General features: G+C 41.2%; 3 protein-coding genes across 4 annotated transcripts in view; 1 reads left to right on the top strand and 2 right to left on the bottom strand.

Moving 5' to 3' along the window:
• Positions 1-22466: 22466 nt before the first annotated feature.
• LOC143027344 (uncharacterized) lies at positions 22467-23261 on the bottom strand. Its single transcript, XM_076188620.1, has one exon. It carries the CDS (start codon positions 23259-23261, stop codon positions 22467-22469), a length of 795 nt encoding a protein of 264 aa, XP_076044735.1.
• Positions 23262-24463: 1202 nt separating this feature from the next.
• On the top strand, positions 24464-75863 carry LOC143027689 (tetratricopeptide repeat protein 17). Of its 2 annotated transcripts, none has more exons than XM_076189133.1 (20): positions 24464-24803; positions 30550-30687; positions 31620-31741; positions 32879-32990; positions 35414-35637; positions 36517-36684; positions 39039-39158; positions 41197-41363; positions 42987-43224; positions 46126-46266; positions 49069-49327; positions 53508-53732; positions 54135-54320; positions 56669-56741; positions 58441-58595; positions 62240-62475; positions 70625-70862; positions 71262-71419; positions 72978-73083; positions 73978-75863. In XM_076189133.1, exons 1-20 carry the CDS (start codon positions 24684-24686, stop codon positions 74107-74109), a joined length of 3318 nt encoding a protein of 1105 aa, XP_076045248.1. In that variant the 5' UTR covers positions 24464-24683; the 3' UTR covers positions 74110-75863. The 2 variants fall into 2 exon arrangements, with proteins under 2 accessions (XP_076045248.1, XP_076045247.1); XM_076189132.1 differs by having other exon boundaries at positions 62225-62475.
• A 43401-nt stretch (positions 75864-119264) lies between these two features.
• b (glutamate decarboxylase-like protein black) overlaps positions 119265-137110 on the bottom strand; it is a 32911-nt gene continuing 15065 nt past the window's right edge. Inside the window, exons 6-11 of the mRNA XM_076189131.1 lie at positions 136422-136641; positions 136076-136223; positions 134515-134644; positions 133284-133382; positions 121534-121728; positions 119265-121145 (exon numbers count right to left, since the gene is read on the bottom strand). Of these exons, the coding sequence (XP_076045246.1) occupies positions 120972-121145; positions 121534-121728; positions 133284-133382; positions 134515-134644; positions 136076-136223; positions 136422-136641 (966 nt within the window). The 3' untranslated portion in view covers positions 119265-120971. The remainder of the gene's footprint in view (positions 121146-121533; positions 121729-133283; positions 133383-134514; positions 134645-136075; positions 136224-136421; positions 136642-137110) is intronic.

The following is a 137110-nucleotide window of genomic DNA, read 5'->3' as shown; positions in this document are numbered from 1 at the left end:
AGGCAAATTCATGTCCTTAGCCTAGGAAAAAAGAGGTCTAAAATCGAAGAGAAGACTATGCCAACTTGACTCTGTAATAAACAATTATCCGTCACGGGACAAACTTGTTTCAGGCGAATTCAATGCGGCTACTTGCACCAAAAGAGACGACTAGGAAGTTTGTATTGGCCCCCATGGCTCTGGAACCAGGAATATTAACAGTTTTCTTCTGAACTTTTCAAAATTCAGAAGCCTGGGAATTGTTGGTTCCTGAATCAAGAGACAAATATTTGTTAGCATTCTTTGGAAGATCATACAGAACTGCAAGGTTTATCGGAGTGCTGAGTTCCTTGGTACTAATAAAATGTTGGCATACATACATACATACATATACCAAAGGCTTTTTCCCCCTACACGGGGGGTAGCCAAAAAGAAAAAGGCATAGAAACCACTCCCACCCATTCCATTTCTTATATATTCCACTCCCCTCCACTCTCCTCCCTCTCTCCTATCTTGGCACCTTCTGGATAACGGGTCATTCCTACATCCTTGCATCCCGGTCTGGGGTATTGGCTGCATGTTATTGTGGCAAAGTAGCTTGCAGTTGATACTTTAGGGTCTATATGGGGCGCCCCTACGGACCAGAGCCACACATCATTTTTGTCTGTGAGGAAAACTGTGTTCATAGAGAAATTATGACACTTTTATACTACGACTATCCCTCCGTTATGCTGTTCCCCAGCCCCTTGTTACTGTCCTGTACCATTTCTCTGAATATTCATTTCCTTTTTTCGCCGACCCTGTGGTGGGGGAAGAGAATGCTACCACCAAGTCTTTCCACTTGAGTCGTAGAAGGCGAAAAAAAAATGGGACGGGGGATGGGATTAGGAGTCCTACTACATGTAGCCCAAAAAGGGGACATTCCTTTAAAAAAAAAAAAAAAAAAAAAAAAAAAAAAAAAAAAAATTGACAGCGACATTTATTCTGCGCATCAAGTCCAGGGGAATGGCGAGATGAATCACCTAGATTTTAGCTAGAAAAGCTCAGGGATAAAGTACACGTCCAGAGATATATTGTAGCAATCTCTGATCGGCTCGAAGTGCTAGGCACCCTTGAGGACTCTAAAGAAATATGGGGCATTTTCAAACGTGAAACTCTGAAAGTTACCGATAAGTACATTGCCGATCGTCCATTTTCCAAGATCAAGAAATGGTGTGGCGTTGCGTGAGACACTGGAAAGTATAGAGATGGGCCATGCTGGTATATTGGTTAGGGACATGGACCGATACAGGACTCACAACGCACTAAAGCTGTTACGAGGAAAGGAGAGGTACATCAGGAGATTTGCTAAGGATGTCAAGGGGCATCTTATTGCAAATTATCTCGGGCCTGCTTGCCGAGCCCTGAAGAAATACTGCTCTAAAACTCTGACCCAGGAGATCACAGTCCGAACAGCTGATGAGCAGCTAGTGTTAGACGTGGAGGGTTGTAGTCATTTTGTCAGGCAATTAAAGCAGTTGCTCATGAATGACCCTTTGATCAACCAGCTTTCCTTTACTGGGTGTTCTGGTAACAGTTGCCAATCCACCGGTAGATGAAACTCCACCATCTTTAATGTATGTCAAAGAGGCTGTAAGTTAGTTAAATTGTGGAAATGCAGACGTATCTAGAACGTCAACACGGAGTTGCTGAAAGATGAAAGTGAGACCGTGAACTGTGGGTTGCATACGATGTTATCTGCTGTTTAGCAGTCTGGTACCATTTCCTTTAAATGGAACGAGACTCTGATAGTCCCTATTTGGAAAAGTGAAACGGACCAGCAGGAATGCAATAAATACTGCGGCATTACACTATTCATTGTACCAGTTTAGGTGTTTGCCCATTTGTTGCTGGCATGGGTTTGTTTACGCCTGTTAATATTCCATAGGCCAGAGCAGTTTAGGTTCATGCCCGGAAGTCAACAACTGATCGGATCCTAGCGCTTCGTGTTCTTGTGGAATGCCAACGTGAGGTTTAACTGAGACTTCTTGCAGCGTGTATAAATCTCAAGAAGGCATTTTACTTTGTACATCGTGGGGTGCTCTGGGATCTTTTGTAGGTCCGTGGGGTTCCTGCAAGTATTGCAGACTTTATGCCTGGCTTGCACTCTAGGAGAGAAAGTATAAAGTATAGCAGAGGCGTGTCCGGTTCCTTTCCTGTTAATTCAGGAGTGATGTAAGGGTTTATCCTCGCCCCAACACTCTCCAACATCTACATGGTCTGGGTTTTAGATCAAGTTGTCGATAATTATCATTGTGGATTTTCCGCTAGCAATATCAAGGTCACTGATTCTAGTTTTGTCGATACTCCTGCACTCCTTGCGGAGTCATTGGAGGTCCTGGTTACAGCCCTTGAGTCACTGTACAGTAAGACGGGACGAATCGGAGTACCTTGGACCTAGACCAAAGCCCTAGCGTTTGAGGGTTTACTGGACGACAAAGTTCAGTTTGTCCAATTATGTAGTGAGGACATTGGGATCTTGGTAGTGTAGTGACAGTGTCAGTAAGTCCTTCGAAGGATTAATATTACCCGTGGTATTATGAACACGCTCTATCAGAGTATATGGTGTTGTCAGCATTTGTGCAGAAGTAAAATCTGAATATTCAAGCCACTTGTGCTTCCTGCCTTGCAGTATGGTTGTGAGACATGGGCATTGAATTTCAGGCTGACATGAAGAGGCGCCTCGGATATCTTAGTATCATGTGCCCTCGGAGAATCACGTGGTATCACTAGAATGCCTATTAATCAATCCAGAGATTGTTCAGTGAAACTCAGTCTAAGCCAGTTATCAGCATAATTCTCTAACTATGTCTTTACCGATATGTAGCACGTTTTCTTAATGACCATCTTACTCACAAGGTTGTCTCCACATGAGACAATCCTCGATGGGTGAAGGGAAAGCCCACAAAACTCCCGACTGGGCCAAGTCAACCGAACGTATCAAGAGCTGTTTGGAAGGGGAAGAGTGGCAGTATATAAACTTGCTCGGGAAAACCGTGGGGATTGGTAATGTTATATGAGTGAAGTGACTCGCCCTCCGGCCAATATTCTCAACTAATGATAATAAAAATGTAGTTAGCCCACAATACATGGAAATGCTGGTTATCTGTTCACTATTCTTGGCGCTGGTATTTTGTCAGCAATAGCCAGCACATCTATCTTTGAGGGTAATATAGCATCAAAAGGATGAAGTCATGAAGGTGGTCATGGAGATATTTAAAGGGGCTAAGAACAGAAAGGCATGATTCTGGTCCTTAGGGATATCACTAACATCCCTAAAATATTGACTGATCATGTCTCCTTTGTTGCCTTTCTCTCTCTCTCTCTCTCTCTCTCTCTCTCTCTCTCTCTCTCTCTCTCTCTCTCTCTCTCTCTCTCTCTCTCCCTCTCTCTCTCTCTCTCTCTCTCTCTCTCTCTTTCTCTCTCTCTCTCTCTCTCTCTCTCTCTCTCTCTCTCTCTCTCTCTCTCTCTCTCTCTCTCTCTCTCTCTCTCTCTCTCTCTCTCTCTCTCTCTCTCTCTCTCTCTCTCTCTCTCTCTCTCCTGTATGAGCTTACCCTCTGTTGGCTGACTCATGTGTTCACCACTCAATATGTTACCTATATTTTCATTTGCAATATCTAGGTGCAAGCATATGTTTTCTTAATGCTATGGCAATTTTTCTATTAATCTACCATATTTTCTTTTCTTTTACATTTAGATATCATCCATAAACATGTTCTACAAGACAATAAAAAAGAAATATGACAACAGCTATTCGTGTGGGACTCCATTTGTCATATTTCTCCATTCTAAGTACTTCTCCCAAACTTTTTTTTTTTTCGTCTTCCTTTTAAAAACTCAAAGTGATAATTTCTCGTGTAGTATTTATAAACTTTCTTCTTGGAGCCTATGAATTTGTAGCCTCCCTTCTTGTCTGAGATGCAAAATATTTTATTACGAATCCAATTTATTTGTTATATATATGTGTCTATATATATATATATATATATATATATGTGTGTATTCACTTGGTCTTTGGATCACGTGTTGGATTCGTGATCGATAGCTATTTCCCTCCTGGAAGAGAGCTCAGAGCTCGTAGGTCCGATCTATGGGTAATGCTATGACCTTGCACACACACACCCCCAACTCCCCGCCCACGAGAGTTGGAGTAACACCCCTCAGCGCTGCGATACTGATATTATTTCAGCCCCGGGCGTGTGTGTGTGTGTGTGTGTGTGTGTGTGTATGTATATATATATATATATATATATATATATATATATATATATATATATATATATATATATATATATATATATATATATATATCAAATGACAGATGAGAGATTTTGGGTGGCGGAAGTAAAACGAAGATGCTCTTGGAATAGGTTATACTCTTACGTTACGACCATTTTGGTCTTCTTCAGAGAGTCTACAGAAGGTTTTACATATCACATTTTATATTATTCCTGAGGGGCCTCTCGGCCAGGTCACAGCGTCCGGGAGGTGAACATTTGTCTGGTGTCCCAGCGAGTCTAGTATAAGGACACTTGCCACCTTTGATAAGTAGATAAATCCCTCTCTTCCATTAGTGTTTTCTTTGACGTTTATGTAAGTAGCTCCAATCGTTTTTCTTGTTTTCTTTTTATGACCCTTTCTGAGGACTTTGGTCTCTTTCCAATGGGGAAGGTGGCCAAATTTGTCTGCATGCCGAACTAATATGTACATATATATATATATATATATATATATATATATATATATATATATATATATATTCAGTTACAATGACAAATGTGACAGAATATATATATATATATATATATATTTATATTTTTATATATATATATATATATATATATATATATATATATATATATACATATACATATATATGCAAGCAATCACATCACCGTGATACAAAAATGCAAAATAACCATAATCAACTTAATCTCTTGTCTTTTTACTTCTTTGCTCAGTATCCCCTTCACCCCATCCATTCATCTCATCCTTGGTCGTCCCCTCAAGTTCACTTCCCTCACCTTCGCCTTCCACTCTTCTTTCACCAATCTTTCATCACTCATTCTTTCCATATGTCCAAACCATCTCAATAATCTTTCATCAGCACTATCTACCATCTCCCTTTCCACTCCCACTCTTCCCCTCACCTATTCGTTTCTCAGTCTATCCAACCTAGTAAAGCCTACCATACTTCTCAGATATTTAATCTCAAACACAGTTAAACTTTTCCCCTCTTCCTCTCTTAAAATTCAAGTCTCTGCTCCATACAATACCGTCGGCACAATCACCCCTTCATACAATCTTCTCTTTGCATCCATTCCCAATTGCCTATTTCTCATAACAGTTTTTAATCCTCCAAAGCATTCATTTGCATCTCTCAATCTACAATTCACCTCCACATCCACTCTTTCCTTATCTGCTATATGTGACACTAAATACCTAAAGCTATCCACTTCCTCCAGCCTCTCTCCTTTTAGATTTACTTTCAACTCACTGCTATCCTCTACCCTTGTACATCTCATTACCTTGCTTTTACCCACATTTACCTTCAACTCTCTCCTATCGCATACTTTCCCAAACTCTGTCACTAACTCCCTTAAGCCTTCCTCTGATCCTGCCAAAGTGCAGTGTCGTCAGCAAATAACTAGCTCACTTCCCACTTCTCTCCACTCTCTTTAAACATCTTCAGTCCCCTGTCCATTACCCTCGCCTTTACCTCCCACACCACCCCCATTCATGTACACATTGAACAGCTATGGTGACATGACACATTCCTGACGCAGCCACTCCTTTACCTCAAACCACTCACTCTCTCCATTTCTTATCCTAACACAGGCTCTACTACTCTCGTTAAAACTCTTGACTGTCCTTAACAATTTTCCCCCAATCCCATATATCTGCAAAACCTCTCACAGTGTCTTCCTATCTACCCTGTCAAAGCCTTTTTCCAAATATCTGAAGAAAGGAGGTACAGTTATGGTGGACTGGCTGGTGAGGTTATTTAATGTTTGTTTAAGAGAGGGTAGAGTGCCGGAGGACTGGAGGAGTGCCTGTATAGTTCCGCTTTACAAGGGAAAGGGGTACAAGTGTGAGTGTAATAGTTTCAGAGGGATCAGCTTGTTGAGTGTAGTTGGGAAGGCTTATGGGAGGGTCTTGATTAAGATGATTAAGAGAGGAATAGAGGGAGTAATTGGTGAGGAACAGTATGGGTTTAGGACAGGTAGGGGATGTGTAGATCAGATTTTTGTGGCAAGACAGATATGTGAGAAAGCTATAGGAAAAGGTAAGGATATTTTTTGGGCTTTTATGGATCTGGAAAAGGCTTACGACAGGGTAGACAGGAAGGCACTGTGGGAGGTTATACAGATATATGGGATAGGAGGAAAGCTATTAAGAGCAGTCAAGAGTTTTTACGAGAGTAGTAGAGCTTGTGTTAGGATTGGAAGTGGAGAGAGTGAATGGTTTGAGGTAAAGGTGGGACTTCGTCAGGGATGTGTTATGTCACCCTGGTGGTACGAAATGTGAATGCAAGGGTGGTGGGTCAGGGGTTGAAGATGATTAAAGAAAATGGAGAAAAGTGGGAGGTGAGCCAGCTGTTGTTTGCTGACGACACTACGCTTGTAGCAGGATCAGAGGAGGGATTGAGGAAGTTAGTGACAGAGTTTGAGAAGGTGTGTGAAAGAAGGAAGTTGAAGATAAATGTGGGCAAAAGTAAGGTGATGAGATGTACAAGGGCAGATAGTGACAGCAGGCTGGAAGTGAGCATTAAGGGTAAAAGACTGGAGGAAGTGGATAGTTTTAGATACTTGGGAGGAAATGTGGCAGGAAAGGGAGGAATGGGGGTGGAGGTAGAATGTAGATTGAGAGAAGCGAGTAAATGCCTTGGTGGATTGGAAAGTGTAATGAGAAATAGACATCTGGGAATAGATGCTAAGAGGAGGTTATATGAAGGAGTGATTGTACCAACAGCATTGTATGGGACAGAAACATAGAACATGAGAGAGGAAGAGAGGAGTTTGAATGTGTTTGAGATGAAATGTCTGAGAAGTATGATAGGGGTTACTAGGCTGGATAGAGTGAGAAATGAGGAGGTGAGGAGGAGAACAGCGGTGGAAAGGGAACTGGGAGATAGGGTTGATGAAAGAGTATTAGGATGGTTTGGACACATGGAAAGAATGAGTGAAGAAAGATTAGTAAAAGAAGTGTGGAGGGCAGAGGTGGAAGGAGTAAATATGAGGGGGCGTCCTAGGATAAGATGGACGGATGGGGTGAAAGGGGCATTACAAAAGAGAGGAATGTCTGCTGAGGAAGGACGGGAGAGGACAGAAGATAGGGGTGAATGGAGACGGGTTGTGTATAGATGATGCTGTGATGCATGAGGGGGAGTGGGTGGAGGAGGGGTTGAGGAAGTATGTATGAGAAAAAAAGTTGACGCAGCCCGAAGGGATTTCTCCCCGTCTTCTCCTTTTATGCATGGGGGGTACGGAGAGGGGGGGGGGTCGCCGAATTTATGAAGCGGCCTTGCTGTGGATGTACTGTGTCTTGCGACACTGCTTCTGACCCAGGGCAGTGGACAGGATGCAGGGATGACCCGTCATCCGGGAGGTGCCATGATAAGAGGGAGGGAGGAGGGTGGAGGGGAGTGGAATATATAGGAAATGGAATGGGTGGGAGTGGTTTCTATGCCTTTTTCTTTTTGACTACCCCCCGTGTAGGGGGAAAAAGCATTTGGTATATGTATGTATGTATAAAGGCCACAAAAATATCTTTACATTTTCCTAAGTCTTTCCCACATATTATGAGATGGTAATATTATGTGCTTTGTATCGATGGCCCCACACGTGTCCATATGTATGTGTTCGTGTGAGAGCTTACGTCCATCTTATATAAAAGGAGAAAAAATGGAGTAATTTGAGGAAGCTACATGGTGAAAACAGTAACTACAATAGCCTACAGGTGTTCCCCTTTTTCTGTTCTACATTCACAAGTGTTTACATGTTATCAGAGAATCTTTCCGACCCAGCGCGTCACATGACAATATTGTACGCCTGTACTGGATTGTCGTTCTGTGTACCTCGTGGACACTGGGAGAATAATTATTAGTTTATTTGATAAAATCTTGGTCATTCTACAGTACAACTTATTTGTTATCGTTCCTGAAGACATTTTAGAAGTAGATCCAATTGGGGGAGAAATGTGCCATGTACTGCCTAAGCAACACGCGCGCGCACACACACACACACACACACACACACACACACACACACACACACACACACACACACACACAGAGAGAGAGAGAGAGAGAGAGAGAGAGAGAGAGAGAGAGAGAGAGAGAGAGACACACACACACACACACAGACACACACACACACACACACACACACACACACACACACACACACACACACACACACACACACACACACACACACACACACACACACACACACACACACACACACACACACAATATACTAAATCCGAGACAATTCGGTTTTAGACAGGGAAGATCATGTACCACAAATTTGATCTGTTTTTACTCAAGACTACTGGATATAATACAGGAAGGGGACGGATGGGCTGATTGTGCCTTCCTAGATCTACAAAAAGCTTTTGACAAAATCACTCACAAAAAACTATTGTTAAAAACTGGAAATCATAGGAGGAATACAAGGTAAACTACTGACATGGATGGATGACTTTTTGCATGGAAGAAAGAGGATGGTAGTGCTCAGAGAGAAAAGTTCTACTTGGGAATAGGTGATTAATGAAGTTCCACAAGGATCAGTATTGGCTCAAATAATGCTTGCTATCTATGTGAATGACATGGATGAGGATGTGGAATGTTACATGAGGTTCTTTGCAGATGACGCAAAACTGTTAAAGAAAGTGAATACTGAAATGGACTGTGGCTCACTACAGAGAGATCTGAACAGGGTTTAGGAATAGAGTCAGAGATGGGAAGTGGACTTCAACGTTAAGAAATATAGCATAACGGAATTTGGAAAAAGTAAAATATATATATATATATATATATATATATATATATATATATATATATATATATATATATATATATATATATATCAGGACAATATAAGATTGGTACAAAGGAAGTAAAGAAAGAGAAGTCTGAAAAAAAAAAGGCCTGGGAGTAATCATCGCAAAGGATATGTTCCCTGACAAACAGATAAACAAAATTTTCGGTGAAATCTATAACTTGCTAAGATCAATAAAAATGTCTTTTACTTACTTGAACAAAGAAATGGTAAATAAATTCTAATCACACTGATAAGGCCTAAATTGGAGTATGCAGCGACACTATAGTCCCCCAATACTAAAAAGAATATAAGGAAAATTTGAGAGAATCCGGAGAGCAACAACGAAAATTACCCCCAACACTAGCAAAACTATCATATGAAAACAGATTGTCAAAACTAGAATAACCGACTCTAGAACAAAGAAAAGAAAGAGGTGACTTGTTGATAATCTACAGAATTATGAAAGGTATAGAACTCCTTGATAGAGAAGATTTACTAATTGGGATAAGAGAAACATAAGAGTACATGGATGGAAGCTCAAAAAAGACAGTTATAGAAGAGACCTGAAAAAGAACAGCTTCCCCCTCAGAGTGGTGGATGTATGGAACACACTTGATGAAACAAAAGTGTGTGAAAAAAACACGAATCTAAGGGCAAATTAGACATGGCGAGATACAGAGACGGGACACCACGAGCATAGCTCCCCTTCCCGTAAGATACAACTAGGTAAATACAACTAGGTAACTTTACACACACACACACACACAAATATATATATATATATATATATATATATATACATATATATATATATATATATATATATATATATATATATATGTACATATGCATAAGAAATCACATGAACTCGTGATTCTAAATATGCAGAACAACCAACAAGGAGAATAATAAAATTATAACCGAGCGCTTTCATCTATTTAGACCCTAAAAATGTCATAATAGACGAAAGCACTCGGTCATCATTTTATTATTTTCCTTGGTTGATTTTCTGCATATATATATATATATATATATATATATATATATATATATATATTATATATACATATAAGACTGAAGGTGGAGGAAGCAGACGAGGAGTAATGGGAGGAGCTCGTATGACCGACCTACGAGTAATGCTGTGACCCTACACGCACACACACACCCAACTCCCCGCCCACGAGAATTGGAGTAACGACACGAAGCGCAGCGATACTGAAATAATTTCAGCCCTAGGCAGGATTCGAACCCGGACCGCCGTAATGACAGTCGTGGACTCTAACAACCGCGCCAACAAGTGTGTGTGTGTGTGTGTGTGTGTGTGTGTGTGTGTGTGTGTGTGTGTGTGTGTGTGTGTGTGTGTGTGTGTGTGTGTGTGTGTGTGTGTGTGTGTGTGTGTGTGTGTGTGTGTGTGTGTGTGCTAATAAGAACACGGGTACGTGTGTTCACTTATGCAAAGTAGACCACTTGGAAAAAGAAACTAACGAAGCAGAGCGCTTTCGTATATTACATCTTCAGTGTAAACAGTACATAGTTGAATAGAAATACATAGTTTATATATAGAAGAAAAAGGAACAAGGACAGTTTGCATAACAATAGAGGACATTTACCTCCTGGAAGGCGGTAGGTCAGGTCGCAAGGGTCAATGCGTCCCACTAATGAGGGAGGAGTGACCTTAGGTCACACTCGCAGGGTTACATTCTACCTGTTATTCTTTTGTTTATTCCTTGACAAATGAAATTGTCAAGTTTATATAAGCCCTTGTGTAAGTTAGTATTTTGATCACTGGTGGTATGGATCAAACTACACTCTATTAAGTTTCTTTCTGTGTTTTAAGTGTAGTAGATTGCATGAACATTACCCCAATCAACAGGATGATTATTCAATTCAACATGCTTGAAGATTCCACTAGAATTTTTGCCATCCCTAACATTTTTCTTATGTTATTCAAATCTAGTGTTTAAGGGTTTGGCAGTTTGACCTATGTAAAATTGATTACACGTTTTGCAAGGAATTTTATAAATGCATCTTTTTTAACTTTAATACTATTGTTGATGAGCATATGTTTTACTGTACTTTTATTCTTAAAAACTACCATTACGTTAAATCTTTTTAATAATTCTGTGGCACTTAACAAATTTTCTTGAAATGGCAAATTTAAAACATTATGATAACCAAAAGATGATTTTGGTTGAGGAGTTAAAAATTACTTCCTTGCAAAATTGTAAGCAATATTAAGGAATTGTTTAGAGTATTTTAATTTTAGCCCAATGTTAAAAACATTTCTGATTTCATCATCAATAAATTCAGGGCTACAGATACGGAAAGTTCTAAGAAACATTGAAGAGAAAACTGAACGTATAATACTATTTGGATGAGAATAATAATAATGAATATATGAGCTTACATTGGTTGGTTTACGATATTCTTTAAATTCATGAGCATGTATGTATATATATGTATACATGTATATATATATATATATATATATATATATATATATATATTGATTAAGGTAAAAAAGAGGTCACGGGTCTAGTTCCGAGTTTCTGAGTTTATTGCTGACCTGTTTCGCTCTATGCTTCTTCAGAGGAATATAACTTGAGACTTGCTGCTTGCTAGATAAGACCACCCGCTCGCGCGGGATCGTTTTTTTTTTTTTTGTATCTTACGGAAAGTGAGTAAAGTTCACTTCCCGCGTGTAGAGAGCACGTTCCTGATTAGCCCCAGGCTGGGCATGAGCGTTCCTGTTTAGCCCCAGGTTGGGCTTGAGCGATGAGCGAGCGATGTCCAAAGCGTAGTCAGGAGAGTGGATCCAATGGTGGTGCGACGGGGGGGGGGTCAGGCGGGCGGGCGTTGTTTTTTCTTTCTCCTTCCAAGCACAACCCTGAAAGCAGAGAATTACGTGACTTGGGAATTGTGTGTAAATGTCAGAAGTGTAGACCCGCTCGCCAGCGTCAGCGAAGAGGCCAGGGCGTGGGTGCGGACCGGTCGGCAAAAGAGGCTCACCAATCCCTCTCCCGCGACCAGCCGGCGAAGAATTAAGAGCTCTGAATCAGAGTAAAATTGTGGGCCTCTGCTAAGCCAGCGAGCAAGTGTGCGTGTATCTCTTTTCTTCCAAGCACAACTCTGAAAGCAGAGAATTATATGACTTGGGAAATGTGTGTATTTGTCTTTAGTGTAAACCCGCCTGCCGACGTCAACAAAATAATATAATGATAACATATTCTGACAAAATGAAATAGGATAAAATAAAAATAAAATAAAATGAAAACAAAGTGATAATTTGAAGTGATGTGACGTCCTATGACATCACATTGCTTTCATTTTATTTCATTTTTATTTTATCCTATTTAATTTTGTCTGGATATGTTATCATTATATTAGTTCATATTATAAGTTATCTTGTGACATTTTTCGGGTGTTTTTACATTCTTACACCACTCATTCTTTTCACTTACTCTGTTACACCCTCGGACAACATTCCACACACACCGGAGCTGTATCTGACATCTATGGTTTAATAGCTACATTACAAAAAGTGTAAATTATTGTACACTGTATTAAAAAATTTAAATTATTGTACACTGTATTAACAACAAACGGGGCCAACCTCCAAGGAGGGAACATGGTCCTATCTTTATTTTTTACCGCCAGCTTCACCCCAGAGTCACATTCCTCCGGTCAGGAATAAACTCAGAAACTCGGAACTAGAACCGTGACTTCTTTTTCCACCTTTATCAACTTATCACAATGTCCCAGCATATATATATATATACATATATATATATATATATATATATATATATATATATATACAGAGCTTTTCCCCTTTATAAGGGAGGTAGCCAAGTCAAAGGCACGTACTCACTCCCATCCACCACCCTTTCCCCCTCTCATCTTACCTCCCTGATTAAGAAACAATGTAGCAAGACACAGCATATCCACAGCAAGTCCACTTCACTTAATCGGCGAACCCCTCCCCCTCTCCATCCCCTTATGCAGAAAAAGAGAAGACGGGTAGAAATCCCTTTGGGTTGCGTCAAAATATCACTCAGATATCCCTACCCCCCATCCCCCTCCCCTCCCTTCCTTGCATAACAATATCATCTATATACAGTCACTCTCCACTAATCCCTATCTCCTACCTTCTCCATTTTTTACTCAACAGACATTCCCCTCTTCCTCAACACCCGCATTCACCCCATCCATCCTTCTCATCCTCGGACGTCCCCTCAAGTTCATTTCATCCACCTCTGCCTTCCACTCTTCTTTTACTAATCTTTCATCACTCATTCTTTCTATGTGTCCAAACCATCCCAATAATCTTTCATCAGCTCTATCCACCATCTCCTTTTCCTCTCTCTCTCTTCTCCTCACCTACTCGTTTCTCAGTCTATCCAGCCTAGTAAACCCTACCATACTTCTCAGACATCCCACCTCGAATATATTTAAACTTTTCCTCTCTGCCTCTCTTAATTTCCAAATATCTACCTCCATGCAGTGCCGTCGGCACAATCACCCCTTCATACAATCTCATTTTTGCATCCGTTCCCAGTTGCCTATATCTCATAACACTTTTTAATTCTCCAAAGCATTTACTTGCTTCTCTCAGCTTGCAATTTACTTACATCGCCATTTCCTTGTTACATGCGACCCCAAATACCTAAAACTATCCACTTCCTCCAGCTCTCTCCTTTTAGACTTCCAACTCACTGCCATCCTCTACCCTTGTACATCTCATCACTTTGCTTTTACCCACATTTACCTTCAACTTTCTCCTATCGCATACCTTCCCAAACTCCGTCACTAACTTCCTTAATCCCCCCTCTGACCCTGCCACAAGCGAAGTGTCGTCAATAAACAACAACTGGCTCACCTCCCACTTTTATTCCGTTTTTTTTTAACTATATCCAGTACCCTGCCCATCACCCTCACCTTTGTCTCCCGCACCACCCCATCCATGTATACATTGAACAGCCATGGCGATAACATATCCCAGACGCAATCCCATCTTTACATCAAGCCACTCACTCTCTCCGTTTTCCATTCTATCACAGGCTCTACTACTCTCATAAAAACTCTTGACTGTCCTTAACAGCTTTCACTCGGTGCCTCCTTGTCTACTCTGTCATAAGCATTCTCCAAAATCCAAAAAAGCCTTAAAATATCCGTGACCTTTGTCAAAACTTTTTCACATATCTGTCTTACCACAAAAATCTGAGCCACGCAACCCCTACCTTTCCTAAACCCACACTGTTCCTCACCAATTGTTCTCTCTCTTCCTATCCTAATCCTCTCAATCAAAACCTTCCCATAAACCTTCTCAACTACACTCAACAAACTGATCCTTCTGAAACTACTACACTCACATTTGTCCCCTTTCCCCATGTGAAGTGGAATTATACAGGCACTTCTCCAATCCTCCAGCACTCTACCCTCCCTTAGACACACATTAAATATCATCACTGCACCTCCCTTCTTCAGACACTCCGCATGAAACCCATCTAACCCAGGTATTTTACCTTTTCTCATAATTTTTAGAGCCACTTGCACCTTATTTTCTTATTTCTCCTTCAATTTCCTCTCCTATCATCGTCCTTTTAGCGCCTCCTACTGCTACCATTTATCCCTCTCTATCCTCCTCCACATTCAACAGCTCTCTAAAATAATCTGCCCATCTTCCCCTTACCGCCTCCTCGTCTGTTAAGATCTGTCCACCTGCACCTGTTATTTTTTGCTTTCTACTTGACTCACCTCCTCATTCTCTCATGATTTCCTTCCTTTTTTTCTTTCAAAAATTTCTGTCATACTCCTTCCCCATTTTACATCTGCTTTTTCATTTTTGCCTCCTCTATTTTTCGCTTCGCTTCTCTTCTTTGTTCTTTATGTTTCTCATGTTTTTCTCTCATCCTACTTTGCAACCAGTCCCTGAATGTTCGCTTCTTCTCTTCCAGTTTTATATGCAATATATATATATAACAGATACATGGACATTTATTTACTGATAACTTATTACTTAAGAAGGAACGTTAGATAGTAGCTAAGAAATGTGGCTTTCTCCCACTGACTTCTGTAGCGGTTGTAATATAATGCAATATAATGTAATGTAATGTAACGTAATATAATGTAATGTAACGTAATACGCAATTTATAACTGCGTATTTACCTATGCACATCCTCAAGCGCAACAAGCCAACATACGTCAATACGTCGGTGCCATATCATATGATATATAAGTATGCATACTTATGCATATATTCTATCCGTATCCAGCCCTACCTTCTATAACATCTTAGCATGTAGATGCTCGATATGTATCCATGTTCATAATTTAAGTCTGTATATACTATATAAGTATGTCCTAAGTAGATTTATGAGACGTGGAAATCTGTATGTCCGGAGAGAGACGCCGCAGGTTTACAGCCTAGGGTCAGTGAGACAGCTGCTTACGCTTAGTGCTGTTGGTTGGTTGTAAGAGCGTTAAACATAATAATACCAAATACCACTTGACTTCGACTCTTATTTACTCTTATATCCACGTGTGATCTCATGTTGGTACACACCATACCTCTCTTTCCTAATATCTATCTATTAACAATCAAGATAGCAACGTTTGGTGGCTGCAAACGCTCATAAATAAAAAAGATAATATGATCTCACATATATGGTCTTTAGTACGTGAATATTAAGATGAGGATGAATACACGAGATAGACTAATTCTGACTGCTAACATCTTACTAAAGTTTCATAGTTAAACATAGTACATACAACATTTCCCAGTGCAATAGCACCAAATCATAATTCTACTGAAAATTATTAAGAATCATAAGGGCGCTGCCATTGCTGATTGCGAATGTAAGCACACCCACGATTGACCTCCCACAATTTCAAAGCAATTATAGAAGATCCAGCGAGCTACTGCCTTCCAGCCTTGGCTGAGTACAACAGTAAACACCAGACGTCAGTCTTGTGGTATAAGTAGTTTTAAGGGATTAAGGAATTATTCAACATTTGCCATAAGATAATGCTATCTTTGGCCCAAACCCCCCTATTCAGTGTTCCGCCCGTGTGCGCATGCGCAGTTCGAGGAGTATGACGTGTCTTAACGTCATACCCACGTCACTGCAGCTCCACGAGCACCAAATGCCTACATTCTACCATATTGCTGAGGCAACATGACTTATTCTAGACCGGCCACCCTCACCGATATTGATGCCGACCTCACTCCCAGTGAAGACGAGGATATCACTGAGCAACACTGGCCTTCATTGCCGATGCACGAGCAACATGTTGGTACCAAAGGATTACAAAGGCGGAGCATGCCGACAGGAGACCTTTTGGTCCATATCTAGGTCGGATGCGAAAAGAAAAAAATAATATATTGATAAATACAAACTATGTTGCACACCCTAGAAGGCATATCTACGACTAATCTCCTAGATTTCCTCTGCCTCCTCGACACAGGCTGGCCAACTCACTCCACGGGCCACTACCATTTCAAAAGGTTGGCCATGGGACTCGTCTCTGCTCCCTCTGTATTCACCAGTCTCTTCGGAGGCGTGGGTTTGGATTCCACCGCTGCCACCAGTTATGTTGGACTTGATAATAGGCCCAACATGAGGGTTCGACAAATAGTTTGGTAGCGTGGTGAGGTTTGAGCGGTCTTTTTGGAGGAAGTAAAAACACGTGGAGCCCTCAGCTCTCAGCCTCTGGTCTTCTTCTCTTTATTCTGTAAAAAACAGGTGCTTATATACAGGGTTTCGGCTAGGTTGCCGACGAGAACATGTAGAAGCATAGGTGCTGTTTTTCCAGCAAGAACGGATTTTATAATCTTAAAATCTAGCTACAGGTGAGGAAAAGGTGAAGGTACAGGTGGTGAAACAATTCTACAAAGAGACAGAGTTTTCCGGAGGGAAAACATGCGTAAATATTTATATATATTCTTCGTGGCAATTCTTCCTGGCTGGTCATGTATTTGGCACTCGGCAGAGTGCCCGTTGGAGATTTGAACGAGGCCTACGGACTTGACCGCAAAGGGTGACCGCGGAACAACCTTTCCGTGGGAACGCGGCGTTAGTGCCAACTCACTCCGGTCTGCACCTCCATGCATCTCCGTGGTGCCGGTCAGCATGTGTCGAGGAGGCAGAGGAAATCTAGGAGATTAGTCGTAGATATGCCTTCTAGGGTGTGCAACAACTATAATAACGTAAATAACAAATAGAATACATAAATAAACAAACAGGTAAATAGTAAATAATGATAAATTGACATATAACTAATAATAAATGAAAATCAGACAAATGATAACAAAACAAAAACAAATAATATAAAATAAATTATAATCATTACAGCATCTTGCTTAGGTGTTTATCTAAATGATTTTTAAAGCTTCGAACTGAACTGCACTGCACTACCTGTGCAGGAAGTTTATTCCATTCATTAACTACACGGTTGGCGAAGTTGTTTCTACTTACTTCCAAATTAAATCTATTTCCGGACAGTTTGAGACCATTGTTTCTTGTCTGATTCTCATTCAATGTGAAAATTTTGTCACTTTTGATGTTGTCAATTTCCTTTAGAATTTTAAAGACCTATATCAAGTCACCTCTGAGTCTACGCTTTTTTAGGGAAAACAGATTCATATGTTTTAGTCGATTTTCGTATGATTTATTTTTTATATTTGGAATCAGTTTCGTGGCTCGCCGTTGTACTTTTTCCAGTCTGTCAATGTCTTTAATGAGATTCGGTGACCATACGGAAACAGTATATTCCAAATGTGGACGAACTAACGATTTACATAGCTTGTTTATGAGTGATGGGCTTTTGAAATCAAAAGATCGCGCAATCAGTTCTAGAATCTTATTTGCTTTCTCAGAGGCTGAAATACACTGCTTGGATGATTTGAGATCGTTAACTGATAATTACGCCGAGATCTTTTTCACTATTCACTTTTGTTAACGAATTTCCAAATAGCTTGTAATCGTACTTACTGTTATTTTTACCTATGTGCATTACCTTGCATTTACTTGTGTTAAATTTCATTAGCCACTTTTCAGACCATTGCTGTAATTTATCTAAATCTTCTTGAATATCTAATTGGTTTAAGTGATCATTTGCCATTCCACACAGTTTTGTATCATCAGCAAATTTGGAAACTGTAGATTTTAGTCCATGGTCTATATCATCTATATACATTATGAATAGAAGTGGCCCAAGAACAGAACCCTGAGGAACTCCACTTGAAAACATTTTTCCATCTAGAAGTTTTTTCCATTTAAACAGCTCTTTATTTTCGATCATTTAACCAATTACTAGTCCAACTTAATAGGCTACCATTTATTCCGTGCGAAGCTAATTTAGTAAGTAGTCTTTCGTGTGGGACGGTATCAAAAGATTTTGCAAAGTTTAGATTTATTAAATCTATGTTGTTTCTTTTGTCGTAATTCGAGATAACTGTGTTGTACCATGGCAGCCACCACGCCCTGCCACCCAGCCCACCACCACTCCACTACTGCCACCACTACCACCGCAGCCGCTTCCACCGCCGCCACCCCCACCCACATCCATACCACCCCCCACTCACACCACCGCCACCAAACGATCTGCGGACCAAACTTTAAACATGAGCGAATCCTATTCTCCAGCTTTTAAGTCATTCAGGCATGACGAGAACTCCCAACCCACGGCTTCCGATTACTCCCTCTCTCACCTTCTCCCCCACAGTTCACTTCCCCTAGTTGCCAATATCTCCTCTGCTTTCACCCCCAGAATTGTTTATGTAAAACTCATCTTCCGTGAGAACCCGACTGTGGATACGAAACTTCGCTGGCTTGCTGAAATTACCAAGTCATTCAGGCTCGATCCAGAGTTAGCTAAAGTGAAATTGTCTACTGTCACCTCTCGGTATGTGTATATTTCACGTAGACTTACCGAGATCATTGAGAGTGCCACGAAGGGTCATTTCTTATCTTTGAAGCTCGATGTTCAGGACTTGATCGATAAACCACGTAAATTTTTTCACGTATCTCGTCACCCGCTACCCTGTCGACGTTGACCCGTCCCAAGCAAAAGATTTTCCGGACGTATACAGAGTGCGCCGCTTTTACCAACACGGGACACCCATCTAGAGCCACCCCCAACCACAGCCTACAGAACATCACTTCAGCTTCCTTCCTTGCCTACCTCCGTGCGAGTTCCGAAGGATGAAAGATGAACAGCCTTGGTGTTTCAAATGCTACGGTATCGGACATGTATCTCGGTATTTTACTGCATCCATTGACAAGTGTGGGTGGTGTGTAGGTACTCACCCCTCCCGCACTTGCCCACATCGCACCCCCTCTCAGCCCACCAACACTAATGAAGCATCTACAGCCGACCAGCCTCCCACTCCCAATTCATCCATGTGAAAATTACCTTGTTGTTACGAACCCGGATTTAATGTATGGCACGGATATACGAAGCGCGCTCATGTGGTCACTCCCAAAATGCATACGCGCCATCACCACCCCGTCATTCGCACCCAAGAGCCGTCCCACCACTGATACCCTCAAACCTGTCTGAGTCGCCGCAAGTAATTGCCCTCCGCAAGGCCGTTGCTAACTTAACCGCACGTTGCACAACAATTACAATGCGCTTTGACGCAATAGAAAATCACATTGATAGTCTCGCCGCACAACAAGCCTCCAATGAGCGCACCCTAGCCATGCTTGCCGAATCCCACCAAGTCATCATCACGACTGTTGCCACCTTCTCCGAGAAACTGGAGGCCCTCACCAGCTGGTTCGAAAAGTTCAGTAACCAAATACCTATCAAACCACAACGACACACGCCTCAGAGCAGAAGCACTTCCACGTCATCGTCTCCGCCAGCCACCTGTAAACCCAAAGGCAGACTTTGCTAACGAGATGAAATTTTACATTATCATTTGGAATACTTGTGGCATCAACAGTTATCTGAAAATTACTTCCCTCAAGACTTATGTAGGTCGCCACCAACCACAAGTTATATTTATCCAAGAAGCTTTTGTTGGCCGCCACGATCCTGGGACAGAGACACCTCCGCTCTCAGGCTACGTCTCGTATGCCCATCCTTTTAGGAATGGCCTTCTAAGTTATATTCACTCTTCCATCCCCCATCAACTCCTGCGCTGACCTATCCAGAATGACATGACTTTTCAACTCTTTGAGACATCCATAAACAATGGGAAGCTAAAACTTTGCAATGTTTACTCTGCTCCAGGAAAAATCAATCTTTCTGCCTTCCCTCCACCTACGTCTCACAATGTGATCTACATGGGGGACTTCAACGCCCGTCACCCTGCTCTAGGAGATGTCTCACCCTCCTCGAACCGCAGTGGTCTACCTCTCTTCGAATACATTCACCGCCACCGCCTCACTCACTGGCCCACTGGGGGTGCCACACACTCTAGAGGAGGTATGCTCGACCACAACATCACATCTGGTCTAGCAGTGACACACGTTCAGTGCTTTCCCATACAGACTCTCTTCTCTGACCACGTCACACTTGGGCTCCTGTGCTCCCTACCAAGTGGGTCTTCTCCTCTTCACACCCGCCTCCGCATTTTTATTCCTCTGAAGTACTGGTGGGAAGAAGGGTTGGAATGGAGAGAAGGAGGAAGGTGAGCTGATTTGAGACTGTAGAACCTCGGTCAATGATAAAGAGCTTCGCTGACCTATTGATAACTTTGTAGGGTCCATCATACGGTCGTTGGAGAGGGATTCGCCTGGAGTCCCGCCTGGCGAAGACATGATCCGCTGAATCAAGGGCCAGGGGAATATGCACTGGGTTTGTGTGTGTCGTCCGTGGTGGCAGGGGACGGATGTTGGCAAAGGTCTCCCTGAGCAGTTGAAGGAGGGCGTGTCGGTTGGGGTCGCCGACAGCAGAGGTGGCTATCTCTCCGTGAAGGCGAAGTTTCTCTGCATACACTAACTGGGATAGAGATACGTCGCTGTTGACCTTGGGAGTGTTGCGGATGGAAAAGAGCACAAGAGGAAGGGCATCGGCCCAACCGTATGATGGTTGCTGTGCTTTTAGTGGTTCTTTCAGGTGGCGGTGGAACCTTTCCATGAGTCCATTGGCTTGTGGGTGGTACGCAGTGGTCCGATTGTGATTGGTGCCAAGGAACTTGAGGAGTCTGGACCAGAGGCCAGATTCAAACTGGGTGCCCCTGTCGGTGATGATGGCGTGAGGGGCGCCGAATCTGGATACCCAACCTGAGAGGAAGGCACGGGCGGTTGTCTCAGCAGAGATAGTTAGAGGAATCGCTTCTGGCCACCTGGTGTACTGGTCGATGCAAGTGAGCAGGTAACGCATTCCACGAGAGGAAGGTAGGGGGCCCACAATGTCCACAAGGACTGATTGGAAGCGTTTTACAGGTGCGGGGGTGCGATAGAACGGGCCATGGACGTGGCGCGCCACCTTTGATGGCTGGCAGGTAAGGCAGGTACGGGTCTAAGGCTGGGTGTTTGGGTCACTCCGGGGTCACCAATTTGTTGTGTTCTGGTATGGACAACCAAGGAATAAATCAAACTCCTGACTACACAATAATCTTTATCTCTTAATCACCGAATCAGGCGAGAATATGGCGAGCCTGTCTGGAGCTGGAGATCCTCGATCGATGCAAGGAGGAAGAAGGTCTTGGAGCTTGAGGCGAGTTGATGCTGCGGTGATTGGTGAGGCTGTTCTGCTCTCGGTTGGCGAGAGATCGTCCATATAAACCCCGTAGCGGGATCACGAACGGGTCCCGTTGGAACGTCTAGCCATTGGCCGCTTTCCCTTTGGCTATGGTCCGCGTGAGCGAGCAGTGAGTGAGCTGTGAGCCTTGCCGAGTGAATACGCCTCCGCTCGCGTTGGGACGTCATCAGTCTGGGTTGGACCAACCAGGGAAGCAGACATCTCCTGTGTGGCCGGCGTCGGCGGTTGAGACGTCACCACATGAACACCACATAATGAAAAACAGTACTATTTACAAGAAGTAAACAGCATTGTTTTTATTATGTGGTGTTCATACTGTGTCATGTCTTTACACGGTGTTTTCATTCTCCATTTGTTTTGAAACAAATAAATATTAAATGACACTATATGGTTTAATTACAGTTTTATATACAAATTTATGGTCTCTAACGTAAAATCTTACGGCAAGACACCACAGTAGCTTGACAGGCATGATTATATTATATTATACTACATTACATTACATTATATTATATGATATTATATTATATTGCATTTTATTATATATATATATATATATATATATGTATATATATATATATATATATATATATATATATATATATATATATATATATTATACTATATTATATTACATAGACTGACCATTTGCCTTGTTTTATTTGTCGTAGATTTAGGTGACCTCACCACGGCCAGTCTGGGGACCCACCGCTTCCACACCTCTGCTCGCACTTCAGGTATTGAAGCTGATCAATGATGGAGTTTGATGCAGCTCCCCGTGAAGTCGGGCCGTGTGGTATGGGAGGCTCATCGGGTAATGATGTCAAAAACTTGTCTAGCCTCCTCTTGAAAGCCTCGGTGCTGACTCCTTTTAGGTCTCTTATGTCTCTGGGTAGACAATTGAAGAGACGTGGTCCAGCACCGAAAAAGCTCTCTGCCTGGATCGTTTTTATGCGTTGAGAGCAACTGCTTACAGCTTTCCTCGCACAGGTCCTACCAAATCTGGGGTGGTGTTGTGCCCTGAAGTCTCCTGGCGATGGGTTTGGTACAGTGCCCTCAAGTATCTTCCAGGCATATATAATGATGTAACGCTCTCTGCGTCTTTGGAGAGAGTATAATTGGAGGTTTTTCAGCCTCTCCCAGTAGTTGTTTGAGTCTCTGTCAATCCTCCTGACAAACACTCTTTGAACCTGTTCCAGCTCTTGGATCTCATTGATCCTATGTGGTGACCACAGCTGGCAGGCATACTCCATCTTTGACACCACGAGGGTCTTCCATAGAGGTAACAGGTGCTCTGGTGCACGGGTTTTGAAGGTTCGTAGAAGCCACCCACTCATTCTTCTACCAAACTTTGCAGTTAGGGCTATGTGTTCTTTGAAATTACAATCACTGCTCATCCAGACTCCCAGGTCTTTGAGTGCCTCTTTTTCTTCTATTATTTCATCTCCCACTTTGTATATAAAATTTTTGCGATCCATGTTTAGACCATATTTCAATACTTCAAATTTATTGTGGTTAAATCTCATATTATTGACATCTAACCACTCACAAATTATTTTAGGTCTTTTTGAAAAAATTCTGCATCCTCTATAGTATATATTGCTCGGGATATTCTAGTGTCATCCGCGAAGGATGTCACCTTTGAGTCAGCTATATCATTGTCGATGTCACTGATCATGATTAGGAATAAGAGTGGTCCGAGCACTGAACCTTGTGGCACTCCACTGATCACTGTCGAGTCTTTGTAGTGTGTGCCTTCCACTACCACTTTCTGTTTTCTATGATGAAGAAAGTCTCTGAGCCAAATACCGAGCTTACCATTAATGCGACACTTTTTTGCTTTGTGCAGCAAGATCCCGTGATCCACCTTGTCAAATACTTTCGCAAAGTCCAGGTACACTACGTCTATGTTCTCCCCACATGCTACTTTCTCAGGTATATTTGCATAATGGTCCAGAAGTTGAGAGCCATGATCTACCATTGCGAAAGCCATGCTGGCCCGGGTTGAACTGGCCAGTCCTTTCCAAAAATTTTACTATGGACCTCCGAACCACCCTCTCAAACACCTTGATGATGTGGGAGGTGACGCAAACAGGCCTGTAGTTGGATACCATACCCCTTAAGCCTCCTTTGAAAATGGGGATTAGGCTTCTTTAAGTGTTGATGGTATAGCACCTTCATCTAGTGATTTTCTCCATATTATACTGATCAGAGTAGCTATCACCTTTTTACATTTCTTTAAAAACACTGCAGGTAGGTTGTCTGGGCCTGCTGCTGAGTTTGGTTTGAGTTCGTAGTATTTATTTAATTTCTCAGCAGTATTGTGGTGTGCTTACAGCTTTCGTTTATGTTTTTGTTTTCTTTAGCAATGACAAATATATTCTCATTGTTTCTTCTAATTATATTAGAATGTATGTATCACGACCATCATCGAATGGTTCCACAGACAAGCACACGCGTGCTTGTTTTTTACATAGAACATGTGTATTCTGCAAACTTGTGGACTGTTCACAGAGAAGGATTTCAGTATAGTTTTATAGTAAAAAAAATACAATTCTATTGCCATAGGTTGCTATTTTCTTTATAATGACACACTACTGAAATTTCACGGTGTAATTTTCTCGATAATCAAAATATAGACAAGCAAGCAAAATCATGCCAATCACAGAGGGTATCGGACACTTGTTTACGATGACGTCAGGTGTACAAAGATATAAATTATTAAGATGTAAAATTATAACGTATGGTGAATATAAATCAGTGTGTTTCATAGAGTAAATTTTATATTATTTTTGTCAGAGGTGCTTGTGACTAGGAGGAATTTAAGTGAATGATCAAAACAGAGAATGTTTTGTATCACTTAAAGTTTACGGGAACGCTTGAACTGTTAGCTGGTTATCATGGAAAAAAGAAACTTTAGTTTCCGCTGCTTATTCCTTTTCATATATACACTCCTTGTATTGAAAGCTTATTGCACTACACACTGGCTTCTCACAGAAGATGGAAAAATTCAAGCTCAGGTAAGCATTCAATGATATTATAACTGCAAAGTATACGGGGCATAGAGTTGGCGTTCCGTAATTTATTATTGTAGTTAAATCTACGGTAGCGGTAATTAAATGACAATGTTTCTCAGGACAGGTCCCTTAGGTGGGGGCATGCCATTCTACATGCCAAATGTTTGTTCCCGTTTTATGGTTTTATAAAATCGAATGTCATAAATTTGTTTACAGATTAGTAATCGATACCTAAGACTTCTATACTTGTCTTATTGGTTAGCTTACTAGTTCAGAGACCACTGAGGGAGCTGGGTCAATATTGGATGAATTATTAATAATGATTCTTGCCACAAATCATCATTATCAGTGTGTGCTCACTACCTCAAAGTGACTGTGTCACTGTCATTAATCCTTTGAGTTTGAAGAACTTCTCTCATCTCTGGGAAGAAATGTTAATAAACTTGATAATCATAATATTCGTGATATTGTTGGGGTTTAGTTGCTGCCTTATTTCAAGGATATAAGCCTTTGGGCAATTTATAGTTTCACACAATCAACAATTTTCTGATGTGGCGGCTTATGTGTTTCTGGTGAGATATGTTGTATATTGATTGATGGTGTCTATCATTTCTGTTGCAAATGCATAGTTTTCAAGTAATGAAATTTTCAACTTATGCCTACATCTCCCCAATGATCTTGGGGGACCTGTGGGAAATCGGGGTTTTTGGGTGGGGGATTATTAAATCGAGTAACGCGCATTGCAAAACAGGTCGGAAATCAAGAAAATCACATAAAAACATATGAAAATATATAAATTACACCATTGACGGCAGCAGCGAATGTTGCTGTTATTTTTGAGCAGCATTGCCACATTTATTGCTTTATCCGCTACATTTAGTAAAGGCTATCAGAATGGCTACGTTGTGTGCTGGATGTTCCTACAACTGGAAGTTTATCAAGGAGTTCTATCTGGACGGTTAGGTCAGGTGGGCTTCGATAAATGTAGTGGATAGAGCGAGAAATTTTGCGAATTGTTGGTAACGCTGCTCAACAATAACAAAGTAACGCTCGCATCAGCCACCGCCACTGCTGCCGTCAAAGGTGTAATTTATATATTTTCAAATATTTTTTATGTGTTCTTGTTGATTTTAGACCTGTTTTGTAACGCGTATTACTCAATTTAATGCTCCCCACCCAAAAACCCCGATTTCCCACGGGTCCCCCAAGATCGTTGGGGATGAGAGGTAGGCATAAAATGTGGAAACGATATATTTGCGATAGAAATGAATGGTAAAATCAATCAGTTCACTACTTAAATCACTACAAAAGCGGAAGGCGCAGCAGAAATTCGTTGGTTGGGTGAAACTGTAAAATGAACAGCCCTTTTCTTGCAGGCTGTTGATTTCTTATTGGTGTTGTTGTTGTTGTTCCCTAGACTGTCTGTCCGAACAGTCCCATCGTAGCTCCTCTTGGGGATCGGTGCCACCTGCGTAGAGCTGGTGGCCAGCGCTGGTTGCCACCGTTTGGCCCCCAACTCTTGAGGTTGGGGGGTGGTCCCACGACGTAGATGCTGCGGCTCCAGGACCTCTCATTGGTGTTGATGTGGTTACTGTTTCACTATTTTGCTTCAGATTATAATAATCTTCCATAATTTCCACTTCCAAGTCACAATGGGTATTTTTTTTTAGGAGTGCGCACCTATGTGATATAGCAATAGAAAATTAAATATTTTTTTATGAATTATAATACATCAACATAATATACATTTTTCATGGCCGAAATCAATAACAAGAAAAACCTTGCGAAAAACAAATACACTGCTGAACAAAGCTGTGACAATGGGTCTGAGATGCCATGTTGTCGTCTATCCAGTCCTATCAATGTCAGTTTAACAATGGTGTTGATATTTTGTAGCGAGTGTTCTCATAGTCCAAGTAGCATCACCACTTTACATATTTTTATAACTGCTATGGAGCTGAGCTTCATGCTTTTCTTAAAGCCAAACTCTTTTATACCCTGCAGTCTGATCAGATTCCAATACTGGCTGGCAGCATTTTTGACAATGATGACCCTAATGACCTCTAGAATAACAGGTACCATATTATTAAATGCAGATTATGTTAGATGAATTTATCATACTTTAATTTCCTTTACCTTTGCATATATAAAAAAAAAAATGGTGTCTCAAGTAGTCATTGTGGCTCCTTTTGTTAGTGTATTGCTTTTAGCAGCTTTTTCTGTCATTGATTTCTGCCAAGAAAATCATATATTATGTTAGTGTATTATAGTTTAAAGAATTAATATTTAGTTTTCTATTGCTATATTGTGTAGGTGTGCACTTCTAAAAATTTACCTCAATGTTTCTCATATACAGTAAGAGAGCGTTTATACCGTACCGTAGCACCACCATGCTGTGCGGCCACCACAACAATCAGTCTCTTCCCGCATTTCCCTTTAAACACAAGTTAAATCCTTACAGTGTGTTTTTTGTGGATATTATCACGACACGCAGTGATGCACCCATAATGACCACAAAACATTCTGCAGACACTGCTGGAGTTGAAAAGGCAAAGCGAAAGAGGAGTAGTCTGACATTGGAGGTAAAATTAGATATTTTGAAGAGGAAAGAGCAGGGAGAAGGTATGTCTGCCATAAGTTGAAACTTGAGCTTGGCCCTATCGACAGTCTGGACGGTGTTGAAGAATCATGAGGCTATAAAAAAAAACCTGGGGAGAATGCAATGCATCTGCAGAGCAAATTGCTAACAAAGCACCATGAGCCAATAATGGATAAGATGGAAAGGTTGCTCAAAATGTGGATCGATGACCAGAATTGTCAAAATATGGCTCTGTCTTTGAAGCCAGTCAGACCTGCTGTCCCTGTCACACCTGCCGACCCTGCTACAGCTGGCCCTTCCACATCCGCTGCCGACGGTTCCACAGCTGGTCCTTCCTCCATATCTTCTTTCTTCAAACCAGTCAAACGTGCCGACCCTGCTACAGCTGGCCCTTCCACATCTGCTTCTGACAGTGCAGACAACAAAGTGTTTGAGGGTTTTCAGCCTCCTGCCTCACCCTCATCTTTGTCTGCCCACTCAGCAAAAGATGAGTAAGGGCTGAGATCCCTACTGTCCCTTAGGCTCGGAAGGGACATCATATGATAGAATATGTGACGAGTGAAAGGTAAATAAAAACATTTTCTGTTTATTTCTTTTGTGCAGTACTTTACATTTTCTTATGTGACTATTTTCATGTATTTTCATGTCTGTAGGGGTGACTTTCGATGTGCTGGAACACATATTCTATTATTACTTGTTATAACGGGTTCAGTATATGGTAATTTCAATTTGCGGTAAGGTTTTCAGGAACGCATATGTACTGTACAATGAGGACTTGCTGTACTAGGTGCTTGTGGTTCAAACTGTGACCAATAGAACTTAGTGTGAATCAGAAAATGATATCCAATCCCCCAAATTGTTTGAAGACTAAGCACCTGCCCTAATATTGGTCCAAATATTGTGATATAGAAACCATTTAAAACATAATTTCAATCTTTGGTAACAATTTATTGGCATAAGGACATGCGAAGTGGTGGTCTTTCATACTGAAACTTAGCACTGTGAAAAAAATTGCTCTATACTGGGAAAAATAGTTTATATTTAACAGCACTTTGACCCTAAAATAATATAATTGTAATGGAAAACAAAAGTAAGGCAAAACTGAAGAACACATCCCCATAGGTAAACAGTATTCAAATTTTATTTAAAAATCAATAATGCTGTCATTAGTTTATGATGATGTTATTAAGTATAATTTGTTTAAAGAAAATAGATTATTAAAAGCAAAATGAAGAAAGTGTGATAGTGAATTCCATCCTAAACTCAATAAATACCAAATTTTCATGGGATGATTCTCAGACATTCTGTCCCCAGTCATGTCATTAAAATGTGGTTCAAACATTCGGTGTGTATGCATTGTTTTTCTCACACTAACAATTATTAGGATTTAAAAGAATTCATTCAGCCTTTCAAATTCTTGGGTTTCCATGATCTTGTTATATGAGAAGGCATATTGTACATATATGTATTTTTATTGAAAGCCAGTGGGGACATTGATTTTGTTATAATAAGAGCAGTCAAGAGTTTTTATGAGAGTAGTAGAGCCTGTGATAGAATTTGAAATAGAGCGAGTGGTTTGAGATAAAGGTGGGACTTTGCCAGGGATGTGTCATGTCACCATGGCTGTTCAATGTGTACATGGATGAGGTGGTGCAGGAGGTAAATGCAAGGGTAATGGGCAGAGGATTGGAGATGGTTAAAGAAAATGGAGAAAAATGGGAGATAAGCCAGTTGTTATTTGCTGACAACATTGCACATGTAGCAGGATCAGAGGAGGGATTAAGGAAGTTCGTGATGGAATTTGGGAATGTGTGCAAGAGGAGGAAGTTTAAGGTAAATGTGGGTAGAAGTAGGGTGATGAGATGTACAAGGTGAGAGGATGGCAGCAAATTGGAAATGAGTATTAAAGGAGAGAGATTGGAGGACGTGAATAGCTTTAGGTACTTGGGGGTGCATGTGGCAGGAAAGAGAGGAGTGGAGGTAGAATGTATATTGAGAGAAGCAAGTAAATGTCTTGTGGGATTAAAAAGTAATGAGAAATAGACATTTGGGAATGGATGGAAAGAGGAGATTGTATGAAGGAGTGACTCTGCCGACAGCACTGTATGGGGCAGAAACATGGAACATAAGAGAGGAAGAGTTTAAGTATATTTGAGATGAAATGTCTGAAAAGTATGGTAGGGGTTACTAAGCTGGATAGAATGAGAAATAAGTAGGTGAGGAGGAGAACGGGGGTGGAAAAAGAGTTGGGTGATAGGGTTGATGAAAGAGTATTGGGATGGTTTGGACACATGGAAAAAATAAGTGAAGAAAAATTAGTAAAAAATGTGGAAAGCAGTTATAGAGTGGTTATGTGTGAATGGTATTTTGACACAGCCCAAAGAGATTTCTCTCTGTCTTCTCTTTTTCTGCATGAGGGGATGGAGAAGGGGGGTTGCTGATTAAATGAAGCAGCATTGCTGTGGATATGCTGTGTCTTGCTACATTGCTTCTGACCCATGGCAGTGGGCAAGATGCAGGGATGACCCATTATCCAGGAGGAGCCAAGAAAAAAGAGAGGGAGTGGGGATGAATGGGTGGGAGTGGATTTTATGCCTTTGTTTATGGGTACCTCCCTTGTAAGGGGGAAAAGGCTGTTGGTATATGTATGTATATTATAGATTACATTGCTTCTGACCCAGAGGAATGGGAAGAATTTAGGGATGACCCACCATTCTCGAGGAGCTGAGATGAGAGGGAGGAAAGGGTGGTTAAGGGGAGTGGAATGGGTGGGAGTAGGTACGTGCCTTTGACTTGGCTACCTCCTTATAAGGGGGAAAAAGTTCTTGGTATTTATATATATATATATATATATATATATAGATAGATAGATAGATAGATCAATATTTATAGACTAGTGGAGGAATAATGAGAAAGGACAAGATATTGGTTGCTTGGAACTGTCATTCACATAAATTATTTGTTATGTACACCTAGGAATTATCATTCAATCAGTCTGTTGCTCCTGGTCTCTTGTAGAAGACCTGTGGCCTCCAAAGATGAAAATGCCTTGTTTAGATGTTTTGTATATTTTATGCTGTTGATGGGATTGGATTACAAATCCATTATCACATAAAATACTTGAAGCTTAATTGATTGTCTTTGTTCCAGATGGACTCGATCTTCCAGTTACGACGACCTTATGACTTCCTTGCCCTTGCCCAGCAGGAGCAAAGGGCATTGCAGGTTGAATCCTTGAAGAGAGACTTGGTCATGCAGAAAGCACAAATTGATCGTAATGAAGACAAGGTAAGATGTAGTGATTTATGAAAAAATAGTCGTGTTTAGAGTACTGATGACAAAGTAAAAGCTTAACCTTCTGTCTTTATGTCTCTTTCAGTCTCTATATCTTTCTCTCTGTGGAAGAAGTCTGTAAGAGCTTAACCTTATGTCTTTATGTCTCTTTCAATCTATATCTTTCTGTGGAGGAAGTCTGTTGAGGATGGGTAAAGTTTTCACAGTATTAGAGCTTGTGTGAGGGTAGGAAATGGAGAAAGTGAGTAGTTTGAGATAAGATGGAGTTGTGCATAGTAAGGATACTAGGCAGGGATTTGGAACTAGTAGGTGAGAGGGGAGGGAAGCAGAAGGTGAGCTAGTTGTTTGTGGGTGATGGTGTGCTTGTAGCTGAGTCAGGGTAGACTGAAGTAGGTAGTGGCAAAGTTTGGGAGGGTATATGAGAGGAAGAAACTGAAAGTAAATGTAGGCAAAAGTAATGTGATAAGATGTGGAAAGGGTGAGGATGTCAGTGCGTAAAGGTGAGATTAAAGAGCAAAAGGCTGGAGAAATGGAGAGCTTTAAGTAAATGGTATTATATATTGCTGGAAATGGAATGGGACTTTAGGTGAAAAATATGGAAATATGGTAAATTGATCAATTGCACTCTTCCTTCCATTAGCTGGTAACAGAAATAGTCCCATACTCGGATAACACCGACAAAAGTCTTGTATTTCCCCCTGGAGGGATGTGTGGTAAGGCCATAGGATTATTCCTCCCATCACTGAGACTGAGTCTAGTCAGAAACTGGAGGCATCAATTGATTGTCTGCATGTAACTTACTGGGTTGTTCTGAGTGAGTGAATGTTGCAACATTGTATGTATATCAGAAAATATCACTTTTGCTGGCTTTGTCATTGTTTGAACTGCTGGAAAAGATGTGCCTCAACTTGTTTCAATACTTACAGGATACCCAGCTGGAGGAAAGGATCTATAGAACAGATTCTGACTGTGTTTTAGCAGGACGACCTCTCACTGAGTTTGATCTATACCCGAGCACAGTAGTCAGTCTCGAAAGTGCTGGGATCAGGTAAGAATTTTTTTCAATGGACATCAAGTAAGTATGTCTCAATGACTAGAGAGGCTAGGAACTTGTGTTTAGGTTAGGTTAAGTTAGTGAGATGAGATGTAGAGGAACTAGATATCTTGTGATAATAATACATTAGAGCTATCTTATCTTGGATGTCTTGATCCCATAATCTAAATTGATATCTCCCACAACATTCTATCTATATATGTAGGGCCTCTTCTCCCTTATATGGGAGGTAGCCAGTCAAGGCATGAAGACATCCAGCAACCATTTGTTTTCCCATATATCTTGGCTCCTTATGGATGAAGAGCCATCCATCCCTGTCCACTGCCTTTCCATCCTTTCCTTTCCATCCATGTCCATTAGGAAATGTAAATCTAAATGATAACAATTCTCCTTTTCCTCTTTAACCTTATAACTGCACAATAGTTTCATCAGTGATGTGCAATTCTTTGGGGGGTAAAAAGAAATTCTTAAAAGTAAGTTTTAAAGTTATCCTCCCTTGTAAGGGGGAAAAAGCCTTTAGTATATGTATGTACTTTTTTTTTTAAGTTATCTTGTGTCTCACACTATGAGAAGTAGAGGGTTGTGGGTCACAAGGTGGAAGAGGAGGAACACAAGGATGTGTGGATGGGTAGGTCTTTTGTGTGAACTCATTCACCCTTAGTTATCAAACTTCCTTTTTGAAATATTTGGGAGCAAAATATAAACTGCCAAGTAAAAAAAAAAAAATCACATCATTGTATGTTGCAGTGTGTGGGTCCAGCCTGCCTCTAATTCCCACCCACTCTCTATGTGTATCTCATCACCTTACTTTTACCCACATTTACTTTCAGCTTTCTCCTTTCACATACCCTCTCAAACTTATCCACTAACTGTCATGAGACCCTCCTCTGACCCAGGCACAAGCACTGTCACATGGGGTATTTTTGACTGGAGATGTAAAGTTAACCACAACTTTTTGGCATCTAAGTGTTTTCTTTTAAGAATTATTGATGGGGTCAACTTTACACCAGTCGAAATTACCCTGTGTGACAGTAGTGTTGTTCACAAACAAGAACTGGCTTATCTCCCACTTCCCTCTACCTTCATTTTATATGTAACATGTATATATAGTATTATTTCTTTATTTTTCAGAGTGGAAGACATGCTGGGTGAACCACCTGATACAGGTGGTCCTTATAAAGAGCCAGATTGTATCAGTGCCATGGATTTACCATTTTCCATGTTCGCTTTTGAACAGCTTGGGGTAAGTTGATCAAGACACTTGGTATTTTGAAATTATATGAAGTACTTAAGTGTTCTTTTTAGAAACATGCGTGGCCTTTTTGAGTAAAAGGATGTCCCTTATTAATTTCCCATTTATAATTCTTATGTGATTTATTGGTGGCTATTTTTATTGTGTTAAGTTGCATTTTAAGAAACCCAAACCTTAGAGTTCTGGTTGGAAAACTCCTCCCAGACCCTCTTATGCCTTTGCTTTTTTTTTTTAGGAATGTCCCCTTTGGGGCTACAGAGAGTAGGAATCCCAGTCCCTTTTTTGTTGCCTTTTATGACACAAGTGGGAACAATTGGTGGCTGTCTTTTTTCTCCCCTACCACAGCGAGTGTCTTAACCCCTTCCATATGGTGCCGCATATGTAGGCGGCATGAGGAGCAAGTGGATACGCGAGGCTGCCATATCGGCGTCTTGATTATATTTATTGTAGTTGCCCCTGTGTAATGACATACTCTCTAAACTGTCTTCATCACATTTTCTATGGTTATCAAAATTCATGGGTGAAAGAGAGAACTATCAATATAAGCGGTGACTATATTTTATGATGCGAGTATTATTACGACACATCATATGTCTGTCAGCTAATGCTGCACACGAGATTTCGGCCCGTACTGAAGAGGTTAAAAAGGGAGTTACAGTGATGGTGGACTGGCTGGTGAATTTGTTTAATGTTTGTCTAAAAGAGGGTAGAGGACTGGAGGAGTGCCTGTATAGTTCTCCTTTACAAGGGAAAAGGGGACAAGTGTGAGTGTAGTTTCAGAGGGATCAGTTTGTTGAGTGTAGTTGGGAAGGCTTATGGGAGGCTTTTGATTAAGAGGATTAGGAGAGGAAGATAGGGAGTAATTGGTGAGGAACAATTGAGTGTAGGATAGGGGTTGCATGGATCAGATTTTTATGGTAAAGCAGATGTGTGAGAAAGCTTTAGAAAAAGATAAGGGTGTTTTTTTGGTCTTTATGGATTTGGAAAAGGCTTATGACAAGGTAGACAGGAAGGCACTGGGAGGTATTGCATATATATGGGATAGGAGGAAAGCTGTTAAGAGTAGTCAAGAGTTTATATGAGGGATAGGACTGGGCATCCTACTCTCTGTAGCCCCAAAGGGAACATTGCAAAAAAAAAAAAAAATAGGCACAAGTGGGTCTGGGAGGAGTTTTCCCATCAGAACCCTAAAGTTTGAGTCTTTTAATGTGTGTGGATGTGGTGCAAATGAGAGTGAAAGGGAAGAGGTAGGCAGTATGTGAGAAGAAAGATGGATATGTTAGCATTGAGTGAAACTAAGTTGAAAGGGAGGGGTGAGTTTGAATTTGGGAGTGTAGTTGGGAGGATGTCAGGAGTGAAGAGAGAATGAGGGAGAGGAGTGGCTATACTAGAAAGTGAAAAGATAGGTAAACATGTGGAGTGGAAGGAGGTTTCTTCAAGGTTAATGTGGATGAAGATGAAACTGGGAAGGGAGATGTGGGTTTTTGTAAGTGCACATGGGCCTGGTAGTGAGAAGAGTGTAGAGGAAAAGGAGGATTTTGGATAGATTTAAATGGGTATATAGAAGGTTAGGGAGAAATGTCAATGTAGTGGTATTGGGAGACCTTAATGCTAGGGTAGGAAATGAACCAATAGACAGAGTGGTTGGAAAGTGTGGAGTTCCAGGAAAAAATCATAGTGGAGAGTTGATGGTGATGTGCCTAGAGTTTTGATGATAGCAAATACAGTGTTTAGGAAGAAAGTCAAGCATAAGTACACATGGGAGAGGTTGGTGGATGGAAGGGTAGTAGACAGGGCTTTAATGGATTACATAGTGGTAACCAGAAGAGTAGGAAGAATTTTGGATGTACATGTTCATTGTACACAATCATACATGCCAACAACACAATATACACAAAGGATTTGTGGGAAAATCCCAGTCTAGCTGTGGCATTCCTCAAGGAGGTGGGAGGATGTACATGTTCATTGTACACAATCATACATGCCAACAACACAATATACACAAAGGATTTGTGGGAAAATCCCAGTCTAGCTGTGGCATTCCTCAAGGAGATGGGACTGCTCGGCCAGACATTCTACAGAATGATGACAACATCAACAACAACCACAGAGAAGACATTCGGTACTTCACCCTACAATGTCCCACATTAACAGTCCCTAGACAGGAACACAGCATTTCTTCTCTGTGTGATTTATGGGCAGACCTAGTTATCTATTACCTGAAAGTCATGGGTTTTCTGCAAGAGATCAATGAATGAATGGTTATCAGATGGGTGTGGAGTGAGTGCATGCTTTGACCTACCACCTTGCTCTTATAAGGTGGGAAAAGCCTTTTGGTATGTATTTATATATTTTATTTGTGAGATGCTCTTTTTTATGATTCTGCTACAAATAGATGACTACCTTATACACAGGGTGTCAGGTTTCGGGACAATCTGACGGCCACGCCAGAGGAAGACATTGCCAGCTTTATGGGGGAAAGTGATGTACAAGTGTGGAGCCACAGAGTTGCTGTTGGTTTAGAGATGAACACAACATCTTGGGTCCTGTACTCCTTAGCAACACACTATTGGAGAGTTAGGGCTAACCCTTTCATGGCAGTGGAGTGTGTAAGGAGAGCTCTTCATTTTGCACCAAGGTACGAGACTAGATTAATGATTTGCTATCACTGTGATTTTTTTTTTTTTTTTTTTTTTTTTCTCAACATCAGCAGGGGTTTCCTTTACCTGAAACCACTGATGGGCATCTGCATGAGATGGTCCAATGACGTAGACATCAGAGAGAATTGTCTCTTTGATATACATCTTCAAAATTCATTAACTTGATTATGGAGTTGAAGCTCAAAGAGTCTGCCACTCAGTTTCAGGACCAGGCCCAAGGTCTCTTTGTCAACTTTGTATTTCCTCCACCTTTTCATACAAGAAGAGCTGACAATTGGTGACAGTTTCTCTCCTGTTAGAAGCAGGTGACATAGAAACAGTCCTGAATTAGTACAATTCAGACAGTGCAAAGTTTCCTCCTAGAGAGATCTATGGTAGGGTCCAAGGATTGAGAGTTATCAATGGCTGTGAGGTTGTTACTGTCAAAAAGAGTGACCTCTTGACCAGAAAAAATGAGAGATTTCACTTGTAGGGTGCACGTAACTGCCTGCTTCTCATTGTTATGCTAGTTGTTGGTGGCCCTCACCCCTTGTAATAGACACACCTGATTGATAAGTTTTAAAGTTGATGAATTTAGAAGTCATAAGGTCCATCAAATTATTGTTGTGTATGTATATACTTTTTCAAGGTACAGCATTTCAAATTTGCTTTTATTTGTATCAGTCATCACATTTTGTTGTCATAACATGCAGTCAATTATGACAAGAAAAATTAAGTATGACAATTTGTCAGTGCTGCTATTCATTTGTGAATCTTCCATATTGTAGGTGGGAAACTCGTATGGAAACTTTAGCAGTTGGAAGATATTGTCTCACCTAGTGCTGATGAAGTTCTCACAAGTAAATCTTTCCTTCCAGAAACTTGAGGTACATCCCGTTAGTGCACTTAGGTAATGTATTACATCGAGCTCGTCGATCTGATGAGGCAGCCCTTGTTCTCCATGCTGCCATTGACCATAATCGACACTCACCAGTAGCACACATAACCCTTGGAAATGTTTATGCAACTTTGTCCTTCTATAATGTGTAAGTATTGTTTTGTTATGAAATGTATATCAAGCAAGGAAGGAGAGAGGTGGGGAATGGGAAATGGTTGTGTGTGAATGATGTTTAGATGCAACGCATAGGGTTTACTCCCTGTCTTCTCTATTTTCTGCATGAGGGGTCAGAGAGAGGTGGGCTTGTTGATTAAGTGAAATGCCCTTGCTTTGAATGTACTGTGTCTTGCTGCATTGCAGGAGACAGATGACCAATCATCCACAAGGAGCTAAGATGAGGGGGAAACAAGGATGGTGGATGAGAGTGGAATGGATGGGAGTGGGTACATGCCTTTTGACTTGGTTATATAGGAAATGGAATGGATGGAAGTGGTTTCTATGCCTTTTTCTTTTTGGCTACCCCCCATGTAGGGGGAAAAAGCCTTTGGTATATGTATGTACCTGTGTTGTAAGGGGGAAGAATCTCTTGGTATATAGACAGATAGAGATAGATATGACAGTGAATAGAGGAATAGATGTTGATTATAGAATAAAGGAAGCAACTGAATGTAAGAGAATAAATAGTGTAATGAGAAATAGGTATCTAGGAATGAACACAAACAAAAGGTTATATAAGGAAGTGATTGTGATCATGGTACTACATGGAAGAGACTTCGAATTTGAAGGAGGCAGAAAAAAGAACCTAAGTGTGTTTCAAGGTGCATGGATAGAGTGAAAAATTTGAAGGAGAACCCAAGAACAGATACTAATGGAAGTGAAGGCAGTAAGGGGAAGATGGATAGAGTATTTCTAGGAATTGTTGAATGTAAAGAAGGATAGGTAGGCTTGGATTGTGACATTGAGAGATGCTAAGAGAATGACTGAAGAGGAGAATGATAAGATTGTAGGAAAAGAGGAAATACAAAGAACATTGGAAGAGGTAGAAACTGGAAAGAAATCTGGGTTGGAAAAATGTCATGTAGAGTATCTAACGAAGGGAGTAAATATAATGAATTGGGTGGTGAGATTATATAATGTGTGATGAAAGAAAGGAAGTGTAAAGGTAGATTAGAAGAATGTTTGCATAGTTTCCCTATACAAAGAAAAGGGGACATGTAATGGGGTGGGAAATAAAAGTCTCGCTACTCATAAGAAAATATATTAAATCACAAATTCACCAAAGCACTGCAATCGAGAAATGCGTGCGTACAGTTCAGAGGCAAAGTTACAACTGGATGCCAAGTCTTGAATTCATGGGAAACATACCTAGTTTGCTTGGTTCTCCTTACAGATTGTACAAAGATTGTATTAAATTAATACAATTTAGTCAAATTAATGTCCAACAAAATCAATGATAATTATGTAATGGGAAAACACAAACATAAATGAACAATTTGCAAGTATAATACACAACAATAACAGTACAATGCTACAACACAGTACGTATACAGACACTCCTCAACTTGCGTTTTAGTTACGTTCCGAACGGCCGAACGTAAGTTGAAAATGAACGTAAGTTGTTACTGTACTATACGTCCGTAAATTCTATTACCGTATCTTATAAAACACCCCTAAATCATTAATTATACACATAACATTGTAAAATAATAACATTAATTTCAAATAAATTAAATTCAAGCAACATAAATTGAGATGGTGGAGGAGGAGGAGGATGAGGCAAGGCATGTTCAGTTTGTCATTTATGCAATGTAAACAATGGACGCAGCATCATGCGCAAGTATCGTTTGAACTACGGAGAGCGCTAAACTAAAAAATTCACTCAAAAAAATTTTTTTTACCATTTTTTTTTCCGTCAATTCAAACGGAAAATCGAAAAAATGCAAAACGAATGAACGTAAGTAGAGGAGTGTCTGTATATGATTTACACAATGGTACAATATCATCACAGACAAGTAAGAATATAGTGCTTTAAAAGGTATTATTCTGTTTAAGTGTAATAAGGCATATGGAAAGGTGTTGTAATAACAATTGATTGTTGCCTCAATTTTCACTGACTGGAAACTCACAGCTCAACAGTAGCTGACAACAGTCTTCAGGCTCTTCCACAGATTTCTGTGGGAAGGAACTGTGGACTGTTGTCCGTGTTGCATTAGTGTGGGAGTGTTTCTACATCACTCTAAAAGTAGTATGAAGATAAGGAGCAGTCATTGGTTATCAGTTCTCCCTTTGTGAAAGGCTGGAAGAAATCAGTTAAAGTTGATAGAGCTCTTGGGCCCAGGATGGAGACTAAATATCAGCCCCTCAGGGTTGCACCTCCAAATGGAGGTGAGAGTGTTGACAGGTTTTGAAAATAGACTGGCAGATGATTCTCTACACTGTTTATCTTGCAGGACCACCACAAGTAGAGAGTAGTCTAAATGATGATTTCTTTGTACCTCACAGATCAGTGCTGTGTTTTGAGAATGCATTATTCATGTCTCCGGGGGATCAGGCTCTTCGGAAACGAAAGCACGCTGTCCTTTGTCATTCAAAACTAGAAGCTGCCTTGGAAGCTCAGCATCAGTAAGTATGGATGTAATGTTAAATGGCTTCATATCTCACCCCACTTTATTGATGTGCTGAATTTTGAATGTGGGGGCTGCCCTATTAGCTAGTGGAATGTATTTAATTGTGTATTTTGTGGAGTGGAGTGGAATTGGTGGGAGTGAAATGGCTACCTCCCTTATAAGGTACAAATTTTGTGTGGATATTTTGATGCAGCTTGAAGGGATTTCTCCCCCATCTTTATTTTCCACGTAAGGGGGGTAGCCTATTAAGTGAAGTGGCCTTGCTGTGGATGTGCTGTGTCTTGCTGCATTGCTTCTGACCTGGGCACTGGACAGGAGATGGGATGACCCTTCATCTATGAGGAGCCGAGATGTGGGGGGAGGCATGGGTGGTTGTTGTTGTTGTTCCCTAGACTGTCTGTCCGAGCAGTCCCGTCTCCCCAAGGAATGCCACAGCCGAAACTGGGTTTTCCCACAAATCCTTTATAGAGTGTATGTTGTGTTGTTTGCGTGCATGATTGTGTATAATGCAGTCTTCCATTATGTGTTGTATGGTATGGGGTGAAGTGTTACATCCTGGGCAGCTGTTCACAATGCGGTCATCCAGCCTCTTCTGGCATGGGTGGTTGGTGGTAGTGGGTGCATGCCTTTGACTTGGCAGTTATGTTACCTGTAAACATTTAGTCCTTATGTTTGTGAGGTGTTGTTTGAGTGACATGGATGTATCATAAGTTATGTTAAGAATCTAAGGATATGTGTGTGTGGTATGAGAGTGTTGTTGATATAGAGGTGTTGTATGTTAATGTTCCACTGTCCAATTGATGAGAAGTTTGGTTGTAGATTTGGTTTGGACTATTTTGAGTCAATTTGAAGTGAACTAGGTATTGAGTGTATCGAGGTATGGCTGTAGTATTTCTGTAGATTTGTCTGCATTACTGTGCATACCTGTAATTGTTGTCATCTGCATAAGAAGAAATTTATTTCTGAGGTGTCGGGTGTAGGTATATCATGCACATAAAGACTAAAGTGTGAGGAATAGAACTGAGCCCTGTGGTACTCCATTTATAAGGTTTCTGGTGTGAGATGATCGGTTATTATATGACACATAGCCATTTCTACCTGCCAGATAATTGGCCAGCCATCTTTTGGTATTATTCTGCATATCTGTCATTTTGTTTGTGAGATTGTAACAGGGAATGGCATTGAAAGCTTTACTGGTATCTAGTGTTATAGGAAGTGTTCTGTGTGGAGGTTAACTGAATTGATACCATCAAAAACTCTGTGTGAGGTTTTTCAGAAGAGTGTTTATGGAGTGTAGTGGCCTAAAATGGTGTTGTGCTTCAGCAAGGGATATGTGTTGAAATGAGTAGTAGTATGAGGTATTTTATGACTTTGGAGAGGGCGCAGAGAAGTTTGATTCGGCGGTGTGATGCTGAAACTGTTGGGCCAGGGTTTGGTTTGGGGATGGTGATGATTTTCCCATGCTTCCAGATGTTGGGTATAGTGTTATAGGTCCTGGTGGAGCAGCATCTTCATTGTGGGACCACCCACCATCCCAAATAGTTGTGAGCCAACTAACCACAAAATACCCCTTGCTACTGGCTCTCATGCAGGTGGCACCAATCCCAAGGTCAAGAGTTGATAGACATGCAAGTGTAGGCACTCTAAATCTTGCTCTCAGTCTTATGCAGGAAAATGATTGTATTAATATTGTTGATGAGATAAGAAATCGAGATCAGCCGAGAATAAATATGGCTAAAATGAATGAATTACTGAAGATAGAAATAGAAAAGGTGATGGAAGCAAAAATCTGAGAGTGTTTAACAAACAAATTACAGCCAAGGATAGAAGAATCTTTCAATCAATTAATTGCCCCTGTCTCTCTTGGAGGAGATCCATGGCTCCCAGATAACTTGTATCAGCCACCATATTGCCCCATAGGTCACTCAGAGAGGAAGTAGTGTGTTGTATTTGCAATGTACACATTAAAGATTGTCTATTAACTGCAGCCTTGGTTTTTTTTTTTTTTTTTTTTTTTTTTTTTCTTAACTCAGATCACTGCAGAGAACACTTGCGGAACTTCGTGAATATCAGAAAAGGCATGAAGAGTGGATAGGGCTCCAGCAGAAACTCCTGATGGAACAAGCTACTCCAGAAATGAAACTAGAATCCCGCCTTGAGTATGAAGAGCAAAAGATTCGTGAAAGCACAGATGGGCGAGGTTTGTATGCACTATATTTTTATTTCCTTGTCTACAAGGTCAAGATGGATAGTGTGGAGTGAATGTTTAAGTCCTGATTTAAACAATGAGTATATGTGCACTTTTATTTTCTAATAATGATATTAATTGTTGCTTTGAATTTTACTGACACAAAACCTTTAGCTCCACAATGGTCAGCAATGGTCTTCATGCCCTCTCAAGATGTATGTCCACAATGTTAGGATTTGTTACATCCTGTCATGAATATATTCACAGACTGCACCACTGTGGCAGAACACAGACATGAACATAGTTTTCCACACAGAGTTGTGGACACTTGGAACAGACTGGACAAAAAAATAGTGTGTGCAAAAACCATTCACAAATTTAAGTGCAAACTAGACACTGCAAGATATAAAGGCAGGACACCACGAGCATAGCTCCCCTTCCCGTAAAATGAAACTAGGTAAAATAGGTAAATAGAATGTATTTGAAACTGAGAAACTTTAGTTGGACCCCCATGAGGGCATTTGGTTGCCTCCATTACTCTGATGTTAACTCGGTGACTAAATAGATAACCTCTTCAATATGAGTTGAATTCCTATGTGCAGCATCAGCTGCCTGGTGTACAATGATGCATCACAATACTCACATTATAGAATAGAAAGTTACAGCTGTATTGCTTGTGTTGTAGTTTAGTAAGTGACTACAACATATGGTTGCAGTGGTGGGATGCAGAGGAGGCTGGAAGTAGTGAGTAGCATGGGTAGACCTCCTCTGCATCCTGCCACTGCCACCATATGTTGTAGTCGATTATTAAACTACAACAATTATTCTCTCACCCTGAATGTTAACCCCTTCCATACGGTGCCGCACACGTAGGCGTCATGGGGAGCGAGTGTATTCGCGAGGCTGCCATATCGGCGTCTTGATTATATTTATTGTAGTCGCCCCTCCATAATGACATTCTTTCTAATTCTTTTGTAATCGCATTTTCTATGGTTATCAAAATTCACGGGTGAAGAGAGAACGATCGATATAAGCGGTGACTATATTTTATGATGCGAGTATTATTACGACACGTCGTACGGCTGGCATTGGCTGCTGCCACCGAGATCTAAGTCCATGACGCCTACGTGTGCGGCACCGTATGGAAGGGGTTAATAATCACAAAAAATGTGATCAAGCTTGTTCACAAAATATAGGGGGGGGGGTCACTCAGATACAACCACAAAATAAACATAATCAAGATGGCAAGACTGCCTCATATACCTACTCACACCTCGTGACACCGATGTTGGAGTCACAGTATGGATGGGGTTAAATCTCAACAACAACAAACAGCAACATTGTACTGTATATGCTCTTGTCATATTGAGAATTGTAATTATGCTGCGACTTGTGACACTGCTTCTGACCTAGGGCAGTGGGCAAGATGCAGGGATGACCTGTCATCCAGGAGATGCAAAAATAAGAGGGAGGGAAGAGGGTGGAAGGGAGTGGAGTGCAATGGGGATGGAATGGGTGGGAGTGGTTTTTATGCCTTTGTTTTTTGGCTACCTCCCTTGTAAGGGGGGAAAAAAGTCTTTGGTGTATGTATGTAATTATGTTACAGTATGTATTCTAATGTATATCCTTTTTCAGGGCAAGACTGCTTCCAGTACCAACAGGATGGTCACACTTTCTTGAGTTGCAACATGCGACGAGACCAGCTTGAGCAGAGGGGGTCAGCCTCGGAGCTCCTCCTGGACCTTCAGTCCCTATTGCACACAGTAGAGTCAGAAGCTTTAAGACTAGCACAGCATGTCCTGAAACGGAGGCCAACCATCTCAACTGCACATGTTCCTCCTGTTACCTCCTTGCAGCCTAGTAAAGCTCATCGGTAAGGGTTACATATGATAGTTTTGTAACAAAAGAGTTTTTGGATATATGTGAAGAGAAGGTCAAATAATAGTGATAGCCCCTCAGTAGTACAGTGCAGCCAACAGTTGAAAGAACCCAAGGACTTGCCAGCCTCCATGGGGCTATGGATATTCCATTAAGTAAAAATCAAGGCTATGTATGTACCAAGGGTTTTTTCCCTTACAAGGGAGGTAGCTAAGTCAAAAGGCAAAATCTCACTCCCATCCACCACCCTTTCCTCTTTCTCATCTTTGCTCCTCATGGGTGATGGGTCATCCCTGTATCCCTCCCACTGCCCTGGGCCAGAAGCAGTACAGCAAGACACAGCACATCCACACCAAGGCTGTTTCACTTAATCAGTAACCCCCCCTCTCCGTCCCCTCATGCAGAAAAAGAGAAGACAGGGAGAAATCCTTTTGTGCTGAGTCAAAATATCATACTTAACCATCCCCCACCTTTCCCTTCCATGTATCATAGTATCATCTATACAAAGCCATTCTCCACTCACCTCTCTCTCTTGCCCTCTCCCTTCTTTCCTCAACAGACATTCCTTTCATGCTCAACACCCCCTTTTCACCCCATTCATCCATCTCATACTTGATCATCCCCTCAAGTTCACTCCCACTACGTCTGCCTTCCATACCACTTTTACTTATCTTTCTTCACTCATTCTTTCCATGTGTCCAAACCATCCCAATCCTCTTTCATTAGCCCTATATGCCATCTTCTTTTCCACCCCAACTCTCCTCCTCACCTTGTTTCTCACTTAAACCAGTCTTGTAAACCCTACCATACTTCTCAGACATTTCATCCCAAACACATTTAAACTTTTTCTCTATGCCTCTTAGGTGTCATACAGTACCATTGGCACAATCACCCCTTCATATAGTCTCCTCTCTGCATCCATTCCAAAATATCTGTTTCTCATTACATTTTTTTAACCTCTTCACTCCGGGGCACATCGCACGTCTGGCAGCATTAGCTGCCCGACGTGCGATGTTGCGTCATAATAATCGCATTATAAAAAATAAAGTCATTGCTCAATCGTTCGTTCTCTTTCACCCGTGAATTTTGATAACCATAGAAAATATGATGAAGCCAGTTCAGAGAGAATGGAGGTTACGTAGGTACGACTACAATAAATATAATCAAGACGCCGACGTCGGCATCATCGTGTACCCACTTGCTCCTCATGACGCCTACGTAGGCGTTACCGTATGGAAGTGGTTAATCTCCCAAGGCATTTACATACTTCTTTCTGTATACAATTTACTTCCACCATCACTCCCCCTTTTCCTGCTACATTTGACCCCAAATACCTAAAGCTATCCACTCCAGCCTCTCTCCTTTAAGGTTTACTTCCAACTTGCTGCCATCCTCTACCCTTGTATATCTCATTGTATTATTTGTACCCACATTTACCTTCAACTTTCTCATATTGTATACCCTCCTCTGACCCCGACACAAGCACAGTGTCGTCAGCAAACGACAACTGGTTCACCTCCCTTTTTTCTCCATTTTCTGTAATCATCTCCAGTCCCCTGCCCATGACCCTCACCTTTACCTCCTGTACTACCCCATCCAAGTACATATTGAACAGCCATGGTGACATGACAGGTCCCTGTCACAGTCCCACCTTTACTTCAGATCACTTGCTGTCTCCTTATCCAATTCTAACACAGGTTCTCCTACTCTTGTAAAAACTCTTGACTATCCTTAACCTTAAAAAACTTGAGGCAACAATTGATTAACCCGTTGTGTACGACTGACGTAATATTACGTCACCTAAAAGGTTACCGCTGTGACGATCGACGTAATGATCCGTCGCGTAAGTGGCTTTCATTTGTTGCTATGTAACTTTTGAAATACCCGCCCCCTGAGCTTCTACCGGGTGTCACGTGATAGAGGAGTGATGGATCTTCCCAGGGAAGGAGCCTGATTGAGTTGCCAGTTTCCTAAACTGGTTCAATTTTACGGTAAACATGGAGGATGTATTTTCCGCGCCTCAGAATAAAAAGCCGAACGAGCGACGATTGACGTAATAATCCGTCACGTTTTAAAATACGAAATTAGCAAGAGTTATGACTTGTTTGGGTAAAATATGAATAGTATGGCACATTGGCATGTGTTATACCCACGCACAGTGTCTGCGCGCGCACCCCGACCACCCACGGCGCGACCTCACTGAACGTCACTTCCCTTCGCCTGTACCACCTACAGCAGCGAAGGCGAACGCCTCCAGGAGATGCCACGTCTGCAGCAGTAGTACAAGGCGGGCTCACAAGAGGAAGGAGTCCCGCTATCAGTGTAGCGAGTGTGATGTCGGGCTGTGTATACACCCGTGCTTCACAGAGTACCACACTATAGAAATGTTTTAGTGTGTAAATGAGTTGATTTAGTCCATAAACAGAATTTTTTTTTCACCTACCCCGTCGTCTCATAGGTTGCTCCCTACCACCAAAATACGCCAAGGTGACTTGTCTATTGATGTTTTTCTTACTATTTTCTCCTTTCCTGCATGAGGGGACAGAGAGGGGGGGTCGCCGAATTTATGAAGTGGCCTTGCTGTGGATGTGATGTGTCTTGCGACACTGCTTCTGACCCAGGGCAGTGGACAGGATGCAGGGATGACCCGTCATCCAGGAGGTGCCAAGATAAGAGGGAGGGTGGAGGGGAGTGGAATATATGGGAAATGAAATGGGTGGGAGTGATTTCTGTGCCTTTTTCTTTTTGGCTACCCACCCGTGTAAGGGGGGAAAAAGCCTTTGGTATATATGTATCTGTATGTTGCTGTATTTTGGGAGCAGGTTTTCTTTAATGCATTTTTTTTTTTTTTTCTTCTTCCAAATATTGTGCTGATGACAACATCTTTTTATCACAGTGGTGGTTTGCTATCAAGTAGTCTGGTAGCTACCTTGGGAGAAAACTTCCCAACAGCAGAGCAGTGCCAAAAAGCTGCACCCCTTCCACAGTGGGATGCCTTTCCTACCGTCTTCCTTCCAGCTGAAAATAAAGGATTTGTGTAAGTATAACTTTTGCAAGTACCACAGTTTCTGTCTAATAATACAACCCCCCCCCCCAAAAAAAAAAAAAAAAAATCCAATTTTGCAGGTTCACAAATTTGTGGGTTTTTCAGTACCACATGTATTGACTGTATCAGTGTAAGTCACTTGTGTTTACTAAACTTTTTTAAGCTGTTTTCAAGTGTTAAAACTTTTTTTTTTGCATATGGCATGGGTCTAAGAGGCTTGAAATTATTTGCAAAAATTCCACATTTGTTGGGGGGGTCTGTGAGCTAAGGTGAATGACAGGGATTAGGTGTAGTAATGTGGATTTACCTTTAACTTAGGAGCTGTCAAGGGTTTTTACAAGAGTAGTAGAGCATGTGTCAGGATTAGAAATGGAGAGAGTGAGTGGTTCAAAGTAAAGGTGGGACTTCGTCAGGGATGTGTTATGTCACCCTGGCTGTTCAACTTATACATGGATGGGGTGGTGCAAGAGGTAAATGCAAGGGTGGTGGGGCAGGGATTGGAGATGGTTAAAGAAAATGGAGAAAAGTGGAAGGTGAGCCAGCTGTTGTTTGCAGACGACACTGTGCTTGTAGCAGGATTAGAGGAGGGAGTGAGGAAATTGGTGACAGAGTTTGGGAGAGTGTGAAAGAAGAAAGCTGAAGATAAATGTGGGTAAAAGTAAGGTGATGAGATGTACAAGGGGTGAAAGTGGCAGCAGACTGAAAGTGAGCATTAAGGGAGAGTGACTGGAGGAAGTGGATAGTTTTAGATACTTGGGTGTGAATGTGGCAGGAAAGGGTGAACTGGAGGTGGAGGTAGAATGTAGATTGAGAGAAGCGAGTAAATGCCTTGGTGGATTAAAAAGTGTAATGATGAATAGACATTTGGGGATGGATGAAGGAGTGATTGTGCCAACAGCACTGTATGGGGCAGAAACATGGAACATAAGAGAGGAAGAGAGGAGTTTGAATGTGTTTGAGATGAGGTGTCTGAGAAGTATGATGGGGGTTACTAGGCTAGATAGAGTGAGAAATGAGGTGGTGGATGGTGTGAAAAGGGCATTACAAAAGAGAGGAATGTCTGTTGAGGAAGGACGGGAGAGGACAGAAGATAGGGGAAAATGGAGAAGGGTTGTGTGTGGATGATGCTGTGATGCATGAGGGGGAGTGGGTGGGGAATGGGGGTGAGGTAGTATGTCCTTCCTCAACAGACATTCCCCTCTTCCCCAAAGCCCCCTTCACCCCATCCATCCATCTCATCCTAGGACGTCCCCTCATGTTCACTCCCTCCACATCTGCCTTCCATACCTCTTTTACTAGTCTTTCTTCACTCATTCTTTCCATGTGTCCAAACCATCCTAATACTCTTTCATCAACCCTATCTCCCAACTCCCTTTCCACCCCCGTTCTTCTCCTCACCTCCTCATTTCTCACTCTATCTAGCCTAGTAACCCCCATCATACTTCTCAGACACCTCATCTCAAACACATTCAAACTCCTTCTCTCTTCCTCTCTTATGTTCCATGTTTCTGCCCCATACAGTGCTGTTGGCACAATCACTCCTTCATATAATCTCCTCTTAGCATCCATTCCCAAATGTCTATTCCTCATTACACTCTTCAATCCACCAAGGCATTTACTCGCTTCTCTCAATCTACATTCTACCTCCACCTTCACTCCACCTTTTCCTGCCACATTTGCACCCAAGTATCTAAAACTATCCACTTCCTCCAGTCGCTCTCCCTTAATGCTCACTTCCAGTCTACTGCCACTTTCACCCCTTGTACATCTCATCACCTTACTTTTACCCACATTTATCTTTAGCTTTCTTCTATCACATACTCACCCAAACTGTCACCAACTTCCTCAGTCCCTCCTCCGATCCTGCCACAAGCGCAGTGTCGTCAGCAAACAACAGCTGGCTCACCTCCCACTTTTCTCCATTTTCTTTAACCATCTCCAATCCCTGACCCACTACCCTTGCATTTACCTCTCGCACTACCCCATCCAAGTATAAGTTGAACAGCCAGGGCGACATAATGCATCCTTGACGAAGTCCCACCTTTACCTCGAACCACTCACTCTCTCCATTTCTAATCCTGACACAAGCTCTACTACTCTCATAAAAACTCTTGACGGCTCCTAGAAGCTTTCCTCCTATCCCATATATCGGTATAACCTCCCACAGTGCCTTTATGTCTACCCTATCGTAAGCCTTTTCCAGATCCATAAAAGCCAAAAAAACATCCTTCCCCTATCCTATAGCTTTCTCACATATTTGTCTTACCACAAAGATCTGATCTACACAACCTCTACCCGTTCTAAATCCACACTGTTCCTCACCAATTACTCCCTCTGTTCCTCTCCTAATCCTCTCAATCAAGATCCTCCCATAAGCCTTCCCTACTACACTTAACAAGCTAATCCCTCTGAAACTACTACATTCATACTTGTCCCCTTTTCCCTTGTAAAGTTTAACTATACAGGCACTCCTCCAGTCCTCTGGCACTCTACCCTCTCTCCAGCAAACATTAAATAACCTCACCAGCCACCATACATGCATATATCAACAGCTTTTTCCCCCTTACAAGGGAGGTAGTCAAAGTCAAAGGCACAAATCTACTCTCACCCATTTCATCCCCACCCACTTCATTCCCTTTCACCACCCCTCCCTCCATCTTTTCTTGGCTGCTCCTGGATGCCAGGTCATCCCTGCATCTCACCCACTGCCCTGGGTCAGAAGCAATGCAGCAAGAAAGAGCACATCCACAGCCAGGCCGATTCATTGACCACCGTAACTTTTATAATTGACAGAGTGGACAAATATCTCAGTGAGGATATTGACACCAGCATCGATGAGGAACATGCATTACCTTGGCACCCACCGATCTGTGAGCGACTAAATGAAGCCGTAGAGGGAATTGATGATATTCCTGGAATCAAAGAGCGCCACACACTGACTGGCCGCAATCCAGACCCTCACGCCAAACCCTATTTGCTCAAATATGGTCACCAGGGACATGATGGTGTGGAGGCAGAGGTTGGGCAGAGAATCTTGTCTGCCATGAAGAAGGTGAGTTTTAGTGTGGACATTCTAGTTTTAATTCCTTCGCTGTTGGGGGTTGGGGGGAGAAGTCTCAGAGATGAATAGAAAATCTTGGTAACAACCTGATCTTCCTCCTCCTCTTCCTCTTCCTCTTCCTTGAACTTTTAATCCATTCATTACCTCTACTGTTCCCTCTCATTCTTCTCATTCTACACAACTTACATGCTTACCTATCTCCTCACTTACTAATATAGCTACCCCTTCTCACCATCATCCTCTCATCACTCCCAACACCCTCCCCACTACACTTGCAAACCCACATGTCCCCTTCCCTTTCAACCTAGTCTCACTCAGTGCCAACACATCATTATTCTTCTCACAACCATACTGCCTATCCCTTTTACTTTCATCTATACCACACCCATACACATTAAAAACCTCAGACCTTAGGGATCTACTTGGAAAACTCCTCCCAGACCCTCTTATACATACATATACCAAAGGCTTTTTCCCCCTTACACGGGGGGGGTAGCCAAAAAGAAAAAGGCATAGGAACCACTCCAACCCATTCATATATTCCACTCCCATCCACCCTCCTCTCTCCCTCTTATCTTGGCAACTCCTGAATGACAGGTCATCCCAGCATTATGCCCCCCCCCCTTTTTTTTTTTTTTTTTTTTTTTTTTTTTTTTTTTTTTTTTCTTTTAATCTCCCTTGTGAGGCTACAGAGACTAAGATGCCTAGTTCTATCCACTGTCTCATTTTAGTCGGCTTTTATGACTCAAGTGGAACTATTCAGTGGGATTCTTTTTCCCCTACCACAGGGTACTTAGCCTAAACCATTCATCACTGCTCCCATCTTAGCACCTTGTGGAAAAAGTCATCCCTGTTGCTGCTCATTGTCAGTCAAAACCCATTTAATAGTCTTTCAATCTCAGCACCTCGTTGATGGGTCATCCCTGACCATATTGTTAAGAATAATGCAGTGAGGCACAGCATTTCCACAGCAGGCACAGACAGCCAGAGATGGTTAACCCTCACTACTTCAACATATGAGGAACCTCCTCTTCATCAGTTCAAAATTATTTACAATGCAAATGTCGTTACTTGTGGAAAAAGTCAAGGGGATGGTGGTTCAAATCCTGCCACTGGTGAAGTTGAACCAAGGGCATGGTTCATTAAATTCCATGCTACAAAGCCCTCTGCAAGGGGCACCGTCTTAGTCTTCCGATAGGGGGGAGTTTGTAATGTCCAGGGTTGCAGAGTTGGATGGTATAAGGTCCGACTCTAACTCCAACTCCTAGAATTTCTAGGATGCCGACTCTGACTCCAACTCCGACTCCTTTGATTCCTCCGACTCCAGACTCCTTAACTCCTTGACCCCTATGTGGAAATCTATTCAGCAGATCCATATACCGTAATTTCCGGCGTATAGTGCGCAACTTTTTCCGTTGGAAGGGCCTAAAAATGGGGGGTGCACGTTATCCGGTGGTGTGCATTATCTACGGCCCACGATAAAAATTCTGCGGCTGTGTGTGTAATTTTTTTCACAACAACGTGACGATGTTGGCCGTCACAAAGTCGGGACGGTACACTTCTCCGTGACGTTCCGTGAGAACAAGAAGAACAGCCATGGTAACATGAAAGAATATGCCAGCATGGGCTACCGTATATAAGTATTTGGTATAGGTAGGTATCTATCGAATCTTATTTTTCATGTTTAAATAGGCCTAAACACCATGAAACATGATCAATATTCATGATATTTGCCCATGTTCACAGCATCCTAATTTGAATTTTTATGCTGGCTTTGTTGCTTCACTTTAGGTATGGTACAAATTCCGTTGTGGCCGTTCATAAACTCGTGTCAAACACCTGACTACAACACCCTCTTTCGGGAGTTATATTAACTAAATGTCACCTCGATGAGAGACTGTCCTATTTCACCACTGTCATTGCAGGTTCAAAGCTAAAACGAAACAGTATGTAATTTGTTTCAGTATTAAATAAAAAATGGTAAAGACGAATTATTTCCTCAAGATATAAAATGAACATTTTCTGTAAAAATCCCGAAATTTTTCTGTATAATTTACTTTAAATAATTTTTTTTTAGATCATATTTCCTACAAACTATTTAAGCTACAAAGTAATAAGGGACCAACGCACAACATGAGTCATATACCAGTACATGTAGTTCCGACTTTTTCTTAGATGGTTCTCCATTCTCTCGCTAGATGGCGATCAGGCATGCGCTTTATACGTCGGTGCACGCTCTCTGTGTACTGAGATAACGAAGTGCATGGGTGCGCATTATAACCTGATGCGCATTTTAAGCCAGAAAATACGGTACCAGCCTCCCACACCTATTCAGCAATCATTTTATAAATATTTTTCGTGTATATTATTTTTTACGTGAAACATTCACTTGTATGATAAAAATACTCACATATGCACTCACCTAGCTTTATGTATATATATATGTATATATATATATATATATATATATATATATATATATATATATATATATATATATACACACACACAAGCACGTATATTAGTATAATCATATATATATTAAATATATGATGATATTATTTATGCTCATGATCATCTACCAGCTTATGAGCACTTTCAAATCTGTCATGGCAGAGTTGCCACTTCAAGCTATATATTTTCTTTTTCCTTTGTGCCCCTCCCCTCCCCCCAAAAAAAAAATCATCTGTTATTACATTTGTCCATTCTCATAAACCTTCTATCACAATATTAGGAAAAAATGTGACAAATCATGATGAGGAAAGGTTAATGGAGAATGTCCTACCTAGTACTTACTGCAGAATTAATCTCACCATGTTATCATAAAAACCAGGAATCAGTTCAGGAAAGAGAAAGACAACCTTCCCCTGTGCACACTGTTCATAGCTGCTGTTGTTCCTCCCCTTTTCAGTCATCACCAAATGCTGTGACATATGCTCTAATGTCATTCCTATCTGGCCTCTGAGACTGGTCAAAGTTTATCTCAGGGCATTATCCCAGCATGACATAGCTCCTACAAAACAGTAAACCACACAAAAACACTTCCATTGACTTTTACATACATGAAGACTTATGTGTATAGTGCATACATAGTGGATATTTACTATCGTCTATACTGTCATGTACGTGTGTACATGATGGAGCTCTAGATGTTAACATAATTTGAATTAATTAGACTGTCAACAAAGGTAAAGTAGTTAGTTTAAATTATTTAAAGAAAAAAATCATATCTTTCACTTGACAGTTGACAAATTATTCAGAAATTTGAATTGATAATTATATTTATTGATGGAATATTTTTTGTTTCCATCTGGAGAGACCACTTAGTGTACATATACACTGCACACACTCACTATTGCCTCCAAAAATAAAAGCAAAACCATACAAAAACTGCTAAATTGTGCAACTGGTAAAACCAAACAAAGAAACCATGTTAAAGAAATAATTTTATTGGACTTAAGGAGTCGGAGTCGGATAAAAAATTCTGACTCCAACTCCGACTCCTAGTACTCTTAGAAATCCGACTCCGACTCCCAGCTAAAACCTCCGACTCTGACTCTGCAACCCTGCGTTAAACCATATCATATCAAATGAGAACATCCCAGTAGGCCACATCATACGATCTATGTACTAAAGGCTTCTTCCCCCCTTATAAGGGAGGTAGCCTGTCAAGGCACAGACCCACTTCAACCCATTCCACTCCTATCCTCCACCCTTGTATCCCTCTCATCTTAGCTTCTCATTGATGAAGGGTCATCCCTTTCTCCTGCCCACTCAGAAGCAATACAGCAAGACACAATATGTCTGCTGCTTCTCTTATACAGTGACCCTCCCACCTTTTCCCTGCATGCAGAAAATAGAGAAGACTGGGAAAATTCCCTTCAGGCTGCATCAGATTATCATTCACGCACAACCATTCTCCGATCAACCCTACCCCATGACTTCAACCTTCGCTGCTCTTCCTTCTTGCTAATGTGATGGGTGTCAAGACCCTGATACACAAGACCTATGCATTATTGCACTGACCCAGTGTGGCAGAATGTAGTGACTCTTTATCCTTGAATGCCTGACCTGGAAGTGGTATTAAATATTTTAATTTTTGTATGGAGTAATCTCCATATAAGGTGGAAGAGACTAAAAAAAAGCTCTGAAAGTTCCTCCTCTTCTACAGGATGTTGGTTCAAAATGGATTTTATTCAACCTGGCTGGACTTTACTGGAGGGTACATGGAAACCTGTACAATGGAATTGAGTGCTTACGCCGTTCCATTGCCACTGCTCCTCCTAAGTGGAAGGATGTTCCACTTGTCAACTTGGCCTCACTGCTGTACACAGCTGGACATATAGATGATGCCCTTACCCTCACCATGCAGGCAGTAGAGGTGACAGACAAAGAGGTAAGTTATTAGAAATGTACAGTAGTTCAGTATTTGATTTCTGTATCTCCCATATATAAGTGTGTTTGTGATATTGTTATTTATACTATACTTCTTAACCCTTTTGGTCCATTCATGAGGAGCTGAGGTGAGAAGGAAACAAATGGGTTGGGTTGGGAGGATGCCTGGGATAGCTGCTTCCCTTATAAGAGGGAAGAGGTCCTTGGTATGTAGATAGTATTTATATTCCTCTTTTTCAACATTTTAACTTGCCTTTGAAGTTTAAAACTAGGAAAGGCCTTGGCAGGAACTTCCTGAAATGTGGGTCTTTAGCATTTTACTGTATTCGGGAGAGGAAACATTATATTTTTGTATTGTAAATAATTGTCATCTTAAATTATCTCCTTTTTTATCCTTTTGAAGGCTGAGACTAACTTGCTATTGGCCAACCTCTATTGTGGAAAGGGGAACCTGACAGGGGCCTGGCACCATTACGAGCAAGTGCTCCTTGCTGATCCGAAGCATGTTCATGCTACCCACTTCCTCACTGCATTGGCCTGTCACACACTGCCTCCTCAGCCTCAGCCCCTGCCAACATGCCACAACCAGGTGAGGAACTCATTTTTGCATAGAAGTGGGGAGCTTCTGCCAGGGTGGCCAACTTACCTAGTGGTTCATGTTTGTGTATCCACATAGGCTGGCCCTGCTATGGATGTGCTGTGTCTTGCTGCATTGCTTCTGACTCAAGCAGGGAAAGGAATAACCCTTCATCATCTATAAGGCGATGAGATAAAAAGGAAATGATTGATGGGTGGGTAGGAGTGGGTGCATCCCATGGTTGATTTCCTCCATTGTAAGGGGGAAGAAACCTATTGGTGCATAGGTAGATAAGTAGATTTGGATCCAGGTATGAGTGGAGGATGGGGGTGTGCTTTGATTTGGCCACCCCCAGCATTATGGTGAAAAGTCTTTATGGAGTTTTTGTAAATATGTAGGTATGTATAGATGTGTACATGAAATAAAAGACTTACTCTGTCCCTGCTAACACATAAATACATACATACATATTCCAAAGGATCCCCCCACCCCACCCCCCGTACACAAGGGAGGTAGCAAAAGAACAAAGGCATAAAATCCACTCCCACCCATTCCGTCCTCACATATTCCACTCCCATTGATCCCCCTCCTTCCCTCGTATCTTGGCTCCTCCTTGATGATGGGTCATTCCAGTGTCTCACCCACTGCCTTGGGTCAGAAGCAGTGCAGCAAGGCACAGCACATCCACAGCAAAGCCACTTCATTTAATCTCTCTCCTTCCCCTCATGCAGAAAAAGAGAAGACGGGGAGAAATCCCTTCATGCTGCATCAATTTATTATTCATATCCTCCCTCACCCCCCATCCCTTACTCCCTCCTTTCCATGCATCACATCATCATCCATACGCAACCATTCTCCATTCACCCCTATCTTCTGTCTTCTCCCTTCTTTCCTCAATAGACATTCCCCTCTTTCCCAATGCCCCTTTTACCCCATCCATCCATCTCATCCTTGGTCACCCCCTCATGTTCACCTCTTCCACCTCTGCCTTCCACACTTCTTTAATTAATCTTTCTTCATTAATTCTTCCCTTGTGTCCAAACCATCCCAATACTTTTTAATTAACCCTGTCTCTCAACTCCCTTTCCACCCCTGTTCTCCTCCTCACCTCTTCGTTTCTCAATTGATCCAGCCTAGTAACCCCTATCATACATACATATACCAAGGCTTTTTCCCCCTTACAAGGGAGGTAGCCAAAAAGGAAAAGGCATAAAATCATTTCCACCCATTCCATCCCTGAATACACTCCACACCCCTCCACCCTCCCTCTTATCTTAGCAAATATAAAAAAAAAACTATCATAATTCTTAGAAATTTTATTTCAAACACATTCAAATTCCTCCTCTCTTCTTTTATGTTCCATGTTTCTGCCCCATACAGTGCTGTCAGCACAATCATGCCTCATACATCTCTTAGTATCCATTCCCAAATGTCATTTTCTGATTACACCTTTTAATCCCCCAAGGCATTTACTTGCTTCTCTCAATCTACATTCTACCTCCACCTCCATTGCTCCCTTTCCCACTGTATTTGCAACCAAGTATGTAAAACTATCCACTTTCTCTAGTCTCTCTCCCTTAGTACTCACTTCCAGTTTGCTGCCACATTCTCCCCTTGTACTTCTCATCACCTTACTTTTACCCACATTTAACTTCAACTTCCTTCTTTTGCACACCTTCCCAACCTCTGTCACTAATTTCCTCATCCCTCTGATCCTGCCACAAGTGCAGTGTCATCAGCAAACAACAACTGGCTTATTTCCCACTTTTCTCCATTTTCTGTAACCATCTCCAATCCCTGACCCATTACCCGTGCATTTACCTCTTGCACCACCCTATCCATGTATCCATGTTGTTTTAAGAACAGGTTAGACAACTTTATGGATAGTGATGACTGGTGGTAACAGACATGGAACTGCCTAGTGTAGGCCTTATGGTCTCTTGCTGTCTCCTTCATTTTTATGTTACGGTCTTACATTCTCTCTTCTTCCTTTTTCTCTCATTTTCTCTTTTTCTCTCTTTAACTCTGTTTTTCTTCTCTCTTCTCTCAATATCTCCTCTCTCTTTCTCATGCACTCTCTTTCTCTTGCTCTGTCTTGCTCTTGCTCTCTCTCTCTCTCTCTCTCTCTCTCTCTCATTCTTTGTTTCTTTCTCTCTCTTTCTCTTATGGTTGGGGACTTCACTCAAAGAAGGCTAATTACTTAACTTATGCTACTCTTCATCCAGCTCCTCTCCTTAAATCTCTTTTACCTCTTATACTCTGCCTCCTCAGCATGATATTGTCCTCCAGGATAGTAGCAGTGGTTATTGCTGACAAAATGTAATTTTCTTAATAGTTAGTAAATGTACTTTTTCTTTTAGGGAGGTGGAGAGGAGGATGGAGTTTGTGATGCTGATGGGGGTTGCCCAGCTCTGGAGGCTCAACTTAGTCAAGGTAAGGATTTAATTGTGTCGTATTTCCATGCTTTTCTCAACATATTAGTTCTTGACTTAGTTTCTCTTAGATGGACTTTAGCTTCCCTTCTGTCTTGTTTCCTCTCCAGTTCTCTTGGCAGCAGTAGCCCAGTCTGTCTGGCTTGCAACCTTGCTTTTATGTAATTTTTTACCCTGACTCTTCTTTTCTTTGTCTGTTTTTCTTTTTCATGACTAAATTTTATCTTTTTTCTTCTCCTCTCTTCTTTTTTCCTTATTCTAATTTGTTGTCTCCCATGTCTACTTCCCCAATAACCCTTGGGACCACAGGTCTTTTGCAAGAGAGACCAGGGGCAATGTATTGATTGATCTACTTCTTCAGAGATCACTGATGGGTACCTATGAGTGGTAATCCTGTAAGATGGAAAACAGAGAAAATAATTTCCCTGCTGACAATTTTCAAATGCCATCTGGAGGTACATGACAAGCAGCTTACATGCAAACTGAGATGCAGGTTTGTACTTCTGTCTCACTTGAAATGCTGAGGTAGTGCATCTAGAAGCATTTCAATTGAGAGAAAAGTTGAAACTGTACTTCAGTTCAGCATCAGGAAGTCTGCATTTGCTCTGTGTTGTGTTGCTTGTGTCTCAGCTTGTGTTTAGGCTCAGAGTCTGAACTGGGTCCAAGATCTCTTTTTATCAACTTCAACTGCATTTGTTCCAACTTTTCACATAAAAAGAGCTGACTGTTGGTGAATGTTTCACACTTATGACTTTCAGTTAGTGACAGAAACTGTCCCACACTAATACAACACAGATAACAGTTGTAACCAACTCCCCCTACCCCACCAACAGAGAACTGTAGAAGGGCTTGAAGGACCATCATTGCTAGCTAGTATGGGGTTGTGGGTTTCCAGTTAACGAAATTTGAGGCAACGGCTGTTACTGTCTGTATCCCCACAGTCATTTCTGTGATCAGTTGCAAATGCCCAACATCACACAAATTGTCCTGCTGTATGCAATTGGCAATTGCTTTTGAGAAAAGAAATGCCATGTGAGAACACAGCCTTTATCAGTATAATGCACTTGAAAAAACTCTAAAAAGCAAAACATCATACTAATTAAGGCTCCATCCTAACATGGCAATTTATTTGGTGCCCTGCTGTACCCACCCTGGTGCTCTTTTCCCTAAATTTTAACCATAAAAAAAAAAATAATAATAAACAAATAAATAAATAAATGAATAGAATAAAAAAAAAAAAAAAGGTACAGGCCTAGTAGTTTTAAATTGTAGAATGATAATTATTGCCATGAGATTAACTGACAGGACACCCTGATCTCCAGAGCATCAGTCCTTGGGCCTTTCCGTAAATCTCTCCGTGAAGAAACATTGGACTGTTTTGTATTGGTGTAGGAATATTTCAATGCGACAGGTAGGATGTGAACAAAGAATTAGATGAACTGGGTAAAGGGGACAAGAAATATGAGGAAGGTCTGTAGAGAAAGGAAGAGTGCAAAAATTTGGAGAGAGATTGTGAATGGATGAAAGAATGACAAAATGTGTGGCAGGGATGACCCTTTCTCCATGAGGAGCTAGGACAATTAATGTAATTTTGGATGATTGTGGGATAGGTGTAGGGTGGATGGGTGGGTGATATGACAGTATCAACCCACCTTTTAAGGGGGAAAGACCTATTGATATATGTTTTTTGTTTTTTTCAGAGGGACCTGTGGAAGTGATCAATTTGGAGGATGAAGAGGAAGAAGAAGAAAATGAAAGTGATATACAAGAAGGTGGAGAGGAAGCAAGCCAGCAGGAACAGCAGGAAGAAGGTTACAAGGTTGTCACTGACCAGCCTCTTGGGCCTGAATCAAAGGTGAGGGTATGATGTATGACTCCAGAAATAGAGAGCATTTATGAAATAAAAAAAAAGAATGCACATATGCGTACACACATAAAGTCCCTCACAAAAAACTTTTAAGAAAACTGGAAACCATAGGAGGGATGCAAGGTAAACTATTGAAATGGATGGAGGATTTTTTGCATGGAAGAAAAATGAGGGTAGTGCTCTGAGACAAGAGATCTACTTGGGAAGAGGTAATTAGTGGATCAGTATTGGCTCCAATAATGTTTGCTATTTATGTGAATGACATGGATGAGGGTGTGGAATGTTACATGAGCCTCATTGCAGATGATGCAAAATTGTTAAAGAAAGTGAGTACTGAAAAGGACTCTGACTCACTACAGAGAGATCTGAACAGGGTTTGGGAAAGGAGTCAGAAGTGGGAAGTAGACTTCAACATTAAGAAATGTAGCATAATGGAATTTGGAAAAAGTAAAAAAAGGATATCAGGACAATATAAAATTGGTGAAGAGGAATTAAAGAAAGTACATACATATACCAAAGTCTTCTTTCCCCTTACACGGGGGGTAGCCAAAAAGAAAAAGGCATAGAAACCACTCCCACCCATTCCATTCCTTACATATTCCATTCCCCTCCTCCCTCCCTCTCATCTTGGCACTTCCTGGATGACAGGTCATCCCTGCATCCTGTCCACTGCCCTGGGTCAGAAGCAGTGTTGCAAGACACAGCACATCCACAGCAAGGTCGCTTCATAAATTCGGCGACCCCCCCCCTCTCCGTCCCCTCATGCAGAAAAGGAGAAGACGGGGAGAAATCCCTTCAGGCTGTGTCAAATTTTTTCTCGTACATACTTCCTCACCCCCCATCCCCCACCCACTCCCCCTCATGCATCACAGCATCATCCATACACAACCCTTCTCCATTCACCCATCTCCCATCCTTCCTCAACAGACATTCCTCTCTTTTTTAAAGCCCCTTTTACCCCATACATCCATCTCATCCTAGGACACCCCCTCATATTCACTCCTTCCACCTCTGCCCTCCACACCTCTTTTACTAATCTTTTTCACTCATTCTTTCCATGTGTCCAAACCATCCTAATACTCTTTCATCAACCCTATCTCCCAACTCCCTTTCCACCCCTGTTCTCCTCCTCACCTCCTCATTTCTCACTCTATCTAGTAACCCCTATCATACTTCTCAGACACCTTATCTCAAACACATTCAAACTCCTTCTCTCTTCCCTTCTTATGTTCCATGTTTCTGCCCCATACAGTTCTGTCGGCACAATCACTCCTTCATATAACCTTCTCGTAGCATTCATTCCCAGATGTCTATTTTTCATTACACTTTTTAATTCACCAAGGTATTTACTTGCTTCTCTCAATCTACATTCTACCTCCAGCCCCCCTCCTCCCACATTCCTGCCACATTTCCACCCAAGTATCTAAAACTATCCACTTCCTCCAGTCTCTCACCCTTAATGCTCACTTCCAGCCTGCTGTCACTCTCTCCCCTTGTACATCTCATCACCTTACTTTTACCCACATTTATCTTCAGCTTCCTTCTTTCACACACCTTTTCAAACTCTGTTACTAACATCCTCAATCCCTTCTCTGATCCTGCTACAAGCACAGTGTTGTCAGCAAACAACAACCTGCTATTTCCCACTTTTCTCCATTTTCCTTAACCATCTCCAATCCCTGACCCACTACCCTTGCATTCACCTCTCGCACCACCCCATCCATGTATAGATTGAACAGCCAGGGTGACATAACACATCCATTTCTAATCCTAACACAAGCTCTACTACTCAAAAACTCTTGACTGCTCTTAACAGCTTTCCTCCTATACCATATATCTCCAGTTCCTCCCACAGTGCCTTCCTGTCTACTCTGTCGTAAGCCTTTTCCAGATCCATAAAAGCCTAAAAAACATCCTTACCTTTCCTTATAGCTTTCTCACATATCTGTCTTACCACAAAAATCTGATCTACACAACCCCTACCTGTCCTAAAACCACACTGTTCCTCACCAATTACTCCCTCTGTTCCTCTCCTAATCCTCTCAATCAAGACCCTCCCATAAGCCTTCCCAACTACACTCAACAAGCTGATCCCTCTGAAACTACTACACTCACACTTGTCCCCCTTTCCCTTGTAAAGCGGAACTGTACATGCACTTCTCCAGTCCTCCAGCACTCTACACCTCTCTTAAACAAATATTAGATAACCTCACCAGCCAGTCCACTACAACTGTACCTCCTTTCTTCAGACATTCTGCATGGCATCCATCCAACCCAGGTGCCTTACCTGCTCTCATCATCTTAACAGCTGCTTTCACTTCATCTTTCCCTATTTCTCCTCCATTTTCCTCACTCATCATGGTCATTTTCTTAGCGCTTCCCACTGCAACTATCTTTCCCTCCCTATCCTCCTTCACATATAGCAACTCCCTAAAATACTCTGCCCACCTTCCTCTCACTGCCTTCTCTTCCATTATCATCTCTCCATCTGCACCTTTTACCCCCTCCTCTCTACTTGATTCGCCTCCTCTTCCTCTTTTAATTTCTTTCCGAAACATCTTTTTATAACTTTCAAAATTTTCTGTCATACTCTTACCCCATTTCACATCTGCTCTCCTCTTTGCTTCCTTTATCTTATGCTTAATTTCCCTTATCTTCACTTTGTACCTCTCATGAGATTCCCTCATCCTAATTTGTAGCCAATCTATGAATGCCTGCTTCTTCTCTTCTACACCCTTCTTTGTTTCCTCATCCCACCACTCACTACCCTTCCTTCTATTTCCTCCTGCCCTCCTTGTTCCACATGCCATCTTTACACACCTTATGACTCCCTCCTTGAACCATCCCCATTCCTCCTCCACTCCTAGTTCTACTCTATCCTTCACTCCCTCCCACTCCTCTCTCAGCTTCTTATACTCATTTTCCTTTTCTTTCTCATTTAACCCCTTCCATACGGTGCCGCACACGTAGGCGTCATGGGGAGCGAGTGTATTCGCGAGGCTGCCATATCGGTGTCTTGATTATATTTATTGTAGTCGCCCCTCCATAATGACATTCTTTCTAATTCTTTTGTAATCGCATTTTCTATGATTATCAAAATTCACGGGTGAAGAGAGAACGATCGATATAAGCGGTGACTATATTTTATGATGCGAGTATTATTACGACACGTCGTACGGCTGGCATTGGCTGCTGCCACCGAGATCTAAGTCCATGACGCCTACGTGTGCGGCACCGTATGGAAGGGGTTAAGCAGTTCACTCTAAGTACCTCCCTACCTTCTGCCCTTTTCCTTTTTCTCCACCTAAAGTAAAGAAAGTAGGATCTGAAAAAGACCTGGGGGTGATCATCACAAGATATGTCCCCTGACAAACATATAAACAAAATTGTCACGAAACCTATAACTTGCTAAGATCAGTAAAACTGGATGAAGAAATGGTAAAGTACTAGTCACACCGAGAAGGCAGTCAGTAAAATGTTTGTGTGATGAATTTACTATCTTTAACTGTTTGTTGTATATAACGTTTCCTTTTATTTTATAGAAGTCCAATTTGCATATTTCTTTTATTTCATTATTCATATCAGACACCTTGGAATGCATGAAGCTAATTTTACAGGTATCCAACAAACAGATCCATGTGAGAATAGGTCTGGGAGCGGAAGAAGCAAACATGCCAGTCGAAAACGCAAGTGATGTAAAAGAAGAATTATCCATTCAGGATGATCCTTTGCCAGATGTTCTTCTTCGAGTACGAGAGAGAGTTGCCTCACCACCTCCACCACCACATGTTTGTGAAAGAGCCAATAAATTGAGTGACATAAAGCATTTCACATCCACATGGCTGTCAGTGTCTGCCAAAAACGTTGAGTAAGTAAAAGTAATGTACCCGTTCTTGATGAAAGTGATTTGTAGGTGCCTTCAATGTGTCAAGTTAAATGCCTGTACTGTGTTTGGATAATCATTGACTTATGACTTATGTTCTGACCAACTGGTAAGTCTATTTGGTTGTACATTGGTTTTAGTTACATATACATTTAATTGTCAACATACAGCTGGTTTAAGGCTAACCAGTTGTAAATTCATACGGTTTTGTCAGTCACAGGTGTATGTGTATATATATATATCACGTGAAAACCACTGTTGGAGTAAAAAAGACTGGAGACGGAGAATCTATATATTTCGATGCAAATTGCAATCCTCTTCAGTACTGAAGAGGATTACCATTTGCAATCGAAATATATAAATTCCTCATCTCCAGTCTTTTTTACTCCAACAGTGGTTTTCACATGATTGACAAATGTGTGATTACATTTTTCACCTGTAAAAAAAAAAATATATATATATATATATATATAGATATTATGCAGGGATGACCCATCATCCAGGAGGTGCCAAGATAAAAGGTAGGGAAAAGGGTGGAGGGGAGTGGTGTGTGATTGGGATGGAATGGGTTGGAGTGGTTTTTATGCCTTTGTAAGGGGGAAAAAGCCTTGGTATATGTATGTATGTATGTATGTTTTTTGGCTACCTCCCTTACAAGGGGGGAAAAAGCCTTTGGTATAAGAGTGTATGTATGCCTTGGGAGATTATAAAATGTAATGAGAAATAGACATTTGGGAATGGAAGCTAAGAGGAGAATTTATGAAGGAGGATTGTGCCAACTGAATTGTATGGGGCAGAAACATGGAACATAAGAGAGGAAGAGTTTAAATGTGTTTGAGATGAAATGACTGAGAAGTATGGTAGGGGTGAGGAGGAGAGTGGGAGTGGAAAGGGAGTTGGGAGATAGGGTTGATGAAAGAAAACTGGGATGGTTAGGACACTTGGAAAGAATGAGTGAAGAAAGATTAGTAAAAGAGGTGTGTAAGGCAGAGGTGGAGGGAGTGAACATGAGCGGACAACCAAGAATGAGATAGATGAGTTAAAAGGAACTTTGGAAAACAGGGGAATGTCTGTTGAGGAAGGAAGGGAAAAGACAGAAGATAGGGGTGAGTGAAGAATGGTTGTGTATGGATGACACTGTGATGCATGGATGGGAGTGGGTGGGGGATGGGGTTGTGAGGGAGTGGGCATGAATGATATTTTGATGCAGCCCAAAGGGATTTTTTGCCCATCTATTTTTCTGCATGAGGGGACAGAAAGGGAGTGAAATGAAACAGCCTTCCTGTGGATGTGCTGTCTTGCTATATTGCTTCTGACCCAGGGCAGTGGGCGAGATGTAGGGATGACTCATTATCCAGGAGGAGCCAAGATAAGAGAGAGGGAGAGTGATGAATGGAAGTGGAGTATGTGTGAATGAAATGTGTAGGATTGGATTGTATGCCTTTATTTTTGGCTACTTCCCTTGTAAGGGGGATAAGGCCATTGGATCGTAAGAGGCGAGAAGAAAGGGATGGGGAGTGGGACTAGGCATCCTTCTCCTTGTAGCCCCACAGGGGACATTCCTAAACAAAAAAGTAAAGGCATAAGAGGGTCTGGGAGTTTTCCAACCAGCACCCTAAGGTTTGGGTCTTTTAATGTGCGTGGATGTGGTACGGATGAGAGTAAAAGGGAAGAGATAGGTAGTATGTTTGTGAGAAGAAAGATGGATGTGTTGGCTTTGAGTGAAACTAAGTTGAAAGGGAAGGGTGAGTGTAAGTTTGGGAGTGTAAGTGGGAGGTTATCAGGAGTGAAGAGAGGGCGAGGGAGGGAAGGGGTGGCTATTCTAGTAAGTGAAGAGATAGATAAACATGTAGTGGAGTGGAAGGAGGTTTCCTCAAGGATAATGTGGATGAAGGTGAAACTGGGAAAGGAGATGTGGGTCTTTGTAAGTGCATATGGGCCTGGCAGTGAGAAGAATGTAGAAGAAAGGGAAGCCTTTTGGATAGATTTAAATGAGTGCATAGAGGATTTAGGGAGAAATGTCAATGTAATAGTACTGGGAGACCTTAATGCTAGGGTAGGAAATGGTCCAATTGATGGAGTGGTTGGGAAATGTGGAGTTCCAGGAAAGAATGATAGTGGAGAGTTGATGGTGGAAATGTGTCTAGAAAGAGAGTTGATGATAGCAAATACAGCGTTTCGGAAGAAAGTCAAGCATAAGTACATATGGGAGAGGGTGGTGAATGGGAGGGTGGTAGATAGAGCGTTGATGGATTATGTAGTGCTAAATAGGACTATGATAGGAAGAGTTAAGGATATACATGTGCTAAGGGGAGAGGGTGGGGGAATATCAGATCATTTTTTGGTGGAAGCTAAGTTGAGAGTGGAGGATAGATGGAAAAAGAGGAAAGGGACAAAAGGTAGGGAGGTGCTTAGAGTGAACTCTTTAAATGAAAAGGAAAAGGAGGAGTACAAGAAGAAGCTGAAGGAGGAGTGGGAGGGAGTGAAGGATAGAGTAGAGCTAGGTGTGGAGGAGGAATGGGGATGGTTCAAGGAGGGAGTCACAAAGTGTGCAAGGATGGCATGTGGAACAAGAAGGACAGGAGGAAATAGAAGGAAGGGTAGTAAATGGTGGGATGAGGAAACAAAGAAGGTTGTAGAAGAGAAGAAGTGAGCTTTCACAGATTGGTTACAAAATAGGATGAGAGAGTCATATGAGAGGTACAAAGAAAAGAAAAGAGAAGTAAAGCAAAAGGTAGAGGAGTCAAAGTGGAGAGCAGATGTGAAGTGGGGTAAGAGTATGACAGAAAAATTTGAAAGTAATAAAAAGATGTTTTGGAAAGAAATTAAGAGAGGAAGAGGAGGCGAATCAAGTAGAGAAGAAAAGGTAAAGGGTGCAGATGGAGAGATGATAATGGAAGAGAAGGCAGTAAGGGGAAGATGGGCAGAATATTTTAGGGAGTTGCTAAATGTGAAGGAGGATAGGGAGGGAAAGATAGTTGCAGTGGGAAATACTAAGAAAATGAGAGTGATGAGTGAGGAAAATGGAGCAGAAATAAGGAAGGATGAAGTTAAGGCAGTTGTTACGATGATGAAATCAGGTAAGGCACCTGGTCTGGATGGATGCCATGCAGAATGTCTCAAAAAAAGGAGGTACAGTGATGGTGGACTGGCTGGTGAGGTTATTTAATGTTTGCTGGAGAGAGGGTAGAGTGCCAGAGGACTGGAGGAGTGCCTGCATAGTTCTTCTTTACAAGGGAAAAGGGGACAAGTGTGAATGTAGTAGTTTCAGAGGGATTAGCTTGTTAAGTGTAGTTGGGAAGGCTTATGGGAGGATCTTGATTGAGAGGATTAGGAGAGGAACAGAGGGAGTAATTGGTGAGGAACAGTGTGGATTTAGGACGGGTAGAGGTTGTGTAGATCGGATCTTTGTGGTAAGACAAATATGTGAGAAAGCTATAGGATAGGGGAAGGATGTTTTTTGGGCTTTTATGGATCTGGAAAAGGCTTACGATAGGGTAGACAGAAAAGCACTGTGGGAGGTTATGCAGATATATGGGATAAGAGGAAAGCTTCTAGGAGCTGTCAAGAGTTTTTATGAGAGTAGTAGAGCTTGTGTCAGGATTAGAAATGGAGAGAGTGAGTGGTTCGAGGTAAAGGTGGGACTTCGTCAAGGATGCGTTATGTCGCCCTGGCTGTTCAACTTATACATGGATGGGGTAGTGCGAGAGGTAAATGCAAGGGTAGTGGGTCAGGGATTGGAGATGGTTAAAGAAAATGGAGAAAAGTAGGAGGTGAGCCAGCTGTTGTTTCCTGATGACACTGCGCTTGTGGCAGGATCGGAGGACGGACTGAGGAAGTTGGTGACAGAGTTTGGGAGAGTGTGTGATAATAGAAAGCTAAAGATAAATGTGGGTAAAAGTAAGGTGATGAGATGTACAAGGGGTGAAAGTTGCAGTAGACCGGAAGTGAGCATTAAGGGAGAGCGACTGGAGGAAGTGGATAGTTTTAGATACATGGGTGCAATTGTGGCAGGAAAAGGTGGAGTGAAGGTGGAGGTAGAATGTAGATTGAGAGAAGCAAGTAAATGCTTTGGTGGTTTGAAGAGTGTAATGAGGAATAGACATTTGGGAATGGATGCTAAGAGGAGACTGTATGAAGGAGTGATTGTGCCAACAGCACTGTATGGGGCAGAAACATGGAACATAAGAGAGGAAGAGAGAAGGAGTTTGAATGTGTTTGAGATGAGGTGTCTGAGAAGTATGATGGGGGTTACTAGGCTAGATAGAATGAGAAATGAGGAGGTGGGGAGAAGAATGGGGGTGGAAAGGGAGTTGGGAGATAGAGTTGATGAAAGAGTATTAGGATGGTTTGGACACATGAAAAGAATGAATGAAGAAAGACTAGTAAAAGAGGTATGGAAGGCAGATGTGGAGGGAGTGAACATGAGGGGATGTCCTAGGATGAGGTGGATGGATGGGGTGAAGGGGGCTTTGGGGAAGAGGGGAATGTTTGTTGAGGAAGGACGGGAGAGGACAGAAGACAGGGGTGAATGGAGAATGGTGGTATATGGATGATGTGATGCATGAGGTGGAATAGGCGGGGGGATGGAGGGTGAGGTAGTATGTGTGAACAAAATTTGACGCAGCCCAAAGGGATTTCTCCCCATCTCCTTTTATGCATGGGGGCGGACGGAGAGGGGGAGTCGCCGATTTAATGAAGCGGCCTTGCTGTGGATGTGCTGTGTCTTGTGACACTGCTTCTGACCGAGGGCAGTGGACAAGGTGCAGGGATGACCCGTCATCCAGGAGGTGCTAAGATAAGAGGGAGGGTGGAGGGGTGTGGAGTGTATTCAGGGATGGAATGGGTGGGAATGATTTTATGCCTTTTCCTTTTTGGCTACCTCCCATGTAAGGGGGAAAAAGCCTTGGTATATGTATGTATGTATATACTAGACCACCCGTGACTCTTTGGGTCAAATATAATTTTGAATGATACATTGTTAATAAAATGGTCAATAAAATCGATATTAAGACAATGCTCTATTCAGTAGACAAAGGCAGTGACTTGATTAGTTATAAGAAGTGAAATGCAGAAGATTGTGACGTCATGTCGTCGTTGCTTGGAACACTACGCATCATACGATTTATACGGTTTGTAATATTTTGATAAACTCATTATGCCTCATAGATGCTAATTCAGCAGTTGGCTATACTTTTAAATACTGAATATGAAAATTTTAAACATTAATGGTCAGAAAATATGTAATCAGAAAATTGGAAATTCAAAAATTGGCAAATTGGAAAATTAGCAGTTGTGACGTCACGCACTCAGCACTGGGGTTCCTTGGGACCCACAGAGTGGATGTTGTGATATTATATCTCTTCTTCTGGTTGGCTGGTCCTCGATTGTGACGTCATATCTCTTCTTCTAATTGGTTGGTCCTCAGTCGTGACGTCATATCTCTTCTTCTGATTGGCTGGTCCTCAGTCGTGACCTCATATCACTTCTTCCTTAGTAGATGGTTTCAAGCAAAATAACAAACAAGATGATCAGAATTTTATAAGTATGTATAGATAGATATATATATATATGTATGTTGGTCCAAATAAAATTTTAGATATGTTGTTATAAGAATTGAAATGCAGAAGATTGTGACGTCATGTCATTGTTGCTTGGAACACTACGCATCATATGATCTTGTGACGTCATGTCTCTTCTTCTGATTGGCTGGTCCTCAGTCGTGACATCATATCTCTTCTTCTGATTGGCTGGTCCTCAGTCGTGACATCATATCTCTTCTTCTGATTGGCTGGTCCTCAGTCATGACGTCATCTCTCTTCTTCTGATTGGCTGGGTGATGGATTCAAGCAAGATAACAAACAAGATGATCAGACTTTTATGAGTATATAGATACATACATACATATACCAAAGACTTTTTCCCCCCACATGGGGGTAGCCACAAGGAAAAAGGCATAGAAACCACTCCCACCCGTTTCATTTCCTATATATTCCACTCCCCTCCACCCTCCTCCCTCCCTCTTATCTTGGTACCTCCTGTATGTTGGGTCAAATAAAATTTTAAATTATACTTTGTTATAAGAAGTGAAATGCAGAAGATTGTGACGTCATATGATGTCGTGACGTCATGTCTCCTCTTCTGATTGGCTGGTCCTCAGTTGTGATGTCATATCTCTTCTTCTGATCTCTTCTTCTGATTGGCTGGTCCTCAGTCGTGATGTCATATCTCTTCTTCTCATCTCTTCTTCTGATTGGCTGGTCCTCAGTTGTGACATCATATCTCTTCTTCTGATTGGCTGGGTGACTGTTTCAAGTAAGATAACAAACAAGATGATCAGAATTTTATAAGTATATAGATATATATATATATATATATATATATATATATATATATATATATATATATATATATATATATATATGTATATCAAACATCTCAAACACATTTAAACTCATTTACCCCTTCATGTAATCTCCTCTTAGCATCCAATCCCAAATGTCTATTTCTCATTACTCTTTTTAATCCCCAAAGGCATTTACTTGCTTCTCTCAATCTACATTCTACCTCCACCTCCAGTCCTCCCTTTCCCACCACATTCACACTCAAATATACAAAGCTGTCCACTTCCTCCCGCCTCTCCCCTTTAATACTCACTTCTAATTTGCTACCATCCTCTCTTCTTGTACATCTTATCACCTTACTTTTACTTACATTTATCTTCAACTTTATTCTTTTGCACACCTTCCCACACTGTCACAAAGTTCCCTAATCCATCTTCTGATCCTACTGCAGTGTCATCATCAAGCAACAACTGGCTTATCTCCCTTTTTTTTCCATTTTCTTTAACTATTTCCAATCCCCTGCCCATTACCCTTGCATTTACCTCTCACATTACCCTATCCATGTATAAATGTAACAGCCATGGAAACGTGACACATCCCTGGCAAAGTCCCACCTTTACCACAAACCACTCACTCTCCATTTCTAATTCTAATACAGGCTCTACTACTCTCATAAAAAAATTTCACTGTTCTTAACAGCTTTCCTCCTATCCCATATATCAGCAATACCTCCCACAGTGCCTTCCTGTCTACCTTGTCATAAACCTTTTCCAAATCCATAAAGGCCCATAAAACATCCTTACCTTTTCCAAAAGCATTCTCACATATCTGCCTTACCATAAAAATCTGATCCACACAACCCCTACCTTTCCTTAAACCCACACTACTCCTCATCAATTAATCCCTCTGTTCCTCTCCTAGGAGAGGAACTTCATATTTATTAGTGGTTAAATATGTGTTGATCTAACAATGCAGTACCCAACATTAAAACAGCTCCATCATCTAGAAGATACATACATACATACCAAGGGCCCTTTTTCCATTACAAGAGAGGTAGCCAAAGTCAAAGGCAGAAATCCACTCCAATCCCTTTCATCTCCTCATATTCCACTCCCATCCACCACCTCTCCCTCTCTCCCTCTTTTCTTGGCTCCCTCTGGATGACAGGTCATTCCTTCATCTCACCCACTGCCCTGGGTCAGAAACAATACAGCAAGACACAGCTCATCCACAGCAAGGCAACATTATTTAATCAGCAACCCCCTCGCAGAAAAAGAGAGGACAGGGAGAAATCCCTTTGGGTTACGTCAAAGTATCATTCACACATACTCCCTTACCCCTCCATCCCCCACCCACCCCCTTCCAAGCATAACAGCATCATCCTTACACAATCATTCTTCACTCACCTCTATCTTCTGTCTTCTTCCTTCCTTCCTCAATAGACATATCCCTCTTGCAGTATCTAGAAGATACCACAACATTAGTTTTGTCTTGTAGTATCTATCTATACACCAAAAAGCTTCTTCCCCATTATAAAGAAGGTAACCAGCCAAGGCATTAACCCACCACCTACCTGTCCCACACCCATTCAACACTCGTTTATCTCCCTTCTACCTCGGGTTCATGTGGATGAAGGCCCATCCCTCCACCCCCTGCCCACTCCCTAGGTCAGAAGCAATGCAGCAAGACACTGCTACTGAATCGTTGAATTATTTCTTTTTAGGGTAAGGGATGTAGGCACAGAGCTAAGGATTTTCCTACAAGGGTCTGATTTATTGTGATTATTTCAGAATATCTGAGTATTTGGTTGGCCCTATACCAGAAGGCACACCTCTTGAGGAGCCCATCTGTCACAGTGACCTGCCAGCCTCGATGCACACCCTAGACCACCTGGCTGGTGTTAGGCACCGCAAGCTTCTCCCGCACTTCCCTGAAATGGGACTACGGGAGGCTCTGCAGACTTTAGCAGACAGAACTCCAGAACCCATTAATGTTATGGCTACACGTATTGCAAGATCTTTGTTAAAGGTGAGTCAGGAGAGACTGCAATGTCTAATGAATTAGTTATATCATTCATTTTGATGTCAGAAATTCCCTCTATGTGGAGGCTAGGATGGTACCCCTTACAGAGGACTTTGTTGTGTGGAATTTAATGAACCATGCACAGGGTTCAACTTTGCCAATGGCAGGGTTCATGCCACCATCCCCTTGACCTTGGTAGCAAATAACAACACCATGATCCATTTGGCCAGCAAGCTTCATACTGAATTAGTGGCTTAGCATTTTGTAATAGTTTTTACTATTATTTATCTAAAAACCAGACAAAGTTTACACGAGGAAAGTGTTTCTATCAAGATGAATTAAATTTGGCATTAGCTAAAATGAAATTATTGAAATGGATTAAACAGTCATCTTTTATTTCCACAGAATGAAACATCATGGATAGTTGCAACAGCAGCTGCCCTTTATTGGCGCGTGGTCGGCAGTGGAGAAAAAGCCGTGGACTGTCTACGGCATGCTCTTCATCAAGCTCCCAGACACATGAAAGATATCCCACTCATTTCACTTGCTAATGTTTTACACAGGTAAGTCTAAGATCAGAGGGAAACAAGAGTGTTGGATTGAAGAGGGTGCATGTCTTTAACTTGGCTACCTTCCTTATAAGGGAGAATAAAATCTATAGATAGAAGTCTGTGTACAGAGATGGATGTAAAAAGAATAATCTTGTGCCATTATTCTTCAGAACCCATCAGCACCTTTACTACCAGGAGGAGCAAATTTTAGGGGTTGGCACATCACAAGATGAAGAATTAATAATAATTTGGTAGCACTTAACCTCTTCACTCCAGGGCACATCGCACGTCTGGCAGCATTAGCTGCCCGACGTGCGATGTTGCATCATAATAATCACATTATAAAGATAAAGTCAGTGCTCAATCATTCGTTCTCTTTCACCTGTGAATATTGATAACCATAGAAAATATGATGAAGCCAGTTTAGAGAGAATGGAGGTTACGTAGGTACGACTACATTAGATATAATCAAGACGCCGACATTGGCATCATTGCGTACCCACTTGCTCCTCATGACGCCTACATAGGCATCACCGTATGGAAGTGGTTAAAAACATTATTTGTGTTGATGTTCACAGATGATGTTCTTTAAAAGCCACCAAATTATTATTCTGATAGGCACAGCTAAGATGAGAGGGAGGAAAGGGTGATGAAATGGAATGTGTGAGAGTGGGTTTGTGCCTTTTGACTTGGGTACCTCCCTTATAAGGGGGAAAAAGCCCTTGGTATATAGATAGGCTACAAAGCTCTCTGTGAGGGATACCATCCTAGCCTTCCAGTAAGGGGGAGTTTGTAACATTAAAACATATCATCATCATATAGATAGGCTTAGAGAACACCTATAGAAGGTCTGCACCCAGGAATTGAAATCCTTTCCATGAGTTCCACTGACTGGAAACCCCGCAGCCCCATGGTAGCTGGTAATGGTTCTTGGGTCATCCCATAGATATCTTAGAAGGAAGCCATGCACTAACTATTGGTACAACTACCCCTGTGAGGAAAGAGTAGCAGAAAGATTGTAGAAAGTTGAAGTGAATGGAATAAGCATGAGAGGAGGACCAAGAATGAGATGTACAGATGGTGTGAAGGGGGCTCTGGATGCACACATGATGTCTGTTGAGGATGGAAGAGAGCATGGGAAAGATAGATGTGGATGCAGGGAAATTATGAATGGGTGAAGGGATGTCACAGCCCAAAAGTAAGTGCTTCTCATCTACATCATAATTTATTTTGAGTGTAGCAGGGAAGGAGGGGAGGATGCTGGACAGTGAAATGGTGGGGGTAAACCATCTCTGGCATGGAAGAGTACTTTGCTTCTGACCTGAGCAGTGTGGCAGGAGACAGGGTGACCCTTCTACATCCCCGAGGTGTGGAGATAGGAGGAGTGCTTGAATGGGCTTTATTTCCTTGTGATGAAGGTGTCCTTGACTACCCCTCTTATAAGGGGGAAAGGACCGTAATTATGTACACACAAGTTACTAGAAAAGCTGTTGTACATGCATAAAAAGTTGTAACATTTATGAAATCTAAGTCTACCATGAATTTTGATTCACACTATTTATTCATTCAGAGCTGGACTGTACAACAATGCACTGGTAGTGGCTAATATGGCCCTTGAGATAAGCCCAAAATTTGTTGTCATTCACTTCACCATGGCGAACATATATGCAGCTAAGGTAAGTGACGTATTGATGGGGGTAAGTGACATATTGACAGGGATTCACCCTGGCCAAATGGCCTAGAGCAGCACTAGTTGGGCAAGAGGTCATGAGTGGAGGCAGTTCAAGGTTGCCTAGCAGAGCAAGTTCACATTAAGAGCATACTGCATTAAATTCCGTACTTCGAAAAGTATTCTTTTAGTAGGCACCTCTCTGAGAAGGAGACTTCAATGATATTAAATTGCATCATGTCACATTGAATACAAGCATTTACTAATTATTTCTTTTAAATGTCTTGTGTGCTTTTCATGGAATGCTTACTCACCAAGCACATAAGTGTTGGTATTTGTGGGAGAGATCAGAAGTGGAGGCTGTTCAAACTTTACTTTGCAAGTGAATTCATAATAAAGACATTTTACCTAAGCTGAGGGTATTAATGATAGACAGGTATTGTATTATTGTCAATGCATTACCAAAAAATCTGGGGTGCATTGCCGTCAATGCGTTACCAATTTTTGTTTCCTTAAGACCGATTTTTATAAAAAAAAAAAAAAAAAAAAAAAAAAAATTTAAATGGAGAACTATTTACTTCTTATGAATATTCTCAATAAAATAATACCTAAACTACAACATTAATATTCCTTATTCTAAAACATAAAATAACCAGAGCTGAGCACTTGCTTTACTGCGTTAGTAACCCACTACCTTGTCCAGCAGTAATGCACTCAGCTATGCATTTTGCATCAAAAAGTTTTCTGTAAAGAGGCACCATTCTAGTCTCCTTTAAGAGAGGGGAAGTTCATGACATTAAACTGAATTGTGTATTTTCAAGAAAAGTTGTAGATTGTGGTTCATATATGTGGTAGATATTGAGAAAAATTTCTTATCAGATTTCATATGATTCATTTTCAGGGTGACTTAGAAAAGGCAACAGCATTCTACCAATCTACATTGGCTCTGCAGTCCTCCTTTGAGCCAGCACGAGATCGACTTAGAGCCATTCAATGTTCAGCAATTGCAGAAGAATCTACAGTTAAGCCTTGAATCCTAAGAGTGATGGTATATTTATGTACCATATTAGGCTTGAATCTAGCAAGTTGAACTTTTGTCATTTTATCAGACTAGCACAAGGAATGGACAAAGGAGTTTGATGCTTAGTTTTCATCAATTTCTCCTTTGATATTTATTTTGTTGCTGATAAGGTTTTTATTTTCTCATATAGTTTGGTCTTTGGAACCATAGATCAAAGGCTTGACCTTTTATTTATTACAGAATAAGATTTACAAAATTTTGAAGATGAGCGACAGCACATTTTGTGTTGCCTAAGGTTGTGTTTGATTTTTGTTAGAGCCAGTACAAGTGTTGGTGCCTGTGCCATAAGTCCAATGAAGTTACCAGGTAGTAATAATGAACAAGTGTTTGTTTTATCTTTCACCTGTTCCTTTGTGGATTCACTGAGCTATAGGTGAGCAGTGTGACAGGACAGATTTGTGCATCTTGTGTTTTAGTGAAACCATGCTTACTCTTGAACAAAATTAACTCTAGTGCAGATTTACTTGTATTTTATGGTTTTCTGATTTTTCTTTCTCCAAATACAAGATTGCTTTGAAGACTTTTTATGTTTTAAATTCTGTTTTGATAGAGAAACACTTTGGCATGTGAAAGGAGTGTGAGCTTTGGGATGAAGTTTTGGGAAAAGTGTGTATAATTTGGAATAAAGTTTTGTGAAAAGAAAAAATTAGAATTCTGCTCAGTCACAGAGATATGTTAATTTAGGAATTATTATTTATATATATATATATATATATATGTATGTGTGTGTGTGTGTGTATATATATACATATTATATATATATATATGTGTGTGTGTGTGTATATATATATATATATATATAGTGTGTCTGTGTGTGCATGTATTTACCTAGTTATACCTATTTGTATTATATGGGAAGGGGAGCTATGCTCGTAGTGACCATCTTTGTATCTCTCGTCATCTAGTTTGTTCTTAAATTCTTGTATGGTGTTTGCACACTATTGTTTTATCTAATTTGTGTGGAAAATTATTGTAATTATTATTTATTTATTTTTATTTTATTTATTTTATTTTATTTTTTCCCAGATCTCTTCCATAACTATCCTTTTTGAGTTTCTTTTCATGTCCTTGTGTTTTTCTTTTATCCCACTTTAGTAAGTCTTCTCTGTTAAGGACTTCCATGCCTTTCATGATTCTGTAAATGGCCAATAGATCTCCTTTCTCTTCTTTGTTCCAGGGTTGGTACATATATATACCAAAGGGGTTTTCCCCCTTACAAGGGAGGTAGCCAAAAAAACAAAGGCATAGAAATCACTCTCACCCATTTCATCCCCTACATACTCCACTCCCCTCCACCCTCTTCCCTTCCTCTTATCGTGGCACCTCCTGGATGTCGGGTTATCCCTGCATCTTGTCAACTGCCCTGAGTCAGAAGCAATGTCGCAAGACACAGCACATCCACAGCAAGTCTACTTCATTGATCGGTGACCCCCCCCTCTCTGTCCCCTCATGCAGAAAAGGAGAAGACAGGGAGAAATCCTTTCAGGCTGTGTCAATTTAGTTCTCATACATGCTCCCTCACCCCCCATCCCCCACCCACTCCCACTTATGCATCACAGTGTCATCCATACACAACCATTCTCCATTCACCCTTATCTTCTGTCCTCTCCTGTCCTTCCTCAACAGACATTCCCCTCGTTCCTAATGCCCCTCTTACCCCATCCATCCATCTCATCCTAGGGCACCCCCTCATGTTCACTTCTTCCACCTCTCTCTCTCTCTTTTTTTTTTTTTGTTTTTTTTTTTTTTTTTGTCCCCTGTGGGGCTCCAAGGAGAAGGATGCCTCGTCCCAATCCCCGTCCCCTTCTTCTCGCCTCTTACGATTCAAGTGGAATTACTTGGTGGCAGTATTCTTTTCCCCCACCACAGGGAAGGTAGGCGAAAAAGGAAATGAATATTCAGAGAAATTGTACAGGACAGTAACAAGGGGTTGGGGGACAGCATAACGGAGGGACAGTCGTAGTATAAAAGCGTCATCATTTCTCTATGAACAGAGTTTTCCTCTATCACAGCCAAAATGATGTGTGGCTCTGGTCCGTAGGGGCGCCCCATATAGACCCTAAAGTATCAGCTGCATGCCACTTTGCCACAATAACATGCAGCCAATACCCCAGGAGGTGCTAAGATAAGAGGGAGGGTGGAGGGGGTGTGGAGTGTATTCACGGATGGAATGGGTGGGAGTAATTTCATGCCTTTTCCTTTTTGGCTACCACCCTTGTAAGGGGGAAAAAGCCTTGGTATATGTATGTATGTCAACTTTGAAAGTGTTGGGGCCATCTTTGTTTTTGCTCTTTGGATTCTTTCTACATTCATATACCATACAAATACCAAAGGCTTTTTTCCCCTTATAAAGGAGGTAGCCAAAAAAATAAAGGCATAAAAACCACTCCTACCCATTCCATCCCTATCATACTCCACTCCCCTCCACCCTCTTTCTAATTTCTTTATATTCTTTTTTGTACTGGGTGTCCATAGTGTTGCAGCATACTCCAATCTTGGTCTTATCAGTGTGACTAATATTTTTTTACCATTAATTCATCCAAGTAATTAAAAGCCACCTTTATCTTAGTAAATTATAGGTTTCTCTGACTATTTTGTTTATATGCTTGTCTGGGGACATGTCTTTGGTGATAATTACTCCTAGGTCCTTTTCTGAGCTTTCTTTACTTCCTTTGTACTGATTTTATATTGTCCTGATATTCTTTTTTTACTTTTTCCAAACTCTATTATACTACATTTCTTGATGTTGAAATTCACTTCCCACTTTTGGCTCCATTACCAGACTTTGCCCAGGTCTCTGTAATGATTCACAATCTTTTTCTGTATTTTCTTTCTTTAGTAGTTTTGCATCATCTGCAAAGAAGTTCATATAATCTTCTACACCATCCATGTCATTTATATATATAGTAAACACGGGAGCTAATACTGAACCTTGTGGGACTCCACTTGTCATTTCTTCCCAGATCAAGTTCTTATCTCTAAGTACCACTCTCATTTTTCTCCCATGGCAGAAATCTTCCATCCATTTCAATAATTTTCCTTGTACACCTGTTGTTTTGGGTTTTCTTAATAGCTTTTTATGTGGTACTTTATCAAACGCCTTTTGTAAATCCAGGAAAGCACAATCTGCCCATCCGTCCCTTTCTTGCATTATATCTATTAACCTTGAATAAAAACAAATCAAGTTTGTGGCACATGATCTTCCTTGTCTAAAACCAAATTGTTTTGGATTCAGTATATTGTTTTCTTCCAGATTTTAGTCCATCTATTTTTGATAACTTTTCCACATATTTTAGCTATTGTGCTTGCAAGGGAGACTGGTCTATAATTAGTTGGGTCTTCCTTATCTCCTTCTTTACATATTGATACAATATTGGCATTTTTCCAGTCTTGCGGTGTGTGTGCATGTGTGTGTATTATATATATATATATATATATATAGTATTTATCTTATTTATTTATTATTTTTTTTGTCAACACACAAAGGCTAGAGCACATATTGATATAAATTTTAAGTCACAAACCACAATGAACAAGGTACTCAGCAGGTCACAGAAGTTAGCAGACAGAAATAAGTTTAAGAATATTTTGATCATGAGAGATGGTGCTGAGGAAGAATACGAGAGAACAAGGAAACTTGTTATCGAAGCCAAGGAGGGGGGCATTCAATTTCAAACCAAGAACTAGGTAAATATAATGATGGTTATGAAAAAGGACATACAAATACCAAAACACCTTTTTCCCATCACAATGGGGTTTGCTAAATTAAAGTGTACACTCACTCTACACCCATCTCACGCCCATTCAAAAACCCATTAGTTACCTCTCTCATCTTAGCTCCTCATGGATCGAAAGTCAGGCCTGTCCCCCTCAACTGCTCAGGTCAAATACAGCACCACCCTAACAAAACCCAACAATTGGAGCTGGTTTATCCTCACTGCTTTATTACATGGTGACACAACCCCACCCAATCCTATCCACTCAAGGAATATAAACTAGAAAAAAAAAAAAAATCCATATGCATTGTTTCATTAACAGTAACTAATCACTCCCTTTTTTTTTTTTTTTTTTTTTTTTTTTTTTTCCCCACTCCTCATTGCATGACAGATATTCTAATTGCATCCAATGGCTTCACCCTGCTTGACCACATCAGCCCTGGGATTCTACTTGAGTTCACTCCATCCATTTCTATTTTCTACACTCTTTTTGCTTGTTTTTCTTCATTCTTTCCATATGCCCAGTTCATCCTTGTAACCTGCATCATAGAAACAGTCCCACACTAATACAACACATACAACACTGGAGTCCTCTCAGAGGAATTTATGGGAGGGCCTAAGGATTGTTGTCAGCTACTGTGGGGCTGCTAGTTCCCCGTCAGCTAAACTTGAGGCCAAACTTAATATTATTAGTCCATTCCCACCCACCAATTCCCCAACCTCTGCTTAGCATTCTTGCATTAAGTTACCTAACCATTCCATTCCATCCATTTACACATTTAACAACAATGGCAATGTCACACAAGCCTATCAAAATAAACACCATACAATGTCACACAACCATGGCATAGCTCTACATTCAGCTCAAATCATTCACTCACCAGTCTTGACTTTCACACATGCCCTATGGTTCATGTAAAAGCAATTTACCACTTTCAACAAGTTTCCTTTAGTTTTGTATATTAGCAACATGCTATACAATACTTTTCTGTCATCCCTGTCATATGCTATGTCCAAGTTCATGAATGCTCAAATACATCCTTACTTTTTACCAAATGCTTCCCATCTCCAAAAATATGAATGCAACATGACTGTTGGTCATGCCTGTTTATTCTGTAAGTTGTATAATTTACTATACAGAAGTGGTTTGTTAGACCTCAGAAGATTGTATTTCATTATTCTACTAGTGTTGAATGGAGATGAGTGTTATAGGATTAAAAGTAGCATTGAGTCTATAGAATGATGAGTTGAAGTCCAAGTGGAACTCTACAATATTGTTGTAGATTTATGGAGCTGTCTTCAAGAGTACAGGTACCTCTTTCCACATTGTATATTGTATTATAACACATTCTCTAGTCAGTTGTGGACAAATTGAGGTTTCACATGAAGTGTTACAGTTACTGATATTAGATTCTGTGGACAACTTGAGGTTCTATAGTTGGTGCCATATTATTGATTTATGTATTGAAAGAATGGTTCTGGATATGTAATCTTTGTGGAATGATGAAGAAAGCTAGGATGTTTATTAATTTTATGATCATCAACTTTAGTGCTCAGTATGATTTATTTAATTTTGTTAATTTATTATTAGTTGATATTTGTTCTATTTTTAGATGTATGTTGTGTCAGAGGCAGGGATTAGAGGCATTCACATGACTTTCTTAAGCCAAGGGGAAGAATCAAACAAAATTGTGACGGTGACCGAATCAGAATTTGTGAGGGAGAACATTAGATCAGAGAGAACATTCCTGAGCTAATATGCCTGTCTCCCAAGCCTGTAAACCCCATCATCTCTACATGGAGGTCCCTAAGAGGCTAGCACTTGTTTAAAACAAGCCATATATATCTTTCCAATAGCTTCCACTGTTTTTCTGCCACGTTTTCTTACAAGTACAGGTAACAACCATTGACTTTGTCTCCCCTCCACTTCCTTACCCCTTCCCCTTCTTTTCCCTCCCTGTCCCTTTCCTCCCTGTTCCCTATCTCCATGACCCTCTCCTTCCTTTTGTCCCACACCTTTCCTCCCTTTCCCATCATTAACCTTCCCTCTACATATTTCTCACCTTCCAACCCCCTTTCCATCTCTTACTAATCCTCCCTTTTCCTATTCCTTCCTGTCTCCTGTGCTACCCCTCCTCTCCCTTTCCCAGCCACATGTACACTGTCCTTCCAGTAAAGCCTTCAGTATATCCATGTCCCAGTATACATCTGGAGGAAGATGGGGATACCTGTGTAGTAGAAGAGAACCCCTTGGTCATAGGTTTTCCCTTAAAGCTCCCCGCTAATGTGGAAGCTTTTTGTAGTAAGTGTGACAGGCTCCAGCTGCAATAAAACCATTTTACCAAGTACCCAATTTATGATTAAAAATGTGATGGTTATGCAAATTGTGTAGTTATTACTTTGTAAACTACCATAAATTGTGGCACCTTCATTGTTGTATGGAAATGTGAATTAAGTACAGTATTCACTTTATGCAGTCACACTATGTGGAACACATCCTTTATACATATGGAGGGACCACTGTACTTAGTTTCTACATATGTTGAATACCTTTCTTAAATATGTACAGTCCATCCATACATTTCTGCTCTGCATCATGTTTGTCATTTGCAAAGGCAGAAAAGGTTTGGTATACATGATCTGTCTGATATAAATGGAAATGTCTTGAAGTGTAGTTTATATTACCTTGGCATTATATATTTTCATTACTTGTTGAAAAAATACTCTTCTGTTTTGTTGGGGGTGTTGGAGGATCTCACTGCTAAAGTAGCTGAGCCAACAGATGAAGTATTAAGGATCTACAGGGTGCCAAGTAAGAACTTGGGTGGATGGATGTTAAAGACATGTTTAGAAGGAGAGTTGATAATAGTGAACACAAGTGCTTAACCCCTTCCATACGGTGCCGCACACGTAGGCGTCATGGACTTAGATCTCGGTGGCAGCAGCCAATGCCAGCCGTACGACGTGTCGTAATAATACTCGCATCATAAAATATAGTCACCGCTTATATCGATCGTTCTCTCTTCACCCGTGAATTTTGATAACCATAGAAAATGCGATTACAAAAGAATTAGAAAGAATGTCATTATGGAGGGGCGACTACAATAAATATAATCAAGACGCCGATATGGCAGCCTCTCTCTAATACACTCGCTCCCCTTGACGCCTACTTGTGCGGCACCGTATGGAAGGGGTTAAGAAGAGAGACAAGCATAAGCATACATGGAAAAAGGTGGTGAAAGGGAGAATGGTTGAGAGGGCATCAATGGACTATGTAGTGGTACCCAAAGGGAGGACTGAAAGAATTCAGGATACAGATATTTTGAGAGAAGTGTCTTGAGGGATTAAAAAATGAAATGAGAAATAGACATTTGGGAATGGATGCTAAGAAGAGATAGTATGAAGGGGTGGTTGTGGCAAGAGCACTGTATGGGGCAGAAACATGGAACATAAGAGAAGAATTTAAATGTGGTTGAGATGAAATATCTGAGAAGTATGGTAAGGGCTTGATAAGAGTGAGAAACAAGGAAGTGAAGAGGAGAGCAAGGTTGGAAAAGGAGTCAGGAAGCAGGGTCGATGAAAGAGTATTGGAATGGTTTAGACATGTGGAAAGAATAGTAAAAGAAGTGTGGAAGGCAGAGGTAGATGGAGTGAACATGAAGGGGCGGCCAAGGATGAAATGGATGGATGGGGTAAAAGGGGCATTGAAAAAGAGAGTAATGTCTGTTGAAGAAGGAAGGGGAAAGAGAGAAGATAGAGGTGAGTTGAAAATGGTTGTATATGGATGATGTGATGCATGAAAGGGAGTGGATGAGGGGTTATTGTGAACAATATTTTGATGCAGCCCTAAGGGATTTCTCCCCATCTTTTTCTGCATGAGGGGGTTGCCGATTAAATGAAGCAGCTTTGCTGCGGATGTGCTGTCTTATTACATTGCTTCTAACCCAGGTGCAGTGGGCAAGATGCAGGGATGACCCATCATCCAGGAGGAGCCAAGAAAAGAGGTGGGGATGAAATGGGTTGGAGTGGATTTATGCATTTTGACTTTTGGCTACCTCTTGTGTAAGGGGGAAAAAAACCCTTGGTAGATATAGGTTTGTAAATATTTTGAGGGAAGAGAGAGCAGGGAATCGTCAGATCATTATCTGGTAGAAGAAAAATTTAGAGTGGAGGTGAAATGGAAGGGGAGGCAGAGAAGTTACAAGGTTGAACAAATTAAAAGGAAAAGGAAAAGAGATAGAATACCAGAAGCTGAAAGAAGTATGGGAGGTAGTGAAAGACAAAAGAAAAACAGGATTAGAGAAAGAATTAAGTATTCAGTTTATGTGAATTGACACTTGACAGTTTTCTAGAATGTATCCCTCTCATAGAAGGACGGGTGTAACAGAATATTGTGTATGGGGATTCCTCTACTACAGTCGACGCCATGGGTATTGGCGCGAAAAATGTGCGCCAATACCCGTGACAAATTATTAAGGACCCCCATTATACACCTAAGAAAACTGACACTGGTATTTGCACGAAAGCACATGGTAGAGTAGGCGGAGCTTTAGTCCCATGTGCAGACAATAAAGATCTCAGTTGCCTATTGAATAACTCAGTTGCTTTTTGTGATTAGTCGTGACCGCATCAATTGTTTTTTTCCGCTCTGACGTGCTGTGTTTTTTGTGGGATTTTTGTAATAATGCCACAAGGGAGAAAATTGCAGCAATAAGCTCACTTTATAAGGCAGGAAAGTCTAACAAGGATATATCAATCCAGACCAGAGTATCGTTGCGTAGTGTACAAAGAAATGCAAGACTGTGGGAGGTGATTATCCCCCACTCTAAGTCAAGAGGACTGGACCAGCTATAAAGACATCAAAAAGGACTCTGAAGGTTATCCAAAGACAGGTGGAAGCTGAACCAAGGATAACAGCTAAAGAATTGAAAGAAAAAAATCCAAAACTCCTGCAAGATGTGTCTGTTAGGACAATACAACTCCGCCTCAAGGACGATTTGTCTTATGAGCATCGGGCACCACGATGCAAACCTCTTCTGACGGAGAAACAGAAACACAATCGTGTGAAATTTTGTAAGAAATATCTGAATTGGGACAATGAAAAGTGGAAGAAGGTTTTGTGGACTGATGAGGCTACATTTAATGTTACTGGGAACTGAGGAGGTAAGGTTAGGCTCTGTCCGGGCACCCTGATAGTGTCATGGTATGGGGTGCATTTGGGTACTATGGTGTGGGCAAGCTAGTTGTATTACCTAAAAACACAACAGTGAACAAGGAATCATATTTGGAACTGTTGTGTGACCATCTCGAGAATTGCTTTGATGCCTGTAAGAGGTGTTCATGCAGGATGGTGCCCCTGCACACACAGCAAAACTAGTCAAAGAATGGCTTGAATTTGTAGGAGTGGATTACATAAATGATTGGCCTGGTAATAGACCAGATTTCAATCCAATTGAAAATGTGTGGGCACTGATAAAACGAAGACTACGAGGACATAACACAACAACTATGGAAAAGCTTGTGAAGGAGATTAAGGACATTTGGGACAACTTAGAACCCTCAATGCTCCAAAGACTGGCTGAATCTGCTCCTCGACGCCTTGAGAGCTGTCTGAAAAGGAAAGGACTACTCACAAAGTATTAGAGGCTGGTAGGTTCTACATATATGTTAGTATTGCACTTATTTTAGTGCTACAGATGAAAAAAAAAAAAGCATCGCGCCAATACCCGTGGCGCCGACTCTACATTTAGGTGCAATTAGGTCAATACAGTAATACAACACAGACAATAATACAAAGTTTCTCCCAGAGAGATGTATAGAAAGGCTCAAAGACCATTGTGGGGCTGTGGTTTTTGAGTTAGTAATACTTGAAGTAACAATTGTTTCAGTTATAAAATAATGATAATAGTTATTGCCATGAGTTTCACTGGCTGGAAATCCACAGCCTCTAGCCTTCCTGTATCAGAATGTTGGACTATTGTCATATGGCATCTATTCTTGTTATAGGAAATAGTGCCTTCTCAACATTTGGCATCTATTCTTGCCATGGAATACATGTTTGGCATGTATTCTTGCCATAGAATGCAGGAGCCCCCAGCACTTACCATGGTATATTATTACAGAATGACTACTCTTTTTTTTTTTTTTTTCCAATAAATGGCTTTTAACACTTTCACAGGATTAGTTTATAATTATGACATACATACATGCGGACGACATTGCGCTTGTAGTACGATCCATCATCCAAATCATATATACAAATATATATATATGTGTATGTATATATGTAGTAAACCATTCATCCAATATATATATATATATACATATATATATATATATATATATATATATATATGTATACTAGTAAATTTAGGGAGCAGGTTTTCTTGAAGACATTTTCTGTAGATTCGAGGCCAAGTATGTATTTTAGATACGTGGATGACATTTTATGTAGACGTTGAAGAACAACTTATAAATATAAAGAATATGATGGAAGAAAAATCTTGCCTGCGTTTCACAGTAGAGAAAAGGACAAGTAACAAAATCCCCTTTTTAGATGTATTGATGGATGCTTCAGATGGGACATTCACTTCAAGCGTGTACAGAAAACCTAGGAACTCTGGAAGATGTCTCAATGGGTAAGCGAATGTCCTTCAAAACATAAATCCACCATGGTACGCACATCCATTTCAAAGATATTCAAAATATGTTCAGATTGGCAACTTCTCCATCAAGAATAGAATGAAGTCGGGCAAATTTTAACGAATAACGGCTTTCCAATGGGAGAAATTGATAGAGAAATTAAAGATAAAATGGAGAAATTCCACACTGGTTAGGGTAATACAGAAGCTTCCAAAAATTACTTTAATTTTTTCCATCAAAATACAGTGTCTTCCGCTTACAAAAAAGATGAGAAAATACTGAAAGAAATTGTACATAATAATTGCAAACCGAAGAAACAAGAGGATACCTTGAAATTCATTATAATTATAATCATCTGCTATCGCAACCTCAGAACTTCATATCTAGTCAAGAAAAACAACTTAGCAGGAGTCAAGGAAAAATTAAAACATGATAATGTAGTGTACAACTAATTGTGTAAATTTAACAAAGATGGTGCACTTTCTAATGAAGAGCATTTTGGCCACACAACCCAAATTTTATCACAGAGACTCATACCATAGGCAAAACGGGGCAATAAAATCCAAAATCACAAAAGTACACAAAACTAGAATTTTGCGGGAGGACCTGAATGAAAACACAAAAATTCTGGCAAATGCCAACAATGAAAGAAAACTAATATGTATGGAAGCAGTATTGATAAGACATCTTCAGCTAATATGGGGCAACCCACGGCGCACTAAGAAGAAACTAAGAGGACCTCTCCCATTGATTCATGTAGTGACATATATAATCTAGTTTGTAAATTCTGAAAATAAAATTTCCAGAAGATGCCCAAAGTATAGGCAAAATGGTGTAACTTATGTAGTTGTTTTTATTTAAAAATTTACCATAGATTCATTTGGTAATGTAATGTTCTCCCGTCCCCCTACAGAAAGATAGCAAGCAGGACTAAAAGTATTAAAAAGAAGATTACTAACGCCGAGTATGCTGTATTACTCAATAGAAAAAAAATATATACTACACATATATATACATATGTATGTTTATATATACATATATATATATATATATATACACATACATGCAAACATGTATATATATATATATATACAAACACACACACACACACATACAGTATATATATACATATATATGTTTATATATACACGAGGACCTCAACACACCAGATATATATATATATATATATATGTGTGTATTTACCTAGTTGTATTTACCTAGTTGTATTTTACGGGAAGGGGAGCTATGCTCGTGGGGTCCCGTCTTCATATCTCATTTTATCTAAACTATTTTTAAATTCATGTATTGTTTTTGCACACACCACTTTCTCATCTAACTTGTTCCAACTGTCTATTACTCTGTGAGGAAAGCTGTTCTTTTTCAAATCTCTTCTATAGCTGTCTTTTTTTATTTTCTTTCCGTGTCCTCTTGTATTTCTGTCATCCCATTTTATCAGATTCTCTCTATCAGTAATTTCTATGCCTTTCATGATTCTGTAAATAGCTATCAAATCTCCTCTCTCTCTTCTTTGCTCTAGTGTCTGTAGTTTAAGTTTTTGTAGTCTCTCTTCATATGATAGTTTTGAGAGTGTTGGTGCCAATTTTGTAATTGCTCTTTGTATTCTTTCAAGTTTTTTTATACATTTTTTTGTACTTGGTGACCATATCGTTGCTGCATATTCCAATCTTGGTCTTATCAGGGTGATTAGGATTTTCCTCACCATTTCTTCATCCAGGTATGTAAATGCCACTTTGATTGTTCTTATTAAATTATAAGTTTCTCCAAAAATCTTATTTATATGTTTCTCAGGTGACATATTATTCATAACAATGACTCCCAGGTCCTTCTCATTTTCTACTTTTTTTATTCCTTCTTCTCCCAAATTATATGCTCCTGTTATTCTGTTTTTGCTTTTTCCAAATTCCATTATACTACACTTTTTTGTATTGAACTCCATCTCCCACTTCCTACTCCATTCTTGTACTTTATTTAGATCTCTCTGTAGTGATTCACAATCTTCTTCAGTTTTCACTCTTTTCAGTAGTTTTGCATCATCTGCAAAGAAGCTCATATAGTTTTCAATTCCTTCATCCATATCATTAATATATATAGCAAACATTATTGGGGCCAGAACTGTTCCCTGCGAGACACCGCTTATTACTTCATTCCATTTTGAGTGCTGGTCTCTTATCACTACTCTCATTTTTCTTTCTTGCAAAAAGTCTTCCATCCAATTTAGCAATTTACCTTGTATTCCTCCTTCATATTCTAATTTCTTAAGCAACTTCTTATGTGGTACTTTGTCAAAAGCTTTTTTTTAGGTCTAGAAATGCACAATCAGCCCATCCATCTCTTTCTTGTATTATATCTATTAGCCTTGAATAGAAACATATTAAATTGGTGACGCATGATCGTCCTTGTCTGAATCCAAATTGCCTTGGATTTAGTACGTTGTTTTTTTCCAAGTATTTTACCCATCTACTTTTGATAATTCTTTCACAAATTTTTGCTATTGTACTTGTTAGAGAGACTGGTCTATAGTTGGTAGGTTCTTCTTTATTTCCTCCTTTATATATAGGTACTATATTTGCTTTTTTCCAATCTTCTGGAACTTTTCCTTCTTTTAAGGAACTGCTTATTATGCTATGTATTTTGTCTGCCAGTTCATTCCTGCATTCTTTCAGAATCCAGTTTGCTATTTCATCTGGCCCATGCGATTTTCTAACATCAAAATTACCCAAGTGTGTCAATATTTCATTCTTTGTTACTTCTATTTCTTCCATAGGGGGGACTTTTTCTTTCCACTCAATCTCTTCAGGTTGTATATTTTCCCTTGTAAACACTGATTTAAAATGTTTGTTCATAATTTCTGCCATTTCCATTTCCTCAGTGTATTCAACTCCTCCTTGTCTTAATTTCTCCAAGTCTTGTTTGTTTTTCAGTTTATTGTTTACAAATCTGTAGAATAGTTTTGGTTGATCTTTACACTTTTCTATAACATCTTTTTCATATTTTCTTTTTTCCTCTCTGCACTTTTGTACATATTCATTTCTATAACCAGTATATATTTTCCATTTTTCAGGTCTGTCTTTTTTCCATCTGGTCCAGACTTTGTCTCTTTTGTCTAAAACTCCCTACAACTTTTGTTGTACCAGCATTTTACATATTCTTTTTCTTGTTTTTGTCTTGGGACATACTTTTCCACTCCTTTTTTGTAAATTTTTGTCAAAATATTCCATTTCTCTTCCACTGATGTTTCTTCTTTGTATATTTCTTCCCAGTTTTCTTGTTGGAAGAATTCTCTTATTTTATCAAAGTTTGTTTTTTCATACATCATTCTTCCTTTTCTATATTGTTCATTTCTTTTCATATATTTTTCTTCATTAAGTTCCAGTTCAATCAATATGTGGTCACTTTTACCTATTGGTGTTTTATATTCAATCTTGTCCACTATTCTAGGTTCAGATGTAATTATTAAGTCTAGCCTCGATGGTTCTTCTTCATTTCTATACCTAGTGTTCTCTTGTATCCATTGTGTCATTGAATAGTCAGTAATCATCTCAGGTAGAGCATTTCCCCATGAGTCATCACCACTCTTTACTGTCATTTCTTCCCAGCAGATTTCTTTGCAATTAAAGTCGCCCATCATAACTATTCTTCCTCCGTCTTCCATTATTTTAGTTAATGCTATCTTTGTGTCCTCTAACATACTTTTATGTTTACTCTCCTCCCATGAGGCTGTTTTCGGAGGCACATAATTGATCACAAATTTTCTGCTCTTCTTATCTCGGTCTTCCACTTCTATCATAATCATCTCTACTGTATTCTTTCCATATATGACACCTTTCACGTTTATATCCTTCTTAGTCAGGAACATAACTCCACCCCCTTGTTTTTTCTCTCTGTTTCTAATCCAATAATTGTATGCATCATGTCCTACACTGTTGGGTGGTAGTGGGCCTTTTAATTTTGTTTCTACAATTCCCATTATGTCCGGTTCTTTTTCTTTCAAATAATCATTCAGTTCATTCAATCCTGTTATCAATCCATCTATATTTGTGTAAGACGCTCTTAGTTTTCTGCCACTTCCATTGTGTTCTCTGTTTCCCTTATGTTTTTCTTTTGTATGTCGAACTGCTTTATTTTCATGTTCACTACTCTCCAATAGAATCTCTCTTTCTCTGACTCCGTTCTTTCCTCGTTTTTTGCCTTAGCTTCAAGTCTTTTCTGCTTTTCTGCCTCTCTTTCCTCCTTATTCATTTCTCTTTTTATCCATACCTTTTTATATTGATCATTTGTTGCTAGTTTCCCTGTTTTGGATAGAATTTTCTCTGCCGTTGTTTGTGACCTGAATTTAATCTTAATTGGTCTGGTCTTATCTGTACTATATTTTCCGAGTCTGAATTTTTCCTCAATTTCCTTTATAATTTCTGGTTCATCTTCCTGGACTAATTTTAATAAACTGCTTACTCTTTCATTTTCCTCCTTGATTCTTGCGGTTCTATCTGGGTTGTGTTTCTCTTCCATTCCTAATATAATTATACATTTCTTTTTGTCAGCTAATTCTCTTACTATATTCTCCTTCTGTCTCATCACTTTAATAACTGAGTCTTCATTATGTTCTTTCAATTGCTGTTTGACTATGTCAGTGAATGAAACCTTATTCCCTTCTTGGGTTGTTCTCCAATTTTTAGCTTCTTTAGCTATTGTCTCTCTGTTTTCATTACTATTCTTCTTCAATTTCTCATTCTCCTCCTTTACATTTCTTAACTGTCTTTTTAGGTCCTCTATTTCATCAGTTAAGTTTCTGTTTGCCTTCTCTAGTTGTTCCAACCTTTCAATTCTCTGGAAAATGGAGTCAACATTACCTAACCTACTTTCCAAGTCCTCGATCACCTTATCAACTCTCTCCTCTAGTCTTATCAGTCGGGGGGGGGGGTTGTGTCCCCCCCACCCTCTTTAAATCCCTGGAACATATTCTCGTCACTTTCTACTGTATTGCTCCTCTCTATACTTCTAATCTTTACATTTTTATTAGACATTTCATCATCGCTCAGTCTTTTGTTTACCTTTCGCTTGTCTGGCTGGGCCAAGTCTACTCCCTCCTCATTTCCTTCCATTTCCCTCAGTAATCCCTCCCCTTTTCCTCTTTCCCTACTTTCCCACTACTCCACGAGCAATTTCCCCCCACCGTGTAAAAACACTAGGCACTTCTCTTTGCGTTGGGATCCACAGACTTCAGTTTTCTTCAGAACGTCATCCAAGCCGTCCATTCGCTGAAGTGTGTGTGTATTTACCTAGTTGTATTTACCTAGTTGTATTTTACGGGAAGGGGAGCTATGCTCGTGGGGTCCCGTCTTCATATCTCATTTTATCTAAACTATTTTTAAATTCATGTATTGTTTTTGCACACACCACTTTCTCATCTAACTTGTTCCAACTGTCTATTGCTCTGTGAGGAAAGCTGTTCTTTTTAAAATCTCTTCTATAGCTGTCTTTTTTTATTTTCTTTCCGTGTCCTCTTGTATTTCTGTCATCCCATTTTATCAGATTCTCTCTATCAGTAATTTCTATGCCTTTCATGATTCTGTAAATAGCTATCAAATCTCCTCTCTCTCTTCTTTGCTCTAGTGTCTGTAGTTTAAGTTTTTGTAGTCTCTCTTCATATGATAGTTTTGAGAGTGTTGGTGCCAGTTTTGTAATTGCTCTTTGTATTCTTTCAAGTTTTTTTATACATTTTTTTGTACTTGGTGACCATATCGTTGCTGCATATTCCAATCTTGGTCTTATCAGGGTGATTAGGATTTTCCTCACCATTTCTTCATCCAGGTATGTAAATGCCACTTTGATTGTTCTTATTAAATTATAAGTTTCTCCAAAAATCTTATTTATATGTTTCTCAGGTGACATATTATTCATAACAATGACTCCCAGGTCCTTCTCATTTTCTACTTTTTTTATTCCTTCTTCTCCCAAATTATATGCTCCTGTTATTCTGTTTTTGCTTTTTCCAAATTCCATTATACTACACTTTTTTGTATTGAACTCCATCTCCCACTTCCTACTCCATTCTTGTACTTTATTTAGATCTCTCTGTAGTGATTCACAATCTTCTTCAGTTTTCACTCTTTTCAGTAATTTTGCATCATCTGCAAAGAAGCTCATATAGCTTTCAATTCCTTCATCCATATCATTAATATATATAGCAAACATTATTGGGGCCAGAACTGTTCCCTGCGGGACACCGCTTATTACTTCATTCCATTTTGAGTGCTGATCTCTTATCACTACTCTCATTTTTCTTTCTTGCAAAAAGTCTTCCATCCAATTTAGCAATTTACCTTGTATTCCTCCTTCATATTCTAATTTCTTAAGCAACTTCTTATGTGGTACTTTGTCAAAAGCTTTTTTTAGGTCTAGAAATGCACAATCAGCCCATCCATCTCTTTCTTGTATTATATCTATTAGCCTTGAATAGAAACATATTAAATTGGTGACGCATGATCGTCCTTGTCTGAATCCAAATTGCCTTGGATTTAGTACGTTGTTTTTTTCCAAGTATTTTACCCATCTACTTTTGATAATTCTTTCACATATTTTTGCTATTGTACTTGTTAGAGAGACTGGTCTATAGTTGGTAGGTTCTTCTTTATTTCCTCCTTTATATATAGGTACTATATTTGCTTTTTTCCAATCTTCTGGAACTTTTCCTTCTTTTAAGGAACTGCTTATTATGCTATGTATTTTGTCTGCCAGTTCATTCCTGCATTCTTTCAGAATCCAGTTTGCTATTTCATCTGGCCCATGCGATTTTCTGACATCAAAATTACCCAAGTGTGTCAATATTTCATTCTTTGTTACTTCTATTTCTTCCATAGGGGGGACTTTTTCCTTCCACTCAATCTCTTCAGGTTGTATATTTTCCCTTGTAAACACTGATTTAAAATGTTTGTTCATAATTTCTGCCATTTCCATTTCCTCAGTGTATTCAACTCCTCCTTGTCTTAATTTCTCTAAGTCTTGTTTGTTTTTCAGTTTATTGTTTACAAATCTGTAGAATAGTTTTGGTTGATCTTTACACTTTTCTATAACATCTTTTTCATATTTTCTTTTTTCCTCTCTGCACTTTTGTACATATTCATTTCTATAACCAGTATATATTTTCCATTTTTCAGGTCTTCTGTCTTTTTTCCATCTGTTCCAGGCTTTGTCTCTTTTGTCCTTTAACTCTCTACAACTTTTGTTGTACCAGCATTTTACATATTCTTTTTCTTGTTTTTGTCTTGGGACATACTTTTCCACTCCTTTTTTGTAAATTTTTGTCAAAATATTCCATTTCTCTTCCACTGTTGTTTCTTCTTTGTATATTTCTTCCCAGTTTTCTTGTTGGAAGAATTCTCTTATTTTATCAAAGTTTGTTTTTTCATACATCATTCTTCCTTTTCTATATTGTTCATTTCTTTTCATATATTTTTCTTCATTAAGTTCCAGTTCAATCAATATGTGGTCACTTTTACCTATTGGTGTTTTATATTCAATCTTGTCCACTATTCTAGGTTCAGATGTAATTATTAAGTCTAGCCTCGATGGTTCTTCTTCATTTCTATACCTAGTGTTCTCTTGTATCCATTGTGTCATTGAATGGTCAGTAATCATCTCAAGTAGAGCATTTCCCCATGAGTCATCACCACTCTTTACTGTCATTTCTTCCCAGCAGATTTCTTTGCAATTAAAGTCGCCCATCATAACTATTCTTCCTCCGTCTTCCATTATTTTAGTTAATGCTATCTTTGTGTCCTCTAACATACTTTTATGTTCACTCTCCTCCCATGAGGCTGTTTTCGGAGGCACATAATTGATCACAAATTTTCTGCTCTTCTTATCTCGGTCTTCCACTTCTATCATAATCATCTCTACTGTATTCTTTCCATATATGACACCTTTCACGTTTATATCCTTCTTAGTCAGGAACATAACTCCACCCCCTTGTTTTTTCTCTCTGTTTCTAATCCAATAATTGTATGTATCATGTCCTACACTGTTGGGTGGTAGTGGGCCTTTTAATTTTGTTTCTACAATTCCCATTATGTCCGGTTCTTTTTCTTTCAAATAATCATTCAGTTCATTCAATCCTGTTATCAATCCATCTATATTTGTGTAAGACACTCTTAGTTTTCTGCCACTTCCATTGTATTCTCTGTTTCCCTTATGTTTTTCTTTAGTATGTCGAACTGCTTTATTTTCATGTTCACTACTCTCCAATAGAATCTCTCTTTCTCTGACTCCGTTCTTTCCTCGTTTTTTGCCTTAGCTTCAATTCTTTTCTGCTTTTCTGCCTCTCTTTCCTCCTTATTCATTTCTCTTTTTATCCATACCTTTTTATATTGATCATTTGTTGCTAGTTTCCCTGTCTTGGATAGAATTTTCTCTGCTGTTGTTTGTGACCTGAATTTAATCTTAATTGGTCTGGTCTTATCTGTACTATATTTTCCGAGTCTGAATTTTTCCTCAATTTCCTTTATAATTTCTGGTTCATCTTCCTGGACTAATTTTAATAAACTGCTTACTCTTTCATTTTCCTCCTTGATTCTTGCGGTTCTATCTGGGTTATGTTTCTCTTCCATTCCTAATATAATTATACATTTCTTTTTGTCAGCTAATTCTCTTACTATATTCTCCTTCTGTCTCATCACTTTAATAACTGAGTCTTCATTATGTTCTTTCAATTGCTGTTTGACTATGTCAGTGAATGAAACCTTATTCCCTTCTTGAGTTATTCTCCAATTTTTAGCTTCTGTAGCTATTTTCTCTCTGTTTTCATTACTATTCTTCTTCAATTTCTCATTCTCCTCCTTTACATTTCCTAACTGTCTTTTTAGGTCCTCTATTTCTTCAGTTAAGTTTCTGTTAGCCTTCTCTAGTTGTTCCAACCTTTCAATTCTTTGGAAAATGGAGTCTACGTTACCTAACTTACGCTCCAAGTCCTCGATCACCTTATCAACTCTCTCCTCTAGTCTTATCAGTCGGGGGGGGGGGGTTGTGTCCCCCCCACCCTCTTTAAATCCCTGGAACATATTCTCGTCACTTTCTTCTGTATTGCTCCTCTCTATACTTCTAATCTTTACATTTTTATTAGACATGTCATCCTCACTCAGTCGTTTGTTTACCTTTCGCTTGTCTGGCTGGGCCAAGTCTACTCCCTCCTCATTTCCTTCCATTTCCCTCAGTAATCCCTCCCCTTTTCCTCTTTCCCTACTTTCCCACTACTCCACGAGCAATTTCCCCCCACCGTGTAAAAACACTAGGCACTTCTCTTTGCGTTGGGATCCACAGACTTCAGTTTTCTTCAGAACGTCATCCAAGCCGTCCATTCGCTGAAGTGTGTGTGTGTGTGTGTGTGTGTGTGTGTGCAGCATAAAGTAGGGGGAGTTGAAGTTATAAGTGGTCAGCATTTTTCAGCAGGGGTGTCGCCAAAGTTCCTAAATTACCAATACCATAGAAATGAAGAGATATTACCCCATACGATAGAGAGAGAGAGAGACGGGCTTCCCTACCATAGGCCTATGAAATAAAAATACACATAAGCAAATTAATAAATGAATAGAGAAAAATTTAACATAAATACTTCCACAAACAAACAAGGAAATAGATATAAAAACGACAAACCATTAAAACAGCAAAACACTGCAACAAACAAAACAACAGCATAACAGCAACACTACAAAAACAAAACAAGAACAACATCAATGCTGCAACAAGAACAATAACAACAGCAGAAACACAACAAAGATCAACAAAACAACTACAAAAACAACAAGAGAAACCACAACAACATTAACAAAGCAACAACGGTATAAAGCAACGGAAATGAGACCATTGTGCCCAGGAGATGTCCCCAGTGGGGGGAAGGGGGGCTCGAACTCTCTCGGATCCCCTCCCCAGGTCGTGTACGGTAGTAATGAAATTCGGACAACTGCTCAAGAAGCTGGACACCGGGAGAGGACTTCGCCAGGACCAGGACAAGATGGACTGCAGGACTCGTCGCATCAAGAGGGACCAGGCCGCCGACAGGGGACATTGGGGTGACTCCAAAAGAAAGACTTTTTCTTAAGTAAAATTAAGTTAAAAATTAAAAAAATGTTTGGCAATAAAGACAGCGTGAAGTAGGAGGAAGAAGGGGGTGAAGACGTTTGTTCTAATATTTACGGAATTATTTCAGGCCTCTTGTGGTTTTTTATTTATTTAATTGTTTTTTTACTGTGTGTAGTTGGCCATAAATTATTTTTTCATTTTTTTATTATTCATAAGGCCATTATTTAAGAGGCATTAGTTATTTTTCTTTTTCCATCATTAATTTTCATATTGACAGTAGAGTCCGATAATTTTTTTGTTTATTTTTCTTTTTCCATTCGATTCGCCCCGGGTCCGTCGTCCCCGCCAGTACCCGACGCAGGAGGAGAGGAACCCGGGCAGAGCACCTCGTGGGGCGGCGGGCGGACCCAGGGGGCAGATCTCCCGAAGGACCTTGCCAGCTTCAAGCCGGCGGCGGGTCTTCGGCTGCTGCAGCTCCTCCTCCTGGTCTGGCGCGGTCCACTGCTGTGCACCCGTCTTCACTCGCTTTTCTTCTCTCGCTCCGAACAACCCAAGGTCTAAATATACAGGTCAGACCGTTTACATTCTTCTGCGCAGCTTCTGACGTCATTTGGCTGAGTCCATTTTCTCTTTGTGATACACTGAAGAAAACTGTGAAACGCCAAGGAAGACAGGAACTATAATATTTTATATATTATATATATATATTATATATCATATATATTATATATCATATATATTATATATTCATATATATAGACAGGAACTATAATATTTTATATAATATTTGTCAGAATATAACTAATTGCGTGGAGCGTTGCGAGCGAAGGCGACGTCATTTTCGAACGACGGACCAGCTTCAACTGACAGCTATAGGACCCGCTAACCCCACTTTGAACAGCCAGGTGACGTTCACGGGCCCGCTGCGCCAACTCCCTCGAAATTCGGTCGGAAGTGGTTAGACCTTATATTCTTAGATCTTGGAACAACCGACGGGCAACATTCGCTTCCCGCTGTCCAAAGCCAAACATCTTTCTTTTGGTCGCCCCACTCGTCACGCTACTTCGGGTATAATATATATATATATATATATATATATATATATATATATTATAATATATCTATATATATTATATGTATACATATATACATCAACCTATAATATATATATATATATATATATATATATATATATATATTATACCTTGAGGGGCGACCCTCAGCTGAATAAAATCGTCTGGCGGTGTCAGACAGAAGCAGGAATAGTCAACTCTGTCACCGTAGGATGGAAAGGGTCGACGAAACAGCAGCTGATCTAATGTGCTTTAAGACGTATGCAAGACTGATATTGATAAGAAAAGGAGAAGTATTTGCTTCTTACGAATCTTCTCAATGAAATAATACCTAAACTACAACATTAAGAATCTGGAAGGGTATTTGGAAGCAAAAGAGTTTGGAAAGGCTTCAGGGAACAAAAGATTGTGGAAAGACTTTTCGAAGCCAAGGCATTAAGAAAGGATTTTGGCGAAGAAGGGCTCTGAAAAGGCTTTTGAGAGAGAAGGACGATGCAATGGTTTTTCGAAGAGAAAGAATCTTGAAAATATTTTTGGAAGCGAGAGACTTTGAAAAGGCTTCTAGGAACTAAGGATTTTTTAAAGGGTTTTGGAAACGAAGGACTTTGGAAAAGACTCTACGGACATGATTCTGGAAAGGTTTTCAAGAGAGAAGGACTTTGGACAGGCTTCTGGGAACAAGGTAATCTGAATAGGGATTTGGAAGCAAATAACTTTGAAAAGACTTTTCGAAAAGTAGGAATCTGGAAAGGCTTTTGGAAGCCAAAGACTCTGGGAAAACATCTGGAAACAAAAGAATCTGGAAAGGCTTTTCGAAGCCAAGGAATTAAGAATTAAAAAACAAATAAGTGAATAAATAAACAACTAAGTAATATGGAGTAGGAAACACAGGAGTTTCACAGGTATGCTTTTTCAAAAAGCATACTTGCGAAACTAGTCAGGAATAAACTCAAGACTAAGACTGTTTCCTATTCCACGTACGTCAAACTGTCAGAATGTCTCAACAAATAAGTAATACATAAAAAAGACGAAAAGATAAACAGATAGAAAAAAAATAATACTATGATCTTGATCACCATCACCACTATAACCATGGTATGACTAGCATCAACATTTTTTTTTATGACTATTTCATTTTGTATTGTAAACACATCAAACATGATGTGTGTATATATATATATATATATATATATATATATATATGTATATATATATATATATATATACAGTATATATATATATACAGTATATATATATATATACATCCGTCCTCCCTGACACCCTCCTTAATTCTCTCCTTCACCACCATTTCACGATTCCCTATTCTCTAAGGATAGAATCGCTGGTTATCTGTGATGAGGAAATGCGATGTTCATCACGTCAGAAAGGCGGTGGTGAAGAGACCGTCTTCTGATCAGAACTGAGGTAAAAATCACCATTAAACCAAACGGATTCTGCATAATGATTTCCCTTATGTTTGTTAGGGTGGTTGACCATACAACCATTGCAAGAGGGGTGATGTAAACTCATGGCTATTCGAAGAATTTAACAACAAATCACACTTGAAATGATCGGAGAAAGAGAGAGAGAGAGAGAGAAAAGGAAGAGAGAACGAGAGAAACAGAAATGGGACTGACATTGTAACAATAAACAAACAAACAAGGCAAACACACTACATCTCTTAAAATGGCAAATTAATTCACAATCCATTTCAATTAACCTAACAGAAATCTCGTCGAAAGCACAACAAATTATAGTCGTCTCTCTCTTTTTTTTCAGTTGATCTATTTTTGGAAAGTATTACTCTTACGTAAATTTACGATTCGGGGAATCGTCTGTTTTACATGCGGATGTCATTGTACTTTGGTAATAAATTTTTATTGTATTCTTCGAATTTTCTGTAGTACCTATATCAGAATTAAATTTCTCCATTTTATTTCTAATTTCTTTATCAGTTTCACACATCCGCATATAAAACAGACGAAAAAGTCATTGAAAATATCATATAAATATTGTAGACCCAAGTAGCAAGAGGACTCCTTACAATTGGTTATACATTACCATAACCCCAGAACTGCATCACTAATTGTGAAAAACAATTTGTCAGGAGAAAAATATATTTCAAAACAAAGTTGCGTTGTGTACAAATATTCATGCCCTTTCAACAAAGACGGTGCGCTTTGAAATGATGAGTACATTGGACACACAACTCAAACTTTGTCTCACAGGCTTACTTTTCATATGCAAAATGGTGTAATAAAATCGCACATTTCAAAAATACATAAGATGAATATTTCGCGGGAAGTTTTGAATAGTAATACTTCGATTTTAGCAAAGAACACCACTAGGAGTAAATTAGAATGTATGGAAGCTGTGTTACTAAAGAATTACCTACCAGCAATTAATATACAAAATATGTGTGGTACCCTGGAGCTGTTCGGGGTGTACAGCCGCGACAAGTCACGGGCAAACTCCGAGGGTCATCGATTTGGTCCAAACTTGCGCCACAAGTACACAGTGGGACAGGGTGTCCATGACCGTTGAGAGCGGAATCCTGACACGAAGGGTCTGGCCGTCAGAGCCCTCCAAAGTTGCGCCAAATGACGTTTATGCCTGTAGATGGGATACCGTTCGCCCGACTGCTGTGCCATTAGACTACAGGGCATCGCAGGCCCCCCCGGACCAGTGGGTGTCCTAGCGGGTAAATCGCTGGAGGTGACCAAAATGACCCAAAACCCGAAAAAACTCAAAGGGGGTAGCCCATGGAATTTCGGGCAAACTCCGAGGGTCATCGATTTGGTCCAAACTTGCGCCACAAGTACACAGTGGGACAGGCCCCATGGATTTTGGGGGGAAATCCGAAGGTGAGCGATTTGGTCCAAACTTGCGCCACGCGTAGAGTGTGGGATAGGGTGCACATGAGCGTAGACAGCAGAATCGTGAGACCAAGGGTGTGGCGGTGAGAGCCCTCGAAAGTTGGTCCTTTTGACGTTTATGCCTCTGGCGGGGATAGGGTGTGGGTGACTGGTGTGGGATTGCAGTGGAGGGCATCCCAGGCCTTGCCGGTGGTGTGGGTGTGATAGCGGGTAAATCGGTGGAGGTGACCAAAATGGCCCATAATCCAAAAAATCTCCAAGATTTTTTGAGGGAAATCCGAAGGTGAGCGATTTGGTCCAAACTTGCGCCACGCGTAGTGTGGGATAGGGTGCACATGAGCGTAGACAGCAGAATCGTGAGACCAAGGGTGTGGCGGTGAGATCCCTGGAAAGTTGGTCCTTTTGTTGTTTATGCCTCTGGTGGGGATAGGGTGTGGGTGACTGGTGTGGGATTGCAGTGGAGGGCATCCCAGGCCTTGCCGGTGGTGTGGGTGTGATAGCGGGTAAATCGGTGGAGGTGACCATAATGGCCCAAAATCCAAAGGGAATTTCGGGCAAACTCCGAGGGTCATCGATTTGGTCCAAACTTGCGCCACAAGTACACAGTGGGACAGGGTGTCCATGACCGTTGAGAGCGGAATCCTGACACGAAGGGTCTGGCCATCAGAGCCCTCCAAAGTTGCGCCAAATGACGTTTATGCCTGTAGAAGGGATACCGTGCGCCCGACTGCTGTGCCATTGGACTGCAGGGCATCGCAGGCCCCCCCCGGACCTGTGGGTGTCCTAGCGGGTAAATCGCTGGAGGTGACCAAAATGACCCAAAATCCTTTGAGTTTTTTCCGGTTTTGGACCAAATCGCTCACCTTCGGATTTCCCCCCAAAATCCATGGGGGACCCCCTTGGAGATTTTTTGGATTTTGGGCCATTTTGGTCACCTCCACCGATTTACCCGCTATCACACCCACACCACCGGCAAGGCCTGGGATGCCCTCCACTGCAATCCCACACCAGTCACCCACACCCTATCCCCGCCAGAGGCATAAACGTCAAAAGGACCAACTTTCGAGGGCTCTCACCGCCACACCCTTGGTCTCACGATTCTGCTGTCTACGCTCATGTGCACCCTATCCCACACTCTACGCGTGGCGCAAGTTTGGACCAAATCGCTGACCTTCGGATTTCCCCCCAAAATCCATGGGGGACCCCCTTGGAGATTTTTTGGATTTTGGGCCATTTTGGTCACCTCCACCGATTTACCCGCTATGACGCACGCACGACCGGCAAGGCAACGGAAGCCCTCCACTGCAATCCCACACCAGTCACCCACACCCTATCCCCGCCAGAGGCATAAACGTCAAAAGGACCAACTTTCGAGGGATCTCACCGCCACACCCTTGGTCTCACGATTCTGCTGTCTACGCTCATGTGCACCCTATCCCACACTCTACGCGTGGCGCAAGTTTGGACCAAATCGCTCACCTTCGGATTTCCCCCCAAAATCCATGGGGGACCCCCTTGGAGATTTTTTGGATTTTGGGCCATTTTGGTCACCTCCACCGATTTACCCGCTATCACACCCACACCACCGGCAAGGCCTGGGATGCCCTCCACTGCAATCCCACACCAGTCACCCACACCCTATCCCCGCCAGAGGCATAAACGTCAAAAGGACCAACTTTCGAGGGATCTCACCGCCACACCCCTTGCACTCACGATTCTGCTGTCTCCGCACATGTGCACCCTATCCCACACTCTACGCTTGGCGCAAGTTTGGACCAAATCGCTGACCTTCGGATTTCCCCCCAAAATCCATGGGGGACCCCCTTGGAGATTTTTTGGATTTTGGGCCATTTTGGTCACCTCCACCGATTTACCCGCTATCACACCCACACCACCGGCAAGGCCTGGGATGCCCTCCACTGCAATCCCACACCAGTCACCCACACCCTATCCCCGCCAGAGGCATAAACGTCAAAAGGACCAACTTTCGAGGGATCTCACCGCCACACCCTTGGTCTCACGATTCTGCTGTCTACGCTCATGTGCACCCTATCCCACACTCTACGCGTGGCGCAAGTTTGGACCAAATCGCTGACCTTCGGATTTCCCCCCAAAATCCATGGGGGACCCCCTTGGAGATTTTTTGGATTTTGGGCCATTTTGGTCACCTCCACCGATTTACCCGCTATCACACCCACACCACCGGCAAGGCCTGGGATGCCCTCCACTGCAATCCCACACCAGTCACCCACACCCTATCCCCGCCAGAGGCATAAACGTCAAAAGGACCAACTTTCGAGGGCTCTCACCGCCACACCCTTGGTCTCACGATTCTGCTGTCTACGCTCATGTGCACCCTATCCCACACTCTACGCGTGGCGCAAGTTTGGACCAAATCGCTGACCTTCGGATTTCCCCCCAAAATCCATGGGGGACCCCCTTGGAGATTTTTTGGATTTTGGGCCATATTGGTCACCTCCACCGATTTACCCGCTATCACACCCACACCACCGGCAAGGCCTGGGATGCCCTGCACTGCAATCCCACACCAGTCACCCACACCCTATCCCCGCCAGAGGAATAAACGTCAAAAGGACCAAATTTCGAGGGATCTCACCGCCACACACCCTTGTTCTAACGATTCTGCTGTATACGCTCATGTGCACCCTATCCCACACTCTACGCGTGGCGCAAGTTTGGACCAAATCGCTCACCTTCGGATTTCCCTCAAAAAATCCATGGGGGACCCCCTTGGAGATTTTTTGGATTTTGGGCCATTTTGGTCACCTCCACCGATTTACCCGCTATCACAACCACACCACCGGCAAGGCCTGGGATGCCCTCCACTGCAATCCCACACCAGTCACCCACACCCTATCCCCGCCAGAGGCATAAACGTCAAAAGGACCAACTTTCGAGGGCTCTCACCGCCACACAGAAAAGCCCTAGCTCTCACGATTCTGCTGTCTACGCTCATGTGCACCCTATCCCACCCTCTACGCGTGGCGCAAGTTTGGACCAAATCGCTCACCTTCGGATTTCCCTCAAAAAATCCATGGGGGAACCCCCTTGGAGATTTTTTGGATTTTGGGCCATTTTGGTCACCTCCACCGATTTACCCGCTATCACACCCACACCACCGGCAAGGCCTGGGATGCCCTCCACTGCAATCCCACACCAGTCACCCACACCCTATCCCCGCCAGAGGCATAAACGTCAAAAGGACCAACTTTCGAGGGCTCTCACCGCCACACCCTTGGTCTCACGATTCTGCTGTCTACGCTCATGTGCACCCTATCCCACACTCTACGCGTGGCGCAAGTTTGGACCAAATCGCTGACCTTCGGATTTCCCCCCAAAATCCATGGGGGACCCCCTTGGAGATTTTTTGGATTTTGGGCCATTTTGGTCACCTACACCGATTTACCCGCTATCACACCCACACGACCGGCAAGGCCTGGGATGCCCTTCACTGCTAACCCACACCAGTCACCCACACCCTATCCCCGCCAGAGGCATAAACGTCAAAAGGACCAAATTTCGAGGGCTCTCACCGCCACACCCTTGGTCTCACGATTCTGCTGTCTACGCTCATGTGCACCCTATCCCACACTCTACGCGTGGCGCAAGTTTGGACCAAATCGCTGACCTTCGGATTTCCCCAAAAAATCCATGGGGGACCCCCTTGCGGATTTTTTCGATTCTGGGCCATATTTGTCACCTCCACCGATTTACCCGCTATCACACCCACACCTCCGGCAAGGCCTGAGATGCCCTCCACTGCAATCCCACACCAGTCACCCACACCCTATCCCCGCCATAGGCATAAACGTCAAAAGGACCAACTTTCGAGGGATCTCACCGCCACACCCTTGGTCTCACGATTCTGCTGTCTACGCTCATGTGCACCCTATCCCACACTCTACGCGTGGCGCAAGTTTGGACCAAATCGCTGACCTTCGGATTTCCCCCCAAAATCCATGGGACCCCTTGGAGATTTTTTGGATTTTGGGCCATTTTGGTCACCTCCACCGATTTACCCGCTATCACACCCACACCACCGGCAAGGCCTGGGATGCCCTCCACTGCAATCCCACACCAGTCACCCACACCCTATCCCCGCCAGAGGCATAAACGTCAAAAGGACCAACTTTCGAGGGCTCTCACCGCCACACCCTTGGTCTCACGATTCTGCTGTCTACGCTCATGTGCACCCTATCCCACACTCTACGCGTGGCGCAAGTTTGGACCAAATCGCTCACCTTCGGATTTCCCTCAAAAAATCCATGGGGGACCCCCTTGGAGATTTTTTGGAGTTTGGGCCATTTTGGTCACCTCCACCGATTTACCCGCTATCACAACCACACCACCGGCAAGGCCTGGGATGCCCTCCACTGCAATCCCACACCAGTCACCCACACCCTATCCCCGCCAGAGGCATAAACGTCAAAAGGACCAACTTTCGAGGGCTCTCACCGCCACACCCTTGGTCTCACGATTCTGCTGTCTACGCTCATGTGCACCCTATCCCACACTCTACGCGTGGCGCAAGTTTGGACCAAATCGCTCACCTTCGGATTTCCCCCCAAAATCCATGGGGGACCCCATTGGAGATTTTTTGGATTTTGGGCCATTTTGGTCACCTCCACCGATTTACCCGCTATCACACCCACACCACCGGCAAGGCCTGGGATGCCCTCCACTGCAATCGCACACCAGTCACCCACACCCTATCCCCGCCAAAGGCATAAACGTCAAAAGGAACAACTTTGGAGGGCTCTCATCGCCACACCCTTTGTCTCACGATTTTGCTGTCTACGCTCATGTGCACCCTATCCCACACTCTACGCGTGGCGCAAGTTTGGACCAAATCGCCCACCTTCGGATTTCCCCCCAAAATCCATGGGGGACCCCCTTGGAGATCTTTTGGATTTTGGGCCATTTTGGTCACCTCCACCGATTTACCCGCTATCACACCCACACCACCGGCAAGGCCTGGAATGCCCTCCACTGCAATCCCACACCAGTCACCCACACCCTATCCCCGCCAGAGGCATAAACGTCAAAAGGACCAACTTTCGAGGGCTCTCACCGAAACACCGTGGGTCTCGAGTGTCTGCTGTCTGCGCTCATGTGGACCCTATCCCACACTCTACGCGTGGCGCAAGTTTGGACCAAATCGCTGACCTTCGGAGTTCCCCCCAAAATCCATGGGGGACCCCCTTGGAGATTTTTTGGATTTTGGGCCATTTTGGTCACCTCCACCGATTTACCCGCTATCACACCCACACCACCGGCAAGGCCTGGGATGCCCTCCACTGCAATCCCACACCAGTCACCCACACCCTATCCCCGCCAGAGGCATAAACGTCAAAAGGACCAACTTTCGAGGGCTCTCACCGCCACACCCTTGGTCTCACGATTCTGCTGTCTACGCTCATGTGCACCCTATCCCACACTCTACGCGTGGCGCAAGTTTGGACCAAATCGCTCACCTTCGGATTTCCCTCAAAAAATCCATGGGGGACCCCCTTGGAGATTTTTTGGATTTTGGGCCATTTTGGTCACCTCCACCGATTTACCCGCTATCACAACCACACCACCGGCAAGGCCTGGGATGCCCTCCACTGCAATCCCACACCAGTCACCCACACCCTATCCCCGCCAGAGGCATAAACGTCAAAAGGACCAACTTTCGAGGGCTCTCACCGCCACACCCTTGGTCTCACGATTCTGCTGTCTACGCTCATGTGCACCCTATCCCACCCTCTACGCGTGGCGCAAGTTTGGACCAAATCGCTCACCTTCGGATTTCCCTCAAAAAATCCATGGGGGAACCCCCTTGGAGATTTTTTGGATTTTGGGCCATTTTGGTCACCTCCACCGATTTACCCGCTATCACACACCCACACCACCGGCAAGGCCTGGGATGCCCTCCACTGCGAGCCCACACCAGTCACCCACACCCTATCCCCGCCAGAGGCATAAACGTCAAAAGGACCAACTTTCGAGGGCTCTCACCGCCACACCCTTGGTCTCACGATTCTGCTGTCTACGCTCATGTGCACCCTATCCCACACTCTACGCGTGGCGCAAGTTTGGACCAAATCGCTCACCTTCGGATTTCCCCCCAAAATCCATGGGGGACCCCCTTGGAGATTTTTTGGATTTTGGGCCATTTTGGTCACCTCCACCGATTTACCCGCTATCACACCCACACCACCGGCAAGGCCTGGGATGCCCTCCACTGCAATCCCACACCAGTCACCCACACCCTATCCCCGCCAGAGGCATAAACGTCAAAAGGACCAACTTTCGAGGGCTCTCACCGCCACACCCTTGGTCTCACGATTCTGCTGTCTACGCTCATGTGCACCCTATCCCACACTCTACGCGTGGCGCAAGTTTGGACCAAATCGCTCACCTTCGGATTTCCCTCAAAAAATCCATGGGGGACCCCCTTGGAGATTTTTTGGATTTTGGGCCATTTTGGTCACCTCCACCGATTTACCCGCTATCACAACCACACCACCGGCAAGGCCTGGGATGCCCTCCACTGCAATCCCACACCAGTCACCCACACCCTATCCCCGCCAGAGGCATAAACGTCAAAAGGACCAACTTTCGAGGGATCTCACCGCCACACCCTTGGTCTCACGATTCTGCTGTCTACGCTCATGTGCACCCTATCCCACACTCTACGCGTGGCGCAAGTTTGGACCAAATCGCTGACCTTCGGATTTCCCCCCAAAATCCATGGAGATTTTTTGGATTTTGGGCCATTTTGGTCACCTCCACCGATTTACCCGCTATCACACCCACACCACCGGCAAGGCCTGGGATGCCCTCCACTGCAATCCCACACCAGTCACCCACACCCTATCCCCGCCAGAGGCATAAACGTCAAAAGGACCAACTTTCGAGGGCTCTCACCGCCACACCCTTGGTCTCACGATTCTGCTGTCTACGCTCATGTGCACCCTATCCCACACTCTACGCGTGGCGCAAGTTTGGACCAAATCGCTCACCTTCGGATTTCCCCCCATAATCCATGGGGGATCCCCTGTGAGTTTTTTTGTTTAGTGTGCCATTTGGTTCACCTCCACCGATTTACCCGCTATCACACCCACACCACCGGCAAGGCCTGGGATGCCCTCCACTGCAATCCCACACCAGTCACCCACACCCTATCCCCGCCAGAGGCATAAACGTCAAAAGGACCAACTTTCGAGGGATCTCACCGCCACACCCTTGGTCTCACGATTCTGCTGTCTACGCTCATGTGCACCCTATCCCACACTCTAAGCGTGGCGCAAGTTTGGACCAAATCGCTCACCACCGGCAAGGCCTGGGATGCCCTCCACTGCAATCCCACACCAGTCACCCACACCCTATCCCCGCCAGAGGCATAAACGTCAAAAGGACCAACTTTCGAGGGATCTCACCGCCACACCCTTGGTCTCACGATTCTGCTGTCTACGCTCATGTGCATCCTATCCCACACTCTACGCGTAGCGCAAGTTTGGACCAAATCGCTCACCTTCGGATTTCCACCCAAAATCCATGGGGGACCCCCTTGGAGATTTTTGGATTTTGGGCCATTTTGGTCACCTCCACCGATTTACCCGCTATCACACCCACACCACCGGCAAGGCCTGGGATGCCCTCCACTGCAATCCCACACCAGTCACCCACACCCTATCCCCGCCAGAGGCATAAACGTCAAAAGGACCAACTTTCGAGGGCTCTCACCGCCACACCCTTGGTCTCACGATTCTGCTGTCTACGCTCATGTGCACCCTATCCCACACTCTACGCGTGGCGCAAGTTTGGACCAAATCGCTCACCTTCGGATTTCCCCCCAAAATCCATGGGGGACCCCCTTGGAGATTTTTTGGATTTTGGGCCATTTTGGTCACCTCCACCGATTTACCCGCTATCACACCCACACCACCGGCAAGGCCTGGGATGCCCTCCACTGCAATCCCACACCAGTCACCCACACCCTATCCCCGCCAGAGGCATAAACGTCAAAAGGACCAACTTTCGAGGGATCTCACCGCCACACCCTTGGTCTCACGATTCTGCTGTCTACGCTCATGTGCACCCTATCCCACACTCTACGCGTGGCGCAAGTTTGGACCAAATCGCTCACCTTCGGATTTCCCCCCAAAATCCATGGGGGACCCCCTTGGAGATTTTTTGGATTTTGGGCCATTTTGGTCACCTCCACCGATTTACCCGCTATCACACCCACACCACCGGCAAGGCCTGGGATGCCCTCCACTGCAATCCCACACCAGTCACCCACACCCTATCCCCGCCAGAGGCATAAACGTCAAAAGGACCAACTTTCGAGGGCTCTCACCGCCACACCCTTGGTCTCACGATTCTGCTGTCTACGCTCATGTGCACCCTATCCCACACTCTACGCGTGGCGCAAGTTTGGACCAAATCGCTGACCTTCGGATTTCCCCCCAAAATCCATGGGGGACCCCCTTGGAGATTTTTTGGATTTTGGGCCATTTTGGTCACCTCCACCGATTTACCCGCTATCACACCCACACCACCGGCAAGGCCTGGGATGCCCTCCACTGCAATCCCACACCAGTCACCCACACCCTATCCCCGCCAGAGGCATAAACGTCAAAAGGACCAAATTTGGGGGGCTCTCACCGCCACGCCCTTGGTCTCACGATTCTGCTGTCTACGCTCATGTGCACCCTATCCCACACTCTACGCGTGGCGCAACTTTGGACCAAATCGCTGACCTTCGGATTTCCCCCCAAAATCCATGGGGGACCCCCTTGGAGATTTTTTGGATTTTGGTCCATTTTGGTCACCTCCACCGATTTACCCGCTATCACACCCACACCACCGGCAAGGCCTGGGATGCCCTCCACTGCAATCCCACACCAGTCACCCACACCCTATCCCCGCCAGAGGCATAAACGTCAAAAGGACCAACGTTCGAGGGCTCTCACCGCCACACCCTTGGTCTCACGATTCTGCTGTCTACGCTCATGTGCACCCTATCCCACACTCTACGCGTGGCGCAAGTTTGGACCAAATCGCTCACCTTCGGATTTCCCCCCAAAATCCATGGGGAGATTTTTTGGATTTTGGGCCATTTTGGTCACCTCCACCGATTTACCCGCTATCACACCCACACCACCGGCAAGGCCTGGGATGCCCTCCACTGCAATCCCACACCAGTCACCCACACCCTATCCCCGCCAGAGGCATAAACGTCAAAAGGACCAACTTTCGAGGGATCTCACCGCCACACCCTTGGTCTCACGATTCTGCTGTCTACGCTCATGTGCACCCTATCCCACACTCTACGCGTGGCGCAAGTTTGGACCAAATCGCTCACCTTCGGATTTCCCCCCAAAATCCATGGGGGACCCCCTTGGAGATTTTTTGGATTTTGGGCCATTTTGGTCACCTCCACCGATTTACCCGCTATCACACCAACACCACCGGCAAGGCCTGGGATGCCCTCCACTGCAATCCCACACCAGTCACCCACACCCTATCCCCGCCAAAGGCATAAACGTCAAAAGGACCAACTTTCGAGGGCTCTCACCGCCACACCCTTGGTCTCACGATTCTGCTGTCTAAGCTCATGTGCACCCTATCCCACACTCTACGCGTGGCGCAAGTTTGGACCAAATCGCTCACCTTCGGATTTCCCCCCAACATCCATAGGGGACCCCCTTGGAGATTTTTTGGATTTTGGGCCATTTTGGTCACCTCCACCGATTTACCCGCTATCACACCCACACCACCGGCAAGGCCTGGGATGCCCTCCACTGCAATCCCACACCAGTCACCCACACCCTATCCCCGCCAGAGGCATAAACGTCAAAAGGACCAACTTTCGAGGGCTCTCACCGCCACACCCTTGGTCTCACGATTCTGCTGTCTACGCTCATGTGCACCCTATCCCACACTCTACGCGTGGCGCAGGTTTGGACCAAATCGCTCACCTTCGGATTTCCCCCCAAAATCCATGGGGGACCCCCTTGGAGATTTTTTGGATTTTGGGATATTTTGGTCACCTCCACCGATTTACCCGCTATCACACCCACACCACCGGCAAGGCCTGGGATGCCCTCCACTGCAATCCCACACCAGTCACCCACACCCTATCCCCGCCAGAGGCATAAACGTCAAAAGGACCAAATTTCGAGGGATCTCACCGCCACACCCTTGGTCTCACGATTCTGCTGTCTACGCTCATGAGCACCCTATCCCACACTCTAAGCGTGGCGCAAGTTTGGACCAAATCGCTCACCTTCGGATTTCCCCCCAAAATCCATGGGGGACCCCCTTGGAGATTTTTTGGATTTTGGGCCATTTTGGTCACCTCCACCGATTTACCCGCTATCACACCCACACCACCGGCAAGGCCTGGGATGCCCTCCACTGCAATCCCACACCAGTCACCCACACCCTATCCCCGCCAGAGGCATAAACGTCAAAAGGACCAAATTTCAAGGGCTCTCACCGCCACACCCTTGGTCTCACGATTCTGCTGTCTACGCTCATGTGCACCCTATCCCACACTCTACGCGTGGCGCAAGTTTGGACCAAATCGCTCACCTTCGGATTTCCCCCCAAAATCCATGGGGAGATTTTTTGGATTTTGGGCCATTTTGGTCACCTCCACCGATTTACCCGCTATCACACCCACACCACCGGCAAGGCCTGGGATGCCCTCCACTGCAATCCCACACCAGTCACCCACACCCTATCCCCGCCAGAGGCATAAACGTCAAAAGGACCAACTTTCGAGGGATCTCACCGCCACACCCTTGGTCTCACGATTCTGCTGTCTACGCTCATGTGTACCCTATCCCACACTCTACGAGTGGCGCAAGTTTGGACCAAATCGCTCACCTTCGGATTTCCTCCCAAAATCCATGGGGGACCCCATTGGAGATTTTTTGGATTTTGGGCCATTTTGGTCACCTCCACCGATTTACCCGCTATCACACCCACACCACCGGCAAGGCCTGGGATGCCCTCCACTGCAATCCCACACCAGTCACCCACACCCTATCCCCGCCAGAGGCATAAACGTCAAAAGGACCAACTTTCGAGGGATCTCACCGCCACACCCTTGGTCTCACGATTCTGCTGTCTACGCTCATGAGCACCCTATCCCACACTCTAAGCGTGGCGCAAGTTTGGACCAAATCGCTCACCTTCGGATTTCCCCCCAAAATCCATGGGGGACCCCCTTGGAGATTTTTTGGATTTTGGGCCATTTTGGTCACCTCCACCGATTTACCCGCTATTACACCCACACCACCGGCAAGGCCTGGGATGCCCTCCACTGCAATCCCACACCAGTCACCCACACCCTATCCCCGCCAGAGGCATAAACGTCAAAAGGACCAAATTTCAAGGGCTCTCACTGCCACACCCTTGGTCTCACGATTCTGCTGTCTACGCTCATGTGCACCCTATCCCACACTCTACGCGTGGCGCAAGTTTGGACCAAATCGCTCACCTTCGGATTTCCCCCCAAAATCCATAGGAGATTTTTTGGATTTTGGGCCATTCATGTCACCTCCACCGATTTACCCGCTATCACACCCACACCACCGACAAGGCCTGGGATGCCCTCCACTGCAATCCCACACCAGTCACCCACACCCTATCCCCGCCAGAGGCATAAACGTCAAAAGGACCAACTTTCGAGGGATCTCACCGCCACACCCTTGGTCTCACGATTCTGCTGTCTACGCTCATGTGCACCCTATCCCACACTCTACGCGTGGCGCAAGTTTGGACCAAATCGCTCACCTTCGGATTTCCCCCCAAAATCCATGGGGGACCCCATTGGAGATTTTTTGGATTTTGGGCCATTTTGGTCACCTCCACCGATTTACCCGCTATCACACCCACACCACCGGCAAGGCCTGGGATGCCCTCCACTGCAATCCCACACCAGTCACCCACACCCTATCCCCGCCAGAGGCATAAACGTCAAAAGGACCAACGTTCGAGGGCTCTCACCGCCACACCCTTGGTCTCACGATTCTGTTGTCTACGCTCATGTGCACCCTATCCCACACTCTACGCGTGGCGCAAGTTTGAACCAAATCGCTGACCTTCGGATTTCCCCCCAAAATCCTTGGTGATTTTTTGGATTTTGGGCCATTTTGGTCACCTCCACCGATTTACCCGCTATCACACCCACACCACCGGCAAGGCCTGGGATGCCCTCCACTGCAATCCCACACCAGTCACCCACACCCTATCCCCGCCAGAGGCATAAACGTCAAAAGGACCAACTTTCGAGGGATCTCACCGCCACACCCTTGGTCTCACGATTCTGCTGTCTACGCTCATGTGTACCCTATCCCACACTCTACGAGTGGCGCAAGTTTGGACCAAATCGCTCACCTTCGGATTTCCTCCCAAAATCCATGGGGGACCCCATTGGAGATTTTTTGGATTTTGGGCCATTTTGGTCACCTCCACCGATTTACCCGCTATCACACCCACACCACCGGCAAGGCCTGGGATGCCCTCCACTGCAATCCCACACCAGTCACCCACACCCTATCCCCGCCAGAGGCATAAACGTCAAAAGGACCAACTTTCGAGGGCTCTCACCGCCACACCCTTGGTCTCACGATTCTGCTGTCTACGCTCATGTGCACCCTATCCCACACTCTACGCGTGGCGCAAGTTTGGACCAAATCGCTCACCTTCGGATTTCCCCCCAAAATCCATGGGGGACCCCCTTGGAGATTTTTTGGATTTTGGGCCATTTTGGTCACCTCCACCGATTTCCCCGCTATCACACCCACACCACCGGCAAGGCCTGGGATGCCCTCCACTGCAATCCCACACCAGTCACCCACACCCTATCCCCGCCAGAGGCATAAACGTCAAAAGGACCAAATTTCGAGGGCTCTCACCGCCACACCCTTGGTCTCACGATTCTGCTGTCTACGCTCATGTGCACCCTATTACACACTCTACGCGTGGCGCAAGTTTGGACCAAATCGCTGACCTTCGGATTTCCCCCCAAAATCCATGGGGGACCCCCTTGGAGATTTTTTGGATTTTGGGCCATTTTGGTCACCTCCACCGATTTACCCGCTATCACACCCACACCACCGGCAAGGCCTGGGATGCCCTCCACTGCAATTCCACACCAGTCACCCACACCCTATCCCCGCCAGAGGCATAAACGTCAAAAGGACCAAATTTCGAGGGATCTCACCGCCACACCCTTGGCCTCACGATTCTGCTGTCTACGCTCATGTGCACCCTATCCCACACTCTACGCGTGGCGCAAGTTTGGACCAAATCGCTGACCTTCGGATTTCCCCCCAAAATCCATGGGGGACCCCCTTGGAGATTTTTTGGATTTTGGGCCATTTTGGTCACCTCCACCGATTTACCCGCTATCACACCCACACCACCGGCAAGGCCTGGGATGCCCTCCACTGCAATCCCACACCAGTCACCCACACCCTATCCCCGCCAGAGGCATAAACGTCAAAAGGACCAACGTTCGAGGGCTCTCACCGCCACACCCTTGGTCTCACGATTCTGCTGTCTACGCTCATGTGCACCCTATCCCACACTCTACGCGTGGCGCAAGTTTGGACCAAATCGCTCACCTTCGGATTTCCCCCCAAAATCCATGGGGGACCCCCTTGGAGATTTTTTTGGATTTTGGGCCATTTTGGTCACCTCCACCGATTTACCCGCTATCACACCCACACCACCGGCAAGGCCTGGGATGCCCTCCACTGCAATCCCACACCAGTCACCCACACCCTATCCCCGCCAGAGGCATAAACGTCAAAAGGACCAACTTTCGAGGGCTCTCACCGCCACACCCTTGGTCTCACGATTCTGCTGTCTACGCTCATGTGCACCCTATCCCACACTCTACGCGTGGCGCAAGTTTGGACCAAATCGCTCACCTTCGGATTTCCCCCCAAAATCCATGGGGGACCCCCTTGGAGATTTTTTGGATTTTGGGCCATTTTGGTCACCTCCACCGATTTACCCGCTATCACACCCACACCACCGGCAAGGCCTGGGATGCCCTCCACTGCAATCCCACACCAGTCACCCACATCCTATCCCCGCCAGAGGCATAAACGTCAAAAGGACCAACTTTCGAGGGCTCTCACCGCCACACCCTTGGTCTCACGATTCTGCTGTCTACGCTCATGTGCACCCTATCCCACACTCTACGCGTGGCGCAAGTTTGGACCAAATCGCTCACCTTCGGATTTTCCCCCAAAATCCTTTGTTTTTTTTCGGGTTTTGGGTCATTTTGGTCACCTCCAGCGATTTACCCGCTAGGACACCCACAGGTCCGGGGGGGCCTGCGATGCCCTGCAGTCCAATGGCACAGCAGTCGGGCGCACGGTATCCCTTCTACAGGCATAAACGTCATTTGGCGCAACTTTGGAGGGCTCTGACGGCCAGACCCTTGGTGTCAGGATTCCGCTCTCAACGGTCATGGACACCCTGTCCCACTGTGTACTTGTGGCGCAAGTTTGGACCAAATCGATGACCCTCGGAGTTTGCCCGAAATTCCATGGGCTACCCCCTTTGAGTTTTTTCGGGTTTTGGGTCATTTTGGTCACCTCCAGCGATTTACCCGCTAGGACACCCACTGGTCCGGGGGGGCCTGCGATGCCCTGCAGTCCAATGGCACAGCAGTCGGGCGCACGGTATCCCTTCTACAGGCATAAACGTCATTTGGCGCAACTTTGGAGGGCTCTGACGGCCAGACCCTTCGTGTCAGGATTCCGCTCTCAACGGTCATGGACACCCTGTCCCACTGTGTACTTGTGGCGCAAGTTTGGACCAAATCGATGACCCTTGAGATGATTACTGACCATTGAATGACACAATGGATACAAGAGAACACTATGTATAGAAATGAAGAAGAACCATCGAGACTAGACTTAATAATTACATCTGAACCTAGAATAGTGGACAAGATTGAATATAAAACACCAATAGGTAAAAGTGACCACATATTGATTGAACTGGAACTTAATGAAGAAAAATATAGGAAAAGAAATGAACAATATAGAAAAGGAAGAATGATGTATGAAAAAACAAACTTTGATAAAATAAGAGAATTCTTCCAACAAGAAAACTGGGAAGAAATATACAAAGAAGAAACATCAGTGGAAGAGAAATGGAATATTTTGACAAAAATTTACAAAAAAGGAGTGGAAAAGTATGTCCCAAGACAAAAACAAGAAAAAGAATATGTAAAATGCTGGTACAACAAAAGTTGTAGGGAGTTAAAAGACAAAAGAGACAAAGCCTGGACCAGATGGAAAAAAGACAGAAGACCTGAAAAATGGAAAATATATACCGGTTATAGAAATGAATATGTACAAAAGTGCAGAGAGGAAAAAAGAAAATATGAAAAAGATGTTATAGAAAAGTGTAAAGATCAACCAAAACTATTCTACAGATTTGTAAACAATAAACTGAAAAACAAACAAGACTTGGAGAAATTAAGACAAGGAGGAGTTGAATACACTGAGGAAATGGAAATGGCAGAAATTATGAACAAACATTTTAAATCAGTGTTTACAAGGGAAAATATACAACCTGAAGAGATTGAGTGGAAAGAAAAAGTCCCCCCTATGGAAGAAATAGAAGTAACAAAGAATGAAATATTGACACACTTGGGTAATTTTGATGTCAGAAAATCGCATGGGCCAGATGAAATAGCAAACTGGATTCTGAAAGAATGCAGGAATGAACTGGCAGACAAAATACATAGCATAATAAGCAGTTCCTTAAAAGAAGGAAAAGTTCCAGAAGATTGGAAAAAAGCAAATATAGTACCTATATATAAAGGAGGAAATAAAGAAGAACCTAACAACTATAGACCAGTCTCTCTAACAAGTACAATAGCAAAAATTTGTGAAAGAATGATCAAAAGTAGATGGGTAAAATACTTGGAAAAAAAACAACGTACTAAATCCAAGGCAATTTGGATTCAGACAAGGACGATCATGCGTCACCAATTTAATATGTTTCTATTCAAGGCTAATAGATATAATACAAAAAAGAGATGGATGGGCTGATTGTGCATTTCTAGACCTAAAAAAAGCTTTTGACAAAGTACCACATAAGAAGTTGCTTAAGAAATTAGAATATGAAGGAGGAATACAAGGTAAATTGCTAAATTGGATGGAAGACTTTTTGCAAGAAAGAAAAATGAGAGTAGTGATAAGAGACCAGCACTCAAAATGGAATGAAGTAATAAGTGGTGTCCCGCAGGGAACAGTTCTGGCCCCAATAATGTTTGCTATATATATTAATGATTTGGATGAAGGAATTGAAAGCTATATGAGCTTCTTTGCAGATGATGCAAAACTACTGAAAAGAGTGAAAACTGAAGAAGATTGTGAATCACTACAGAGAGATCTAAATAAAGTACAAGAATGGAGTAGGAAGTGGGAGATGGAGTTCAATACAAAAAAGTGTAGTATAATGGAATTTGGAAAAAGCAAAAACAGAATAACAGGAGCATATAATTTGGGAGAAGAAGGAATAAAAAAAGTAGAAAATGAGAAGGACCTGGGAGTCATTGTTATGAATAATATGTCACCTGAGAAACATATAAATAAGATTTTTGGAGAAACTTATAATTTGATAAGAACAATCAAAGTGGCATTTACATACCTGGATGAAGAAATGGTGAGGAAAATCCTAATCACCCTGATAAGACCAAGATTGGAATATGCAGCAACGATATGGTCACCAAGTACAAAAAAATGTATAAAAAAAAACTTGAAAGAATACAAAGAGCAATTACAAAATTGGCACCAACACTCTCAAAACTATCATATGAAGAGAGACTACAAAAACTTAAACTACAGACACTAGAGCAAAGAAGAGAGAGAGGAGATTTGATAGCTATTTACAGAATCATGAAAGGCATAGAAATTACTGATAGAGAGAATCTGATAAAATGGGATGACAGAAATACAAGAGGACACGGAAAGAAAATAAAAAAAGACAGCTATAGAAGAGATTTGAAAAAGAACAGCTTTCCTCACAGAGTAATAGACAGTTGGAACAAGTTAGATGAGAAAGTGGTGTGTGCAAAAACAATACATGAATTTAAAAATAGTTTAGATAAAATGAGATATGAAGACGGGACCCCACGAGCATAGCTCCCCTTCCCGTAAAATACTAGGTAAACTAGGTAAATGCACACACACACACATATATATATATATATATATATATATATATATATATATATATATAATATACATTAATATTTATATATAAAAAAATATATATATATATATATATATATATATATATACACTGAATGGTTCCCAGTGATCAATTAATATATTTTTTCAATCACAAATAACTTTTAATTCCATGCCATCGCAGTCGAGACTGAGCGTCACTCGATGGAGGCATCCTTTGGAAATTGAAACGTGGACGAGCTGAGGATTCGAACCCAGCTAATCCGTAACAAAATTACAGTGACGTAGCCCAATATGCTATCAAGAGAGGGATCTCTGTAGTGATTTGCAGTCCGTTTCGGTTTTCACTTTCCTCAACAATTTAGCATCGTCTGCAAAGAAGCTCATGTAACATTCAACCACTTCATCCATGTCATTCACATAAATAGCGAACATTATTGGAGCCAATACTTCCTGCAGAACTCCAATAATTACCTCCTCCCTACCTGAATATTTTTCTCTGAGTACTATCATTTTTATACCATGTATGAAATCCTCCATTCAGTTTAGTAGGTTACCTTGTATCCCTCCTATGTTCTCCAATTTTTTAAATTATTTTTGTGTGGTACTTAGTCGAAGGCTTTTTGTAAGTCTAAGAAAGCACAATCAGCCCATCCATCCCTTTCTTGTAAAATATCTGTTAGTCTTGAGTAGAAACAGACTAAATTTGTGATATATGATCTTCCCTGTCTGAATCCAAATTGTCTCGAGTTTATTATATTGTTTTCCATCAGGTGCTTTACCCATTTATTCTTGATAATTTTCTCACAAAATTTGGCTACAGTACTTGTTAGGGAGACTGGTCTGTAATTAGTTGGTTTTTCCTTGTTTCCTCCTCTATATATTGGTACAATGTTGGCATTTTCCCAGTCCTTTGGTATTTTTCCCTCTTTGAGTGAGCAACATATTATGTTATATATTTTGTCCATTAGTTCTTTTTTGCATTTTTTAGTATCCAATTTGCAATTCCGTCCGGTCCGTGTGATTTTCTAACCTCAAGGTTCGTTAATTGACCCATTATTTCTTTTTGTGTTATTATCATTATTTCCCTCATGGGGGGTGATCGCACTTCACTTCCTTCGTCCCAGTGCTGTACTTTTTCTCTAGTGAAAACCGACTTGAAGTGATTGTTCATGCCATTTCTAGATCTTCTGTGTATTCTGTATTTCCTTGGCGTAATTTCACAATTCCCTGTTTATTTCTAAGTTTTCCATTCACATATCTATAGTTTGGGTTGATCTTTACAGTTTTCTATGATGTCTTTTTCATAATTTCTTTTTTCTTCTCTGCGCACTTTTACATATTCATTTTTATATTTGATTTATATTTTCCATTTTCCATTTCTTTTTTTTTCTTTTTTTATCTTTTCTCAATTTTTTCCAAGCTTTGTCTCTTCTATCTTTCGCCTCACTGCATCTTCTGATGAACCAGCATTTAATGTACACCTTCTCTTATTTCTGTCTTGGTACGTACCTGTTCACTCCTTCATTTTAGATTTCCATCAAGATCGCTCAATTCTCTTCCACTTTTGTCTCTTCAATTTGCATTTCAAAAGATTTTTTTTAAGTTTTCCAAAGTCCGTTTTGTTGTACACCAGTCTTCCTTTTCTTTACTTTTCATTTCTCCCCATATATATTTCTTCCTTTAGTTCAGCCTCTATTAGTGTGTGGTCACTTTTTTCAAATGGTGTCTTGTATTAAATTCTATCCATAATTTCAGGTTCTGTTGTAAATATTAAATTTTGTCTCAACGGTTCTTCATTACTTCTGTACCTTGTATTTTCATTTACCCGTTGTGTCATTGTTCTGTGGTCATGTCCAGTAATACATTTCCCCATAGATCCTCCCCCTCTTCACTGTCATCTCCTCCCAACAGATTTCTTTGCAGTTAAAATCCTCCATAAGTACCAGGTTACCTCTATCCTTTAGTATCTCATTTAATGAATGCCTTGTATCATCTAACATTTCTGAATGCTCGCTCTCTTTCCAAGAGCCCGTTTTTGGGGGCACATAGATCACCACAAAGTTTCTATTTTTCATGTCTCTGTTCGACTTTAATTATCATTATTTCCACACTGTTTTTACCCTCAGTAACCTTCATCACATTCAAGTTTTTCTTGGACAAGAACATGATTCCTCCTTGTTCCTCGTTTCTGTTTTTGTACTAATAATTGTATAACCCATGTCCAACACTATTAGGTGGTATTGGACCCTTTAATTTCGTCTCTACAATACCCATTATGACTGGTTTTTCACTTGACAGGTAATCATTTAGTTCATTCAATCCTGAGATTAATCCCTCAATATTAGTATGAGCCACTTTTTTATCCATCTTGTTATCTATTTTTGTTTCACCCACTCTGGTGTACAATTTTCTCAGCCTCATGTCTATGACCCACCCTCAAATAGAACTCCTTGCTTTCGGTCTCCATTCTCTTTTTTTTTTTTTTTTTTTTTTAAGCTTCACCTTTTACTGTCTTCTCTTTTTCTATTTCCTCAACAATCATATCTCTTTTTATCCATATCTTGTTGTAATGTTCGCTCCTTGCCATTTTGCTTTTCTAATACGTCTTCTACTACCATTAGTTTTATCTTTAGTGGTTGATTTCTTTTCTTAGAATATTGTCTCGTTCTATACACCTCTTCTATATATTTCTCTACTTCCTGGTCACCATCTTGTATTTCTTTTAGAATTGATATTGCTGTTTCTTTTTCTGATTTTTCTCTTGTGTACCTCATCAGACCATGTTTTTCCTTCAGTCCAGATACCACAATACATTTTTCTTCTATCCACTGTATCTTTAACCCATTTTGCCTTTTCTTTAATTACTTGAATGTTTGTATCATTTGCATTTTCCTGCATCTTTTTTGTACTGTTTCTTTAAAGGCAATTTCTTAATTTTCTCTGTTTTCATTCCATTTCATAATCTTTTGCATACTTTCCTCACCTAAGTTTTCTTCAATTCTCTCAGCCATTGCCTGCATTTTGATATCTACCTCTTTTTTAAAGTTCTCATTATTAGTAGTATCATTGATTTTGATTTTTCATTTTCACATTTAACTTTGATTATATAATTTTCTAATCCTTTGAGCTCATTTCTTAGTTCAGAATTGTTTAAATTTACTTAGGTACTGTACTTTGTAAGCTCTACCAAGCAAAACTTTGTACATACATACATATACCAAAAGACATTATGCTACTAAAAAATTGTTCTTTATATTGGACTTCCTCTGCTCTATTTACTGTATGTAATATTGGTGATCAACACCTTGCAATTAATGGATTTTTCATTTCTACTCAAATACTACTTCTTACATTTTCTGATGTGTGAATTATGTTTTGCACTATTATATATATTTTGAAAATGCACATGGATGCATTTGATTTACAAGTGCATATTTGTGAAAATGATAATTCATGAAAAAGCAACATTTTATCATTTGTTTATCATTAGTGAAAGTAAAAACATAATAATGGATCTTTTGAATAGCATATAGACAATTCAAACAAGCAATAATGTATGTGAATGATAGAGCTGGAGAATAAAGTAATCATATGAACTAAAGCAAAGTTCCATTAGAAGGATGAACCAGGAACGAACTGGCAATACTACTGAGAAAGAAATGTAATGCAATTTCCACATGTTTTAACCAGAAAGGAAAAGGATGAATATGATAAAAGAAGAAGGGGCCATGCTAGCTCAACTGGAGGGTCTAAATACCAGAGGTAAGGTAAGGGTGTTGGTCTCCTTTCATGGACCACTTTGTTTTGTGGGTAGCAGCATTGATTTTAAAAATACCAGTTCGTCAGGTTAGGAGGATGGATGAAAATAGAGTTCCTTAGAAAATGCATGTAGCAGTAGTGCTGGGAGGGGTTCACCATGGAAAAGGTGGGTGGATGGCATCACTGTCAGTATAATGAACATACAGAAATGTGTGTGAGACAGAAAGTTGGAAAAGAATGTAGACACTAAGGTGACAACCTGTTTCATGAGAGATGCACTAAAGATGAAATGGCAGTACTGCTTGGGAAGTGACAAGATGCATTCTTTGCATGGTTTAAGCAAGGAATGAAGGCGATATGTATGGCGGAAGTGAAAAGGACTGTGGATTTACAGTCTGTGAAACTCGAGACAATTATTATTTTGAGTCCTCTTAGTTAATTAATTTATGATGGAACAACCATAGATTCTGATTTAAAAACATATTTGCTTGGTGCATGCAAATACTATATGTAGTTGAATGTTTTAAGTGTTGCTCTACATTAGTAATGCTGCTTCTGGTAATTACATGTTGTCATTAAGTAGTAAATTACATGACATTTAAATCAGTGACAGCAGTGAGGAAACTTGTCTTTATTCATACAACTGGCTCCCTTAGAAGATCATGACTAAACTTAACAATTTACAGAATATAAAGTACTTGTTTATTAACTGATTCCAAATATCAAAAATAAATCATACGAAAATCGACTAAAACACATGAATTTGTTTTCCCTAAAAAAGCGTAGACTCAGAGGTGACTTGATACAGGTCTTTAAGATTCTAAAGGGAATTGACAACATAAAAAGTGACAAAATTTTCACATTGAATGATAATCAGACAAGAAACAATGGTCTCAAACTGTCCGGAAATAGATTCAATTTGGAAGTAGGTAGAAACAACTTTGCCAACCGTGTAGTTAATGAATGGAATAAACTTCCTGCACAGGTAGTGCAATGTAGTTCAGTTTGAAGCTTTAAGAATCATTTAGATAAACACTTAAGCAAGATGCTGTAATGATTACAATTTATTTTGTATTATTTGTTTTTGTTTTGTTATCATTTGTCTGTCTGATTTTCATTTATTATTAGTTATATGTCAATTTATTATTATTTACTATTTACCTGTTTGTTTACTATTTAACTATACCTATGCATTTATTTATGTATTTTATTTGTTATTTACATTATTATAGTTTTTATTTATTATTTTATTATTATTATGATTTTTTTTTTCGCATCCGACCTAGATATGGACCAAAAGGTCTCCTGTCGGCATGCTCCGCCTTTGTAATCCTTTGTAATCCTTTGTAACTGTTATTGAAGTTGCTGACCACAAAAGTATACCAGATAAATAACCTTAGGAAACTACAAATCTTGGGCTAGTTCCTGAATCTTCTTTAAGAAGTAGTCCATATCATCTTTAGTGACTGCAGAGTTCTGAAGAACTAGCCTGAAGAAATTGGGTTTGTCATGTAGGGGCTGGTAGGTCACCATCATGGTACCTGTCTTGACCATGCGCTCCTTCACGAGTGGTGCCACCTGGAAAACACAGAAGAATCAAAGTTAATCTCTCCACTACTAAAGACAGTTTATAAATTTTATTCAAACCGCTGTTGAGGAATTTCATTCACCTGATGGAAACTTACCTACTGCTGACAATAAGAAACTATGATTAGCCCTTTCAGTGACAAAGTGATGACATTTCTATTCTGGCTGGTGCCAGGTGGCTTTATTCAGCTGAGAGAAACCTCTTGCAATAAATGAGTTAAAGAACAGAATATACAGTTAGATTCCAAAGTTCAGTGACAACCTTGTGTTATGTAACTGCCAGATGCCAACAACTCCATCAAAAGAAACACCAAGTGAGGATGGAGACAGCCAATCAAGACAATTAATGAATGTATTTTTTCAAGACCTGTGTACTTACTTTGTGAAGTTTCTGCTTAAAGTCTTTCTGGCCCTCTAGCCCCTGCAGTGATGGTGGATAGTACCAGAAGCACACATTAGTGCATTCAGGTTCTTTCAGCACCAATTTGTAACCTTCTGTTTCCCGAACTTTTGACACAAAGTACTCTGCCATTTTGAACACATGGTCAATGTGATACTCGAACCCCTTTGTCCCCTGAAAGACATAAATTCATTGTAATGTTTCAGTACATAAACACCTTCGCCTTTATCTAAATGTACAAATATGCACAGCCACTAATCTCCAATGTGTGTCTATGAAGTAAAATATACCGAGTTAAAGTAATTTTCAGAACAGCAAGAAGGATCCAATTAAGCTGTGAGAAGAACAAAAAATAGGTCTTCAGAATTACTCATGGGTGAATGCCATGACCAAAAATGGTATTCCACCGTGGATAATACGTAAAACACACACACACACACACTTCAGCGAATGGACGGCTTGGATGACGTTCTGAAGAAAACTGAAGTCTGTGGATCCCAACGCAAAGAGAAGTGCCTAGTGTTTTTACAGGGTGGGGGGGAAATTGCTCGTGGAGTAGTGGGAAAGTAGGGAAAGAGGAAAAGGGGAGGGATTACTGAGGGAAATGGAAGGAAATGAGGAGGGAGTAGACTTGGCCCAGCCAGACAAGCGAAAGGTAAACAAAAGACTGAGCGATGATGAAATGTCTAATAAAAATGTAAAGATTAGAAGTATAGAGAGGAGCAATACAGTAGAAAGTGACGAGAATATGTTCCAGGGATTTAAAGAGGGTGGGGGGGACACAACCCCCCCCCCCCGACTGAGAAGACTAGAGGAGAGAGTTGATAAGGTGATCGAGGACTTGGAACGTAAGTTAGGTAATGTTGACTCCATTTTCCAGAGAATTGAAAGGTTGGAACAACTAGAGAAGGCAAACAGAAACTTAACTGAAGAAATAGAGGACCTAAAAAGACAGTTAGGAAATGTATAGGAGGAGAATGAGAAATTGAAGAAGAATAGTAATGAAAACAGAGAGACAATAGCTAAAGAAGCTAAAAATTGGAGAACAACCCAAGAAGGGAATAAGGTTTCATTCACTGACATAGTCAAACAGCAATTGAAAGAACATAATGAAGACTCAGTTATTAAAGTGATGAGACAGAAGAATATAGTAAGAGAATTAGCTGACAAAAAGAAATGTATAATTATATTAGGAATGGAAGAGAAACATAACCCAGATAGAACCGCAGGAATCAAGGAGGAAAATGAAAGAGTAAGCAGTTTATTAAAATTAGTCCAGGAAGATGAACCAGAAATTATAAAGGAAATTGAGGAAAAATTCAGACTCGGAAAATATAGTACAGATAAGACCAGACCAATTAAGATTAAATTCAGGTCACAAACAACGGCAGAGAAAATTCTATCCAAAACAGGGAAACTAGCAACAAATGATCAATATAAAAAGGTATGGATAAAAAGAGAAATGAATAAGGAGGAAAGAGAGGCAGAAAAGCAGAAAAGACTTGAAGCTAAGGCAAAAAACGAGGAAAGAACGGAGTCAGAGAAAGAGAGATTCTATTGGAGAGTAGTGAACATGAAAATAAAGCAGTTCGACATACTAAAGAAAAACAAAAGGGAAACAGAGAACACAATGGAAGTGGCAGAAAACTAAGAGCGTCTTACACAAATATAGATGGATTGATAACAGGATTGAATGAACTGAATGATTATTTGAAAGAAAAAGAACCGGACATAATGGGAATTGTAGAAACAAAATTAAAAGGCCCACTACCACCCAACAGTGTAGGACATGATGCATACAATTATTGGATTAGAAACAGAGAGAAAAAACAAGGGGGAGGAGTTATGTTCCTGACTAAGAAGGATATAAACGTGAAAGGTGTCATATATGGAAAGAATACAGTAGAGATGATTATGATAGAAGTGGAAGACCGAGATAAGAAGAGCAGAAAATTTGTGATCAATTATGTGCCTCCGAAAACAGCCTCATGGGAGGAGAGTGAACATAAAAGTATGTTAGAGGACACAAAGATAGCATTAACTAAAATAATGGAAGACAGAGGAAGAATAGTTATGATGGGCGACTTTAATTGCAAAGAAATCTGCTGGGAAGAAATGACAGTAAAGAGTGGTGATGACTCATGGGGAAATGCTCTACCTGAGATGATTACTGACCATTCAATGACACAATGGATACAAGAGAACACTAGGTATAGAAATGAAGAAGAACCATCGAGGCTAGACTTAATAATTACATCTGAACCTAGAATAGTGGACAAGATTGAATATAAAACACCAATAGGTAAAAGTGACCACATATTGATTGAACTGGAACTTAATGAAGAAAAATATATGAAAAGAAATGAACAATATAGAAAAGGAAGAATGATGTATGAAAAAACAAACTTTGATAAAATAAGAGAATTCTTCCAACAAGAAAACTGGGAAGAAATATACAAAGAAGAAACATCAGTGGAAGAGAAATGGAATATTTTGACAAAAATTTACAAAAAAGGAGTGGAAAAGTATGTCCCAAGACAAAAACAAGAAAAAGAATATGTAAAATGCTGGTACAACAAAAGTTGTAGGGAGTTAAAAGACAAAAGAGACAAAGCCTGGACCAGATGGAAAAAAGACAGAAGACCTGAAAAATGGAAAATATATACCGGTTATAGAAATGAATATGTACAAAAGTGCAGAGAGGAAAAAAGAAAATATGAAAAAGATGTTATAGAAAAGTGTAAAGATCAACCAAAACTATTCTACAGATTTGTAAACAATAAACTGAAAAACAAACAAGACTTGGAGAAATTAAGACAAGGAGGAGTTGAATACACTGAGGAAATGGAAATGGCAGAAATTATGAACAAACATTTTAAATCAGTGTTTACAAGGGAAAATATACAACCTGAAGAGATTGAGTGGAAAGAAAAAGTCCCCCCTATGGAAGAAATAGAAGTAACAAAGAATGAAATATTGACACACTTGGGTAATTTTGATGTCAGAAAATCGCATGGGCCAGATGAAATAGCAAACTGGATTCTGAAAGAATGCAGGAATGAACTGGCAGACAAAATACATAGCATAATAAGCAGTTCCTTAAAAGAAGGAAAAGTTCCAGAAGATTGGAAAAAAGCAAATATAGTACCTATATATAAAGGAGGAAATAAAGAAGACCCTAACAACTATAGACCAGTCTCTCTAACAAGTACAATAGCAAAAATTTGTGAAAGAATGATCAAAAGTAGATGGGTAAAATACTTGGAAAAAAACAACGTACTAAATCCAAGGCAATTTGGATTCAGACAAGGACGATCATGCGTCACCAATTTAATATGTTTCTATTCAAGGCTAATAGATATAATACAAAAAAGAGATGGATGGGCTGATTGTGCATTTCTAGACCTAAAAAAAGCTTTTGACAAAGTACCACATAAGAAGTTGCTTAAGAAATTAGAATATGAAGGAGGAATACAAGGTAAATTGCTAAATTGGATGGAAGACTTTTTGCAAGAAAGAAAAATGAGAGTAGTGATAAGAGACCAGCACTCAAAATGGAATGAAGTAATAAGTGGTGTCCCGCAGGGAACAGTTCTGGCCCCAATAATGTTTGCTATATATATTAATGACATGGATGAAGGAATTGAAAGCTATATGAGCTTCTTTGCAGATGATGCAAAACTACTGAAAAGAGTGAAAACTGAAGAAGATTGTGAATCACTACAGAGAGATCTAAATAAAGTACAAGAATGGAGTAGGAAGTGGGAGATGGAGTTCAATACAAAAAAGTGTAGTATAATGGAATTTGGAAAAAGCAAAAACAGAATAACAGGAGCATATAATTTGGGAGAAGAAGGAATAAAAAAAGTAGAAAATGAGAAGGATCTGGGAGTCATTGTTATGAATAATATGTCATCTGAGAAACATATAAATAAGATTTTTGGAGAAACTTATAATTTAATAAGAACAATCAAAGTGGCATTTACATACCTGGATGAAGAAATGGTGAGGAAAATCCTAATCACCCTGATAAGACCAAGATTGGAATATGCAGCAACGATATGGTCACCAAGTACAAAAAAATGTATAAAAAAACTTGAAAGAATACAAAGAGCAATTACAAAATTGGCACCAACACTCTCAAAACTATCATATGAAGAGAGACTACAAAAACTTAAACTACAGACACTAGAGCAAAGAAGAGAGAGAGGAGATTTGATAGCTATTTACAGAATCATGAAAGGCATAGAAATTACTGATAGAGAGAATCTGATAAAATGGGATGACAGAAATACAAGAGGACATGGAAAGAAAATAAAAAAAGACAGCTATAGAAGAGATTTGAAAAAGAACAGCTTTCCTCACAGAGTAATAGACAGTTGGAACAAGTTAGATGAGAAAGTGGTGTGTGCAAAAACAATACATGAATTTAAAAATAGTTTAGATAAAATGAGATATGAAGACGGGACCCCACGAGCATAGCTCCCCTTCCCGTAAAATACAACTAGGTAAATACACACACACTTCAACGAACGGACGGCTTAGAAGACGTTCTGAAGAAAATTGAAGTTTTGTGGATCCCAACGCAAAGAGAAGTGCCTATTGTATTTACAGGGTGGGGGGGAAATTGCTCGTGGAGTAGTAGGAAAGTAGGGAAAGAGGAGAAGGGGAGGGGTTACTGAGGGAAATGGAAGGAAATGAGGAAGGAGTAGACTTGGCCCAGGCAGACAGGCAAAAGGTAAACAAACGGCCCCCCGACGACGATGAAATGTCTAATAAAAATGTAAAGATTAGAAGTATAGATAAGAGCAATACAGTAGAAAGTGATGAGAATATTTTCCAGGTATTTAAAGAGGGTGGGGGGGACACAAACCCCCCCCGACTGACAAGACTAGAAGAGAAGGTCGATAAGATGATCGAGGACTTGGAGCGTAGGTTCGGTCATGTTAACAATATTATACGGAGGGTTGAAAAATTGGAAGAACTAGAGAAGGCGAACAAAAACTTAACTGATGAAATAGAAAACCTGAAAAGACAGTTAAAAGAAGTAAAGGTGGAGAATGAGGAATTGAAGAGGAATAGTAAAGAAAACAGAGAGGGATGGAAGTCGATAAAAGAAAACAGTAAAGTTGCATTTACTGATATAATTAAACAGCAAATGAGAGAACAAACTGAAGACTCAGTTATCAAAGTGATGAGACAGAAGGAGAATATTGTAAGAGACTTAGCAGACAAAAAGAAATGTATAATTATATTAGGAATGGAAGAGAAACATAACCCAGATAGAACCTCAAGAATCAAAGAGGAAAATGAAAAAAACTAAGAAATTTACTACAATTAGTTCAGGAAGATGAACCAGAAATAATGAAACAAATCGAAGAGAAGTTCAGACTCGGAAAATATAGTACAGATAAGACCAGACCAATTAAGATTAAATTCAGGTCACAAACGACGGCAGAGAATATCCTATCCAAAACAGGGAAACTAGCAACAAGTGAACAATATAAAAAGGTATGGATAAAAAGGGAAATGAATAAAGAGGAAAGAGAGGAAGAAAAACAGAAAAGACTTGAAGCTAAGGAAAAAAACGAGGAAAGAACAGAGTCAGAAAAAGAGAAATTCTATTGGAGAGTAGTGAATATGAAACTAAGGAAATTCGACACACAAGAGAAAAACAAAAGGGAAACAGAGAACACAATGGAAGTGGCAGAAAACTAAGAGTGTCTTACACAAATATAAATGGATTAATAACAGGATTGAATGAGCTGAATGATTATTTGAAGGAAAAAGAACCGGACATAATGGGAATTGTAGAAACAAAATTAAAAGGTCCACTACCACCCAACAGTGTAGGACATGATGCATATAATTATTGGATTAAAAACAGAGAGACAAAGCAAGGGGGTGGAGTTATGTTCCTGACTAAGAAGGATATAAACGTGAGGTGTGTCACATATGGAAAGAATACAGTAGAGATGATTATGATCGAAGTGGAAGACAGAGATAAGAAGAGCAGAAAGTTTGTGATAAATTATGTGTCTCCGAGAACAGCCTCGTGGGAAGAGAGTGAACATAAAAGTATGTTAGAGGACACAAAGATAACATTAAATAAGATAATGGAAGATGGAGGAAGAATAGTTATGATGGGCGACTATAATTGCAAAGAAATCTGCTGGGAAGAAATGACAGTAAAGGGTGGAGACGGCTCATGGGGAAATGCTCTACTTGAGATGATTACTGACAATACAATGACACAGTGGATACAGGAGAACACTAGGTATAGAAATGAGGAAGAACTATCGAGACTAGACCTAATAATTACATCTGAACCTAGAATAGTGGACAAGATTGAATATAAAACACCAATAAGTAAAAGTGACCACATATTGATTGAACTGGAACTAAATGAAGAAAAATACATGAAAAGAAATGAACAATATAGAAAAGGAAGAATGATGTATGAAAAAACAAACTTTGATAAAATAAGAGAATTCTTTCAAAAAGAAAACTGGGAAGAAATATACAAAGAAGAAACAACAATGGAAGAGAAATGGAATATTTTGACAAAAATTTACAAAAAAGGAGTGGAAAAGTATGTCCCAAGACAAAAACAAGAAAAAGAATATGTAAAATGCTGGTACAATAGAAGTTGTAGGGAGTTAAAAGACAAAAGAGACAAAGCTTGGACCAGATGGAAAAAAGACAGAGGGCTTGAAAAATGGAAAATATATATTTGTTATAGAAATGAATATGTACAAGCATGCAGAGAGGAAAAGAGAAAATATGAAAAAGATGTCATAGAAAAGTGTAAAGATCAACCAAAACTATTTTACAGATTTGTAAACAACAAATTGAAAAACAAACAAGACTTGGAGAAATTAAGACAAGGAGGAGTTGAATACACAGAGGAAATTGAAATGGCGGAAATTATGAACAAACATTTTAAATCAGTGTTTACAAGGGAGAACATACAACCTGAAGAGATCGAATGGAAAGAGAAAGTCCCTCCCATGAAAGAAATAGAAGTAACAAAGAACGAAATATTGAAATACTTGAGTTATCTTGATGTCAGAAAATTGCATGGACCAGATGAAATAGCAAACTGGATTTTGAAAGAATGCAGGAATGAACTGGCAGACAAAATACATAGCATAATAAACAGTTCCTTGAAAGAAGGAAAAGTTTCAGAAGATTGGAAAAAAGCAAATATAGTACCCATATATAAAGGAGGAAATAAAGAAGACCCTAACAACTATAGACCAGTCTCCCTAACAAGTACAATAGCAAATATTTGTGAAAGAATTGTCAAAAGTAGATGGGTAAAATATTTAGAAAAAAAAACAACGTGTTAAATCCAAGGCAATTTGGATTCAGACAAGGACGATCATGTGTCACCAATTTAATATGTTTCTATTCAAGGCTAATAGATATAATACAAGAAAGAGATGGATGGGCTGATTGTGCATTTCTAGACCTAAAAAAAGCTTTTGACAAAGTACCACATAAGAAGTTGCTTAAGAAATTAGAAACTCAAGGAAGAATACAGGGCAAACTGCTTAATTGGATGGAAGATTTTTTGTAAGAAAGGAAAATGAGAGTAGTGATAAGAGACAAACACTCAAAATGGGATGAAGTAATAAGCGGTGTTCCGTAAGGAACAGTTCTGGCCCCAATAATGTTTGCTATATATATTAATGATATGGATGAAGGAATTGAAAGCTATATGAGCTTCTTTGCAGATGATGCAAAACTACTGAAAAGAGTGAACACGGAAGAAGATTGTGAATCACTACAGAGTGATCTAAATAAAGTACAGGAATGGAGTAGGAAGTGGGAGATGGAGTTCAATACAAAAAAGTGTAGTATAATGGAATTTGGAAAAAGCAAAAACAGAATAACAGGATCATATAAATTGGGAGAAGAAGGAATAAAAAAAGTAGAAAATGAGAAGGACCTGGGAGTCATTGTTATGAATAATATGTCACCTGAGAAACATATAAATAAGATTTTTGGAGAAACTTATAATTTAATAAGAACAATCAAAGTGGCATTTACATACCTGGATGAAGAAATGGTGAAGAAAATTATAATCACCCTGATAAGACCAAGATTGTAATATGCAGCAACGATATGGTCACCAAGTACAAAAAAAATGTATAAAAAAAATTGAAAGAATACAAAGAGTAATTACAAAATTGGCACCAACACTCTCAAAACTATCATATGAAGAGAGACTAGAAAAACTTGAACTACAGACACTAGAGCAAAGAAGAGAGGAGATTTGATAGCTATATACAGAATCATGAAAGGCATAGAAATTACTGATAGAGAGAATCTGATAAAATGGGATGATAGAAATACAAGAGGACACGGAAAGAAAATAAAAAAAGACAGCTATAGAAGAGATCTGAAAAAGAACAGCTTTCCTCACATAGTAATAAACAGTTGGAACAAGTTAGATGAGAAAGTGGTGTGTGCAAAAACAATACATGAATTTAAAAATAGTTTAGATAAAATGAGATATGAAGACGGGACATCACGAGCATAGCTCCCCTTCCCGTAAAATACAACTAGGTAAATACAACTAGGTAAATACACACTACAAGAATTAAGGAGGAAAAAGAAAAAGTAAATATATTAGAATTAGTTCAGGAAGATGAACCTGAAATAGGGAAACAAATTGAAGAAATCTTTGGATCGGGAAATATAGTACAGATAACACCAGACCAGTTAAGGTTAAATTCAGGTCACAAACGACAGCAGATAATATCTTAGCAAAAGCAGGGAAACTAGCAGACAGTGAACAATATAAAAAGGTATGGATAAAAAGAGAAATGAATAAAGAGGAAAGAGAGGATGAGAAAACAAAAAGACAAGAAGCTAAGGAAAAAAAAACGAGATGAGAACAGAGTCAGAAAAAGGGGAATTCTATTGGAGAGTAGTGAATATGAAAGTGAGGATATGGCACATAACAGAGAAAAATAAAAGGGAAACAGAAAATACATAGATGGAAAATATATACTGGTTATAGAAATCAATATGTACAAGTGCGCAGAGAAGAAAAGAGAAAATACGAAAAGGATGCCATAGAAAAATGTAAAGATCAACCAAAACTACTTTATAGATTTGTAAACAACAAACTGAAAAACAAACAAGAATTAGTGAAACTACGACAAAGAGGAATAGAATACATAGAGGAAAGAGAAATGGCAGAAATTATGAACAAGGCATTTAAATTAGTGTTTATGAGAGAGAATATACAACCTAGAGATGTCGAGTGAGAGGGGAAAGTCTCCCTATGAAAGAGATAGAAGTAACAAAGAATGAAATAATGAAAGACTTGAGTAATCTCAATGTCAGAAAATCGTATGGTCCAGATGAAATGGCAAACTGGATAATAAGAGAATGCAGAAACGAACTAACAGACAAAATACATAGTCTAATAAGCAGTTCATTGAAGGAAGGAAAAATTCCAGAAGATTGGAAAAGAGTAAATATAGTACCAATATATAAGGGGGGAAACAAAGATCCTACAAACTATAGATCGGTCTCTCTTACAAGTACGATCGCTAAAATTTGTGAAAGAATGATCAAAATTAGATGGGTAAAGCATTTGGAAATAAATAATGTACTAAATCCGAGGTAGTTTGGATTTAGACAAGGACAATCATGTGTCATAAACTTGATGTGTTTCTATTCAAGACAAATAGATATAATACAAAAAAGAGATGGATGGGGTGATTCTGCATTTCTAGACCTGAATTTATTTTTGATAAGGTGGCACATATGAAATTGCTAAAGAAATTAGAAACTACAGGAGGAATACAGGGCAAACTACTTTAGTGGATGGAAGACTTCTTTTATGAAAGGAAAATGAGAGTGATGATAAGAAACAAACAATCCAATTGGAATGAGGTGATTAGTGGGAACAGGGAACAGTTTTGGTCCCAATAATGTTTGCTATATATATTAATGATATGGATGAAGGGATTAAAAGTTATATGATCTTATTCGCAGACGATGCAAAAATGTTGAAAAAAGTGAGCACCGAAGAAGAGTGTGAGTCGCTGCAGTGTGATCTCAATAAAGTATGGGAATGGAGTAGGAAGTGGGAGATGGAATTCAATATTAAGAAGTGTAGTATAATAAAATTTGGAAGAAGCAAAAAAGAATAGTGGGATCATATAAATTTGGAGAGGAAGAAATTGAAAAATGTAGAAAAAGAGAAGGACCTAGGAGTCATTATTATGAATGATATGTCCCCTGAGAAACAAATAATCAAAATATTTTGGAGAAACTTATAATCTAATAAGATCAATCAAAGTGGCATTTACATACCTGGACGAAGAAATGGTGAAGAAAATACTAATCACTTTGATAAGAGCAGCGACAACGTGGTCACCAAGTACAAAAACATTTATAACAAAATTTGAAAGAATACAAAGAGCAATTACGAAATTGGTACCAACGCTCTTAGAACTATCTAATGAGGAGAGGCTGGCAAAACTTAAGCAAGAAAGACAACTATAGAAGAGACCTGAAAAAGAACAGCTATCCCCATAGGACAATAGACGTTTGGAACAAGTTAGATGAAAATGTGGTGGAGGTGGGCAGTAGTGCTGATTAATCGTATGTTGGAGGAAAAATAGGCCCATGGAATAGAAGAAAGTTTGGATTCTTGTCTGTTTTATCTGTGGGGCAGTTTCTGAGTTACTGGCTTATAGTAGAAGATAGAAGGGAGCAGCCACCTGATGTCACCCCACCTTATGAAAAAAAGAAAAGGAAATTAAACTTATTTCACATGTATCAACTAATGATGACATGCTCTCGTATAACCATGAGTATCTACAGACGCTTTCACATGTTATGACCACATGGATGGGTGGGGTAAAAGGGGTATTGGGAAATAGGGGAGATATCTGTTGAGGAAGGGAGAAGACAGTAGATAGGGGTGAGTGGATGATGCTGTAATGCATGGAAGGGAGTGGGTGGTGGATGGGGGGTGAGGATGTGTGAATGATATTTTGACACAGCCTGAAGGGATTTCTCCCCGTCTTCTCTCTCTTTCTCTCTCTTTTATGAGGGGACGGAGAGGGGGGTCACCAATTGAATGAAGCAGCCTTGCTGTGGACGTGCTGTGTCTTGCGACATTGCTTCTGACCCAGAGTAGTGGGTGAGATCCAGAGATGATCCAACATCCAGGAGAAACCAAGATAAGAGGGAGGAAGGGGGGTGAATGGGAGTGGAGTATATGGGGATGGAATGGGTGGGAGTAAATTTTATGCCTTTGTTTTTGGCTACCTCCCTTGTAAGGGGGAAAAAGCCGTTGGTATATGTGTCATTTGATATACTGGAGAAAAATTATTCCCCTCCAACATATCAAATTCTTTCCCAAAAGCTACAGGCTGTAAATCTGCTCCAATAGTCAGAGAAAATTATAGGTTTAGTGATATAAACCTAAGCACAAACTGAGATGTAGGCGAGATCGGCAACACAGCACAGAACAAAGACAGACTTCCTGTTGCTGCACTGAAGTACATTTTGAACTCTCTGACTTGAAATGGTAAGGGAGCACATCCAGAAGTATTTCTGGTGAGAGAGAAGTTCAAATTGTACTTCATTTCAGCAACAGAAAGTCTGCCTACGTTCTGTGCTGCGTCACCTGTATTGTCTATAACTCAATCTGTGCTTAGGTTAATGTTGGCATACAGACTCTTGTTGACGAGCACCTTAGCCTTCCACATTGTCCAGAGTTTGAGGACATCAGCACGCCTGCCACACTGGAGATACTTGTCCCCCACGTCATAGCTGGTGTCGTAGAATTTGTCCTGAAAATTGGCTTGGGTTACCATAGGTGTTATATCACTTCCTTATTCTAAAGGTTGACTTGTCTATCACGTTTGTAAGGTGGAAAAGCCCTTGGTATATAGATAGATTCTAATAGATAAACTGAATTGACAGGACATTCAAGGTATTTACCAGCAACAGCAACATTTGCCTACAATGTATTTTGTTATAAAAACCATGGTACAACTACTATGAGCTGAGGTATGGCTGTAGTATTTCTGCAGTTCTCTCTGTGTGTGCATGTAATTGTTACGTCATCTGTGAAAAGTGAAAGAAGAAATGTGTATTTCTGGGGTGTGAGTATATCATGCATGTGATTCACCATGGTCTTGGATCACGTATTGATTAAAGAGTGTTGAGGACAAGGCAGGGCACTAAGTATGTACTCCGTTCTTCAAGTTTCTGGTGTGCAATGACCGGCCGTTATATGACACAGGTATTTCTACCTGCTAGATAACTGACCAGCCATCTTTTGGTATTATTGTTCATGTCTGTGTTGTTTATTTTGTTTGTGAAATTGTCTCAGGGGATGGCATCAAAAGCTTTAGTAACGTCTAGTGTTATAAGAAGTCCAAGGAATGACAACAACAACTACTACTACTTACATGCACATCACAGGAGATATGCATGGGATGTGAGCATAAATAGTTGTGGTATTGCTTATTATTTATGAAAAAATTAATAGAAATCGGTAAACGTTGGTGTTGGCAAAAAAATTAAAAGTGAATGGTGTTTGTGCCTGCCAAGAATATTTCAACTACAGTACATGGATGTGATGTCAGACCTAAAAAAACACAAACAAATAAAAATAATAATAGTAAATAAATAAATAGATAAAATAAATAAATAAATTAAAATATATAATAATAAATGAGTAAATAAATGAGTATATAAATAAATAAATGAGTAAATAAATGAATAAATGAATATTATAAATAGATATATAAATAAACAAATTAACTGATTAATAAACAGATAAATCTGATCCATCCAAGACAGTCATGCACAGTAAGAGCAAGCCACAACAGTTTGCAAAGGATTACAAAGGAAGAGTATACCAACAGGAGACCTTTTGGTCTATAAATAGATCAGAATGCTAATTTGGGAACTTACCTTTTGGAAGAGATATGAGGCATGCGCCGAATTGGCAAGGCTCAAAAGACCCTTGTGTCGTGTTAGGAACACAGAGCACTGCTGGGGGCACGCCATAAGCTTGTGTGGATTCCAAGTGATGCTATCAGCCCTGTTGATCCAACATTCGTCCCCAGGTCATTACACAAGGACAAACCAAATGTTAAAACAAAGATTGCAGGGTGGATAGGAGAAATCAGTGAAAAAGGTGGGATTTGAAATTTATTGGGAACTCGAAGCAGATTGATTATTTCATATTTAGAGGCAATTCCTGCCCCAAAAACTGAAACTCCCAATAATTGTCTCTTATCAGATATCCTCCCTCCCATTGTTTATATTTCATTAACTTGCATCAACATCCTTTTGGCTTTTGTTTACAAATTATAAGAATTTCAGAACAAATAAATAAAGATAATGGACAAATACAACAGGGTTATTATTTTCACGTTTTACATTTTGAAGATTACAGTGTCTTCTAATCATGATGAATGAATCTTTAAATTTGAAACTGTTTTATATGCATTTGATTCTGTGAGAAGTTTATAACGACATGGTTGTAGAGACGAATTTTATCTACTTCTACTTCAAATCTACAAGCTGTTGAGACCGTTGTTTCTCATGTGGTTAATATCTATATTTTTCACTCTAATGTTATGAATCTTCTTTTTAATTCTTGGAATATATTGAGTCTTCCATGATTCTCCGTATATCCTGACATTTTTACTTATATGCTCATTTCATTTACATAATTATCTATTCACTCATTTATCTATTCATCTACCTGTTTATTTTTCATCCACTGATCTATTTGTCTATTTATTTGGTTATTTTATCATTACATATCTTAGATTTTTAGAGAACAAGTAGGAGAAGAGAAAGAGGAAGGAGAAGAGAGGGAGAAGGAGAAGAAGAAGAAGAAGAAGAGGAAGAAGAAAGAGAAGAGAGGGAGAAGGGAGAGGAAAATGGAAAAGAGAGGGAGGAAGAAAAAGAGAAGCAGAAGAAAAGGAAGAAGAGGAAAAGAGAGGGAGAAAGAGAAAGAGAAGAAGAAGAATAGGAAGAAGGAGAAGCAAGGGAGGAGGAAAAAGTAAAGAAAAGGAAGAAGGAGAAGAGATGGAGATGTATGCATGGAAGGAGGTTGGCGGCAGATTGGGTGGTCATGGAGAATGTGTGAACGCTATTTTGATGCAGCCCGAAGGGATTTCTTCACATCTTCTCTTTTTCTACATGAGGGGACGGAGAGGGAGGGGGGGATCGCCGATTAAATGAAGTAGTCTTGCTGCATTGCTTCTGACCCAGGGCATTAGGCGAGATGCAGGGATGACCTGTTATCCAGGAGGAGCCATGAAAAGAGGGAGGGAGGGGTGGTGAATGGGAGTGGAGTATGTGGGGATGAAATGGGTGGGATTGGATTTATGTCTCTGATTTTGGCTACCTCCCTTGTAAAGGGGGAAAAGCCTTTACTATATGTATTCATGTATGTACATTTTTAGAGGAAAGGAAAAAGGAAGGTGGGTGGGGTATAACAGAAATCAAAGATACAAGCCTATGAATCCCAGCAAGTTTGTGTTTATGTTTGGAGGAAAGGAGAGCACCTCCACCCCAGGCTGCATCCACATGAAGCCAGAGGTTCTCCGAAGCACAGATGTCGGCTACTTCCTCTAGAGGGTCGTAAGCCCCAAGCACCGTCGTTCCTGAGGACAGCATGAAAGGGTATGGATATGTATGCCAGTATTATATGATCTAATATATGATTAGCAACACCTGAGATACAAAATCTAGCCCCAAGAATTGTTGTTCCTGAGGACATCATGAAAGGGTATTGTTATCTATGACAGTATTATATGATGTAACATATAATAAGTAACGACTGAGATACAAACTCTACCCACCTGCAGTAGCGCACACCATGAAAGGATTGGCTCCTTCCTTCCGCACTTTGGAAATGCACTCCTGGAGGTGGTGAGGGTCCATGCGACCCCGGTCATCAGTGCGCACTAGGACCAGGTTGTTCGACCCAAGGCCCATGACTATGGCGCCCTTCAGGATGGAGTAGTGGGCGTCCTGTGAGCACAGGGCCACAAGCCGTCCTAGACCAGACATTCCTTGTTGCTGGAAGAGGAGGATGAAGAATCAGAAAAAGAGGAAGAAGAAAAAGGAGAAGAGAAAAAACAAGAACAGGGGGAGGAAGAGAGGGAAAAAGAGAAAGAGAATAAAAGATAAGAAGAAATGAAGAAAGAGAAGAAGAAGAAGAAGAAGAAGTAGAAGAAGAAGAAGATGAAAGAAGAAGAAGAAGAAGAAGAGGGAAAATAGAGAGGGGAGAAAGAGAAGAAGAAGAAGAAAAAGAAAAGTTAACTTCTTGTTCCCTCGAGTACCATTGATCAGACACCCACGTCCCCTTAGAATCCAGTAATGAAGACTGTTGCCAGCTACTATAGTGTTGTGGGTTTATAGTCAATGAAACATGAAGTAGCTGTTATCATCCAGGTAGGTAGCATGCTCCATGCAGTCTTTTCAACATCAATAGAATATAAACAGTAACAATGAACTCACCATCCCACTCGCATGCATTAGAAAGTGA

Source organism: Oratosquilla oratoria, chromosome 8 (genome assembly GCF_046742065.1).
Source record: "Oratosquilla oratoria isolate Oo_2021 chromosome 8, ASM4674206v1, whole genome shotgun sequence".
NCBI classification, from domain to species: domain Eukaryota; kingdom Metazoa; phylum Arthropoda; class Malacostraca; order Stomatopoda; family Squillidae; genus Oratosquilla; species Oratosquilla oratoria.
This window is presented reverse-complemented; position numbering and strand designations above follow the sequence as displayed.

Excerpts from the sequence above, each read along its gene's own strand:
- LOC143027344 (XM_076188620.1), bottom strand. The coding sequence starts at position 23,261 with ATGGATCGCAAAAATTTTATATACAAAGTGGGAGATGAAATAATAGAA.
- LOC143027689 (XM_076189132.1), top strand. The coding sequence starts at position 24,684 with ATGGAAAAAAGAAACTTTAGTTTCCGCTGCTTATTCCTTTTCATATAT. Across the intron at positions 54,321-56,668 it reads TGCCAACATGCCACAACCAG|GGAGGTGGAGAGGAGGATGG; the intron begins GTGAGGAACTCA and ends TTTTTCTTTTAG. Across the intron at positions 62,476-70,624 it reads GTGTCTGCCAAAAACGTTGA|AATATCTGAGTATTTGGTTG; the intron begins GTAAGTAAAAGT and ends TGATTATTTCAG.